This window comes from Pseudophryne corroboree, chromosome 5 (genome assembly GCF_028390025.1).
Source record: "Pseudophryne corroboree isolate aPseCor3 chromosome 5, aPseCor3.hap2, whole genome shotgun sequence".
NCBI lineage: Eukaryota > Metazoa > Chordata > Amphibia > Anura > Myobatrachidae > Pseudophryne > Pseudophryne corroboree.
Window position 1 is genome coordinate 150184374 of NC_086448.1, and position 144179 is coordinate 150328552.

Consider the following 144179-nt stretch of genomic DNA (forward strand, 5'->3'; position numbering starts at 1 on the left):
ATCGTTGGGGAGGAGTACTGTCGAACTCCAGCCTGTAGCCCTGAGAAACGAGATCTCTGACCCAGGCATCCTGGCAGGAAGTCTCCCAGACGCGGCTGAAGTGACGCAGCCGAGCTCCCACCTCGAGATCCTCTCAGGGTGAGTGGGCAGCGGCTTGCTGAGGCCTTAGTGGACACAGAACCGGTGGACTGTTCCTGAGAGATGGTGCTTGCAGGTTTCCTGGACTTACCTATGGTTCCTCTAGACGCATTGGAGGCGCCGCTGGCCTTAGATCGAAATCTGTGAGACGGAAAGGACTGGACAGATGGCCCCGGATAGGAGCGTCTCGCCGGTGGGGCCCCAGAGGGTAGAAATGTGGATTTCCCAGCCGTAACTTTGGAAATCTACGTATCCAATTCAACCCCAAAGAGCCATTCCCCAGAAAAGGGGAGGGATTCCACACTACTTTTGGATTCCGCATCCGCTATCCACTGACGCGACCACAAGGCACTGCATGCCGACACTGCCATGGCAGAAGTCTGAGCATTAATGTTCCCCATCTCCTTGAGTGAATCACAGAGGACACATGTAGTGTCCTGAATGTGTTTTAGGAGGGTTAGCATAGTAACTAAGGGCATATTCCCCGAGAGGCCCCCCTGAATTTGAGTGGCCCAGGAATGAATGGCATGGGTCATCCAGCAACCCGCAATGAACGGCCTTTGATATTTACCGGCTGCAGTGTATATAGGGGGTCATTCCGAGTTGATCGCTAGCTGCCGTTGTTCACAGCGCAGCGATCAGGCTAAAAATCGGCACTTCTGCGCATGCGTATGGGACGCAATGAGCACGCGCAACGTACTTTCACAACAAACGATGCAGTTTCACACAAGGTCTAGCGACGCTTTGCTGTCGCACTGCTGATCGCTGAGTGATTGACAGGAATGGGGCATTTCTGGGAGGTAACTGACCATTTTCAGGGAGTGTGCCGAAAAACGCAGGCGTGTCAGATACAAACGCAGGCGTGCCTGGGGAAACGCGGGCGGGGCTGGCCGAATGCAGGGCGTTTGTGACGTCAAACAGGAACTAAATAGTCTGAAGTGATCGCAAGCTAGCAGTAGGTCTGGAGCTACTCAGAACCTGCTCGAAAAATTTTTTGTAGCCGTGCTGCGATCCTTTCGTTCGCACTTCTGCTAAGCTAAGATACACTCCCAGAGGGCGGCGGCTTAGCGTTTGCACGGCTGCTAAAAGCAGCTAGCGAGCGAACAACTCGGAATGAGGGCCATAGACTTTAGGGTAGTCTCTATCTTCCTATCCCCAGGATCCTCCATGGTAAAGGAGCCTGGGGCAGGCAGCACCGCCTTTTTAGACAGGTGAGACGGATACATCTACCCCAGGGGGTTCCTCCCAAAATTTTCGACCTTCAGGAGCAAATGGGAAAGTGCGCAAAAGCTTTTTGTACCCTTGGAATTTTTTGTCTGTATTTTTCCAGGCCTGCTTGAATAGGTCATCTAACTTTGTAGAGTCAGGAAAAGTGACATTAGGCTTGTTTTGTACAAAGAAAAACAAGTGCTGTGATGCAGCGTCCTCTAGAGGGAGCTTTAACACATCCCGTATAACGAAGCCTGTGGATGACGAAGCCTGTGGTGTACAGGCGAAATGCGTCTATCGCCGCACAACGGATCGGATACACGCTACAGAACGCGGACCACCGTTGTGGATTCTACTTGTCTGCCGGTAGACATTAGTCTTCCTTCCATACTCTGCACGAGACCTTCACAGTGGCCCACGGACCTCCAACATGGTTAAAAATAGCGGTGAGTGTACCTTTTGGATTCATCCATAATAATTGATACCGTCCATCACTGCTTAGAGAACCTGGCTGGAGAGACTGTTTGATCTTATGATTGACTAGCACTGTCTGAATCATTATTTAAAACTTGGCTGGAAAGACTGTACTTTGTATCAATAACTGGACACTTTTCAAAGAAATTCCTATTCTGGATACAGTATTCCACAGAAGTTGTTACCGTTGAGCATTTTCAGTGCCTTGCTTGGTACAATAAACCGCACAAGCGTCTCTACCAATATAAAAGGATTCTCTGTCTATTCCCTTCTGCTTCTATCAATTTATTCTTATGTTTGTCTTGTGATATGTATGTATACCGGTATTAGGAATCCCTATATATAATAATAATTTTTAAACCAATATACTCTTTCATGAATTGATGTGCAAATATCCTTCCAAACTCCCACGGTTCAGGTATGCTGTTGCCCAGACAGCATACCGTAAATAACAAACAGAAAAAAGAAACTGAAGAAAACTCTCTGGAGGTCAGAGATGTGCATCCTCTTCTGCGGGCACTTTTTTCTAACTGCCTGTGGGAGGAGGCATAGAGGGGAGGAGCCAGCACACCCAGTTGAAGAAATTTAAAGTGCACTGGCTCCTTTGGACCCCATCTATACCCCATCATACTAGATTCCCCAATATTCCTTACGGATGCTAGAGAAAAAAGAACTAGTGGGTTTTTAGCTAAAGAAGACTTAATGTGTGGCGCACTCTTTTTTTTATTATTTTCGTTTCATGAGCAAATTAAAACTTAACTTTTATTACTCTTATTTAAAATAGGTATTTGTAATTAATAGGCGAGACACTATTAATTAAAAATAAAAGTTAAGTTTTAATTTACTCATGAAACGAAAATAAAAAAGAGTGCGCCACACATTAAGCCTTCTTTAGATAATAACGCACTAGTGTTTTTTTTCTAACTCCCTAACTAGTTACTGTAATTTGCTTAATGGCGCTCCTCCAACCAAATTAATTAAACCTCGGTAGTAATACTTTAGAATTTCTTCCTCTTATCTGTTGATTCGTATGTAGTAACTTATAATACAATTAATTGAACCTGTGCGTAGTCCCCTAGACTTAATGTCTCCCCTGTAAATATTAGACATAATGTTTAGAAACTATGAGCCCCCCTTCCTGACTTTTTATTCCTCCTTTTCTCTATTCATTCTTTATCCTTTTCTATCACTTCATCCTTCTCCTTTTTTCCCCCTCTATGATCAACTCCTTTGCTGCGAGAATTCCTTCTTGCTCTCATATTTTATAAGAAAATTAGATCATCGTTGTTGTTGTGACTCATTTCATTTTTTTTTAATGGAACTGCTATTTGCAAGGTTTCCTTGCGAGTTTTGTATGCTGTTTTCATATGTGATCCTCTCAATAAAATGTTTTACAAAAATAAATAAATGTATGGTGCAGAAAGATTCTAGAAAACTGATCTGACTGATTTTTTTGGACTGCTGTTAATACATTCTGCCAGTATTGTGCATAATGTTATGTAAACAATCGATCTTTCAACTTGCTTTGGATTCATTTTACTATTGGTTCTGACAAGCCAGCTCTTTCTGCCCTGTGTACAGCAGTGATTCTCACATCAGGTCCTCTGGTGCATGTTTTCTAGGTCTCCTCACAGGAGGCTCCTGTCACTGCTGCTCTGCTTAGAAGAGCAGCGGTGAACATACGCTGTGCGCATGCGCACAACGTCTATTCACCGGTGACAGAGGGAGAGGGGGCATGGTACGAGGGGGCGTGACTCGTGATTTGTACTTTTAATAAGTTGGGAATATGCAGTAAGCTGCCTAGAAATCTCTGCCTCACCCACAATTCTTAATAGCTGTAATTCTTAATGCTCTCTGTTCTCTCCTGTGTAGCAGGGCTCAGGCTGGTGACAACATCAGGGCACACAAAGAACAGCCAATCAGCACTTTTACATGAATGCAGGGTTGAATCATACTTACCTACATTGTTAGTCTCCTCTCCGGGAGAAGCCCGGAGAGGAGACGCTTCAGGTGTCTTTGGTGGGCGGGGGCGGAATGTGAAATCACTAAGCCCCGCCCCCGCATCGGGAAATGCTGCAATTCGCGGGTCTGCGGGAAGGGGGCGGGGCGGGGCTAAAATGACGCGATTTGCATCATTTTAACCCCTTCTCCACCCGACGGACCTGCGAATGCGGGAGGTTATCTCTCCATCCTGCTCGCATCACTAGGGTGCGAGCAGGATGCAGGAGACCTGCCCACTCTTCCGGGGGTGCGGGGGGCTACCCCAAAAAACGGGAGCCTCCCGCAGCTTCCGGGAGAGTAGGTAAGTATGGGTTGAATAACCCGGGTTGGACACTTTAGAGTGCACATTGACCTGGATCCAACCCATGTTTAACACTGCTTTTATATTCAAATGTGGTGCTTTTAGACTGCACCTCGACCCCGATATATTTGCGGTGTGTAAGGGGTATCTGCAACAGTCTGCAATCTGTTTAATGTGGACTCCCATCAAAGGGGTGAATGGAGAGCTAGGCCTAATTCTAACCATGTGGGTGCACTCCATGCAATAAAGGATACAGGTTTCCTATCGCAAATGATGAGACCTAATGACTAATCTTCGTTATGATAGTAACCATGTTTTCCCTGACGTCCTAGTGGATGCTGGGTACTCCGTAAGGACCATGGGGAATAGACGGGCTCCGCAGGAGACTGGGCACTCTTAAAAGAAAGATTAGGTACTACATCTGGTGTGCACTGGCTCCTCCCTCTATGCCCCTCCTCCAGACCTCAGTTAGAACCTGTGCCCGGCCAGAGCTGGATGCACTTAGTGGGCTCTCCTGAGTTTACTAAAAAAGAAAGTATTTGTTAGGTTTTTTATTTTCAGTGAGATCTGCTGGCAACAGACTCACTGCTACGTGGGACTGAGGGGAGAGAAGCAAACCTACCTGCTTGCAGCTAGCTTGTGCTTCTAAGGCTACTGGACACCATTAGCCCCAGAGGGATCGAACACAGGGCCCGACCTCGATCGTCCGTTCCCGGAGCCACGCTGCCGTCCCCCTTGCAGAGCCAGAAGACGGAAGATTCCAGGAGAAAATCGGCGGCTGAAGACTCCGGTCTTCAATAAGGTAGCGCACAGCACTGCAGCTGTGCGCCATTGCTCCCACAGCACACCACACGCTCCGGTCACTGGTGGGTGCAGGGTGCTGGGGGGGGGGGCGCCCTGGGCTGCAATATGTATACCTTAGTTGGCAAAATGCACATAATACAGTTATAAACTGTATATGTGCCTAATCCCCCGCCATAAATATTATTAAAAAAAGCGGGAGAAGCCCGCCGCTGAAGGGGCGGGGCTATCTTCCTCCGCACAGCCAGCACCATTTTCTCTTCACAGCTCCGCTGGAAGGACGCTCCCCAGGCTCTCCCCTGCAGTATACATTACGGAAAGGGTAAAAAAGAGAGGGGGGGCACATAAATTTAGGCGCAAAAGGTGATATAAGCAGCTATTGGGGGAAAATTCACTTTGTATTAGTGTAAATCCCTCTGTTATATAGCGCTCTGGTGTGTGCTGGCATACTCTCTCTCTGTCTCCCCAAAGGACTTTGTGGGGTCCTGTACTCAGTCAGAGCATTCCCTGTGTGTGTGTGCGGTGTGTCGGTACGGCTGTGTCGACATGTTTGATGAGGACGCTTACGTGGAGGCGGAGCAGGAGCCGATAAGTGTGATGTCGCCCCCTGCGGGGCCGACACCAGAGTGGATGGATATGTGGAAGGTATTCCGACAGTGTCAACTCCTTGCATAAAAGGTTCGATGACGTAACAGCTTTGGGACAGCCGGCATCTCAGCCTGCGCCTGCCCAAGCGTCTCAGAGGCCATCAGGGGCTCAAAAACGCCCGCTACCTCAGATGGCAGACACAGATGTCGACACGGAGTCTGACTCCAGTGTCGAAGAGGATGAGACAAATGTACAATCCACAAGGGCCATCCGATGCATGATTACGGCAATGACAAATGTGTTGCATATTTCTGACATTAACCCGGTTACCACTAAAAAGGGTATTATGTTTGGGGAGAAAAAGCAGCCAGTGACTTTTCCCCCATCTGATGAATTAAATGAATTGTGTGAAGAAGCGTGGTGTTCCCCAGATAAGAAATTGGTGATTTCTAAGAGGTTACTAATGGCGTACCCTTTCCCACCAACGGACAGGTTGCGTTGGGAAACATCCCCTAGGGTGAACAAGGCACTCACACGCTTATCAAAAAAGGTGGCACTGCCGTCTCAGGATACGGCCGCCTTAAAGGAGCCTGCAGATAGAAAGCAGGAGGCTATCCTGAAGTCTGTGTATACACACTCAGGTACTATACTGAGACCTGCTATTGCTTCAGCATGGATGTGTAGTGCTGCAGCAGCATGGTCTGATTCCCTGTCAGATAACATTGATTCCCTTGACAGGGATACTATTTTGCTAACCATAGAGCATATTAAAGACGTAGTCTCATATATGAGGGATGCACAGAGGGACATTTGCCGGCTGGCATCTAGAATTAATGCAATGTCCATTTCTGCCAGGAGAGTATTATGGACTCGGCAGTGGACAGGTGATGCTGATTCTAAAAGGCACATGGAAGTTTTGCCTTATAAGGGTGAGGAATTGTTTGGGGACGGTCTCTCGGACCTCGTATCCACAGCAACAGCTGGGAAGTCGACTTTTTTACCTCAGGTTCCCTCACAGCCTAAGAAAGCACCGTATTATCAAGTACAGTCCTTTCGGCCTCAGAAAGGCAAGCGGGTCAGAGGCGCGTCCTTTCTGCCCAGAGGCAGGGGTAGAGGGAAAAAGCTGCACCAGACAGCCAGTTCCCAGGAACAAAAATCCTCCCCTGCTTCCACTAAGTCCACCGCATGACGCTGGGGCTCCACAGGTGGAGCCAGGTGCGGTGGGGGCCCGTCTCCGGAACTTCAGCGACCAGTGGGTTCGCTCACAGGTGGATCTCTGGGTTCTACAAGTGGTATCTCAGGGATACAAGCTGGAGTTCAAGACGTCTCCCCCTCGCCGTTACCTCAAATCAGCCTTGCCAGCTACTCCCAAGGAAAGGGAGGTAGTACTGGCGGCAATTCACAAGCTGTACCTCCAGCAGGTGATAATCAAAGTTCCCCTCCTTCAACAGGGACGGGGTTACTATTCCACAATGTTTGTGGTACCGAAACCAGACGGTTCGGTGAGACCCATTCTAAATTTGAAATCCTTGAACACTTATATAAGGAAGTTCAAGTTCAAAATGGAATCGCTCAGGGCGGTTATTGCAAGCCTGGAAGAGGGGGATTTTATGGTGTCACTGGACATCAAGGATGCTTACCTACATGTCCCCATTTACCCACCTCACCAGGAGTACCTCAGGTTTGTGGTACAGGACTGCCATTACCAATTCCAGACGTTGCCGTTTGGTCTGTCCACGGCACCGAGGGTATTTACCAAGGTAATGGCCGAAATGATGATACTCCTTCGAAAGAAGGGAGTTATAATTATCCCGTACTTGGAAGATCTCCTTATAAAGGCAAGGTCCAAGGAGCAGTTGTTGGTCGGAGTAGCACTATCTCAGGAAGTGCTACAACAGCACGGCTGGATTCTGAATATCCCAAAGTCGCAGCTGGTTCCTACGACGTGTCTGCTGTTCTTGGGCATGATTCTGGACACAGAACAGAAGAAGGTGTTTCTCCCGGAGGAGAAGGCCAAGGATTTGTCATCTCTGGTCAGAGACCTCCTGAAACCAAAACAGGTATCGGTGCATCACTGCACGCGAATCCTGGGAAAGATGGTAGCTTCTTACGAAGCGATTCCCTTCGGCAGGTTCCATGCAAGGATCTTTCAGTGGGATCTGTTAGACAAGTGGTCCGGATCGCATCTTCAGATGCATCGGCTAATCACCCTGTCCCCGAGGGCCAGGGTGTCTGTGCTGTGGTGGCTGCAGAGTGCTCATCTTCTCGAGGGCCGCAGATTCGGCATTCAGGACTGGGTCCTGGTGACCACGGATGCAAGCCTCCAAGGTTGGGGGGCAGTCACTCAGGGAAGAAACTTCCAAGGACAATGGTCGAGTCAGGAGACTTCCCTACACATAAATATTCTGGAACTAAGGGCCATTTACAATGCCCTAAGTCAAGCAGAACCCCTGCTTCAAAACCAGCCGGTGCTGATTCAGTCAGACAACATCACGGCTGTCGCCCATGTAAACCGACAGGGCGGCACAAGAAGCAGGATGGCGATGGCAGAAGCCACAAGGATTCTCCGATGGGCGGAGAATCACGTGCGAGCACTGTCAGCAGTGTTCATTCCGGGAGTGGACAACTGGGAAGCAGACTTCCTCAGCAGGCACGACCTCCACCCGGGAGAGTGGGGACTTCATCCAGAAGTCTTCCAGCTGATTGTAAATCGTTGGGAAAGGCCACAGGTGGACATGATGGCGTCCCGCCTCAACAAAAAGCTAAAAAGATATTGCGCCAGGTCAAGGGACCCTCAGGCGATAGCTGTGGACGCTCTAGTGACACCGTGGGTGTACCAGTCGGTTTGTGTCCCCTCCTCTTCTTCTCATACCAAAGGTACTGAGGATAATAAGAAAGAGAGGAGTAAGAACTATACTCATCGTTCCGGATTGGCCAAGAAGAACTTGGTACCCGGAGCTACAAGAAATGATTTCAGAGGACCCTTGGCCTCTGCCGCCCCGACAGGACCTGCTACAGCAGGGGCCCTGTCTGTTCCAAGACTTACCGCGGCTGCGTTTGACGGCATGGCGGTTGAACGCCGGATCCTAATGGAAAAGGGCATTCCGGTTGAAGTCATTCCTATGCTGATAAAAGCTAGGAAGGATGTGACAGCAAAACATTATCACCGCATATGGCGAAAAAATGTTGCTTGGTGTGAGGCCATGAAGGCCCCAACAGAGGAATTTCAGCTGGGTCGATTTCTGCACTTCCTACAGTCAGGAGTGACTATGGGCCTAAAATTGGGATCCATTAAAGTCCAGATTTCGGCCCTGTCTATTTTCTTTCAAAAAGAACTGGCTTCACTGCCTGAAGTTCAGACGTTTGTTAAGGGAGTGCTGCATATTCAGCCCCCTTTTGTGCCTCCAGTGGCACCTTGGGATCTCAACGTAGTGTTGGATTTCCTAAAATCACATTGGTTTGAGCCACTTCAGACCTTGGAGTTGAAGTATCTCACGTGGAAGGTAGTCATGCTGTTGGCCTTGGCCTCAGCTAGGCGTGTGTCAGAATTGGCGGCTTTGTCCTGTAAAAGCCCATATCTGATTTTCCATATGGACAGGGCAGAATTGAGGACTCGTCCCCAATTTCTCCCAAAGGTGGTATCAGCGTTTCATTTGAACCAACCTATTGTGGTGCCTGCGGCTACTCGGGACTTGGAGGATTCCAAGTTGCTGGACGTAGTCCGGGCCCTGAAAATCTGTTTCCAGGACGGCTAGAGTCAGAAAAACTGACTCGCTGTTTATCCTGCATGCACCCAACAAGCTGGGTGCTCCTGCGTCTAAGCAGACTATTGCTCGCTGGATCTGTAGCACGATTCAACTTGCACATTTTGCGGCTGGACTGCCGCATCCTAAATCAGTAAAAGCCCATTCCATGAGGAAGGTGGGCTCTTCTTGGGCGGCTGCCCGAGGGGTCTCGGCTTTACGACTTTGCCGAGCTGCTACTTGGTCGGGATCAAGCACTTTTGCAAAATTCTACAAGTTTGATACCCTGGCTGAGGAGGACCTTGAGTTTGCTCATTTGGTGCTGCAGAGTCATCCGCACTCTCCCGCCCGTTTGGGAGCTTTGGTATAATCCCCATGGTCTTTACGGAGTACCCAGCATCCACTAGGACGTCAGAGAAAATAAGAATTTACTCACCGGTAATTCTATTTATCGTAGTCCGTAGTGGATGCTGGGAGCCCGTCCCAAGTGCGGACTTTCTGCAATACTTGTATATAGTTATTGTTTAACTATAGGGTTATTGTTCTGAGCCATCTGTTGAATGAGGCTCAGTTGTTGTTCATACTGTTAACTGGGTATAGTTATCACAAGTTGTACGGTGTGATTGGTGTGGCTGGTATGAGTCTTACCCTGGATTCCAAATCCTTTCCTAGTAATGTCAGCTCTTCCGGGGCACAGTTTCCCTAACTGAGGTCTGGAGGAGGGGCATAGAGGGAGGAGCCAGTGCACACCAGATGTAGTACCTAATCTTTCTTTTAAGAGTGCCCAGTCTCCTGCGGAGCCCGTCTATTCCCCATGGTCCTTACGGAGTACCCAGCATCCAGTACGGACTACGAGAAATAGAATTACCGGTGAGTAAATTCTTATTTTCTGAAAGTCTAGAAACCCTTTAAAGTGAAAGTCTTCCTGTTGCAATTCTCTAATTGTTGTCCGTTTTGCCACTTCCCTTTTTTATGTCGGTTACAATTAGAGATGAGCGGGTTCAGATTTACTCGGTTCTTAACGCCAGAATTATCGCAAGGTCTTTTTTTCTGGATTTTTCTTATTGGCTAACCAAAACACGTGACGTCCGTGAGCCAACAAGGAGATTCGGATATATCCGAGTAAATCTGAGTAAAACCGAACCCGCTCATCTCTAGTTACAATAGATCTTTGTTTTTTTTGTTAAAAAAACTGAAATGTTGAGTGAGGATCTCTATTGGAGAGACATAGCTGGCTGTGGGGTGTTGCATATTATGGAAAACTTCTCTACCAGGTTTTGCTGGTCTTGTTCATCTAGGCATACTTGTCTTTCTTTGGGTCTTTTTCTTGATATGCCAGGGCATTGTACATGTATCATGAATAGAGTTGAATTCTTAGAACAGTGATCAGGGATAGCAACAGCAATTTTTTTTTCTTCTTTCCATTTTCATGTAGACCAAGTGCATTTATATAAGGATTAACAATCCCTCATGTGAACAAGCTCTAAACATAAAGGACATTAAGCATACCTCCCAACTGTCCCGATGAGGGTAGGGGGGTAGTTGGGAGGTTCCCTGTCACTTGCTGCTCAGTTGTAGAGCAGCGGTGAATAGATGCTCACAGTAGTCAGAGGAACTGGGGGCATGCCCGCAGCTCACAGCACTGGTCATACGACGTACACAGGAGACGTGGCTCTCGTTCATGACATTCCCACGTAACTACACTCCCTTTTTGGTGGGGCACGCACGACTTCACCATGCAGGTGTCTCGAATAGGTGCTCTTGAAAGTTGTGAGGTATACATCAAGTAATGGGCCCCATTTACAGTTGCCAGCCATTGCAGAAAAAGGCTGCAGATTTGTACCTGGACAGACAATACTGTGATAACAGTGATGCAATTACAATTTCTTCTACATGTAGGAAACATAACACTGGGTACACTAAAGTTTTACACTGTGTTTTAGAGTTGAGCTATCTTCTGCCTGTCTCCCAACTATAAATTTATCCACACGTGTTAAATTGACCCATCTGCATTAAATTCTGAACAACTCTGCACAACCTCCATCCAGAACGTACAGTGTCTCCTGTTGCTGGTGTTTGTAGGTACCAACAAGTACAGATCGAGTGGTTATGTCTATTAGTGCTGCTTTCTGCTGAACGAATTGGAGGATAATGGCCATTGGATATCTGCCAGAGAGACCATCTACACAGGATGTTAGCCAACTCAGTAGCAATAATGAAAAAATAAGAATTTACTTACCGATAATTCTATTTCTCGTAGTCCGTAGTGGATGCTGGGGACTCCGTCAGGACCATGGGGAATAGCGGCTCCGCAGGAGACAGGGCACAAAAGTAAAAGCTTTAGGATCAGGTGGTGTGCACTGGCTCCTCCCCCTATGACCCTCCTCCAAGCCTCAGTTAGGTTTTTGTGCCTGGCCGAGAAGGGTGCAATCTAGGTGGCTCTCCTAAAGAGCTGCTTAGAGTAAAAGTTTTGTTAGGTTTTTTATTTTCAGTGAGTCCTGCTGGCAACAGGCTCACTGCAACGAGGGACTTAGGGGAGAAGAAGTGAACTCACCTGCGTGCAGGATGGATTGGCTTCTTAGGCTACTGGACACTAGCTCCAGAGGGACGATCACAGGTACAGCCTGGATGGGTCACCGGAGCAGCGCCGCCGACCCCCTTGCAGATGCTGAAGAGAGAAGAGGTCCAGAAATCGGCGGCTGAAGACTTCTCAGTCTTCATGAGGTAGCGCACAGCACTGCAGCTGTGCGCCATTGCTCTCAGCACACTTCACACCAACGGTCACTGAGGGTGCAGGGCGGTGGGGGGGGCGCCCTGGGCAGCAATGAAAGTACCTATGCTGGCTAAAAATACATCACATATAGCCTCTGGGGCTATATGGATGTATTTAACCCCTGCCAGGTTGTCAGAAAAACGGGAGAAGAAGCCCGCCGAAAAGGGGGCGGGGCCTATTCTCCTCAGCACACAGCGCCATTTTCCTACACAGCTCCGCTGCTAGGAAGGCTCCCAGGCTCTCCCCTGCACTGCACTACAGAAACAGGGTTAAAACAGACAGGGGGGGCACTTATTTGGCGATATTATTATATATTAAGATGCTATAAGGGAAAACACTTATATAAGGTTGTCCCTGTATAATTATAGCGTTTTGGTGTGTGCTGGCAAACTCTCCCTCTGTCTCCCCAAAGGGCTAGTGGGGTCCTGTCCTCTATCAGAGCATTCCCTGTGTGTGTGCTGTGTGTCGGTACGTGTGTGTCGACATGTATGAGGACGATGTTGGTGAGGAGGCGGAGCAATTGCCTGTAATGGTGATGTCACTCTCTAGGGAGTCGACACCGGAATGGATGGCTTATTTAGGGAATTACGTGATAATGTCAACACGCTGCAAGGTCGGTTGACGACATGAGACGGCCGGCAAACCAATTAGTACCTGTCCAGGCGTCTCAAACACCGTCAGGGGCTTTAAAACGCCCATTTACCTCAGTCGGTCGACACAGACACAGACACGGACACTGACTCCAGTGTCGACGGTGAAGAAACAAACGTATTTTCCATTAGGGCCACACGTTACATGTTAAGGGCAATGAAGGAGGTGTTACATATTTCTGATACTACAAGTACCACAAAAAAGGGTATTATGTGGGGTGTGAAAAAACTACCTGTAGTTTTTCCTGAATCAGATAAATTAAATGAAGTGTGTGATGATGCGTGGGTTTCCCCCGATAGAAAATTATTGGCGTTATACCCTTTCCCGCCAGAAGTTAGGGCGCGTTGGGAAACACCCCTTAGGGTGGATAAGGCGCTCACACGCTTATCAAAACAAGTGGCGTTACCGTCTCCAGATACGGCCGCCCTCAAGGAGCCAGCTGATAGGAGGCTGGAAAATATCCTAAAAAGTATATACACACATACTGGTGTTATACTGTGACCAGCGATCGCCTCAGCCTGGATGTGCAGCGCTGGGGTGGCTTGGTCGGATTCCCTGACTGAAAATATTGATACCCTTGACAGGGACAGTATTTTATTGACTATAGAGCATTTAAAGGATGCATTTCTATATATGCGAGATGCACAGAGGGATATTTGCACTCTGGCATCAAGAGTAAGTGCGATGTCCATATCTGCCAGAAGATGTTTATGGACACGACAGTGGTCAGGTGATGCAGATTCCAAACGGCACATGGAAGTATTACCGTATAAAGAAAAAGACACCGTCTTTTCAGCCTCAGTCCTTTCATCCCCATAAGGGCAAGCGGGAAAAAGGCCAGTCATATCTGCCCAGGGATAGAGGAAAAGGAAGAAGACTGCAGCAGGCAGCCCCTTCCCAGGAACAGAAGCCCTCCACCGCTTCTGCCAAGTCCTCAGCATGACGCTGGGGCCGTACAAGCGGACTCAGGTGCGGTGGGGGGTCGTCTCAAGAGTTTCAGCGCGCAGTGGGCTCACTCGCAAGTGGACCCCTGGATCCTACAAGTAGTATCCCAGGGGTACAGATTGGAAATTCGAGACGTCTCCCCCTCGCAGGTTCCTGAAGTCTGCTTTACCAACGTCTCCCTGCGACAGGGAGGCAGTAGTGGAAACAATTCACAAGCTGTATTCCCAGCAGGTGATAATCAAAGTACCCCTCCTACAACAAGGAAAGGGGTATTATTCCACACTATATTGTGGTACTGAAGCCAGACGGCTCGGTGAGACCTATTCTAAATCTGAAATCTTTGAACACTTACATACAAAGGTTCAAATCAAGATGGAGTCACTCAGAGCAGTGATAGAGAACCAGGAAGAAGGGGACTATATGGTGTCCCTGGACATCAAGGATGCTTACCTCCATGTCCCAATTTGCCCTTCTCACCAAGGGTACCTCAGGTTCGTGGTACAGAACTGTCACTATCAGTTTCAGACGCTGCCGTTTGGATTGTCCACGGCACCCCGGGTCTTTACCAAGGTAATGGCCGAAATGATGATCCTTCTTCAAAGAAAAGGCGTCTTATTTATCCCTTACTTGGACGATCTCCTGATAAGGGCAAGGTCCAGAGAACAGTTGGAGGTCGGAGTAGCACTATCTCAAGTAGTTCTACGACAGCACGGGTGGATTCTAAATATTCCAAAATCGCAGCTGTTTCCGACGACACGTCTGCTGTTCCTAGGGATGATTCTGGACACAGTCCAGAAAAAGGTGTTTCTCCCGGAGGAGAAAGCCAGGGAGTTATCCGAGCTAGTCAGAAACCTCCTAAAACCAGGCCAAGTGTCAGTGCATCAATGCACAAGAGTCCTGGGAAAAATGGTGCCTTCTTACGAAGCGATTCCATTCGGCAGATTTCACGCAAGAATTTTTCAGTGGGATCTGCTGGACGAATGGTCCGGATCGCATCTTCAGATGCATCAGCGGATAATCCTGTCTCCAAGGACAAGGGTGTCTCTTCTGTGGTGGCTGCAGAGTGCTCATCTACTAGAGGGCAGCACATTCGGCATTCAGGACTGGGTTCTGGTGACCACGGATGCCAGCCTGAGAGGCTGGGGAGCAGTCACACAGGGAAGAAATTTCCAAGGAGTGTGGTCAAGTCTGGAGACTTCTCTCCACATAAATATACTGGAGCTAAGGGCAATTTACAATGCTCTGAGCCTAGGAAGACCCCTGCTTCAAAGTCAACCGGTGCTGATCCAGTCGGACAACATCACGGCAGTCGCCCACGTAAACAGACAGGGCGGCACAAGAAGCAGGAGGGCAATGGCAGCAAGGATTCTTCGCTGGGCGAAAAATCATGTGATAACACTGTCAGCGGTGTTCATTCCGGGAGTGGACAACTGGGAAGCAGACTTCCTCAGCAGGAACGACCTCCACCCGGGAGAGTGGGGACTTCATCTGGAAGTCTTCCACATGATTGTGAACCGTTGGGAAAGACCAAAGGTGGACATGATGGCGTCCCGTCTGAACAAAAAACTGGACAGGTATTGCGCCAGGTCAAGAGACCCTCAGGCAATAGCTGGGACGCTCTGGTAACACCGTGGGTGTACCAGTCGGTGTATGTGTTCCCTCCTCTGCCTCTCATACCCAAGGTACTGAGAATTATAAGACGGAGAGGAGTAAGAACTATACTCGTGGCTCCGGATTGGCCAAGAAGGACTTGGTACCCGGAACTTCAAGAGATACTAAGAAGGGACTTGCTTCAGCAAGGATCATGTCTGTTCCAAGACTTACCGCGGCTGCGTTTGACGGCATGGCGGTTGAACGCCGGATCCTAAGGGAAAAAGGCATTCCGGAAGAGGTCATCCCTACCCTGGTCAGAGCCAGGAAGGAGGTGACCGCACAACATTATCACCGCATTTGGCGAAAATATGTTGCATGGTGTGAGGCCAGGAAGGCCCCCACGGAGGAATTTCAACTCGGTCGATTCCTGCATTTCCTACAAACAGGAGGGTCTATGGGCCTCAAATTGGGGTCCATTAAGGTTCAAATTTCGGCCCTGTCGATTTTCTTCCAGAAAGAATTGGCTTCAGTTCCTGAAGTCCAGAAGTTTGTCAAGGGAGTACTGCATATACAACCCCCTTTTGTGCCTCCAGTGGCACTGTGGGATCTCAACGTAGTTCTGGGATTCCTCAAATCACATTGGTTTAAACCGCTCAAATCTGTGGATTTGAAATATCTCACATGGAAAGTGACCATGCTGTTGGCCCTGGCCTCGGCCAGGCGAGTGTCAGAATTGGCGGCTTTGTCTCACAAAAGCCCATATCTGATTGTCCATTCGGACAGGGCAGAGCTGCGGACTCGTCCCCAGTTTCTCCCTAAGGTGGTGTCAGCGTTTCACCTGAACCAGCTTATTGTGGTACCTGCGGCTACTAGGGACTTGGAGGACTCCAAGTTGCTAGATGTTGTCAGGGCCCTGAAAATATATGTTTCCAGGACGGCTGGAGTCAGGAAAACTGACTTGCTGTTATCCTGTATGCACCCAACAAACTGGGTGCTCTTGCTTCTAAGCAGACGATTGCTAGTTGGATGTGTAGTACAATTCAGCTTGCACATTCTGTGGCAGGCCTGCCACAGCCAAAATATGTAAATGCCCATTCCACAAGGAAGGTGGGCTCATCTTGGGCGGCTGCCCGAGGGGTCTCGGCTTTACAACTTTGCCGAGCTGCTACTTGGTCAGGGGCAAACACGTTTGAAAAATTCTACAAATTTGATACCCTGGCTGAGGAGGACCTGGAGTTCTCTCATTCGGTGCTGCAGAGTCATCCGCACTCTCCCGCCCGTTTGGGAGCTTTGGTATAATCCCCATGGTCCTGACGGAGTCCCCAGCATCCACTTAGGACGTCAGAGAAAATAAGAATTTACTTACCGATAATTCTATTTCTCGTAGTCCGTAGTGGATGCTGGGCGCCCATCCCAAGTGCGGATTGTCTGCAATACTTGTACATAGTTATTGTTACAAAAATCGGGTTATTATTGTTGTGAGCCATCTTTTCAGAGGCTCCGCTGTTATCATGCTGTTAACTGGGTTCAGATCACAGGTTGTACAGTGTGATTGGTGTGGCTGGTATGAGTCTTACCCGGGATTCAAAATCCTTCCTTATTGTGTACGCTCGTCCGGGCACAGTATCCTAACTGAGGCTTGGAGGAGGGTCATAGGGGGAGGAGCCAGTGCACACCACCTGATCCTAAAGCTTTTACTTTTGTGCCCTGTCTCCTGCGGAGCCGCTATTCCCCATGGTCCTGACGGAGTCCCCAGCATCCACTTAGGACGTCAGAGAAATTGTGCATTAATATGGGCAGTAGTTCTTTATGGCTATAGTGCTGACATACTGTAGATCATATATAGTGGAATTCTTATTTGAGACGCTAAATGGTGTAATTATAATCATAGGATTGTTCTGATTGTATGGCTTCACGGAATAACTCACACAATATAGAGATTTCTTTTGTGGGTAATCATTCTGGCTTCTAGAAGCGTTCTGTAAGGATTAATCTGTTTACTAGCAAGGGATATCATCTTCTTGGTAACAGCTGAATACTTTATTCTGGGGCCTCCTCACCTGATTCAGTTTATGCTAGTTTCCATAGAGACAAGATAGTAAGATTTGAAAAAAAATAAGATTTTACTTACCGATAAATCTATTTCTCGTAGTCCGTAGTGGATGCTGGGGACTCCGTAAGGACCATGGGGATATAGCGGCTCCGCAGGAGACAGGGCACAATAATAAAAGCTTTAGGATCAGGTGGTGTGCACTGGCTCCTCCCCCTATGACCCTCCTCCAAGCCTCAGTTAGGATACTGTGCCCGGACGAGCGTGCATAATAAGGAAGGATATTGAATCCCGGGTAAGACTCATACCAGCCACACCAATTACACCGTACAACCTGTGATCTGAACCCAGTTAACAGTATGATAACAACGAAGGAGCCTCTGACAAGATGGCTCACAACAAGAATAACCCGATTTTTGTAACAATAACTATGTACAAGTATTGCAGACAATCCGCACTTGGGATGGGCGCCCAGCATCCACTACGGACTACGAGAAATAGATTTATCGGTAAGTAAAATCTTATTTTCTCTGACGTCCTAGTGGATGCTGGGGACTCCGTAAGGACCATGGGGATTATACCAAAGCTCCCAAATGGGCGGGAGAGTGCGGATGACCCTGCAGCACCGAATGAGAGACTCCATGTCCTCCTCAGCCAGGATATCAAATTTGTAGAATTTAGCAAACGTGTTTGCCCCTGACCAAGTAACTGCTCGGCAAAGTTGTAAAGCCGAGACCCCTCGGGCAGTCGCCCAAGTTGAGCCCCCTTACTTTTGGAATGGGCTTTTACAGATTTTGGCTGTGGCAGAATGTGTAAACTGAATTGTATTACAAATCCAGCGAGCAATCGTCTGCTTAGAAGCAGGAGCACCCATCTTGTTGGGTGCATACAGGCTAAACAGCGAGTCAGATTTTCTGACTCCAGCCGTCCTGGAAACATATTTTTCAGGGCCCTGACAACGTCAAGTAACTTGGAGTCCTCCAAGTCCCTAGTACCCGCAGGTACCACAATAGGTTGGTTCATGTGAAAAACAGAAAACACCTTAAGGAGAAATTGAGGACGAGTCCTCAATTCTGCCCTGTCAGAATGAAAAATTAAGTAAGGGCTTTATATATGATAAAGCCGCCAATTCTGACACACGCCTGGCTGAAGCCAGGGCTAATAGCATCGTCACCTTCCATGTGAGATATTTTAAGTCCACAGTGGTGAGTGGTTCAAACCAATGTGACTTTAGGAAACTCAAAACAACATTGAGATCCCAAGGTGCCACTGGGGCACAAAATGAGGCTGTATATGCAGTACCCCTTTTACAAACATCTGAACGTCAGGCACTAAAGCCAGTTCTTTCTGGAAGAAATTCGACAGGGCCGAAATTTGAACCTTAATGGACCCTAATTTTAGGCCCATAGACAGTCCTGTTTTCAGGAAATGTAGGAAACGACCCAGTTGGAATTCCTCTGTAGGGGCCTTCTTGGCCTCACACCACGCAACATATCTTCACCAAATGCGGTGAAAATGTTTTGCGGTTACATCCTTCCTGTCTTTGAACAGGGTAGGGATGACTTCATCTGGAATGCCCTTTCAGGATCCGGCGTTCAACCGCCATGCCGTCAAACGCGGCCGCGGTAAGTCTTGGAACAGACAAGGCCCCTGCTGGAGCAGGTCCTTTCTTAAAGGTAGAGGCCACGGGTCTTCCGTGAACATCTCTTGAAGTTTCGGGTACCAAGTCCTTCTTGGCCAATCCGGAACCACGAGTATCGTTCTTACTCATCTCCCTCTTATGATTCTCAGTACTTTTGGTATGAGAGGCATAGGAGGGAACACATACTCTGACTGGTACACCCACAGTGTTACCAGAGCGTCCACCGCTATTGCCTGAGGGTCCCTTGACCTGGCGCAATATCTGTCTAGTTTTTTGTTCAGGCGGGACGCCATCATGTCCACCTTTGGTTTTTCCCAACGGTTTACAATCATGTGGAAGACTTCCCGATGAAGTCCCCACTCTCCCGGGTAGAGGTCATGCCTGCTGAGGAAGTCTGCTTCCCAGTATTCCACTCCCGGAATGAACACTGCTGAGAGTGTTATCACATGATTTTTCGCCCAGCGAAGAATCCTTGTAGTTTCTGCCATTTCCCTCCTGCTTCTTGTGCCGCCCTGTTTACGTGGGCAACTGCCGTGATGTTGTCCCACTGGATCAATACCGGCTGACCTTGAAGCAGAGGTCTTGCTAAGCTTAGAGCATTGTAAATTGCCCTTAGCTCCAGTATATTTATGTGGAGAGAAGTCTCCAGACTTGATCACACTCTCTGGAAATTTTTTCCTTGTGTGACTGCTCCCCAGCCACTCAGGCTGGCATCCGTGGTCACCAGGACCCAGTCCTGAATGCCGAATCTGCGGCCCTTTCATAGATGAGCACTCTGCAGCCACCGCAGAAGAAACACCCTTGTCCTTGGAGACAGGGTTATCCGCTGATGCATCTGAAGATGCGATCCGGACCATTTTTCCAGCAGATCCCACGGAAAGGTTCTTGCGTGAAATCTACCGAATGGGATCGCTTTGTAAGAAACCACCATTTTTCACAGGATCCTTGTGCAATGATGCACTGATACTTTTCCTGGTTTTAGGAGGTTCCTGACTAGCTCGGATAACTCCCTGGCTTTCTTCTCCGGGAGAAAACATCCTTTTCTGGACTGTGTCCAGAATCATCCCTAGGAACAGTAGACGTGTCGTCGGAAAAAACTGCGATTTTGGAATATTTAGAATCCACTCGTGCTGTCGTAGAACTACTTAAGATAGTGCTACTCCGACCTCCAACTGTTCTCTGGACCTTGCCTTTATCAGGAAAGCGTCCATATTTCTTTTAAGAAGAATCATCATTTCGGCCATTACCTTGGTAAAGACCCGGGGTGCCGTGGACAATCCAAACGGCAGCGTCTGAACTGATAGTGACAGTTCTGTACCACGAACCTGAGGTACCCTTGGTGAGAAGGCAAATTTGGACATGTAGGTAAGCGTCCCTGATATCCAGTGACACCATATCGTCCCCTTCTTCCTGGTTCGCTATCACTACTCTGAGTGACTCCATCTTGATTTGAACGCTTGTATGTAAGTGTTCAAATATTTCAGATCTCACCGAGCCGTCTGGCTTCAGTACCACAATATAGTGTGGAATAATACCCCTTCCCTTGTTGTAGAAGGGGTACTTTGATTATCACCTGCTGGGAATACAGCCTGTGAATTGTTCCCAATACTGCCTCCCTGTCGGAGGGAGACGTTGGTAAAGCAGACTTCAGGAACTTGTGAGGGGGAGACGTCTCGAATTTCCAATGTACACCTGGGATACTACGTGTAGGATCCAGGAGTCCACTTGTGAGTGAGCCCCCTGCGTGCTGAAACTCTTGAGATGACCCCCTGCCGCACCTGAGTCCGCTTGTACTGCCCCAGCGTCATGCTGCGGACTTGGCAGAAGCTGTGGAGGGCTTCTGTTCCTGGGAATGGGCTGCCTGCTGCAGTCTTCTTCCCTTTCCTCTACCCCTGGGCAGATATGACTGGCCCTTTTGCCCGCCTGCCCTTATGGGGACGAAAGGACTGAGACTGAAAAGACTGTGTCCTTTTCTGCTGAGATGTGACTTGGGGTAACAAAAGGTGGATTTTTCAGCTGTTGCCATGGCCACCAGGTCCGATGGACCGCCCCTTTATACGGCAATACTTCCATGTGCCGTCTGGAATCTGCATCACCTGACCACTGTCGTGTCTTCGTCGGGCAGATATGGACATCACATTTACTCTTGATGCCAGAATGCAAATATCCCTCTGCGCATCTCGCATATATAGAAATGCATCTATAGTCAATAAAATCTTGTCCCTGTCAAGGGTATCAATATTTTCAGTCAGGAAATCCGACCAAGCCCCCTCAGCGCTGCACATCCAGGCTGAGGCGATTGCTGGTCGTAGTATAACACCAGTATGTGTGTATATACTTTTAGGATATTTTTCAGCTTCCTATCAGCTGGCTCCTTGAGGGCTGCCGTATCTGGAGACGGTAACGCCCCTTGTTTTTATAAGCGTGTGAGCGCCTTATCCACCCTAAGGTGTGTTTCCCAACTCGCCCTAACTTCTGGCGGGAAAAGGTATACCGCCAATAATTTTCTATCGGAGGAAACCCACGTATCATCACACACTTCATTTAATTTATCTGATTCAGGAAAAACTACAAGTAGTTTATTCACACCCTACATAATACCCTTATTTGTGGTACTTGTAGTATCAGCAATATGTAACACCTCCTTCATTGCCCTTAACATGAAACGTGTGGCCCTAAAGGAAAATACGTTTGTTTCTTCACCGTCGACACTGGAGTCAGTGTCCGTGTCTGTGTCAACCGACTGAGGTAAATGGGCGTTTTTACAAGCCCCTGACGGTGTCTGAGACGCCTGGACAGGTACTAATTTGTTTGCCGGCCGTCTCATGTCGTCAACCGACCTTGCAGCGTGTTGACATTATCACGTAATTCCTAAATAAGCCATCCATTCCAGTGTCGACTCCCTAGAGAGTGACATCACCAATACAGGCAATTTGCTCCGCCTCCTCACCAACATCGTCCTCCTACATGTCGACACACACGTACCGACACACAGCACACACACAGGGAATGCTCTGATAGAGGACAGGACCCCACTAGCCCTTTGGGGAGACAGAGGGGGAGTTTGCCAGCACACACCAAAAACGCTATAATTATACAGGGACAACCCCTTATACAAGTGTTTTCCCTTATAGCATTTTTATATATGTAATCATATCGCCAAATAAGTGCCCCCCCTCTCTGTTTTAACCCTGTTTCTGTAGTGCAGTGCAGAGGAGAGCCTGGGAGCCTTCCTCACAGCAGAGCTGAGCAGGAAAATGGCGCCGTGTGCTGAGGAGAATAGGCCCCGCTCCCTTTTCGGCGGGCTCCTCTCCCGGAGTTTGTGAGATCTGGCAGGGGTTAAATACATCCATATAGCCTCAAGGGCTATATGTGATGTATTTTAGCCATAAAAAGGTATTATACATTGCTGCCCAGGGCGCCCCCCCCCAGCGCCCTGCACCCTCAGTGACAGTTGGTGACTGTTGGTGAAGTGTGCTGACAACAATGGCGCACAGCTGCAGTGCTGTGCGCTACCTTATGAAGACTGAAAGTCTTCTGCCGCCTGTTTCTGGATCTCTGGACCTCTTCAACTTCGGCATCTGCAAGGGGGGTCGGCGGCACGGCTCCGGGACGAACCCCAGGGTGAGACCTGTGTTCCGACTCCCTCTGGAGCTAATGGTGTCCAGTAGCCTAAGAAGCAAATCCATCCTGCATGCAGGTGAGTTTACTTCTCTCCCCTAAGTCCCTCGTAGCAGTGAGCCTGTTGCCAGCAGGTCTCACTGAAAGAAAAAAACCTAACTTAAACTTTTATTCTAAGCAGCTCAGGAGAGCCACCTAGATTGCACCCTTCTCGGCCGGGCACAAAAATCTAACTGAGGCTTGGAGGAGGGTCATAGGGGAAGGAGCCAGTGCACACCACCTGATCCTAAAGCTTTTATTATTGTGCCCTGTCTCCTGCGGAGCCGCTATATCCCCATGGTCCTTACGGAGTCCCCAGCATCCACTAGGACGTCAGAGAAATATGCTTGGTAATTTGATGTTACTTATACCTCTTTTACCACAAAATTAGCGAGTCGTACTGGGGGGCCTGATACGGGAGCTTCTTGTGCGCAACCCGCCTCAGGCCCCCTTCACACCGCTAATTCCAACCCGGCATTTTGCCAGGTTGGTGACATCAGCAGTGATGCAGCGGGGGCGGTGCTTGGAGATCACATGATCTCCAAGTGCCACCCGTACATACACTGTGAACGATGCGACCCGGCTTCCTGGTTACACAGTACAGTGAGCCGGGTTGAACCCGTGTTCAACCATGCAAGCTACCAGAGTTGGAATATCGGGTCACTCAACTCGGATTATTCCAACTGGGCCCTTTTACACCGCACAGCAACACGGGTTATGCACATTCATGTGTAATAACCCGTGTTACAAGCTGGCGGTGTAAAAGAGGTGTTAGTAAGGACTTGCCATACAGCTAGGGCATTGTTAGTGAAACAGGCATATTTGTTTGTGAATGCAGGCTATTTGTACCCATAAACTGATAATGCAGCCATATATATATATATATATATATATATATATATATATTATCAGTCTCTTATGGATCATGCATATCAGTAAGATGATATTAGGAAAGTTCTTGGTATGTAAGAAAATCATGAAATGTGTAAATACATTACACCAAACCAAAAAATTCCCTAGCGCTTGTATGGTCAACTATCCTGCTCGTTTTATCATATATAATATATAAAAATGTTAACACTAAGCTGCTCCCAAATGGTACTACTGAAATACCAGCTGTGGATTGAAAATGCAAAAAAGATATAGGTATATTAGGAAGCGCTGTAGTTTAAAGTAAAACATTTATTACACAATAATCTAAAAAGAATTCAATAAGATAGACATATAATTCATATAGCTATATAATTGCTTCTCTCATAAGTGTCTCCAATAGTACCCAGCCGCACCAAAACCTTTAGTTGCAATGTTCTTTATATTTAAGGATATAAGGTGCTTATATAAACCATAAGGTTTTAAATGGACAGTGTCCCGTTTGACACATAACTCCTTAGATCTTTATTGTCAGTCAAACAGCAGCGTGAGGATTTTAGTGCCAAGCAAACCAACATGCAGTGACTCCTCCGTTAATTGACGTTATGTAATCGCTGTGTGAACGGGCTGAGGGAGGGCGCCGTAGCGGTGATGTCAGGCGCTATGCTACACCTCAGTCCGAACAAAGCTGACAATGTCCAGTTGTTTGCAGTGTAAATCAACGGGTCAGTCTTACCGGACTTGTATTTCCCGCACTCGCCGTGAGATCTCTGCAGTGAACTCACGTAGCAGTAGTGGCTGTGTGCTGTCCGTAATCGGCTGTCCTTGATATAAAGGCCGTGGAGACAACTTTAGATGGGTTTATTTGAGCTGCAAAGAAGTGCAACGTGCAATCGGGTCGGGATGACCACCAAAGTACCAACCAATCAGTTCCTAACTTTCATGTTACAGGCTGTGTTTGAAAAATGACAGTTAGGAACCGGTTGGCTGATACTTTATCTTCGTACACTTTATCTCCATCCAAGGCTTAGTGTATATATACCCCTTAAATTTGGGTGGGGTGTGTTTAAACTGAAATCTAAATTTCAGTGTACAAATAAAGCTGTCTAACATTTGTGGGCTACATGCAAAAGCAGACAGTATTTACCCTGCACAGAAACAATATAACCCACCCAAATCTAAATCTCTCGCACATGTTATATCTGCCACACCTGCAGCGCAGCATGGTTTTGCCCAGTTCTATGCTTTTTTTGCTTTGCTAACAAAACTGAATCAGGCTCTCAGTCACACATGGATATACAAGTGTCAAATTGATCAGCACAATCTCCTGGTGCGTGTTCGGCCGAAAATTGTATAAATGTTAATATTTGTACGAAACAGATGGACTGTAAATCACCCTTTTAAATATGTAGCAAAATCGCAGAAACATTGACACCTTTTCATACTCTGACTCTGTTTCATCCAACCTTGCACAGTATGTAATGATTCGTACACAAAGGCTGCGCATAACAACACGGTGACCGGAGAAGCAGCATCATCGCTACATATGCGCACTGCGGTTTTAGGGCAATTGCAACTGAACTGCAAGTGCACCCGGGTCTGAATCAGGCCCATTATCACGGAGATGGGGAGGGCACCATATTCCCCCCACATATTGACACCTGCGTATTAAGGGACATCCTCGTTTGAAAGAGGGGAGTTCCCTCTTTCAGACTATGGGGTGTATTTACTATAGTGCGTGTTTTTAGAAGTGGAGATGTTGCCCACAGCAGACAATCGGAAACTGGTTTTCATTTATGTAGCATGTTCTCGAAGATAACAGAGACTGATTGGTTGCTATGGGCAACATCACTTTTAAAAACCTGCACTTTAGTAAATACACCTCTATGTGCCCCAATAATAGTTACTGTCTGGCACTTGCATGTGATCATCAGATATTACACCTACACTACAGAAAAGGGGGGGGGGGGGGTACTATTGCTGAGATCTCCCCCATAGTATGCTGAATAAAAGAGAGGTTGCCTCATTTGATGCAGCATATTTTCTAGTTTTTAAAATGCAATGCCTTGTTGGGCAACTGCAGTGTTCCAACACACTGGGGGTAAATGTAATAGGGTGCGATAACCAGGAGGTGCAGGAGTTTGTGCAAGAATCCCTGTATTTTTAAAGCGGCAATTAGGTTGACTTTAATCATTTCAAATAAAAAACACTTCCTTTTTTTGCTCCTGTTTGGTAGATTTTATTTGCCGTGTCAGAAGATGAAAGGAGACGAATGATATTCCCTGAATATTTCTTGGAAAACACAGTATAATTTGTGTGGTTACTGCATAAACAAATCACTGATATTGATGATTTGATCAGACAAAAAAAAAAGTGGCAAAATAGGCTCAGCACAGGGGTGAGAAGAGTCTCAGCGGCAAATGGAGAAACAGAATACTTATTTTATACATTATTTTTATAGCATTATATATTTAGAGATCAGTATATAAACATCAGTAATGTTGACCACATCCTTTACATATGGCCTAATTTCAAATGGATGTTTTTGTTGTTCCTTGGATTTAGAATAGGTGACTTAAGCCGAAACTGCTTGCCATTTGCTATTAAACTAGGACAGGTGGGAATGAATGGCCTGCTGCCGAGGTTTGAACACATTGTAAACAGTACATAATGTCCAATATTAGTGTCTTTTATGTAATGTGCCATTTTCCTGTATGCCACTAATGGTCACTGGCAGGAGCTGTGTCTTCCTCATTCTCCTCACTCTGCGTGATGTCACCTGCAACACTCTCAGGAGTTGTATCAGTCTGTGTTCCTACGGAGGGAAAAATACTGGTTGTTGGAAAATGGCATATACCAATGAAACTACACATAATTAAAAGTTCGAATGTCGCGCACCTAAGCCCTTATTCAGAGTCAGATGTAAAAGCGATTTGTGGGTTTTTTCGGCCGCAAATTGCATTTTCCCATAGTATGCATGCTCAACCTTTTGAAGTGTGCATCTCATATCCAGGTATGCTATGCCTGGACCTGTGTACACTGTAGGGGCAAGGACCAGGGGCAGAATGTGCTTCTAAGGTGTCCAAAGTACAGTAAAGGCGTGGTATGACCGTGTAGCACTAAGTGTAACTAAAATCTTCTGCGAAAATGTCACAAAAGTAGCCTGGCTGACTGGTGGGTGCTGAATCTATAGTGTAAAGCCGGAAAGTAGATGGAGACTTGAGCAGATGGGTGGGCCAATGGGCAGCCAGATGGGAGGAGACTTCATTGGGCGGATGGGCCATTGGGAGGAGTAGTCGGCGACTAGGAGCGTGCAAGCAGGTAAACGGGGATGCCTTGGGTGTTCTGCTCAGACACAGTCGCACTGCGCACACACGGCAATTCATTAGCGACAATGATTACAGAGAGGATTTATTCGCAAAGTGCAGGGATCGATTGTGGGAGGTAACTGGAAGTGGAGGCAAAAACACAGGCGTCTTGGGACCTTTTTTGAGGCGTGTCTTGGCCTTATGTCTACAATCCTGCGGCCATTCTGCATGTCCACAGGGCTAATCAGAAGCCTGATAACTGACTGATCAGTGAGCAATGCTGCGTCTTTGTATGATGCCCGTAGACGTGTCAATACAAACCCCGGCCACCGAGACATTTACATATTCTTTTACATTCACTACCTACGGGGTCGCAGCTGTGAATGCATTAGCGCACATCTCTGACTCAGGCCCACTGGGCGCATGCAGTGTGGACCCATGCGCAGTGTGACTTAGAAGCAAGTGCCGTAGAACAAAATTGACCAACTGAGTGCAACAACGGCAGTGTGTCCGACGCAGGCCCATGAACTCTGCATTAATGCACTGTAATCAGTTCACAACATAAAGTGTACACTGCACAACACAACCAGCATATTATTATTAGTTTTTTAGTTTTTCTTTAGTCAACACACTTTGAGTTTTCCTTATTTAATAATTGTCATACAGTAGCCTGCATTGTGTGGTCACTAAACCTGACAATATATAGCACTGAGATACAATCCTGCTCCAGAGACTTTATTTACCATTCACTGCTCTCTCCAGGTCAATGTCACCAAAAAGGAACTTGATCTTTTCGGCAGCATGGTCTTCGTTGGAGGAGCCGTGGACGGCGTTCTCCAGCACACTCTTTGCGAACAAGCTCCTCAGAGAATTGGGAGAAGTTTTCTGGGCCTCTGTGGGATCTGTGGGTCCCATCAGTGATCTCCACTCCTGCACTGCATTTTCTTTACTGAGGATCATCATTAAGCAAGGACCTCTAGAAGCAAATGAAACAGAAAAACATTTAATGGTGACATCCACAAATTTTCTCTCTCTCTCTCTCTCTCTCTCTCTCTCAACAAGGTAGCTTGTCCCAGCCTCTTGTGAAAGAGACTAATGCTTTCTCTGGAAGACTGTAGACTCAAGGTAAAGACAGGGTTAATTCCCGACATATACCTTCACACACACATATCACAACTGCACGGGTGCATCACATGGGTGTGAATAATTAGCTGGCGAGTGCTTAGGGAGAAGGTATAAGTAGCAGTGGAGTAACTCCCAGAGACATTAGAGGCATTGGTCACCAGGCTCCAGCTGTCAGTGGGGCACCAAGAAAAAAAAAAACAAGGGGGCTACTGAACTAGGACAGAGCTTACTTCACCCATCTCATAGTTATTTGCTGCAGTCACTGCTGACTGTTACCCAAGGTCACAAATCGCCTTTGCAGCCCCCTTCAGCTGAAGAGTCTTGGAATGTGTGTTAACAGATCAAAGTGTGTGCTGTATATAGTGAGCTACAGCTCTGCTGTCCTGTCTTATATGGAGAAAGAAAGGAGAGCAGAAGTTGTTTTAAGGAAGTGCACTAATTATTATAATAAAACTTTTAGTTTTTTTTTAATCAAAGCTTGGAGAGAGATAAAATTGTGAGAGATAATGCACCAACCAAAGCTTCTATTTTTCAAACACAGCCTGTAAAATGCAAGGCAGAAGCTGATTGACTGATACTTTATCTCTCACAATTTTATATCTCTGAAGTTTGATAAAACTCTCCTCAGAGCTCTATTTATTATCGACCAGGACCCGAAAATAAAGATTCCTTATCGCCACAATTAGCTACAATAAGGAATCTTTATTCTCCTAGATGTACCAATGGCAAGTTGCCGGGACGTCGGCAGCACATGTGCTATCCGGAGCCACTCGGGCGGCATCACCTTCTACTTTGCTTCCGGACACCTGCGCCCCCGAAAAGTAGACTGTCTTGTGTTGGGGGCAGGGTGACTGATGCTGGACAAGCTCAGTCTCCTCAACCCCGTCCCACACTCCACTCTGTCAAGCCCAACCCCATTCACTGTTTTTCTGACCCCTGACGCTCTGTCTTGCCGTACCTCCACCCACCCCCAATTGTTGCCCTGAACTGTGACCCTTTCCACCAGCGTCAGGGTTGGCCCTTCCAGAGAGCTCCAGTACAACACACATCTACAGTATCCGAATACCTCTGTTGTTTCCCATACATACTCATTAAATATCACCTCTAATCACCCAATAAACACATCACAGCATTGTCCACAACCAAAAATGTGTAACAGAATTACAAGGAAAAAAGCACAAAGAGATGCACAGTCTGCATACGGAGAGTACAAAAGAGCGGAGAAAGGGTGAGGATGTTCCAAAGAGAACAATAGTAATGATGAACATAAAAAAGGGAATGCTAAGAATAATCTGTATAATAAAAGCAAGTGATTATAAGAGAAAATTAGATGGGGGGGGGGGGGGGGGGGGGAGAGAAAAAGAAGAGGGGAGTGCTGAATAGAAACAGGAGAAAAAAACAAGCCAGGCAGTGATGGGGACATCATCTGGTAGGACAGGGGTGGCCCAGTTCAGTCCTCAAGGGTAAATGTTTCCCAGATAACCTGTGGTGCTTTTACATTTGTCAGTTAGTAAAGAATACACCTGTGCACAAGCTAGGAGATCTGAAGGGTGGGTACACGCTAGCATGATGTCAGTACGATTTGCTGTGTCGGCACCACAAATTGTCCACATTGTGCAGTGTGTACCTGCGATTGCATGTTCCTGCCCGTCGCATGCGACATCTTCTTGTAGGTCTTGCTGCATGGCCAACTGGAAGCTATTGCATGCGATACGGTGCATATTAATGAAGTATGGAACAGTGATTGTTCTGTCGTTCATTAAACTGGCCTGACTGCCTGTCATCCTGGTGTGTTCTCAGCTTTAGGAGTTCTTCAGGACTGAACTTGGCCACTCCTGTAGTAGAACATAATATCAAATTATGAAATTGGTTTATGAAATTGGTGGGCAACAAGTAAGCTAATATGCCCCATACCATGTAGTTTACAGACATGCTGAATAAAAGGGTTCAGTATAATTTGCCGATAGACGAGATGCAGGATGTCAGTATACCGACAGTGGCATTCCATCCATTAGAATCCCAAAAGACCGTCCATTAATCCGACAGTGGGATTCCGTCCATTAATCTCCCTGACCATCACTTTATCCCTATCCTAACCCTCCCTTGTGGGTGCCTAACCCTTCCCCTCCTTGGTGGTGCCTAACCCTACCCCTCCCCGCTTGGGGACTAACCCTAACCCTTCCTTTCCTGCTGCCTAAACCTAACCCTCCCCGCTTGATGCCTAGCCCTTACCTCCTCTTCTAAGTGCTTAAACCTAACCCTCCCTCCCCGGTCCCTAACTTTCCCATCCCTGCTTCCTAGCCCCTCCTTCTCCTGCCTAAGCCTAACCACTCCCCCGCGACAGGACTCCAGCGCATCCAACTGTGAGGAAAATTGGGATATTGGTTGTCGGTAATGTGACGCCGGCACCCCGAGCGGCGTCGGTATGTAGATGCCATCATTGCGTCCTAACTCAGGATCCCGGCATCAGTATATTGACCGCCAGGATCTCATCCATCGCAAAGCTAACTGCTTCCCGAATAAAAGCCTCCGAAACACTGTCCACAGTCACTTCAGTCGGACTAACCTACCTGCACATATAGTCAACAAGTTGGCTGTAAAACGGCTTGCCCTTGTGTTCCTTGTAGAACTCCTCAGCCATCTCTTTACTCAGGCTGGTCTCCTTTATTTCAGAGATGTTAAATCCAGAAGCCTGAATCCTTTCCATGATTTCCTCTGTAAATACACTTTATTTAAGCACAAGCACATTTATCAATATACACACAACCTCTATGTAAGTATTGGTCACTAGGAGGTGTGCAAAACCTCTGTAACTTTTACTGTTGGATAACAGGAATGTGTGAGGACATTTCATAAGTATAAATAAAGATGAACAACATGAGCTAATGTACTGCAAAGGTCATTTTTCATGTGTAAAGGGCCACAAATGTCCACAGCACAGGACAGTCAAAAAGACAAATCACACCGGTGCAGATGGGAGACAGATGGTAGAAGAAGACCTGCTTGTGAGAGCTTACAGGCTAGGGGGCAATGCTGAGACAGTAGAAGCTATTGGGATTCGGAATGTAGCTGGCAGAACATGCTGATGTGAATCATGTGACTGAAGGATAGGCGGAGGTGGATTTTGATACAGCCAACAAAAGATTGAGACATTATCAATGACTCATCTTCATAGTGTAAGATTCTTAACCACTGCCCCGGGCCTGAAGACACCTTGACCCACTACAGGACGGGTATGTAACCGCTGCTCGGGAGCCACCTTGGGAATAGCACAGCACCCCCCCCCCCCCCCCCCAAATCTACATTGCCTTAGCGATGCTTAGAACTTGAAGACAATGGGTGGACTGTCACTACACTGAGAGGTAGGGTGTAAGAGCTTTGTACTAAATGTTATATATTTACATTTTTGTAGACCAGATGTGTATTGCAGCCCATTCTCATAAATACAATCTTCCAACTTGGCCGTCAGACCAAAAAGGTTATGCACCTCTACAATCTATTATTCTGTATGGTCCTGTCTATACAATGAGTCAGTCCCTTATATGCTACAACATGTCTTGATGTTTTGTAAATGGAATTCATGCTGCAGTTAAAATATATTACTCACTTCTTAACTTCTTATTCTTCTAGATCTCTCTGCTGCTTTTGACACTGTTGACCATTCTCTTCTCATACAAACACTACAATCCATAGGTCTTCAAGACACAATCCTCTCTTGGTTCTTATCCTACATATCTATTCGCTCCTTTAGTGTTCGCTTCTCTGAATCCACCTCCTCTTCGCTACCTCTTTCAGTTGGAGTACCACAAGGCTCAGTCTCAGGTCCTCTGCTTGTCTCAATATATACCACATCTGGTGGCAAACTAATCAGCTCTTTTGGATTTCAGTATGCAGATGATACTCAAAACTATCTCTCCTCCCCAGATTTGTCCCCATCTGTATTGGGCCGTGTCACCTGATGCCTTTCTGCTGTTTCATCTTGGATGACATCTCGCCTCCTCAAACTTAATATTTCCAAAACAGAGATAATTATTTTTTCACCGACCAATAGTAGTTACCAACCTGAAATCTCTATCACTGTTGCGAACTGAATCAACAATCCCACCCCACAAGCTTGCTGCCAAGGTGTCATACTTGACTCAGAACTGTCCTTTGCTCCCCACATTCAATCTGTCTCAAAATCATGTTACATGCATCTAAAAAACATATCCAAAATACGACCATATCTTACACAAGACACTGCAAAAACTCTAATCCATGCTCTCATTATCTCCCGCATTAATTATTGCAATCATTTTCTTGCTGGTCTTACCAAAAAGACTATCACCATTACAATCCATTCTGAATGCAGCTGCGATGCTAATATTCTTTTGCTAGACGTTCATCCACTCTGTCAGTCCCTCCATTGGTTACCTGTATTCTACCGTATTCAATATAAAATACTCACACACAAGGCCATTAACCAAATTACACCAATGTACATCTCTTCTATCATCTCAAAATATCTTCCAATCTGACCTCTCCGATCTTCACAAGATCTACGTCTATCATCCACATTCATTACTTGCTCCAATGCACGATTGCAGGACTTTCTTCGGGATGCACCCACTCTGTGGAATGCCCTAACACGCACAATAAGACTCTCCCCTAGTCTCCAAACCTTCAAGCGTTCCCTGAAAACTCACCTCTTCAGGCTAGATTATCACATTCCAGAACCGCTCACTCAACCTTCATAAGCTTTCCTATCCGATTATATCCCCACTGTAAAGTCCGCACATATCTTCCACATATTTTCTCTTTTTTCACTTTCCCTTCCTTCTGACCATGGTTCATCATTGCTGTGATGTGAGATCATGCAGCCCACCTAGAACCTTTGCAATTCGGTGGACAAATATGCAATAGATAGTGCCTATCGCTGTATATCAATAGATATTTCCCTATAGATTGTAAGATTGCGAGCAGGGCCTTCCTACCTCTATGACTGTTTGTTATTAATATTACCCAGTTTTGTTTTATCTTTGTTTCCAAATGTAATGTGCAATGGAATTTGCTGCGCTATATTAGAAACCAGCCACCACCCATCTCTTGCCACCCCTCCCCTTCCCTCTCACCAACTCTGACATCTTTCTCCCATGTATCTGGTGAGGAAGTCATGGCCCTCCTCCGTTCCTCCCCCCACACCACCTCCCCACTTGAACCTATCCCCTCCCACCTCCTCCACACCCTCTTTCCTTTTGCCTGTTCCCATCTTACTCACCTGGACTTTGCTGCGCTATATAAGAAACTGTATATAAGAAACCAGCCGCCAACCCTCCCTTGCCAGCCCTCCCCTTCCCTCTCACCAACTCTGACATCTTTCTCCCATGTATATGGTGAGGAAGTCATGGCCCTCATCCGTTCCTCCCCCCACACCACCTCCCCACTTGACCCTATCCCCTCCCACCTCCTCCGCTACCTCTCTCCTTCTGCCTGTTCCCATCTTGCTCACCTTCTCAATCTCTCCCTCTCATCAGGCACTGTCCCCTTTGCCTTCAAGCATGCACTCATCTCCCCTATTCTTAAAAAGCCTACCCTTGATCCAAACACCCTCTCCAACTATCAATCCATCTCTCTCCTCCTTTTTGCCTTCAAACTCCTTGAGCGTATTGTCTATAACCGCCTCACTGCCTTTATTTCCTTCCACTCACTGCTTGACCCATTCCAGTCTGGTTTTCGTTCTCTCCACTCCACTGAAACTGCCCTCACAAAAGTGTGCAATGACCTCCATGCAGCCCAATATAAGGACCACTACTATCTGCTTATTCTTCTTGACTTCTCTTCTGCTCTTGACACTATGGACCACCCTCTCCTTCTGCAAATCCTTCACTCTCTTGGCCTGCGTGACACGGTCCTCTCCTTGCTATCCTCCTATCTCTCTGATCGTTCCTTCCCTGTCTCCTCTCATGACACTACCCCCCCCCCCCCCCCACTTCCACTAACTGTTGGTGTCCCCAAAGGTTCTGTTCTTGGTCCTCTCCTTTTCACTCTCTATACATCCTCTTTAGGTGAACTCATTAGTTCTTTTAACTTCCTTTCCTCCTCTGATCTCTCCCCGGCTCTCCTCACTTGTACCTCTAACTGTCTCTCTGCTATCTCTTCCTGGATGTCCCAGCGCTTTCTTAAACTCAACATGTTCAAGACTGAGCTGATCATCTTCCCACCCTCCCACACAACCTCACCTCCCACAATCTCATTATCCATTGATAGTACGACTATCTCCTCTAGCCCCCAAGTACGCTGTCTTTGCGTAATCCTTGACTCCTCCCTCTCCTTCAAACCACACATTCAGCACCTATCACAAACCTGTCATTTTCATCTCAAAAACATTTCCAGGATCAGACCCTTTCTCACCCAGGATGCAACCAAGACCATTATCCACTCACTGATTATTTCCAGACTGGATTACTGTAATCTCCTCCTAAATGGCCTACCTGACAATTACCTCTCTCCACTCCAATCTATCTATCCTCAATGCTGCAGCCCAGCTCATATTCCTCATCAAACGCACTACGTCCACCTCTCCTCTCCTACAAGCACTTCACTGGCTTCCCTTCTCTTTCAGAATCCAATTCAAACTTCTCACACTCACTTACAAAGCCCTCACCCACTCCTCTCCCATTTACATCTCTGACTTTATCTCCCTTTACTCTCCCACCTGTCCTCTTCACTCTGCTAATGCACGCCGACTCTCCTGTCTTCTGATTACTTCCTCCCACTCCTAACTCCAAGATTTTTCACGTGCTGCTCCCTTACTCTGGAATTCTCTACCTCTCCCCCTCAGACTCTCCACATCTCTATAGAACTTCAAACGGGCTCTCAAGACCCAATTCTTTACCAAACCCAGCCAAATCTCATCCTAACACTCTCTCCCATGCTCGGTCTACCCCATCTGTGTCACCCCTGTCTTTCTGCTCCTCCCCTTTAGAATGTAAGCTCTCACGAGTAGGGACCTCTTCACTCATGTGCTTATCCTTTTCTTACTTTAATAATCCTCAACTGCCCAAATCCTGTTCTCGGCCACCTTGATACTTATCTCAGTGTCGTCTACTGATGTAGTTATGCTTAGTTACCCTGTACTTGTCCTACATTGTCTTCAACTGTAAGTCACTGTTTTCCGGTTTTGATTATTTGCATATGTACTCTGTAATTGGGCGCTGCGGAACCCTTGTGACACCATATAAATAAAGGATAATATTAATAACGGTTTAATAAATAAATAAATAAATTAAATTAGCAATGGTAATAGCAGTAATTAGAGCTCTACTGAATAAAAACATATGTCCGTTGTGCTCTCAAATAATCAAAGGAAATGTAACACATAAACAGAATGAAAGTTCCTAAGACTGAGCTTCCCAAAGTCTGCCATACAGTCCAGGTTTTAAGAATATCCATGCTTGAGCACAGGTGAATACATTTGTACCTCAGTCAATTCGATCTAACCGTTTGGACTCAAACATGTATCCTTAATACCTGGACTGTAATGGGGAAGTTTAGGAAATGCCCATAGCAATATAGAAGATGCAGGGAATGATTTTTGTATTTAAACAACATACGGGGTCACCTGTGAGACGCGGGATCTGTTTTGGTAAACTGTTATAGGCCCTACACACTGGCCGATTTGTTTGAAAGATATGAACGATCTCGTTCATAAATGAACGAGAACTCGTTCATATCTTTCAGTGTGGAGGCTCCAGCGATGAACGATGCGCGGCCCGCGCTCGTTCATCGCTGGTCCCCCGTCGGCTGTACATGCAGGCCAATATGGACGATCTCGTCCATATTTGCCTGCACTGCAATGGAGCCGCGTGACGGGGGGAGTGAAGAAGCCTCACTCCCCCCCATCACAGCCCCCCCGCCGCTGGGTCGCTCGTCGGCCGTATCCGCCGTCGGGCAGCTCGGCAGCGGATCGGCCAGTGTGTAGGGCCCATTAGATTTAATCAGCCAATCAATATTTCTGTTCTGAAAAATCAATCTGCACCACCAAGGGCAAACGATTTTTATGAGGGGTTTTGAGATAAAACTCCCACATACAGAGCCGAGGGAGACAATTAAATTGAATAGCGCCGGGAATTAGCTCCCGAGGCTATTCAATTCAGCGCGCTGTTGAGTCAGAGAATGCCCATTCTTCCGGACTAAACAGTGTTTTGTCAGAAGAACCGGCATTCTCTGACTTAAGTGCCCACCGCGATGCTTTTTACGCTGCACTAAGGGCAAGGGCAGAAATCAGCATCGCGCCAGCACTTTTGGTGAATTTCTGCAAGAAGAAATCATGACATCGGCTGTCACATCACGCTGAATTGAATAGCTGTGGGAGCTAATGCTTGGCGCTATTCATTTTGCTTTGAAGTTAATTGACCCCATAGAGAGGGACAGAGAGAGAGAGAGAGAGAGAGAGAGGCATGGAGAGGGAGAGAGAGAGAGAAGGATGGGGGACAGAGAGGGGGGCATTGGGAGAGAGAGAGACAGGGGTGCATGGGGAAAGAGGGGGGGCATGGAGAGAGAGAGGCATGGAGAGAGGGGGATATGGAGAGAGAGAAAGAAAGGAAGTGGGAGGGAGAGAGTGAGAGAAGGGGACGCGGGGAGAGAAAGAGGGATTGAGGCATGGGGGGGTAGAAATAGGTAGATAGCAGCAGCACAATGAGGAGAGGTGTCTGAGAGAGTGATTACCTGGAGGTAGGGAGGAGGCCCCGTTGTCTTTACAGCCAGGAGCTCCGGGATGTGCAGTGACTCTGGCAGGCTTCCCACAGCCCGGCAAAACTAAAGTCAGCCAAGGAGTGATATCAGAGACGCAGGAGGAGGAGAGAGGCAGAGATGCAGGAGGTGGTGGGGGAGAGGCAGAGATGAGAGAGAGAGAGGTAGACACGCAGAAGGAAGAGGCGGCTGGGGAGAGGCAGAGACGCAGGCGAGGGCAGAGACGTGGGAGAAGGAGGGGAGGCATGGCTGATGCAGGGCGTCTGAGTTATTAAGAGAGGAGCCTGTGCTGCTTGCTTAACTGTACCTTTGTACATCGGGTGCCTTTATCTCCTCATTCTAAAAAAAACCCCAAACGGTCAGCTGAGTTGATTTATCGGCGGGAGGGGGTGTTTCCAGGTACTCAGAAAACCCTCCTGCGTGCGCGTATGACTGAGTTTTGCGTTATCACAATTCTATCTGGAATTGTGCGCGGCAGAAAGAGTGACTACACCACTTTACAGTCCATCTCCAACCGCTTCTTCATTTCTCTAACCTTTTCTGTTTTAGTATGTAATGGTGCTGCACGTCACCTTTGTGTATATCAACGTCTTTATTATAATGGGTAGGATTTGCATTCCCTAATAATCTGCGGCTGGAAAGTTACAAAAGGCATCTCACTGATAGTATGGGCTGATGACATGACAAAGACAGTTTTCTGTTTCTTATGGGGAATACTGTACGCCCAGCCTTCACTCTAATTTAAATAATCACACCTACAAATATGTACACTGCTGCGCTACAGTACAGAAGCCCCACACTGGTTCTCCCTGGAGGGGCAATGTCCCATAGCAGGATATATGTAATCATTGCTTGCTATGTCTGCATGACAAATCTGAGTCACACAATAGGGCTGATTCAGAGGTGGATGCAGAACCGGCTGTGTCTATTGGCAGTCTGCAACTTTATACAGATGCCGCTACAAAGTCCTTCCCTGGTGTACATCTACACATCCGAATGTGCAAGAACTGAGACGCCTACTGTCCGAGTTTGTAGCCGCCGAAATACCGATTGGCGCATGTTTAGATGCCAACATCTGTTGCATCATTGCAACTTGCACCAGATGCAGTTTCTCCGTCAATGTATGGCCTCCTATGTAAGCGCTTGGCATCTGTGTGAGCAACCACTTTCACCGCGACGGCCATAAGACGTACCATCGTCTTGTATACGCACTCCTCAGTCACCGCCCAGGAACTGACATTTTTGATACCGTGCGTCGTCACTGACTGACAGGCGGCACACGGCAGTGTTACAATGTAGCGCCTATGCGCTACATTGTAACCAATGGTGGGAACTTTCTGCTCAGCGGTGAGGTCACTTTCGGTCAACCGCTGAGCAGAAAGTTCCCACCATTGGTTACAATGGAGCGCATAGGCGCTACATTGTAACACTGCCGTGTGCCGTCTGTCAGTCAGTACAGGAGCACACAGCCGATCAGGAGGGTGCTACAACGTGGCGCTCCCTGATTGGCTGAAGAAACCCACTTAGACAGAAGTCAAAGTGGGTTTCTGGCATTCGGGGAAAGGGGTCCCATGTGAAAACATGGGGCCCCTTTCAGTTCGTGGTCGGGACTCCGTTTTTTTATTTTCTCAAGTACGTGGATTACAAATGGATTTGAAGAGGACCGATCTACACTGGATTTTGTGAGTATAATTTTTTCAACAGGTACCCCATGGATTCTACTGGACAAGAGGACCGACCTGCGTGTGAACATAAGGTAAGTATGTGTATATGTTTGTGTGGATGGATGTATTAAAACTTTACTTTCAAGGTGTGTGTGTCTTGTCATTTTTGGGGTATTTTTTTAGTAGTAGTTCTACAGGTACCAGCGGCCCAGTTTTTCCGCCGCATGCTGGTACTTGTGGTTCTCCAAGTACCAGCTTGCGGGGGAGGCTTGCTGGGACTTGTAGTACTGCTACTAAAAACAATATTCATAACTATCAACAAAGGCTATCAGCCCCCCATCCGCAGCCCATTGGATGGGGGGACAGCCTCGGGCTTCACCCCTGGCCCTTGGTTGGCTGGGGGGGGGGGACCCCTTGATTGAAGGGGTTCCCACTCCCCCAGGGTACCCCGGCCAGGGGTGACTAGTTGGATATTTGATGCCACGGCCGCAGGGCACGGTATAAAAGTGACCCCCGGCTGTGGCATTATCTGTCCAGCTAGTGGAGCCCGGTGCTGGTTTTAAAAATACGGGGGACCCCTACGCTTTTTGTCCCCCGTATTTTTGGAACCAGGACCAGGCGCAGAGCCCGATGCTGGTTGCTTAAATATGGGGGAACCCCTGTCACTTTTTTCCCCATATTTCTGCAACCAGGATCGGCTCAAAGAGCCCGAGGCTGGTTATGCTTAGGAGGGGGGACCCCACGTAATTTTTTTTAAAGTTTTACAGTGTTTATTTAAAAAAAAAAAAGAACCCCAGCACGGATCACACAGATCCGGCCGAGATTCATTTTGAAAAAGTCGGCAGTGTTTTGCTAATCACTGCCGTAAAAAACAGAAAAAAAAACACGAATGACATCGACATCGGAAAACCCGAAAAGGCAAAATACGGCAGCTTAGTAAATTAGTCGTAATCAATTCAAAAAGTTGCAATTTTACACTGTCGATGTCATTCGTGATTGATCTTTGACCTTTTTCGGAAAATTACGAATTTTAGCAAATATACCCCATGGTGTCCCGGCAGCATCATTGTTACACACTTCTGTATAGCCCTCAGCACTTCTCACCTTTGTGTTCTTCCAATGCGTCAGGCTTAATGGCTGCTAAGGTGCGCTCCACTGGGAAGAAAAACTGGATTTCCTTTTCTGCCTCATCTAGTGTAGAACTTCCATGGAGTTGGTTAATTGCACTTTCCTGAGGATTAAACTGAGCTCGCAGGCTAAGATCAGACACATACATGTGATAAATTAGTCATTAGGCAAACCAGACACATTACATATCTACATAGCTGCACTACAGGTCAGTACAGAAGCCCCACACTGGTTCTCGCTGGAGGGGCAATGTTCCATGCCAGGATTATATACACTGCTGTGATACAGGTCAGTACAGAGGCCCCAAACTGGTTCTCGCTGGAGGGGCAATGTCCCATGGCAGGATTACATATCTACACTGCTACACTACAAGTAAGTACAGAAGCCCCACACTGGTTCTCGCTGGAGGGGCAATGTCCCATGGCAGGATTACATACACTGCTGTGGTACAGGTCAGTACAGAAGCCCCAAACTGGTTCTCGCTGGAGGGGAAATGTCCCATGGCAGGATTACATACACTGCTGTGGTACAGGTCAGTACAGAAGCCCCACACTGGTTCTCGCTGGAGGGGCAATGTCCCATGGCAGGATTACATATCCACACTGCTGCACTACAGGTCAGTTCAGTAGCCCCACACTGGTTCTCGCTGGAGGGGCAATGTCCCATGGCAGGATTACATATCTACATTGCTGCACTACAGGTCAGTACAGAAGCCCCACACTGGTTCTCGCTGGAGGGGCAATGTCCCATGGCAGGATTACATATCTACATTGCTGCACTACAGGTCAGTTCAGAAGCCCCACACTGGTTCTCGCTGGAGGGGCAATGTCCCATGGCAGGATTACATATCTACACTGCTACGCTACAGGTCAGTACAGAGGGCCAGACATGCGGGGTGGACTACTCTGTGCCAGGCGTCCCCCCCCATGTCTGAGTAACTGATCGAAGCCGTGCTACGATTAGGTCTGAATTAGGCCCAATGTCCCATGGCAGGATTACATATGTACACCTCTGCGCTACAGTACAGAAGCCCCACACTGGTTCTCCCTGGAGGGGCAATGTTCCATGGCAGGATTACATATCTACATTGCTGCACTACAGGTGAGTACAGAAGCCCCACACTGGTTCTCGCTGGAGGGGTAATGTCCCATGGCAGGATTACATATCTACATTGCTGCACTACAGGTCAGTTCAGAAGCCCCACACTGGTTCTCCCTGGAGGGGCAATGTCCCATGGCAGGATTACATATCTACACTGCTACACTACAGATCAGTACAGAGGGACAGACATGTGGGACAGACAAACTCTGTGCCAGGCGTCCCCCCGCATGTCTGAGTAACTGATCGTAGCCGTGCTACGATTAGGTCTGAATTAGGCCCAATGTCCCATGGCAGGATTACATATGTACACTGCTGCGCTACAGTACAGAAGCCCCACACTGGTTCTCCCTGGAGGGGTAATGTCCCATGGCAGGATTACATATCTACATTGCTGCACTACAGGTCAGTACAGAAGCCCCACACTGGTTCTCGCTGGAGGGGCAATGTCCCATGGCAGGATTACATATCTACATTGCTGCACTACAGGTCAGTACAGAAGCCCCACACTGGTTCTCGCTGGAGGGGCAATGTCCCATGGCAGGATTACATATCTACATTGCTGCACTACAGGTCAGTTCAGAAGCCCCACACTGGTTCTCCCTGGAGGGGCAATGTCCCATGGCAGGATTACATATCTATACTGCTACACTACAGGTCAGTACAGAGGGACAGACATGTGGGACAGACTACTCTGTGCCAGGCGTCCCCCCGCATGTCTGAGTAACTGATCGTAGTTGTGCTACGATTAGGTCTGAATTAGGCCCAATGTCCCATGGCAGGATTACATATGTACACTGCTGCGCTACAGTACAGAAGCCCCACACTGGTTCTCCCTGGAGGGGTAATGTCCCATGGCAGGATTACATATCTACATTGCTGCACTACAGGTCAGTACAGAAGCCCCACACTGGTTCTCGCTGGAGGGGCAATGTCCCATGGCAGGATTATATATCTACATTGCTGCACTACAGGTCAGTACAGAAGCCCCACACTGGTTCTCGCTGGAGGGGCAATGTCCCATGGCAGGATTACATATCTACATTGCTGCACTACAGGTCAGTTCAGAAGCCCCACACTGGTTCTCCCTGGAGGGGCAATGTCCCATGGCAGGATTACATATCTACACTGCTACACTACAGGTCAGTACAGAGGGACAGACATGTGGGACAGACTACTCTGTGCCAGGCGTCCCCCTGCATGTCTGAGTAACTGATCGTAGCCGTGCTACGATTAGGTCTGAATTAGGCCCAATGTCCCATGGCAGGATTACATATGTACACTGCTGCGCTACAGTACAGAAGCCCCACACTGGTTCTCCCTGGAGGGGCAATGTCCCATAGCAGGATATATGTAATCATTGCTTGCTATGTCTGCATGACAAATCTGAGTCACACAATAGGGCTGATTCAGAGGTGGATGCAGAACCGGCTGTGTCTATTGGCAGTCTGCAACTTTATACAGATGCCGCTACAAAGTCCTTCCCTGGTGTACATCTACACATCCGAATGTGCAAGAACTGAGACGCCTACTGTCCGAGTTTGTAGCCGCCGAAATACCGATTGGCGCATGTTTAGATGCCAACATCTGTTGCATCATTGCAACTTGCACCAGATGCAGTTTCTCCGTCAATGTATGGCCTCCTATGTAAGCGCTTGGCATCTGTGTGAGCAACCACTTTCACCGCGACGGCCATAAGACGTACCATCGTCTTGTATACGCACTCCTCAGTCACCGCCCAGGAACTGACATTTTTGATACCGTGCGTCTCACATGTAACAGCGCCTCTGTGCGTGTACTCTGTGTAATGCCGGCGCCGTAGGAGTTATTAGGAATATTCTGCGCATGCGTTGTAGCATAGCATTGGCATTGTGTGCTGCTCTGTACCAGGCCCTATATTAACCCTGGAGAATGGTAATTGTGGTGCAGGGAACGTCCACTGGGAAGATGCCGTCCTGTTACAAGTGTATAACATTATAGGGCATATATAACTGGCATTGCAGTTATATTGGAGGCCAATCCCGGACCATTTTTTCAATCCCGGGAATCGGGATTGAAAAATGATCAATCCTGGGATTCCCAGAATACCCGGGATTGGTTCCCTAGCAATATCCGCAGCTGTCCCACTCTGCCCAGACCACATAAAAAACATTCCCTGACTCCCCGGGAGGGATGGTGGGTCCACCTGCAGCAGCGTTGGTGTGCAGGCACTGAGGTCCTGGCGGTGGGCGACTGTCTGAGGTCACTTTGCGCATACAGCTGCACACCGCCAGCCGCTGTACACAGCCGGGAACAGGGGGAGCCGGACAGCGTCTGAGCCTCCTGAGGATGCTCAGTGCTGCCCGGCATTGAAAAATAGGTGTGCCAAGCTTGTGGCATCATATTCAAAAAAACTTGAGGCTGTAATTGCTGCCAAAGGTGCATCAACAAATTATTGAGCAAAGGCTGTGAATACTTATGCACATGTGATTTCTTAGTTTTTTTATTTTTAATAAATTTGCTAAAATCTCAAAAAAACTTTTCACATTGTCATTATAGGGTATTGTGTGTAGAATTTTAAGGGAAAAAATGAATTTATTCCATTTTGTAATAAGGCTGTAACATAATAAAATGTGGAAAAAGTGAAGCGCTGTGAATACTTTCCGGATGCACTGTATATCTGTCCCTAGATATTATAGTTAACAGGGTCAGGACCAACAAACATGTAACTTTTTGGACAAACAACTGTGATATCCTTACTCAGGGGGGAAATTGTTGTGTTTATGGATGACATAACTTAGAAATGCGGAACATTAAGGTGTAAAAAAAAAAAATTAAGAAAGAAATATCACATTTCAGGAATGTTACTCAAATAAGTCAATGAAACGAGCAACGATACAACTATAAACAGGACGCGATGCTCTGTCATCCACATGTTCTACACACCTGTCCGGTTTGTCACTCAGCGCTTCGGCAATATTGGCAGGTCCTAGCAGGTCCCTCCAGTGTCTCACTGCATTTTCCTTCACCAACGCCAGGGCTAGAACGGGGCCACTGATAGAATGAAATAGCGCACGTTATATTTATATTCCTTTCCCCAAGTGTCTGGAGTAACACAAGAATGGGTTGGTGTTTATTACAGGGAGGAACTTAGCATCTCACCTGGTCATTTGCTGCTCTAAGGCCGGGTAATAGTCTTCATTTACATGCTCCTTGTAGAACTCCTGGACCTGCTGAGTTGTCAGCATGATCTCCTTCTGCATTGCTATAGAGAAACCAGCATCTCGGATGCTTTGCAAGACCTCGTCTGAAATATAAGACAGGCAAGGGCCAGATTCAGAGCCCCACACAATTCGCACGCAATGACAAGCCTCATGTATTTTGCAGCAGCTCTTGCTCATACGTTACACGGGATCCGGATTGAAAGTCGACAGTAACTAGGTCGACAATGTCTAGGTCGACCACTATTGGTCGACAGTAACTAGGTCGACAGGGTGTCTAGGTCGACAGGGTCTTTAGGTCGACATGTTCTAGGTCGACAGGTCAAAAGGTCGACATGAGTTTTTCACAAATTTTTTATTTTTTTGAACCTTTTCATACTTAACGATCCACGTGGACTACGATTGAAAAGGTTAATCTGTGCCGAGCGAAGCGGTAGCGGAGCGAAGGCACCATGCCCGAAGCATGGCGAGCGAAGCGAGCCATGCGAGGGGACGCGGTGCACTAATTGGGGTTCCCAGTCACTCTACGAAGAAAACGACACCAAAATAACATTAAAAACTCATGTCTACCTTTTGACCTGTCGACCTAGAACATGTCGACCTAAAGACCCTGTCGACCTAGAACCCTGTCGACCTAGTTACTGTCGACCAATAGTGGTCGACCTAGACATTGTCGACCTAGTTACTGTCGACTTTCAATACAACACCCACGTTACACAGCGTGTACCCACCAAGGTATGGGCATGTCAGTGCAAGCGGCTGCGTTCCCAGGCACACAGATGCTAGCATAGGCGGACGTGGTCAGTCATTTTTCTTCATGCATACAGGGTCTAATTCAGATCTGATCGCAGCAGCAAATTTGTTAGCTAATGGGCAAAACCATGTGCACTGCAGGGGCGGCAGATATAACGTGCAGAGAGAGTTAGATTTGGGTGGGGTGTGTTCAAACTGAAATCTAAATTGCAGTGTAAAAATAAAGCAGCCAGTATTTACCCTGCGCAGAAACAATATAACCTACCGAAATCTAACTCTCAATGAGGATGTTATATCTGCCCCCCCCCCCAGTACACATGGTTTTGCTCATTAGCTAACAAATTTGCTGCTGCGATCAGATCTGAATTAGGCCCACAATTATTATTTATTACCAGTTATTTATATAGCGCACACATATTCCGCAGTGCTTTTACAAAGAATATTTGGCCATTCACATCAGTCCAGCTTACAATCTATATTCCCTACCATATATACACACATGTACGCTAGGGTTTATTTTGTTGGGATTCAATTAACCTACCAGTATATTTTTGGATTGTAGGAAGAAACCGGAGTACCCGGAAAAAAACCATGCAAGTAGGGGGAGAATTTACAAACTCCACACAGTTAGGGCCTTGGGGGAATCGAACCCATGACCTCAGTGCTGTGTGGCAGTAATGCTAACCATTACGCCATACGTACTGCCCCGTAATGCGGTAGTAAGAAGGGTAAATTGATACATAGGGCATGGTATACAAATATAACGTCTGTGTACCTTTCCTGTCCTTCAGGACCTCTGGTCTGATCAGCGCTAAGGTCCGCTCTGGGGCGCTGGAGGCTGACTCCTCTGTGAGTTGTTGCTGCAGCTTATAGTTGGGGAAGAAGAAGGCCAGTTCCCTGCTCGCCTGTTCCCGATCACTGCTGCCATGGACCGCATTGTACAGGACCTCTGTGCCATACTGAGCCCGCAAGCTGTCACATACAATGCATTTGTGTTTTATATACATCTTCTATGCTATATATAATAGACAGTGCAAGGTACAAGTTTGCACATTGAGAATGAAGCCAATAAGTGACAGAAGCATTAGAACATAACATGTGTAATATTAGAGTTACCCAGTATAGGGCCTGATTCTGAGACACATTGCTGATGCTTGTGCAAACAGCCAATGTTTTCTGTACTGTGCCTGCCTCGGAGTTGCAATGCACATGTGCCCGCGATGAATTACCTATAACACCTGCAACCAGCGTCTGTGACCTTGTATGCATTACCCCTGGCCCCTTACTTGCATAGGGTTGTAGTTATGTGACCGGCGGTCAGGAGACTGCCGGTCACAATACCGACGCCGGGATCCTGCCCCCACACAAACCTGACAGTCGGCATGCTGACTAACAGGGACTATTCCCACTCGTGGGTGTCCACGACACCCAAAGAGTGGGAATAGAACCTGTGGCACACCCAGCTCGCCACGAGCCCGCAAGGGTCTTTGTTGTGCTCGCCCCCCCCTCCCCGGGCATCTAAAAGCCTGGATCCCAGTCTCGGCCCACAAACCCAACCCCTTGCACAGGCCATTTACATATGTTCGCACAATATGTACAAAGACGTAGCAGCGGCGGATTATACAACCATCCGCCCGAATGCAGGCAGGAGGGCAAGTGCAATGAAGCCCCCTGCGGGCTCGCTACGCTCACCACACTGTGGGCTCGGTGACTCGCTGTGCTCGCCACAGGTTCTATTCCCACTCTATGGGTGTCATGGACACCCACGAGTGGGACTAGCCCTGGGTCCCTTGCCAGCATTGTGATTTCGGTATGCTGACCGCCGGGATCCCGACTGACGGGATGATAACCGCATCCCCCTAAAACATCAGTCTAGGTTATTTAGGTTTCTATCTCTAAGCTGATGGGGTAACTGTAGTAGCCTGCGTTATGCAGTTCCCGGCAAGTCTGTTTTAAAGGGCAATCATTGGAAAGGCAAAACCAGGTTAGTTGGTTGCGCCAATATTTTACTGGGATGTTTTGAGATAACTTACGCCTTTTCTGTGCTACAGAGGTAAGCTACGCAATTGATATGAGCTAGTTATAAAATATCTAAAAATTGTTAGAAAAAGATGCAGACGTAGCTTGGTAGCCATCCCGTGAAAAAGCAAATTTGCTATTTTGATATTCATGCGTTGCTAAAGGAGATTTTCCCCGACCCTAACTAACATTAGGGTTGCATTTATTGTTCTTTATAAAGTTCTTTATATAGTGCTTGTAGAGACATTTGTAGCATACTATGGCCCAAGCTGGTGCTATAATATTGTAACATCTCAACCGGCCACTGGAAGCACCGAAGCCCCTTCCCACCAACAGACTCCTAGTAATACTTGGTTCTTAGTAACGATGTGGAACATCTCAGCGCATCTGAATACAAAGTCTCACAAATATGCCCAGATCTGGTGGCAACCGGATCATTTACAATATTTCATCCCATCAGAAAGATCCATTCCCAGGCTTGTCAGACCTTATACTGTAGGCAGTGCCGTAACTAGACATTTTAGCGCTGTGTGCAAGAAACGGCATCGGCGCCCCCACCCCCCCTAATGTAAACCGGTGGCGTGGCATCGCGGGGAAGGGGTGTGGCCACAAAATAATACCAGTTCATATAATGGTGCACAGTAGTCTCCATTATTCAAATTACGCCGCAAAGTAGCGCCACTACACCAGGTAGAGCCCCTTTTTCACATTACGGCGGAGAGATTCCCCTTTTTACACATTACGGCAGACAGCGTCCCCCTTTTTTACACATTACGCCAGACAGAGTCCGCTTTTTACATATTACGGCAGACAGCGTCCCCTTTTTACACATTATGGCAGGTAGCGTCCCCTTTTTACACATTACGGCAGACAGCGTCCCCCTTTTTACACATTACGGCAGACAGCGTCCCCCTTTTTACACATTACGGCAGACAGCGTCCCCCTTTTTACACATTACGGCAGACAGAGTGCCCTTTTTACACATTACGGCAGACAGCGTCCCCCTTTTTACACATTACAGCAGACAGCGTGCCCTTTTTACACATTACAGCAGACAGCGTGCACTTTTTACACATTACGGCAGACAGAGTCCCATTTTTACACATTACGGCAGACAGCGTGCCCTTTTTACACATTACGGCAGACAGCGCCCCCCTTTTTACACATTACGGCAGACAGAGTCCCATTTTTACACATTACAGCAGACAGCGTCCCCTTTTTACACATTACGGCAGCAGAGTCCCAATTTTTTACACATTACGGCAGCATAGTCCCCCTTTTTTACACATTACAGTAGCAGAGGTGTGTGTGTGTTCTGTCAGTCACCTGGAGGTGGTAGGCAACATCCAGGCGCAGAGTCTCTGCTGGGGTCCGGGACACATGCTGCGGCGGCGCTACAAACAGCATGAGAACCGGTCTGGGAGCAACCTCCGACAGCGCTCCACACCCCGCCAGTAGGAGTCCCATTCTCCTGCACTCACAGCGGAACTCCTGGCGGCAGCGGGATACGGGGCAGCTGTTTGCTGATCGATGCGGCTACAGGCGCGATCCCGCTCCCCTCACACTCAGAGGCGGGAGGCAAGCGGTGGCGCTGGCCCGGGACTTTCACTACTAACTAGCCGTATGGGTAGGTGTGCTGCCAGATGGTGCGCCTTGCCCACATTCGTGCTGTGGGCAAGGCCCCCTTGGCACACACCTAGTTACGGCACTGACAGCTGTATTAGAGACATCATTATATACTATACAAAAAGCTAAATCACATATACCCATTCAGGCTGGCAATCCTGTATTTGCCAATATTGAGGCGATTGCACAGATCACACCTTACAAATACCTAGGCATTTAATTAAATACAGAATGCAACATAAATGTGTCTATCATAAACAGTGAGATCCCACTGAAATGGAACATCCAGGACAGAAGCACGGCAGGCAGATGCCCCGTGCTCAGGGGAACAGGTTAGGGGGAGAGAGAGAGGTCAGAAATGGTCATCACCTGGAAGAGATTGTTAGCTCCACTTTGCTGACGCTGAAGGGGTTAAATCGATTTCGAACCCCAGCTTATCCGGCCCGAAGATGGAGAGGTGCAGGGTGCAGGCGTTAGAACCTGAGGTGAGGAGTAAGAGCGGGACTCCTGTGTGCCCAGCGAGAGAGAGGATACAGCGTGCAGTGGTGACAACCATCCACATGGGAGGGAGGAGGCGGGGAGAGGCTCTGACAGGCAAAGGCTGTGCCCTTCGTGTTGAGTGCAGCAGCCACACAGAAGGAATCCCCCAACTCACTCAGGGGCCGCGGTCATGGCATGCGGTGGGTGGTGAGCTGTGATCAGCGGGCGGCGGTGATCGGCGGGCAGCAGAGAGCATAGTGACGGTGACTTCAGCTGCACCCTTACAGGTCCAGCGCTCTACGCAGCCGTGTAGTCGGCTGCGACTCACTCCCGCCTCTTCCTTCTCCGCTGCTCCTCAGGCACAGGCGGCTTGTAATGAGTCAATTTGACTCATTATAAGCCGCTAACTTTAGGAAATGGGGGGCCGGGCCGTTGCGCCCTTAGTGCGACTGCGCTGTGTGCCAGGCACACCTGGCACACACGTAGTTACGGCACTGACTGTAGGCACTTTAGTAGGTGCTATCCTGGTGGCAGCTGTCTGCTTTCCTGTAAGCAGACTGCACAGATCCCTTTGCTCTATCCCATTCCCCCCACATTAACTATAAGCTTACGGAGACATGCATACACGTTTGTTCATGTGCTACCCTTCTAGCCTCCAGTAACTGTTATTATCCTGTCTTATTTCACGGTGTCTGATAACAGCTCTTATAGGACATTTCTATAATCCATTATTGTTTGTTCCTTTTTTGCTGTCGACTTTATTCACACTCTGTGGGGTCTATGTACTACTAAGCATTGGAGAGAGATAAAGTGGAGAGAGATAAAGTACCAGCCAATCAGCTCCTAACTGCCATGTTACAGGCTGTGCTTGAAAAAATAAGAATTTACTCACCGGTAATTCTATTTCTCGTAGTCCGTAGTGGATGCTGGGGACTCCGTAAGGACCATGGGGAATAGACGGCTCCGCAGGAGACTGGGCACAATTAAAGAAAGATTCAGGACTATCTGGTGTGCACTGGCTCCTCCCCCTATGACCCTCCTCCAGACCTCAGTTCAGATACTATGCCCGGAAGAGCTGACACAATAAGGAAGGATTTTGAATTCCGGGTAAGACTCATACCAGCCACACCAATCACACCGTATAACTCGTGATAATAAACCCAGTTAACAGTATGATAACAATGGAGCCTCTGAACAGATGGCTCTCAACAATAACCCGATTTGTTAACAATAACTATTTACAAGTATTGCAGACAATCCGCACTTGGGATGGGCGCCCAGCATCCACTACGGACTACGAGAAATAGAATTACCGGTGAGTAAATTCTTATTTTCTCTGACGTCCTAGTGGATGCTGGGGACTCTGTAAGGACCATGGGGATTATACCAAAGCTCCGAAACGGGCGGGAGAGTGCGGATGACTCTGCAGCACCGAATGAGCAAACTCAAGGTCCTCCTCCGCCAGGGTATCAAATTTGTAAAACTTAGCAAAAGTGTTAGACCCTGACCAAGTAGCCGCTCGGCAAAGTTGCAATGCCGAGACCCCTCGGGCAGCCGCCCAAGATGAGCCCACCTTCCTTGTGGAATGGGCTTTTACTGATTTAGGCTGCGGTAGTCCTACCGCAGAATGCGCAAGCTGAATAGTGCTACAAATCCAGCGAGCAATAGTCTGCTTAGAAGCAGGAGCACCCAGCTTGTTGGGTGCATACAGGATAAACAGCGAGTCAGTTTTCCTGACTCCAGCTGTCCTGGAAACAAATTTTCAGGGCCCTGACTACGTCCAGTAACTTGGAATCCTCCAAGTCCCTAGTAGCCGCAGGCACCACAATAGGTTGGTTCAAGTGAAAAGCTGATACCACCTTCGGGAGAAACTGAGGACGAGTCCTCAGCTCTGCCCTATCCATGTGGAAAATCAGATAAGGGCTTTTACAAGACAAAGCCGCCAATTCTGATACACGCCTGGCCGAAGCCAGGGCCAACAGCATGACCACTTTCCACGTGAGATATTTCAAATCCACGGATTTAAGTGGCTCAAACCAATGTGATTTCAGGAACTCCAAAACCACATTGAGATCCCAAGGTGCCACTGGAGGCACGTAAGGAGGCTGAATATGCAGAACTCCCTTGACAAAAGTCTGAACTTCAGGCAAGGAAGCCAGTTCCTTTTGAAAGAAAATCGACAGAGCCGAAATCTGGACCTTAATGGACCCCAATTTGAGGCCCATCGTCACCCCTGCTTGCAGGAAATGCAGGAATCGACCCAGTTGAAATTCCTCCGTTGGGGCCTTCCTGGCCTCACACCAAGCCACATATTTCCGCCAAATGCGGTGATAGTGGGTTGCAGTCACATCCTTCCTGGCCTTGATCAGGGTAGGAATGACTTCCTCCGGAATACCTTTTCCCTTCAGGATCCGGCGTTCAACCGCCATGCCGTCAAACGCAGCCGCGGTAAGTCTTGGAACAGGCAGGGCCCCTGCTGCAGCAGGTCCCGCCTTAGCAGTAGAGGCCATGGGTCCTCTGAGAGCATCTCTTGAAGTTCCGGGTACCAAGTTCTTCTTGGCCAATCCGGAACCACGAGTATAGTTCTCACTCTTCCCCTTCTTATTATTCTCAGCACCTTGGGAATAAGAGGCAGAGGGGGAAACACGTAAACTGACTGGTACACCCACGGTGTCACTAGAGCGTCCACAGCTATCGCCTGAGGGTCCCTTGACCTGGCGCAATATCTTTTCAGCTTTTTGTTGAGGCGGGACGCCATCAAATCCACCTGTGGTCTTTCCCAACGGTTTACAATCACTTGGAAGACTTCTGGATGAAGTCCCCACTCTCCCGGGTGAAGGTCGTGTCTGCTGAGGAAGTCTGCTTCCCAGTTGTCCACATCGGAATGAACACTGCTGACATTGCTAGCACATGATTTTCCGCCCATCGGAGACTCCTTGTGGCTTCTGCCATTGCCCTCCTGCTTCTTGTGCCGCCCTGTCTGTTTACATGGGCGACCGCCGTGATGTTGTCTGATTGGATCAGAACCGGTTTGTTTTGAAGCAGGGGTCTTGCTTGGCTTAGGGCATTGTAAATGGCTCTTAGCTCCAGGATATTTATGTGTAGTGAAATCTCCTGATTTGACCACAGCCCTTGGAAATTTCTTCCCTGTGTGACTGCACCCCAGCCCCGAAGGCTGGCATCCGTGGTCACCAGGACCCAGTCCTGTATTCCGAATCTGCGGCCCTCTAGGAGATGAGCCCTCTGCAGCCACCACAGCAGTAACACCCTGGTCCTTGCCGACAGGGTTATCCGCTGCTGCATCTGGAGATGCGACCCGGACCATTTGTCCAACAGGTCCCACTGGAAAATCCTTGCGTGGAACCTTCCGAATGGAATTGCTTCGTACGAAGCTACCATTTTTCCCAGGACTCGTGTGCATTGATGTACCGACACCTGTCCTAGTTTTAGGAGGTTTCTGACTAGAGATGACAACTCCTCGGCTTTTTCCACTGGAAGAAACACTTTTTTCTGGTCTGTGTCCAGAATCATTCCCAGGAACAGAAGACGTGTCGTCGGGACCAGCTGTGACTTTGGAATATTGAGAATCCAGCCGTGCTGCTGCAGCACTTCCCGAGAAAGTGCTACCCCCACTACCAACTGTTCCTTGGACCTCGCCTTTATCAGGAGATCGTCCAAGTACGGGATAATTAAAACCCCCTTCTTGCGAAGGAGTATCATCATTTCGGCCATTACCTTGGTAAAGACCCTCGGTGCCGTGGATAACCCAAACGGCAGCGTCTGGAACTGATAGTGACAGTCCTGTACCACAAACCTGAGGTACTCCTGGTGAGGAGGGTAAATGGGGACTTGCAGGTAAGCATCCTTGATGTCCAGGGAGACCATGTAATCCCCCTCGTCCAGGCTCGCAATAACCGCCCTGAGCGATTCCATCTTGAACTTGAATCTTTTGATATATGTGTTCAAGGATTTTAAATTTAAGATGGGTCTCACCGAACCGTCCGGTTTCGGTACCACAAACATTGTGGAATAGTAACCCTTTCCTTGTTGAAGGAGGGGTACCTTGACAATCACTTGCTGTGAATACAGTTTTTGGATAGCCACCAACACTGCCTCCCTGGCAGAGGGAGTTGCCGGTAAGGCAGATTTTAGGAAACGGCGGGGGGAAGACGTCTCGAATTCCAGCCTGTACCCCTGAGATACTACTTGAAGGATCCAGGGATCCACCTGTGAGAGAGCCCACTGTGCGTTGAAATTTCTGAGACGGGCCCCCACCGTACCCGGGTCCGCCTGTGCAGCCCCAGCGTCATGCTGTGGACTTACCGGACGCAGGGGAGGACTTCTGCTCTTGGGAACTAGCTGAATGCTGCAGCTTTTTCCCTCTACCTTTGCCTCTCGGCAGAAAGGATGAGCCTCTAGCCCTCTTGCTTTTCTGGGGCCGAAAGGACTGTACCTGATAATACGGTGCTTTCTTTTGCTGTGGGGTAGCCTGTGACAAAAAAGTCAATTTCCCAGCAGTAGCTGTGGAAACGAGGTCTGAAAGACCATCCCCAAACAGTTCCACCCCCTTATAGGGCAAAACTTCCATGTGCCGTTTTGAATCGGCATCGCCTGACCATTGCCGAGTCCATAACCCATAACCCCCGCCTGGCGGCAATGGACATAGCGCTTATTTTTGATGCCAGCCGGCAAATATCCCTCTGTGCATCACGCATGTATAAGACAGCGTCTTTTATATGCTCTATTGTCAGCAAAATATTGTCCCTATCCATAGTATCAATATTATCCGACAGGGAATCTGACCACGCAGCTGCAGCACTGCACATCCATGCAGATGCAATAGCTGGTCGCAATATAATGCCCGTGTGTGTGTATATAGCTTTAAGGGTAGCCTCCTGCTTTCTATCAGCAGGTTCCTTTAGGGCGGCCGTATCCGGAGACGGTAGTGCCACCTTTTTTGATAAACGTGTCAGCGCTTTATCTACCCTAGGGGGTGTTTCCCAACGTGACCTATCCTCTGGCGGGAAAGGGTACGCTGCCAATAACCGTTTAGAAATTATCAATTTCTTATCGGGGGAAGTCCACGCTTCCTCACACACCTCATTTAATTCCTCAGATGCAGGAAAAACTACTGGTAGTTTTTTCTCACCAAACATAATACCCTTTTTTGTGGTACCTGGGGTACTATCAGAAATGTGTAATACATTTTTCATTGCCTCAATCATGTAACGGGTGGACCTATTGGAAGGTACACTAGTCTCATCGTCGTCGACACTGGAGTCGGTATCCGTGTCAACATCTGTGTCTGTCATCTGAGGTAGCGGGCGTTTTAAAGCCCCTGATGACATTTGAGACGCTTGGACAGGCACAAGCTGAGTAGCCGGCTGTCCTATGTCGTCAAACCTTTTATGTAAGGAGTTGACACTGTCACGTAATTCCTTCCATAAGTCCATCCACACAGGTGTCGACCCCGCAGGGGGTGACATCACATTCACAGGCATTTGCTCCGCCTCCACATCATTATCCTCATCATACATGTCGACACAGCAGTACCGACACACAGCACACACACAGGGAATGCTCTGACAGAGGACAGGACCCCACAAAGCCCTTTGGGGAGACAGAGGGAGAGTATGCCAGCACACTCCAGAGCGCTATATACTACAGGGATATCACTATACAGAGTGTTTTCCCTTATAGCTGCTTATAATAAATATACTGCGCCTAAATTTATTGCCCCCCCTCTCTTTTTACCCTTTCTGTAGTGCAGAACTGCAGGGGAGAGCCAGGGAGTGATCCTTCCAGCGGAGCTGTGAGGGAAAATGGCGCCAGTGTGCTGAGGGTGATGGCTCCGCCCCTTTTTCGGCGGGCTTTCTCCCGCTGTTTGTGTAACTCTGGCAGGGGTAATTTACACCTATATAGCCCCTGGGGCTATATATGGTGTCAGTTTTGCCAGCCAAGGTGTTAATATTGCTGCTCAGGGCGCCCCCCCCCCCCAGTGCCCTGCACCTATCAGTGACCGGAGTGTGTGGTGTGCATGAGGAGCAATGGCGCACAGCTGCAGTGCTGTGCGCTACCTTGGAGAAGACAGAAGTCTTCAGCCGTCGATTTTCCGGACCTTCTTGCTTCTGGCTCTGTAAGGGGGACGGCGGCGCGGCTCCGGGACCGGACGACGAGGTCGGGTCCTGTGTGCGATCCCTCTGGAGCTAATGGTGTCCAGTAGCCTAAGAAGCCCAAGCTACCACCAGTTAGGTAGGTTCGCTTCTTCTCCCCTTAGTCCCTCGTTGCAGTGAGCCTGTTGCCAGCAGATCTCACTGTAAAATAAAAAACCTAACAAATACTTTCTCTCTAGGAGCTCAGGAGAGCCCCTAGTGTGCATCTAGCTCGGCCGGGCACAGAAATCTAACTGAGGTCTGGAGGAGGGTCATAGGGGGAGGAGCCAGTGCACACCAGATAGTCCTGAATCTTTCTTTAATTGTGCCCAGTCTCCTGCGGAGCCGTCTATTCCCCATGGTCCTTACGGAGTCCCCAGCATCCACTAGGACGTCAGAGAAATGAGAGTTAGGAGATGATTGGTTGTTACGTTATCTCTCTCCAAGACTTAATGGGTAATTCAGAGTTGATCATAGCAGCACATGTTACCAGTTGGGCAAAACCATGTGCACTGCAGGTGGGGCAGATATAACATTTGCAGATAGAGTTAGATTTGGGTGGGTTATTTTGTTTCTGTGCAGGGTAAATACTGGCTGCTTTATTTTTACACTGCAATTTAGATTTCAGTTTGAACACACCCAACCCAAATCTAACTCTCTCTGCACATGTTATATCTGCCACACCTGCACTGCACATGGTTTTGCCCAACTGCTAACAAATTTGCTGCTGCGATCAACTCTGATTTACCCCCTTAGTACATAGACCCCTATGGGCCTTATGCAATAGCCTGTGAGATACGGGCATGGGTACAATTCTGTTTAGTTTGCCCGTATTTGTAAAGCTGAAACCAGGTTGCTTCTGTGCCTCGCAGGAACTCTAATCTGATATTCTTATCCTAGGATAAGGTGGGCATGTCATCCATACACAGCTAAGACAGTAATCTGGGGGCTATATAAGTGCCTCTGTGGTGTTACTACCCCATAGCGAACTGAAAGGCTGCACTGTTGAAATCTTGGTTCATTCATAAATATGGTTGCTTCCACAGCTGTCGGGCTGTAGGTCTACCAGCCTCTGGCTTCTATCCACTTACCTGTCAGGCTTTTCCTTCTTGGCAATTTCCACATCCGTTGGGCCGATGAACTCCCGCCATGCAGGGATCACATCCTCATCTCCGGTGTTAGAAATGATTAGGACGTGGCACGGGCCGCTGGACATGAACTGTATCAGCTCCTCAAACTTTTCCTGGTCAGACAGATATATCACCTATGTTACACTGGTGTGTCTTCTGTTATACAGTCCTAAGCCAATGTTACAGTCTAAACCAAAATACATTTACTTTAGGAGTCAATGGGCCTGATTGAGAGCCGCAGACACTGCTGATGTTCGCGTAGATGAGCGATATTATGCTACTACTGTGTGTGCGTGAAAATCGCAAAAATCTCCTACAGCAAATGTGTTACACTGAGTACATGAGGCGCTTTTGTGACTGAGACGCACGGTATCAGAGATGTCTGGGAAAGGTGCTGGTCGTTCATTGGCAGTGATTGGAGGGTGGCTAAACACAGGTATGGAGACGGTCTGTCTTATTGGGCGTGTCCATGGGAGGTAATTGGCGTGTCACTAAAGTGTTAGCGTACAGACGCTCAATAGTTCACTCTGGAGCTGTCTCGGTCCTATGCATGGACATGCACCAGGGAAGTACATTGCAGCAGTATTTGCATAAAGTCGCAGGCAGGCAACCGTCAAAGAATGCAGCAGGTTAGCAGGGCTGCCATCAGAAATTGTGGGGCCCGGGGACTGAGGAAATAGAAGAATAGCCATGCAGGTTAGCATTAATTCCTATTGCCGTTGTAAGATAACGATCAATCACGTCAATGATTGGTGGCATTGGAAAACTGCAGCATAGTCAATATACCCCTTAATGGAGAAAATAACATGTTTGGTATAAAACAATGTGAATGTTTAATTCCAATCGACAAATCAAATATCCTCCAAGTTCTAAAGCACTGTCCCTACTGGCTAACAGAACCCCATGTGTCACTCATTTTACTGGGTCTCACACACCCACGGCTGTTATCCGTACAGCTGCAGCAGGCTACTTACTCCTTATACTAATGCGGGAATAATACAGTGTAAGATCTGTGCGTCGTGTTGTACGGAGTACTCACCTCTCCCGCTCTGTGCTGATACAAGTCTCTGGCTTCAGACTCGGTCATTGTCTTCTCTTCATTGGCCAATATTTCAAATCCAGCCTCCTGTATCTGAAATGAGCCCAAGATCCTCGTCATCTCTGTTCTACTCACCACATGAGTACATTCAACATACACCTTTAACATGCTATAGAGCAGTGGTTCCCAAACTTTCTTGAATAAAGGCGCCCTATAGTGTCAGCACTGTTCTAACGGCTCCCCTAGGCCCAAAGTTTCTTATTGAGAAATTCAGCAAAAATAATTAAATGAAATAAATTGTGCCTACCTGTCATCCTTAGGGTCAGTTATTTGGTGGTGTACAGTTGTGCTTCTGTTTGTCCATACAATTTTGTGATTGGCAGCCACCAGCACTGGTTTTGCCTGTCACATTGACCATAAATAATTTGCAAGTGGCCTGGGGCACCTTACGGTGCCACGATTTGGGAACCACTGCTAGAGGATTACCAGCAATACATATATACAGTATTTGTAGTCCTCACCTTCATAATTATTTCATCTGCCTTCCCATGAGCGACAACGTCAGGTTTAATGATGGCTACCGTATAAGATTTTCCAGATGGAACTAGAAGGGACAGTAACACAATAACATTAGTAAGAGACAATACAATAATATTATACCAACTGGGCATCTCTGGTTTACCGGGATCAGTACGAGATCCCGCTGAACGGGATCCCGGCGGTCGGAATACCGACACCGAGATCCCGACCGGCACAATCCTGACAGGGGGGGTGAGCGCAACGCAGCCCCTTGCGGGCTCGCTGCGCTTGCCACGCGGCGGGCATGGTGCCTCACTACACTCGGCACACTAATTTATTCTCCTACTATGGGTGTCGTGGACACCCACAGAGGGAGAATATGTCAGGATTGTGCCGGTCGGGATCCCGGTGTCGGTATTCCGACCGCCGGGATCCCGTCCGGCGGGATCTTGACCGCATCCCGGTTTACCATAGTACATGTGGGCTACGCTGCTTTTGGGAATGCTTTTAGGTTAAATAGCGGTTTTATGAAGTGGTTCTAAAACAAAATACAGCAACTTATAGACAGCACACACAGACACTAGAACAAGATACTTATCTCAGTCTCCATCCATAGACAATGTACAGAGAAGATATTAATGCACATTACACAGACCTATATATGTACAGTAGGTGATGGTATAAGTCACTCACCTAATTCGTCATCTGTAGCCAGAGCTGGGAGAGGGGACGTCTCCTCCTCTTCCTCCAGGAGAGCTTCATCTTTTATCTAAGACAGCAATTCCATTAAAAGTACAGTATATTATTCATGCGTTGCCATAAATTTACTAATTCACTAATTGTTTCATAGAAAATCTACATTCACAGTATGTAACGGGTGTGTGCCTCCTTGTTGTTAAACTATAACACTACTGTCTATATTATAACATGCAGTGAGAGGGTGAATGCCGGAGTTCTACACTCGGTGTGGGACCAGACGTAGATAGACATGGTCCTGCCTGCATGGTGCACTAGCACTACATCTCTGTAAGACACACAATAGGGACTTCAGTTCCATGCATGACTTCTCTTCTAGGCAGCTTACTGCGACAACATACAATACAATAATACAATACGCACATAAACAACAGTTCTTCTGTTCCTTATAAAATATGAACACTTACCACATTGCGTTCCAGGCCATGGGTCAATACCTTCTTCTCTGCTTCCAGTTGGTCAACGATAGTTTTCTGCAGTAGGGGAGCATTGGCGCCTCTCACCACTGCAACCAGTTCTCCTGCCTGCCCAGGTACAAACAGAGACAGTCAGTCAGACAGATCTCTAACCCTGAGCAATGCAGCGGATTCACCTTTGCAAACCTAAAGTGTAGCGCAATGTGGTAGCTGGTTTTACTTTTGGAGAGAAGGAGTTCTTTGGTTCTTCTTCCATGACAGCCATACACGTTCAGCCTAGAGTCATGCATTTTTACATTTACTGTGTTACAGGAGTCTGTAGTTTCCTGGCTGTAACTATTAGGCTCTTTCACATTATCTAATCTGTGGGTGAATTTCATGTCACCCTCACTCCTGTTAAGATGTTTGCAATGTTCTTCATTTGCAAAGAATTGTAATCAAGGTAGAACTATGGACTTGTAAATTCCTTTCAGATGGAAGACCAGCTAGAGCTGTTTCTCAGAGTCCATTCCAGTTGTCCTCTCTGACAGCTTATTATAGTGTGAAATGCCAAAGGATTCGCTTTGGTATAGTTTTGGCACTTCCTGGTGATCAGAAAGGTGTCTGCATATGATTAGCATCACCTGGCACAAATCATTTTCTTTAGCTATAAGGAAACTTTAAGGGACTCATGAAGAATTGTATTCCAGAGCAATTAGGCCTTCATTCAGATGTGGATGGGGTTGTGGCTCATGCAGCAAAGTACAGATGTTCGGTACTTTGTGCATGCACCGGACATGTACCAAACAAAGGTGTGTTGCCACCGTTGCTGGTGAGGGATGAGGCCAGGATCTCCGTCAACGTATGGAGATTTTCAGGCCTCCTTTTGGACCTGCGGCAGCCGGGCATGGACCAATGGGTCACGCAGTCGGCTGATAATGTCGCAGTTGATCCGTCTTAGGACGCAGCTAGGATCAGTGACGCCCCCTGCTGCATTACCATATTAGTGCTATCGCTGCTGCTTCCATGTCAGCAACTCCAACCACATCTGAATGAGGGCCTTTGTGCCTTTCTTGCCATGGAACTACTTGATCATTTCCTCACTGCGCATGTGTGTCAAACAGGTGTGCGCTTGTGTCTCCTTGTGTGAAGGGTGCCAGGATACGGGTGGGAGGGGGGATGTTAAAGTACAGTAAGGGTGTGGGCTTGCAAAACGCAGACCCTGCTACTCTAATTCACGTCATTCCAATGTGATCTTCCAAGTGTGTGTGTAATAGTGTATATCCTCTGATCTGGTCATCTGGTGACAGCCATAAGCAAGACCATCACTACATATATTTACAATTAGTACGTGTAATGAAATACATTGTTACGTTGGACCTAGTGCATGATTTACAGCTGCACGCAATGCCGATGTTTACAGTGTTGAACTTCTTTTGCTACTGCGCGTGCGTGAAACACACATGGTGCGTATGCACAGAGGCGCAGTTGCTATTCAGACACAAGGTAACAGAAATGTCTTGGAGAAGTGCTGAGCAGTAATTGGCTAGTGACTGGGAGGTGGCTAAACAGACACACGGAGATGGTACATCCTGAGGGCGTGCTGCGGGAGTGTCTTGGGCGTGTCACTGAAATATTTGCATACACAGATGCTCAACCATTCACAGTGGAAGCTGCAGGCTGTTCGGGAATTCCGCTGAGTCTGCCCGTATTTTTAAAGTGCCAGTCATTTATCAGGCATTACTAAGTCAGTTTTGCCTTGTAAATGATTGCCGCTTTAAAAGTACGCCATAATTCCCAAATAGCCTGCACCTCGCAGGCTATTAAAATAAGGGCCCTCATTCCGAGTTGTTCGCTCGGTAAAAATCTTCGCATCGCAGCGATTTTCCGCTTAATGCGCATGCGCAATGTCCGCACTGCGACTGCGCCAAGTAAATTTGCTATGCACTTAGTAATTTTACTCACGGCTTTTTCATCGTTCTGGCGATCGTAATGTGATTGACAGGAAATGGGTGTTACTGGGCGGAAACAGGCCGTTTTATGGGCGTGTGGGAAAAAACGCTACCGTTTCCGGAAAAAACGCAGGAGTGGCCGGAGAAACGGAGGAGTGTCTGGGCGAACGCTGGGAGTGTTTGTGACGTCAAACCAGGAACGACAAGCACTGAACTGATCGCAGATGCCGAGTAAGTCTGAAGCTACTCATAAACTGCTACGAGGTGTGTAATCGCAATATTGCGAATACATCGTTCGCAATTTTAAGATGCTAAGATTCACTCCCAGTAGGCGGCGGCTTAGCGTGAGCAACTCTGCTAAAATCGCCTTGCGAGCGAACAACTCGGAATGACCTCCAAGATTTTAAACCTACTGGTAAATCTTTTTCTCATAGTCCGTAGAGGATGCTGGGGACTCCGTAAGGACAATGGGGATAGACGGGCTCCGCAGGAGACATGGGCACTTTAAGAAAAACTTTAGATCTGGGTGTGCACTGGCTCCTCCCTCTATGCCCCTCCTCCAGACCTCAGTTAGAGAAACTGTGCCCAGAGGAGACGGACAGTACGAGGAAAGGATTTTTGTTAATCCAAGGGCAAGATTCATACCAGCCACACCAATCACACCGTATAACTTGTGATAAACTACCCAGTTAACAGTATGAAACAACATAGCATCAGTTCAAAACCGATGCAACTAAAACATAACCCTTATTTAAGCAATAACTATATACAAGTATTGCAGAAGTAGTCTGCACTTGGGACGGGCGCCCAGCATCCTCTACTACGAGAAAAAGATTTACCAGTAGGTTTAAAATCTTATTTTCTCTTATGTCCTAGAGGATGCTGGGGACTCCGTAAGGACCATGGGGATTATACCAAAGCTCCCAAACGGGCGGGAGAGTGCGGATGACTCTGCAGCACCGACTGAGCAAATAGAAGGTCCTCCTCAGCCAGGATATCAAACTTATAGAACTTTGCAAAGGAGTTTGACCTCGACCAAGTAGCAGCTCGGCACAGCTGTAGTGCCGAGACCCCTCGGGCAGCCGCCCAAGAAGAGCCCACTTTCCTAGTGGAATGGGCCTTGACCGATTTTGGTAATGGCAATCCAGCCGTAGAATGCGCTTGCTGAATCGTGTTACAGATCCAGCGAGCAATAATCTGCTTTGAAGCAGGGGCACCAATCTTGTTGGTCGCATACAGGATAAACAGTGCTTCTGTTTCTCCGACTCTAGCCGCTCTGGCCACGTAAATTTTCAAAGCCCATACCACATCAAGGGACTCGGAATCCTCCAAGTCACGCGTAGCCACAGGCACCACAATAGGTTGGTTCATATGAAAGGATGAAACCACTTTTTGCAGGAATTGAGGACGGGTCTGCAGTTCCGCTCTATCCATATGGGAAACCAGATAGGGGCTTTTATGTGACAAAGCCGCCAATTCCGACACTCGCCTAGCCGAAGCCAAGGCTAATAACATGACCACTTTCCAAGTGAGATATTTTAACTCTACCGTTTTAAGTGGTTCAAACCAGTGTGACTTAAGGAAACTTAACACCACGTTAAGGTCCCAAGGCTCCACCGGAGGTACAAAAAGGAGGCTGAAAATGCAGCACTCCTTTCACAAAAGTCTGAACTTCTGGGAGAGAAGCCAATTCTTTTTGAAAGAAAATGGATAGAGCCGAAATCTGAACCTTAATGGAGCCTAATTTTAGGCACAAATTCACTCCAGTTTGTAGGAAGTGAAGGAAACGGCCCAGATGGAATTCTTCCGTAGGAGCACTCCTGGCCTCACACCAAGAAACATATTTTCGCCATATACGGTGATAATGTTTAGATGTCACGTTCTTCCTAGCCTTTATCAGCGTAGGAATGACCTAATCCGGAATGCCTTTTTCCGCTAGGATCCTGCGTTCAACCGCCATGCCGTCAAACGCAGCCGCGGTAAGTCTTGGAACAGACATGGCCCCTGTTGCAACAGGTCCTGTCTTAGAGGAAGAGGCCACGGATTTTCTGTGAGCATTTCCTGCAGATCCGGATACCAGGTCCTTCGTGGCCAATCTGGAACAATGAGGATTGTTTTTACTCCTCTTTTCCTTATTATTCTCAACACCTTGGGTATGAGAGGAAGAAATACATAGACTGACTGGAACACCCACGGTGTCACTAGGGCACCTACCGCTACTGCCTGAGGGTCTCTTGACCTGGCGCAATACCTCTGTAGCTTTTTGTTGAGGCGGGATGCCATCATCTCTATCTGTGGAAATCCCCACCGACTTGCAATCTGTGCGAAAACTTCCTGATGAAGTCCCCACTCTCCAGGATGTAGGTCGTATCTGCTGAGGAAGTCTGCTTCCCAGTTGTCCACTCCCGGAATGAAGACTGCTGACAGTGCGCTTACATGATTCTCCGCCCAGCGAAGAATTCTGGTGGCTTCCGCCATCGCCACTCTGCTCCTTGTGCCGCCTTGGCGGTTTACATGAGCTACTGCGGTGACGTTGTCTGATTGGATCAGAACCGGTTGGTCGCGAAGTAAGGTCTCCGCTTGACGTAGGGCGTTGTATATGGCCCTTAGTTCCAAGATGTTGATGTGAAGACAAGTCTCTTGACTTGACCAAAGAGCTTGGCAATTTCTTCCCTGTGTGACTGCTCCCCAACCTCGGAGGCTCGCGTCCGTGGTCACCAGGATCCAGTCCTGAATGCCGAACCTGCGGCCCTCTCGAAGGTCAGCACTCTGCAGCCACCACAGGAGATATACCCTGGCCCTGGGGGATAGGGTGATCAACTGATGAATCTGTAGATGTGACCCGGACCACTTGTCCAGTAGGTCCCATTGGAAAGTCCTTGCATGGAACCTGCCGAAGGGAATGGCTTCGTATGATGCCACCATCTTTCCCAGGACTCGAGTGCAGTGATGCACTGACACCTGTCTTGGTTTCAACAGGTTCCTGACCAGAGTCATGAGTACCTGGGCCTTCTCTATCTGAAGGTAAACCCATTTCTGGTCCGTATCCAGAATCATACCCAAGAAGGGCAGACGAGTTATAGGAACAAACTGTGACTTCAGGATATTGAGAATCCAGCCGTGTTGCTGTGACACCTTCAGCGAAAGTGACACGCTGTTCAACAACTGCTCTTTTGATCTCGCCCTTATTAGGAGATCGTCCAAGTATGGGATAATTGTGACTCCTTACTTGCGTAGGAGCACCATCATTTCCGCCAATTACCCTGAAATTGGTAATGACAATACTGTACCGCAATTCTCAGGTACGCCTGATGGGGTGGATAAATGGGAACATGAAGGTATGCAGCCTTTATGTCTAGATACACCATAAAATCTCCCCCTTCCAGGCTGGCGATGATCGCTCTGAGCGATTCCATTTTTTTTTTTTTTCAGAGGAAGTGGGTAAGTTTATTATATTGCTATCTTTTCAGCAGTGGTCATTTTTCAATATATATAAAAAAATAGTCAACAATGTCCGTGAGGTCAGAGTCTGAGAGAACATCTAAGAGAACAATTAGCAGTAGCGTTGGTGTGAACGTTTGCCATCTTTTATTAGAACGATCTCATTCAACAGTAGTGCTATTCAACTATGTTTGTTCATCATGAGGCTTGTCATATAGCAACAGTTGATAGGCTGAGTAACAAACCTCCAATATTAGATGCAAGCATGGACAGTGAATGCGTTTTCCCTCCCTTCCTCAAAATTTTATTCAGCACACTTGGTGCTTAAAGACAATTCAGAAGTGCTCACAATTGTGAAGTTATCTTTCAGGTCCTCTCTCATTAAAGTTCTGTCATGCCGGAGAGTTTCGGTTTGGCTTTGGTAGGCATGTATGGGTGGAACTGGTACTGTTGGCTTGTGGAGGAAGTGGGGAGGCTTGAGCCAGCTCCTACTCATGGAATTAGGAGTCTAGCAGAGGCAGCAGGAACTTGAGGAGAATCATTGTTGTTCTAGCAGTGGATGGCCCGAAGGCGTGGACAGGAAATGAAGATGAATAACTTTATTAAACTGGAACTGAATCTGTCTTTATCATCTGAGTAGTGTTTGAGATAGGATGAGTGGCTAGATGATTAGGCTGGATTGAATGAGAACCATGCTAAAACTGTATTGATGATCAGACTGGAACCGAACTGCATTGATGATCAGACTGAAGCCGAACTGCATTGATGATCAGACAGTGACTTGAACTGGATTGGAAACCGGACTGGAACTGGATTGATGACCAGACTGGAACTGGATTGAAGACCGGACTGAAACCAGAGAGGTGATCGGACTGGAACTGGATAGATGACTGGACTGGAACTGGATAGATGACCAGACGGGAACACGATAGATGACTGGACGGAAACTGGATAGATACCCGGACTGGAACTAGATAGATACCAGCATTGGAACAGGATAGATACCCGGATTGGAATTGGGTAGATACTTGGACTGGAACTAGAGAGGTAACCAGACTGGAATTGAACAGGTGTTGTTAGGGGATGTGGTTATGATACCAGCTGTTGGGATCCTGACACCCATCAGAATGCCAACGTCGGAATCCCAACAGGGTCAAGAGACAAGTGCCAGAATCATGACAGCCGGCATGCTGACCATATGTATAGCAGGTGGGTTAGGGTTAGGCACCACTGGGGGAGGGAAGCACTAACAGGGGAATTTAGGGTTAGGCTGTAGGAAGGGATGGTTAGGGGTTAAGGGACTGGGTATAGCATGCTTACCTCACCCCTGTCTGGATTTTTTTTTTTTTTAAATATATATTTATTGAGAAGGGAACATGTAACAAAATACAGGTCATATGTCACAATGTTTGCTAGAATGTATCAATCACTGCGGTATACAGAGATTATCAATCAAAAAGCTGAATCAAAACTTTAGTTAGTATAGGCAAGGTTAAGAGGACAGTCAACCATATACATATCAAACGGGGGAATGCAATAACAGTTGACAGGTTTTAAAAGGGTAGTGAGCCTTGAATGAGAGATTCCGTATTATACCACGTTGTTAACCTAACTACTCTGCGCACATATTCCCTGGTAGCAGTTGGCAACGTATGTAAGTAGGTTAACCAAATGGCAAAAAATTTTGGGGCGCGGGACTCCGCATCCAGGGAACAATCAACCCAGTCCATTTGGTAGAGATACGTTAAACGTGGTAACATGAGGGAAAGGGGAATCGGCTCCGGATGTATCCATTGGGATAGAATAGTTTTCTTTGCTGCAGCGGCCACACGAGTCAACAGTAATATCATCCCTTTGGAATGTGGGGGATCCTGAGTCTGCACGGAGTTCCAGAAAGCCCAGGCCATAGTGATATTAAAGGAGATGCGAAGTTCCATATTAATATAAGTTTGGACTGCCATCCAAAATGACTGTACTACCGGGCATGCCCAGAGACAGTGAATAATATCGGCATCGGGGGAGTTACATTTAAAACATAAAGAGTTGTCAGATACTCCAGTGAGGAACCTAAGTCTAGGGGTGTAGTAGGCTCTATGTAATATCTTAAAGTGCATCTCTGCATAGGAAGATGAGACTAGTTGTTTATTTAGTAAACCACACCACCGAATCACCGTCAGAAGATCGGTGTCTGGGAAGTTGTCTATCCATTTGGCCATCCCTGTTGTGAGCTTAGATAGATCCAACCTCCGCCTAGTGTGAGAATATATTAAAGAAGTATTATACGGTGCTCCTGGGGACTGTCGTACCAGACCATCCAGGGGAAAGGTGCGATCAGGGGGGTGTAGTCGTGATATTATGCTAGTGGCGAAACTACGGATTTGGAAATAGGCAAACAGGGGAAAATGAAGAGTGGGGAATTTTTCTTTTAGTTGTGCTATAGTCAATATTGCGGAGCATTCTGTATTCAGAAATTGATATAGAAGAGAGAGGCCCTGGAGATGCCAACCGTGAACAATCCTATTTTCTTCTCCACCCTGAAAACGCGGATTACAACACAAAGGCTGAAATAAAGAATCCGTAAGGGATAGGCCTAGGCGTTTCCTGAGTTTACGCCAAGCTATACATGGTGTATATATTAATGGATTATGAAGTCTGTCATGTTGAGGGGGAATAACAGCAAAATGCAACAAGTGTACTAAAGTGTGTTGAGGTGAGAGAGCCTGCTCCAAAGCTCCATTAACGAAATTGTCACAATCCCCTATCCAATCCAGAGCATATCTATAGTTGGCGGCTAGGGAATAGTCTTCAGGACAGGGGAGATTAATACCACCAAGTGAGAGGGGTTGTTTTAGTTTAATAAGTGAGATGCGGGGACGTTTATTTGCCCAGTGTTCCTTCTAGGCTGTTTCAGCAGGGTGCTGCACCCTGCCCATTTTTGAAATGTGAAAAAGCACCCTGCCCTTTTTCAGTGCACCCTGCAGGACCATAAATCACCCCCTTGTATACAGAATGCAACAGTCAGAGTGTATATTACAATGTCATTGTCTGTTCCTTGCCCATCTCTGAAATTGGAGCACAATTTCTATCCTTCGCAAACTGGATGGCAGATGAGGGACTGTAAATGACATCACTGATGTGGCTGCCTGCAAAACACTGCACTCTGATAAAGAGGGAAAGGACAGGGTAAGCAGTAAGCAGGTACTGCTTACAGTATTTCCCCAGTAGAACAGACTTTTTTTTACCTATATATTTTAACCATCAAGTTAACTTTTCTGTTTTATAACACATAGGGATTATAACCACTTCAGCACTGGAGGAGACATTTATAATTATCTACTTATGTATATGCTAAAGCCAATCTTTCAAGAAGACTGGACATATACAGTATGTTGCTCAGTACAGATGTTGGGTGTTACATTGGTGTCATGTATGTATGTATGTATGTATGTATAAAAACTATAAACATTTGCGCTATGCTTTGTGCGCAAAGCGTTACATCAAAAATGTGCCCTTCAAAATAAAAATGTGCCCTCCTCAATGATCAGCACCCTGCCCTAAAAAAATCCTAGAGTGAACACTATTTGCCCAAATAAATTTAGTAAGGGCTTTGTTAATAGAATGGACATCTCGTTTGGACAATATAAATGGAAGCATCTGGATTGGGTAGAGTAGTCGAGGGAAGGAGATCATCTTATATAGATGACACCGACCCAGATAAGAAATAGGGAGATGTTGCCATTTCAAAAAATCATTCGTCATTTGGGTAATGTGGTAAGAAAAGTTCACCGTATATAGGTCAGTGAGGAGTGGCGGGATGCAAAGGCCCAAATATTTTAAGTAACTGTGGGCCCATTTGAAAGGAAATGAATCGCCCCAATCCCGTGCCGCCTCCCCTCCCAGCGCCAGCGCCTCTGTCTTATCAAAATTAATAAGAAATCCAGAAATTAAATTAAAGTCATGCAGTGTGGTCAGTAACGATGGAAATGCCTGTTTGGGGTCAGCAAAATATAATAGCAGGTCGTCTGCAAAAGCAGATACCTTGACTTCGTTGTCTTCTACCCCAATACCTTGCCAAGTAGGATCTTGTATAAAATGACGTATCAATGGGTCTAGGGCTAGATTGAATAGCAAGGGGGAAAGAGGGCATCCCTGACGGGTCCCTCTACCTAACGTAAAGGCGGACGAGTTTAAGCCATTTACAGTCAGATGTGCCTGAGGTAATGTATATAACATTTTGAACAGATGGATGAATTCCTCACCAAATTGCTGGGCATGAAAAATACGAAGCAAATGAGACCAAGAGACACGATCAAACGCCTTATCGGCGTCACAACTAACAATAAGGGCGTCGGGGCAGGCAGTTTGTTGTGCACTATACATTGCTGCAATCAGTGTGTGGATATTATGAACTGAGGTTCTACCTTTGACAAACCCTGTTTGGGCAGGATGTAGGACCCTATTCAGGATTGGTTGAAGTCTCATTGCAATTAGTTTTGTAAAAAGCTTCAGGTCCTGATTCAATAATGAGATCGGTCTGTAAGATTGAGTATATCGGGGATCTTTTCCCGGTTTCGTAAACAACACAATTCTGGCGTCTCCAAATCCCATAGGGGGAGGTTTTCCCTCCAACAGTGCATTGAAAAGGGATAATAAATGAGGTGCCAGATGGGGGGGCCAGGATTCGATAATACTCCGCCCCAAATCCATCCGGGCCGGGGGACTTACCATTGGGTAATGATTTAATCAGGGAAAGTAGTTCCGGTTCTGTGACCGGTTCAGTTAAGGATTGTCTTTCCTCTTCCGTTAAAACAGGTAGTTTTGCCCTCTCAAGGAATTGTGTTCCAAGAGTCGGGTGATCCGGGGGGGCTTCATAGAGAGTGTTATAATATTGTAAGAAGGCCTCAGATATTGAGGGGGTGTCAAAGATGGTTATAGACGAGTCTGTGATTAATTGGGGGATACGAGAAGGAGCGGAGTATGACCGCACCAGGTTCGCCAATAACCTCCCGGATTTATTTCCCCCTCGAAAAAATCTATTCCGTTGTAGATCATACGAGAATCGCGCCCGCTCCGTATATAGTGAGTCGTACATGTGTTTTGCATCAAGATAGGCCTGCCGGTTGCCGGGTGAGCCCTGCAACAAAAGTGTGTTATAAGTTTTGGTCAGGTTACAAGCAAGGTCCTGTATTTGGGTCGCAAGCCGCTTGCGTCTCCTAGAGACATATTCCATAATATGTCCTCGGATCACTGGCTTCGAAGCCGACCAAAACAAATTGATATCCTCCATATGTGTACTATTATCTGCTACATAGTTCTGGAACGTTTGTTCCAGGTGGGTGCAAAAATCAGAGGATTTCGTAAGATAAGCTGGAAATCTCCAATTGTATGATTGAGAGACCGGGGACTGTAGGTTAAGGGTAAACCACACTGGGGCATGGTCAGACAATGATATGGGTTCTATTTTAGTATCAGCCACGCGCTGTAATAGGGTGTCAGCTATTAACCAATAGTCAAGGCGAGAGGAGGAGTGATGTGGATGGGAGTAAAATGTGTACTCCCGGGAGTCAGGGGTCGCAGTCGCAGCGAATCAGTCAATAGGGACAGGGACTGGGGCGGTGTAGAAATATGCAATCTAGCAGAGGTGGATCTATCCAAACCCGAAGACTGGACAGTATTGAAGTCCCCGCCTAAAATAATCTCCCCCTCCACCCATTCTTGCAGCTTGTTGTAAATGTTAGAGAAAAAGAGTGAGTTGGGACCATTTGGCGCGTATATAGTGGCTAAGGTGTAAAGAACACCAAAAATAGTGATTTTAATAAATAAATAGCGGCCTTCAGGGTCACTAAGACTATCATTTATTTGGTACGTGAGATGTTTACTAAAAAGAATCAGTACACCTCTTCGTTTAGCTGAGTAAGAGGCCGATTTGAGTTCCCCTATCCAAGAATCTCTCACAACATTAGGATCCGTATTTTTCCAATGAGTCTCTTGCAAGAGGGCTATGTCAGGTTTTAGACGTTTAAGATAGGAGAGGATCTTTCTCCTTTTGACTGGGGTGTTGAGGCCCTCAACATTCCAGGTTACAAATTTGATATGGGACTGTACTCTAGTGGAAGTGGCAACATTCAAAGACATTTAGCCTATACCTACTCTAGGCCAAGATTCCCATTTAACTAATAAGGAGAAACCCAGCCAGCCCGTCCCAGCGAGCGGGCTAGTGAGCCTGATACCTGTACCTAAGCAGCTTAAGGATAAAAGGAGCAGCAGTGACAATGACATATAAAAAATTTGAACAACTTCTAAATCAAAGTCCCTACTCAAAAATATTTTAAATATTATACGAACCAAAGCGTACAGGTCCATGGGACGGTCCACCGAGACGCCCAATGGGTTCCAACCGAACACATGCGCGTAGCGGGAAACCGTGCCAAAAGACCATACAACAATTAAACATAACAATAACCAATAAGTAAAGAGAAAAGGGGGGGTGGGATTAAGTCGGAGGGGGGGAGGAAGAGAGAGAGAGTCAGAGAGGGAGGAGAGCAGTTCGAGAAGAGTTGAGGGCAGTAAGATACGTGGTTGTAGAAAGAAGGAATGATTCGGTAAATACAATACGGTATAGATGACAATAAACCCACATATACTATAGGCAAAATATATATCAACCAGTGGTAGGACCCACTCTTAGTAATTACTGAGAACCTGAATGTGTACTGTTCAAGAAGATGAGGAGAAACAAGGCCATGAGGTATCAGTCATCATCGTCCACCCCGGCAGAGGAGTGTGGGGATAGTGAGTCTACAAAGTTCTTGGCCGTCTTCGGATTCTCAAAGAAGTAGGCCTTTCCCGCATGATTGACTCTCAATTTAGCCGGATAAAGAAGCGCAAAGCGGTGGCCCAGTTCGAAAAGTCTCTTGCAGACAGGCGAGAATTCTCTCCGTTGGGAAGCCACCATATAGGAAAAATCCTGAAAAAGCAGCAATTTAGCATCTTGGTATTTCAAGTCGGCACATTTTCTGTAGGCATCCAGGAGCATGACCTTGTCAGCGTAGTTAAGGACTCTCAGTATGACGGGCCGGGGTCTATCATTTGTGGATTGCCTCTCCGGGCCTATACGGTGTACACGTTCCACTACAATGGATCCTGAACTCGGAACACAGCCCAGCTCCCGGGGCATCCACTGAGAAACGAGTGTCATGAGGTCACGAGGTTTCACCGACTCCGGTAGGCCGATGAGGCGCACATTATTTCTCCTATTTCGGTTTTCAAGGTCCTCTAGCTTATCCTGAATAGATGCCGTAAAATTTTCTTGGTCAGAAAGAGCCGTCTTAGCCGCAGTGAGATCATCCTCTAGGTCGGAAATTCTCTGTTCTACCTCAGTGAGTCGCTGAGCATGTTGGTTCAATTGAGTGAGAGCGGAGTCAAGCGAGTCCTTTAGAGGAGCCAGTTTTTGGTCCAATAACTGGGATAGGATATCTGTTATCTCGTTTGTCGTGCAGGATTTTGCAGAATCCATTGCAGATGCAGGCTCGGATCGGCCACGGGGACTGGCATGCGAGCCCAATGGAGGTGAAGTAGGGCTATCGCCCGAGGAGTTATCACGGGCTCGGCCTCTTCCCGACTGATTGCCACGAGTACCCCGTGCCTGCTTGGCCGCAAATTTATCCATCGGGATAGTGAGATAATAACAGCAGTGAGTGCAGCAGTAGATAGCTTGAGATATATAATAATTTGAGTCGCAATATAAAGTTCCACCAGTAGAGGGAGTTCGGCAGATGAATTAGAACATTAGATGTAATATGATTGAATGATATTCCTTCAAGAAATAAAATATAGATACTGGAGGCTGGATAAGAAAAGGGACTAAGGTCCCAGGTCCCTTTTAGTAGGTTCCAGCTAGGCTAGGGAGGACAGCCAGCAGAGATCACGGACCTGCCAGTGACCACAGCCGACTGCCTATGCTAGGGAACTCTAGCTCTCCTGCTCGCCTCCTCCAAGATGGCCGCCGGGTGCAGGGGGAGATGTATTGCAGCCGAAGTGGAGTCTTCCTCCTGGCCGCCCAGCGCCCCAGGATCGCCAGAGGGGGACCTGACAGGTCAGTGGCCGCCTTCCCGGGGGGTACAGCGTGTGTGTGTGTCCGTCGCGGGCGCGAGCGGAGCCGGATCTTCCGCTCCGCCGCCCTGGAAGTCCGCGGCGGGTCGCTGCAAAACTTTAGGTCCCGGCCTGTGGAGGCGATGTAGGCCGCCGGGCTCCGGAGCTCCCCAAACGGTCCCCGGTTCTCGGGAAAGTGCCCCCAGTAGCGGGCACGGCAGGGCAGGGAGGTAGGGTGCAGTTGTTGGCACAAAGTGTGAGCCAGCGACAGGGGGGCGCTATAAAATAGCAGACGCCGTGCTAGAGGCTCCAGGGCACGTCTTCCTCCCCTGCTGGCCACCAGGAGACTCCAGCGATTCCATTTTTAATTTGAACCTTTTCAAGTATAGGTTCAGAGATTTTAATTTTAAAATAGGTCTGACCGAACCGTCTGGTTTCGGGACTACAGCCAAGGTTGAGTAATATCCCCTTCCTTGTTGCAGGAGGGGAACCCTGAGCACCACCTGTTGGAGATACAATGTGTGAATTGTATTTAATATTATCTCCCTTTCTGGGGGAGAAGCTGGTAGGTCCGATAAGGAAAACCGGCGAGGAGGCACCTCTTCGAATTCCAGATCGTAACCCTGAGATTTATCGCCCAGGGATCCACCTGTGAGTGAATTCAGATGTGGCTGAAGAGTCGAAGATGTGCTCCCACTGGGACGGACTCCCTTAGCGGAGCCCCAGCGTCATGCGGTGGATTTAGTAGAGGCCGGGGAGGACTTCTGTTCCTGGGAACTAGCTGTGCCCTGTGCCCTTACCTCTGGTAAGAAAGGAAGCTCCTCGTACTTTCTTGTTTTTCTGCGACCAAAAGGACTGCATTTGATAATGTCGTGCTTTCTTAGGCTGTGAGGGAATATAAGGCAAAAGATCAGAATTACCAGCTATAGCTGTGGAGACCAGGTCCGAGAGCCCTTCTGCACACAATTCCTCAGCCTTGTAAGGTAAAACCTCCATATGCCTCTTTTAGTCGGCATCACCTGTCCATTGCATGTTCCACAGGACACGTCTAGCAAAAATCGACATAGCGTTGACTCTAGAACCCAGTAGACCAATGTCTCTTTGGGCATGTCTTATATATAAGACAGCATCTTTTATATATATATATATATATATATATATATATATACACACATATATATATATATATATATATACATATATATATATATATATACTGTGACAAGAACACTGGGATAGTGTTTGAGGGCAGGTATATTTGTCCCAGGTTCTTGTCTTACATGTTTTAGAAAATGTTAACTTCTAGGAAAAATGCTTTTTGTTTTGTCTGAACCTTTTCAGTTTGCTGTAAAAGCTGGGTAAAGGCTCTGAGAGAGAGATAAGGCGAGTTCTAGACATTGGGCCCAGTTCGGGTCTTTGGCCTCACAGAGGGCTAATCAGGGTTTCAGCTGTGTAAGTGTGTTATAGTGCTGCTAACCTGATTAGTATGGGCAGACTGCCTGGGAAGGCTGAGGGATCTGTGTGTGAGAGACACGCTTTCTGATGCAAGTGAGCTATACAGTATGTACTGAATAACTCTGTGTTTTGTTTAGTGACAGTTAGGAATATCTTATGTTTAGTTAGTGCCGGACAGGCAAGGTATTTTTATTTTGGGGTTTGTTTTATTTCCTGTTTCAATAAAACTGGCCAGGGTCAGTTGTACCAGAAACTGGACTTGTGTTGTTCCTCAGCTGCTGCGTACTACCATATTCCCCAGGAAAAGGCGCCTTGCACCCCTACAGTGTTACAACTTGGTGGAGAATGCGAGCAACCCCGTTCTGCGCATAAGTGAAAGCAGCAGCTTTGTGAGGCCTGCAGAAAACGGTGGTTTATGCAGATACAGCCCAGTGTGAAGTTACTGAGACTCACCCCCGAGGGTTTGATATATGTCTTGGGTGAAAGCAGCTACAAAGCCGCCTGAAAAATCTGTCGACATGGAGGATCTGCTTAAAGCCTTGCTGCAAGCTACAGCGGCTCAGCAGGAGGCCAACCGACAGCAGCAGGTGGCAATGGAGGAAAATAGGAGACAGCAGCAGGTGGCTATTGACGAACTTTACCGGCAACAGCGTCAGGATAGAGAGGCCTTAACAGAAGTGGTGCAGAGCCTTGCAGCCCGGATTGGAGATGTGGCCGTCAGTGCTCCGACCAGCTCTAGTTCTATACGGGCCAGTCACTTCTTGCAGAAAATGACAGAGGCTGACGATGTGGAGGCCTACTTGACCACGTTTGAAAGGACTGCAGAGCGTGAGAACTGGCCAAAAGCACAGTGGGCCAGTCTGCTGGCACCTTTTCTGTCAGGTGAGCCCCAAAAAGCGTACTTTGATTTAAGCCCTGCTGAGGCTCGGGACTATGATAAACTAAAGACTGAGATCCTGACCCGCCTGGGAGTCACGCTGTCAGTACGAGCACAACGGGTGCACCGTTGGGTGTACGCCATGGAGAAGCCTCCGCGCTCTCAGATGCACGACCTTATTCAGCTAACAAAAAAATGGCTACAGCCAGAGACATTAACTGGTCCCCAGATGGTTGAAAGAGTCGTCATGGACCGCTACTTGAGATCTTTGCCCATGGTCCTGCGCAAGTGGGTGAGCCATGGAAACCCGGGTACTGCTGACCAATTAGTAGACATGGTAGAGCGGTATTTGGCAGCAGAGGAACTACTGATGACCACCCAGCAACCCATAGATCCTCGACAGCGCCCTTCAGTAAAGACTGGTAAGACTGTTCCGTGGGAAAACGTTGCTGGGCGGTTAAGAGAACGCAAGGCTGGAGAGACTGTAAACACTGGCCCTGGAGACAGGCCAATGGGGCTAGAACGGTCTATGTTGCCCAAACGGGTTGATAATCGTGTGGTTAAATGTTTTAGATGTGGTATGCCAGGTCATGTTGTTGCCAATTGCCCAGTCATGCAAGAACCCATGCAATGTGATGCTGCCTTTGAATGTCGCAGAATGTCTTTCTTTGCTAGGTTAGCCTGTACTGTGGTACCTTCACCTGAGCTGGAAAAACAAATGTGTGATGTGTTCTTAGAGGGTAACCGGGTAGAGGCCTTGCTAGATTCAGGAAGTTTAGTTACCCTCGTGAAAGCTGGGTTAGTGAACCCCTTAAAGGTCCAGCAAATACCTATTGGGGTAACTTGCATACATGGGGATACCCAACATTATGCCACTGCTGAGGTGAATATAGAAACTTGTTGTGGGTCAGCAATGGTTAAAGTGGGACTGGTCCCTACCTTGGTGCATGAGGCCATAATAGGGAGGGATTTTCCTCATTTTTGGAAACTGTGGGAATCACGGTTATCAACAGATGTGAGAAGTAAAAAGCCAGTTGATAATACCGGTGATTTTATGGATGTACGTGGGTCTTCGGAACTTTCTGGCCCTTTGCCTTTTGCTAGTTTGGCTGGGGAAGTGACAGATGGGGAGTCCAGTGAGGACCCTCTTGCCGGGAACAGAGACATAGTAGTTAGAACTGAAAGCGTGCCTGACCTGGAGGTAAAGAAGGATCTGTTTGCGTCTGAACAGTTAAAGGATCCTACCTTAATAAAGGCTAGAGAGAATGTTAAGATTGTTAATGGGGAACCTGTGGTACCAGGTGACAGGGTTACGTATCCCCACATGGCCATCTGTAATGAGCTCTTGTACCACATTGTCAAAAGGGGTGAGGATGTGGTAGAACAGCTGGTAGTTCCCCAGCCTTATCGGAGAACGGTACTAGATTTAGCTCATAGTCACGTTACCGCAGGACATTTAGGGGCAGAAAAAACCACTGAAAGAGTTTTACAAAGGTTCTTTTGGCCAGGGGTTTATAAAGAAGTGTCTGAATATTGTTCTTCCTGTCCTGAATGCCAGTATCATGCCCCTAGACCCCATTTCAGGAGCCCACTAGTTCCCATGCCTATTATAGAGGTCCCGTTTGACAGAATAGCCATGGATCTCGTGGGGCCCTTGTTAAAGTCTGCTCGGGGCCATCAGTATATCCTAGTAATTATGGACTATGCCACTCGATATCCTGAGGCTGTCCCTTTACGCACTATCACAACCAAGGCGATAGCTAAGGAGCTGGTGCAGGTATTTAGTAGAGTGGGAATACCAAAAGAAATTTTGACTGACCAAGGTACTCCATTTATGTCAAGGATCATGAAAGAATTGTGCAAGTTATTTAAGGTCACTCACCTCAGGACGTCCATCTACCATCCCCAAACTGACGGGTTGGTGGAAAGGTTTAATAAAACATTAAAAAGTATGTTAAAAAAGGTTGTTGAGAGAGATGGGAAAAACTGGGATTGTTTGTTGCCCTACTTGTTAATGGCCATCAGAGAAGTTCCTCAGTCCTCTACGGGGTTTTCTCCATTTGATTTGTTGTATGGTAGACACCCCAGAGGGCTGTTGGATATTGCCAAAGAGACGTGGGAAGGACAGCCCACTCCTTATAGAAGCGTTATTGAGCATGTAACACAAATGCAGGATAGGATTGCAGCCGTGGTACCTGTTGTCAGGGAGCACATGGAACAGGCCCAAAGTGCTCAACAGAGGGTCTATAACCGGAGTGCCAAGATACGGGAATTTGCTCCTGGAGATAGAGTTCTTGTTTTGGTACCCACTGTGGAAAGCAAATTCCTAGCTAAATGGCAGGGTCCATTTGAGATTAGGGAAAAAGTGAATGAGGTTAATTACAAAGTATACCAGCCGGGAAAGAGAAAACCCGAACAGATTTACCATGTTAACTTAATCAAACCCTGGAAAGATAGGTTGTCTCTGTCAGCGGAGCCTTGCCCTTCGGTGTCTTCACCCCGGTTGCTTCCCGCAGTGAAGGTGTCAGAGACATTATCAGCTGATCAGAACAATCAGGTTAAAGAATTTCTCATCCAAAATAGGGAGGTGTTTTCAGAGCTGCCTGGCCGAACGACCATAATAAAACATGACATTGTCACAGAACCAGGGGTCAGGGTTCATTTAAAGCCATATAGGATTCCTGAAGCTCAGCGAGAAGCTATTTCTAAGGAAGTTAAAACCATGTTAGAACTTGGAGTCATAGAGGAGTCTAACAGTGAGTGGTCCAGTCCCATAGTGCTCATCCCGAAGCCCGACGGTAGCATACGCTTCTGTAATGACTTTCGTAAGTTAAATGAGGTGTCCAAGTTTGACGCATACCCCATGCCCCGTGTGGATGAGCTTGTAGAAAGGCTGGGAACAGCCAGGTTTCTCACCACATTGGACCTGACCAAAGGTTACTGGCAAATACCTTTATCTGATAGCGCCAAAGAAAAAACAGCCTTTTCGGTTCCGGAGGGGCTGTACCAGTATAAGATGTTACCCTTTGGGTTGCATGGGGCTCCAGCAACCTTTCAACGGGCGATGGATAACATTTTGAGGCCCCATAGAAAATATGCAGCTGCCTATTTGGATGATGTGGTAATTCACAGTATAGACTGGGGGTCCCATTTGGTTAAAGTACAAGCAGTACTGGACTCAATCAGAGAGGCAGGGTTAACTGCTAACCCAAAGAAGTGCTGCCTCGCAATGGAGGAGGTCAAATACTTGGGCTTCACCATAGGCAGAGGTCTGATTAGGCCCCAATTGAATAAAGTTGATGCTATTCAAAACTGGCCTCGTCCAGTGAATAAAAAACAGGTAAGGGCTTTTTTGGGAATTACTGGGTACTATAGACGGTTTATTCCTAATTTTGCGACCACAGCGGTGCCGTTGTCAGACCTTACCAAAGGGAAGCAGTCAAATGTGGTGAAATGGAACCCTGATGCAGAAAAGGCGTTCCAAGCGTTAAAAGTGGCTTTGTGTTCACAACCGGTGTTGATAACACCAGATTTTTCAAAAGAATTTGTGGTACAGACAGATGCCTCAGAGGTAGGGATAGGTGCTGTGCTGTCCCAAACCAGAGATGGGGACGAACACCCTATCATTTATTTGAGTAGGAAACTCAATGGAGCATGAAAAAAGGTATGCCATTGTGGAAAAGGAGGCTTTGGCCATTAAGTGGGCACTAGATACCTTGAGATATTACCTCTTGGGTAGACAATTCAGACTAGTGACAGACCATGCCCCTTTAAAATGGATGTATGTAAATAGAGGCAAGAATGCTCGTGTAACTAGATGGTTTCTAGCGTTGCAGGACTTTAAGTTTACTGTCGAACATAGACCGGGAACACAATTGGCCAACGCAGATGCATTGTCTCGCATCTTCTGTTTGGGGGCTACAAGTGTTCCGGCCCCTAGGTCGAAACAGGGGAGGGGGATATGTGACAAGAACACTGGGATAGTGTTTGAGGGCAGGTATATTTGTCCCAGGTTCTTGTCTTACATGTTTTAGAAAATGTTAACTTCTAGGAAAAATGCTTTTTGTTTTGTCTGAACCTTTTCAGTTTGCTGTAAAAGCTGGGTAAAGGCTCTGAGAGAGAGATAAGGCGAGTTCTAGACATTGGGCCCAGTTCGGGTCTTTGGCCTCACAGAGGGCTAATCAGGGTTTCAGCTGTGTAAGTGTGTTATAGTGCTGCTAACCTGATTAGTATGGGCAGACTGCCTGGGAAGGCTGAGGGATCTGTGTGTGAGAGACACGCTTTCTGATGCAAGTGAGCTATACAGTATGTACTGAATAACTCTGTGTTTTGTTTAGTGACAGTTAGGAATATCTTATGTTTAGTTAGTGCCGGACAGGCAAGGTATTTTTATTTTGGGGTTTGTTTTATTTTCTGTTTCAATAAAACTGGCCGGGGTCAGTTGTACCAGAAACTGGACTTGTGTTGTTCCTCAGCTGCTGCGTACTACCATATTCCCCAGGAAAAGGCGCCTTGCACCCCTACAGTGTTACAATACACATACACACACACACACATATATATATATATATATACACACATATATATACATATCCCAGGGTCAATAACATGGTATCCTCATCTAGGGTGTCAATCTCCGCTGATAAGGTATCTGTCCACGCTGCTACAGCTCTATAAACCCATGCCGACACAATCGCCGGACTGAGTAGTCTACCAGAATGTGTGTAAATGGACTTCAAAGTACTTTTACTGCATGCTATCTGCAGGATCCCTGAGGATAGCTGTTAAGTCAGCGCTACCTTTTGGGTAAACGTGTCAATGCCTTGTCCACCCTAGGGGAAGATTCCCATCGTATCCTGGCCCTAGCAGGGAAAGGATACGCCATGAGAATTCTTTTTGGGAATCTGCAGTTTCTTGTCTGGAGATTCCCGCTCTTTTTCTTCATGAGAGGAGGGAAATTTACCTCAGCTTTCTTCCCCTTAAACATGTGTACCCTCGTGTCAGGGACAGATGAGTCATCAGTGATATGCAAAACATCTTTTATTACAATAATCATATATTGAATACTTTTCTGCCAGTTTTGGCTGTAACTTTGCATTATCGTAGTCGACACTGGAGTCAGACTCCGTGTCAGTATAAGTGTCTATTATTTTGGATAGTGGGCGTTTTGAGACTCTGAAGGTCCCTGCGACATAGGGACAGACATGGGTAGATTCCCTGTCTGTTCTCTAATCTTTTGTGCAATAAATTTACATCAGCACTTAATTCCACATATCCAGTCAGGTGTCGGCGTTGTCGACGGAGACACCACACACACACATTTGCTCCATCTCCTTCTTAGGAGAGCCTTTTACCTCAGACATGTCGACACACGCGTACCGACACACCACACACTCAGGGAACCCTCTTATCTGAAGACAGTTCCCCCACAAGGACCTTTGGAGAGACAGAGTGAGAGTATACCAGCACACACCCCAGCGCTATATGACCCAGGAAAAAAACACAGTAATTTAATGTTTTACCCAGTAGCGCTGTTATATATTATCTGCGCCGAATTATGTGCCCCCCTTCTTCTTTAAAACCCTCTTTTCTACCGTGGTATAAGCAGGGGAGAGTCCGGGGAGCTTCCTCTCAGCTGTGCTGTGGAGAAAAAATGGCGCTGGTGAGTGCTGAGGGAGAAGCCCTGCCCCCTCGACGGCGGGCTTCTGTCCCGCTCAAATATACTGTACACTGGCGGGGGCTCTTTATATATACAGTGGTTAGCTGTATCTATCCTATTTTGCCAGAAAAGAGGTTTACATGCTGCCCAGGGCGCCCCCCCTGCGCCCTGCACCCTTACAGTGACTGCCGTGTGTGAGGTGTATGGGAGCAATGATGCACAGCTGCAGTGCTGTGCGTTACCTCAGTGAAGATCATGAAGTCTTCTGCCGCCTCTGAAGTCTTCTTTTCTTCTCATACTAACCCGGCTTCTATCTTCCGGCTCTGCGAGGGGGACGGCGGCGCGGCTCCGGGACGAACTCCTTCTGACTCCCTCTGGAGCTAATGGTGTCCAGTAGCCTAAGAAGCAGAGCCTTGAAACTCACAGAAGTAGGTCTGCTTCTCTCCCCTCAGTCCCTCGATGCAGGGAGTCTGTTGCCAGCAGTGCTCCCTGAACATAAAAAAACCTAACAAATATACTTTCTGACAGGAAACTCAGGAGAGCTCCCTGAAATGCACCCTATCTCCTCTGGGCACAGTAGTATACTGAGGTCTGGAGGAGGGGCATAGAGGGAGGAGCCAGTGCACACCCAGATCTAAAGTCTTTCTTAAAGTGCCCATGTCTCCTGCGGAGCCCGTCTATCCCCATGGTCCTTACGGAGTCCCCAGCATCCTCTAGGACGTAAGAGAAATATTGCTCAGAGAATATGCACTAGCCATAGGTGCAAGATGCTGGTGCCAGGTGCAGTGGTTGGGTCTAAAGATGCAGACTGGGGCGACCGCCAAAAACTGCAGCATCTCCGTCCAACTCTGGTCATGCCCTTAAGTGTTCTAAATAAATTTCATGAAGAATGACTATATGCCTGTGTGCTTTATTGTCACAGTCTAATGGGAAACACATTGGTAAACATCACAAGAGAACCCTGGTTATGCCCACAGCCACACAGACGTGACTCACCGCAAAGAACAGGAAGGTGGGCTCACACTTCCCTCTGTACTTCTCCAGCGCATCAATACTGTCAGCTTCAGCCTGGTCAACAGAACACAGTGCGACAATGAACATGTGCAAGACTACAAAGAGATGTGCATGAATCAGCTAGGTAAAATACATGTAAAGCTGGAAACACACATGGAGATATAATCAACCAATCTTCCCATCTCAGTAACACTTGTCCTGATGTGGAACCCAAAATACCAGAAATACTGGGTAAGCTCCAGTTCTAGTTGGGCGAGTTTGGGTCAGAGGCATTAAATTCCTATGGGAATGGCCACTGATTAACTAGGCTCTAGGGCGCAGCCAGGGGTAGGCAAGTGGGACATGTGCCCCATGTGGCGGGGGTGGACACTAGCAGGGAAGTTGGAGTCAGGTGGGATAGATAGAGATTACCCTGTAAACCAGGGAGTGGGAAGGGATGGAAGTCGGCAGAACATGTTTATCCCCTCCCACCAGCCATGCTGTGCAGCAATAGGCTGCACGGTCCGTCTCCCTTCTGATGGCTCCTCCTCCTCCCAGCCTCAGCAGGACCTGCTTGCTTCCTGCTTGCTGTGGCTGCAACACGAGGAATAGATGACATCAACAGCAAGTAAGTTAGTGTATAGGGGTAGGGGTGGGTAAGGGGTTAATGCTTTATTGGGCTTAAATTAGACTGAGGAAGGAAACTAGGTGGTTAATGTACATAATAAGATTTTACTTACCGATAAATCTATTTCTCATAGTCCGTAGTGGATGCTGGGACTCCGTAAGGACCATGGGGAATAGCGGCTCCGCAGGAGACAGGGCACAAGAATAAAAGCTTTAGGATCAGGTGGTGTGCACTAGCTCCTCCCCCTATGACCCTCCTCCAAGCCTCAGTTAGGATACTGTGCCCGGACGAGCGTACATAATAAGGAAGGATATTGAATCCCGGGTAAGACTCATACCAGCCACACCAATCACACCGTACAACTCGTGATCTGAACCCAGTTAACAGTATGATAACAACGAAGGAGCCTCTGAAAAGATGGCTCACAACAACAATAACCCGATTTTGTTAACAATAACTATGTACAAGTATTGCAGACAATCCGCACTTGGGATGGGCGCCCAGCATCCACTACGGACTATGAGAAATAGATTTATCGGTAAGTAAAATCTTATTTTCTCTGACGTCCTAGTGGATGCTGGGACTCCGTAAGGACCATGGGGATTATACCAAAGCTCCCAAACGGGCGGGAGAGTGCGGATGACTCTGCAGCACCGAATGAGAGAACTCCAGGTCCTCCTCAGCCAGGGTATCAAATTTGTAGAATTTAGCAAACGTGTTTGCCCCTGACCAAGTAGCTGCTCGGCAAAGTTGTAAAGCCGAGACCCCTCGGGCAGCCGCCCAAGATGAGCCCACCTTCCTTGTGGAATGGGCTTTTACCGATTTAGGCTGTGGCAGGCCTGCCACAGAATGTGCAAGTTGAATTGTACTACAAATCCAACGAGCAATAGTCTGCTTAGAAGCAGGAGCACCCAGCTTGTTGGGTGCATACAGGATAAACAGCGAGTCAGACTTTCTGACTCCAGCCGTCCTGGAAACATATATTTTCAGGGCCCTGACAACGTCAAGTAACTTGGAGTCCTCCAAGTCCCTAGTAGCCGCAGGCACCACAATAGGTTGGTTCATGTGAAAAGCAGAAACCACCTTAGGGAGAAATTGAGGACGAGTCCTCAATTCTGCCCTGTCAGAATGAAAAATTAAGTAAGGGCTTTTATATGATAAAGCCGCCAATTCTGACACACGCCTGGCTGAAGCCAGGGCTAACAGCATCGTCACCTTCCATGTGAGATATTTTAAGTCCACAGTGGTGAGTGGTTCAAACCAATGTGACTTAAGGAACCTCAAAACAACATTGAGATCCCAAGGTGCCACTGGAGGCACAAAAGGAGGTTGTATATGCAGTACCCCTTTTACAAATGTCTGAACTTCAGGTACTGAAGCCAGTTCTTTCTGGAAGAAAATCGACAGGGCCGAAATTTGAACCTTAATGGACCCTAATTTTAGGCCCATAGACAGTCCTGTTTGCAGGAAATGGAGGAAACGACCCAGTTGAAATTCCTCTGTAGGGGCCTTCTTGGCCTCACACCACGCAACATATTTTCGCCAAATGCGGTGATAATGTTTTGCGGTTACATCCTTCCTGGCTTTGACCAGGGTAGGGATGACTTCATCTGGAATGCCTTTTTCCTTCAGGATCCGGCGTTCAACCGCCATGCCGTCAAACGCAGCCGCGGTAAGTCTTGGAACAGACAAGGCCCCTGCTGGAGCAGGTCCTTTCTTAGAGGTAGAGGCCACGGGTCTTCCGTGAGCATCTCCTGAAGTTCCGGGTACCAAGTCCTTCTTGGCCAATCCGGAACCACGAGTATCGTTCTTACTCCTCTCCTTCTTATGATTCTCAGTACTTTTGGTATGAGAGGCAGAGGAGGGAACACATACACTGACTGGTACACCCACGGTGTCACCAGAGCGTCCACCGCTATTGCCTGAGGGTCCCTTGACCTGGCGCAATATCTGTCTAATTTTTTGTTTAGACGTGACGCCATCATGTCCACCTTTGGTTTTTCCCAACGGTTTACAATCAGGTGGAAGACTTCTGGGTGAAGTCCCCACTCTCCCGGGTGAAGGTCGTGTCTGCTGAGGAAGTCTGCTTCCCAGTTGTCCACTCCCGGAATGAACACTGTTGACAGAGCTATCACATGATTTTCCGCCCAGCGAAGAATCCTTGCAGCCTCTGCCATTGCCCTCCTGCTTCTCGTGCCGCCCTGTCTGTTTACGTGGGCGACTGACGTGATGTTGTCCGATTGGATCAATACCGCCTGACCCTGAAGCAGGGGTTTCGCTTGACTTAGGGCATTGTAAATGGCCCGTAGTTCCAGAATGTTTATATGAAGAGATGTTTCCATGCTTGACCACAAGCCCTGGAAGTTTTTTCCCTGTGTGACTGCTCCCCAGCCTCTCAGGCTTGCATCCGTGGTCACCAAGATCCAATCCTGAATGCCGAATCTGCGGCCCTCTAGAAGATGAGCACTCTGCAACCACCACAGGAGAGACACCCTTGTCTTTGGTGACAGGGTTATCCGCTGCTGCATCTGAAGATGCGAACCGGACCATTTGTCCAGTAGATCCCACTGAAACGTTCTTGCATGGAATCTTCCGAATGGAATTGCTTCGTAAGAAGCCACCATTTTTCCCAGGACCCTCGTGCACTGATGCACTGACACCTGGGCTGGTTTTAGGAGGTTCCTGACTAGCTCGGATAACTCCTTGGCCTTCTCCTCCGGGAGAGAAACCTTCTTCTGGACTGTGTCCAGAATCATTCCTAGGAACAGAAGACGTGTCGTTGGAATCAGCTGCGATTTTGGAATATTTAGGATCCACCCGTGCTGACGTAACACTATCTGAGATAGTGCTACTCCGACTTCTAACTGTTCCCTGGACCTTGCCCTTATCAGGAGATCGTCCAAGTAAGGGATAATTAATACGCCTTTTCTTCGAAGAAGAATCATCATTTCGGCCATTACCTTGGTAAAGACCCGAGGTGCCGTGGACAACCCAAACGGCAGCGTCTGAAACTGATAATGACAGTCTTGTACTACAAACCTGAGATACCCTTGGTGAGAAGGGTAGATTGGGACGTGGAGATAAGCATCTTTGATGTCCAGAGACACCATATAGTCCCCTTCTTCCAGGTTCGCTATCACCGCTCTGAGTGATTCCATCTTGAATTTGAACCTTTTTATGTAAGTGTTCAAGGATTTCAGATTTAAAATTGGTCTCACCGAGCCGTCCGGCTTCGGTACCACAAACAGCGTGGAATAATACCCCTTTCCTTGTTGTAGGAGGGGTACCTTGATTATCACCTGCTGGGAATACAGCTTGTGAATGGCTTCCAGAACTGCCTCCCTGTCGGAGGGAGACTTTGGCAGAGCAGACTTCAGGAACCGGCGAGGGGGAAACGCCTCGAATTCCAGTTTGTACCCCTGCGATACTACCTGTAGAATCCAGGGATCCACTTGCGAGTGAGCCCACTGCGCGTTGAAATTCTTGAGACGGGCCCCCACCAAGCCTGAGTCTGCTTGTAAAGCCCCAGCGTCATGCTGAAGACTTGGCAGAAGCAGGGGAAGGCTTCTGATCCTGGGAAGCGGCTGCATGGTGCAGTCTTTTTCCCCTTCCTCTGCCCCGGGGCAGAAAGGAATGGCCTTTTGCTCGCTTGTATTTATGGGAACGAAAGGACTTATCACATACCTCATTCAATTCATCTGACTCAGGAAAAACTATTGGTAGTTTTTTCACCCCCCACATAATACCCTTCTTAGTGGTATTTGTAGTGTCAGAAATGTGCAATGCTTCCTTCATTGCCGTGATCATGTAACGTGTGGCCCTACTGGACATTACGTTCGACTCATCACCGTCGACACTAGACTCCGTATCTGTGTCTGGGTCTGTGTCGACCCACTGAGGTAACGGGCGTTTTAGGGCCCCTGACGGTGTCTGAGACGCCTGGACAGGCACTAATTGATTTGCCGGCTGTCTCATGTCGTCAACAGTTTTTTGCAAAGTGTTGACATTATCACTTAATTGTTTGAACACGATCATCCAGTCAGGTGTCGACTCCCTAGGGGGTGACATCACTAACGCAGGCAATTGCTCCGCCTCCACATCATTTTCCTCCTCATACATGTCGACACACACGTACCGACACACAGCACACACACCGGGAATGCTCTGATAGAGGACAGGACCCCACGAGCCCTTTGGAGAGACAGAGGGAGAGTCTGCCAGCACACACCCAGCGCTATATATATATACAGGGATAACCTTATATAAGTGTTATTCCCTTATAGCTGCTGTTTATATTGTCATTTGCTGCCAATAGTGCCCCCCCTTCTCTTTTTTACCCTGATTCTGAAGCAGGACTGCAGGGGAGAGTCAGGGAGCCGTCCTTCCAGCGGAACTGTGAGGGAAAATGGCGCTTGTGTGCTGAGGAGATAGGCTCCGCCCCTTCACGACGTCCTTATCTCCCGCTTTTTTGTGTAAAAATGGCAGGGGTTAAAATACATCCATATAGCCCAGGAGCTATATGTGATGTATTCTTTTGCCACCTAAGGTATTATCATTTATATTGCGTCTCAGGGCGCTCCCCCCCAAGCGCCCTGCACCCTCAGTGACCGGAGTGTGAAGTGTGCTGAGAGCAATGGCGCACAGCTGCGGTGCTGTGCGCTACCTTAGTCTGAAGACAGGATTGTCTTCTGCCGCCGATTTCACCGGACCTCTTCGTCTCTTCTGGCTCTGTAAGGGGGACGGCGGCGCGGCTCCGGTGACCCATCCAGGCTGTACCTGTGATCGTCCCTCTGGAGCTAATGTCCAGTAGCCTAAGAAGCCCAATCCACTCTGCACGCAGGTGAGTTCGCTTCTTCTCCCCTTAGTCCCACGATGCAGTGAGCCTGTTGCCAGCAGGACTCACTGAAAATAAAAAAAACCTAAATTAAACTTTTATTCTAAGCAGCTCAGGAGAGCCACCTAGCCTGCACCCTTCTCGTTCGGGCACAAAAATCTAACTGAGGCTTGGAGGAGGGTCATAGGGGGAGGAGCCAGTGCACACCACCTGATCCTAAAGCTTTTATTCTTGTGCCCTGTCTCCTGCGGAGCCGCTATTCCCCATGGTCCTTACGGAGTCCCAGCATCCACTAGGACGTCAGAGAAAAGTGGAATTATATGGTTGGGGCTAATTAATAATAGGGATTTTGAATGTAATGATTAGAAAGAGACTATATTATTATATTGAGTGGGGTCTCTGTAATGTAAACTTAATTTCATATTGCCGTGAATAGCAGCGATAAGAACTTGCAATAACCGGGTCTAAAACTCAATTAATTAATAAATATGCCCCAAAACTTTTGTGCCTAAAGTGTCCCTCGGTAGGGGGAAGGTTGCTCTGCTCAGGAAAACAGCGGGGAATAGATAGCATGCACACTTGTGCATCATCTATTCACAAGAGAGAGTGACTGGGGACATGGGCAGCAGCTTACAGAGCACTGGACATACCCCCACCATGCTGGAAATATATGGGGGGGGGTGGTAGCTCATGGGTACTGCGTTTCTAGAGAGGAGGAGGCCTGTATGCAGGATCTGTCTGGACACCTCCTCTCTAGCTGTCAGCGCTTAGCTTTGGGCACTAGGGTCCCTAGCGCTGTCCCAGAGTCTACAGCGCATGTGCAGATCTCTGGGAAAATGGCTCAGCGGACATTTTCCCAGTGATTTTTCTACTGTAGATGCACGAAACACTGGTAAAATGGCGCAGCGCCATTTTCCCAGTGATATCTGCAGCGCTGCTGCTGTGCCGCGGGACTCCGGAAGGTAAGTATTAAAAATAATGGGTGCAGGGTGTGCCTGGGGGCCCGTGTGCACCACACACACTGCACCCATTATAAATATGCCAATGGTTTCCCATGAAGCCATGCTCCCTAATTTAGGGCACACCTTGGAAGGCTCATGCAAGGGTCCCTCTTGGCTCGGCACAAAAGTTGGGAGATATGCAGCCTATAAAATTACATCAGCTGATTGTATGCTATGGAGCAACTCCTCCCCTTTATCTCTCTCTCTCCAAGGTTTGATACATCTCTTCAGGTCAGGCCATGTCTGGGACCAGCAGTACCCATAATAATGTTTATTTTCAGTACTATGGGGGTCATTCAGAGTTGATCGCTAGCTGCCGTTGTTCACAGCGCAGCGATCAGGCTAAAAATTGGCATTTCTGCATATGCACCGCAATGCGCACGCGCAACGTATGGGTACAAAGGCATTTGTTGTTTTGCACAGGTTCTAGCAAAGTTTTCAGTCGCACTCAAGGCCGCAAGAAGATTGACAGGAAGGGGGCGTTTCTGGGTGTCAACTGGCCGTTTTCAGGGAGTGTTAGAAAAAACGCAGGCATGGCTGGGCGTTCGCTGGGCGGGTGTATGACGTCAAATCCGGACACGAATAGGCTGAAGTGATCGCAAGCGCTGAGTAGGTTCAGAACTACTCAGAAACTGCACAAACTGTTTTTGCTGAGCTCGGCTGCACATGCGTTCGCACTTCTGCTAAGCTAAAATACACTCCTCAGTGGGCGGCGGCATAGCGTTTGCACGGCTGCTAAAACTAGCTAGCGAGCGATCAACTCGGAATGACCCCCAATGGCAGAAGGAGGTCAGCTATACTGTGACTGGCTAACAGCCATGTGTTACTGATCTCTGACACAGCCAAGCTAATATATGCTGCAAATGATTGGTATACATAAGTTATTTAATATTGCTTTATGGTCTATACAGGATTCTTACCACAGCAAACTGCAGCAGGTCATCGCCTAGTTCATTTTTAATTTTTCGGAACAAGCTGACGACGGCTTTACACGGACCACACCAGGCCTGATAGATGTCCACCACTAGAGAAAGAGCCAGTGATCAAACATTAGTGTGTAGTGATGTTACAGACTATACCAGCCGATACCAGACTCCACGTGCATAACACCTTACACTACGCAGGAATCATTGTTCAGGTGATCGTGTCATTTCACTTAGCACTGCCTTTATATGTCATCTCCCAACAGCTGCTTCATAATGGACTTTATTTCTGTGCACAGACCGGGGTAGACGATGTGTGACACTCCAGCTGCTGTGGGACTGCTGTGGGACTACATATCCCAGTTTGCTGTTAGGGCATGCTGAAATTGTGGCATGGTATTCTGGGATGTATAGTTCCACAGTAGCTGGCGTGCCAGATGTTTCCTACCCCTGACATAGACCATTGTTTGGCAGTTCTCTGGGATATTTACATGACTGGGCGACTGTGCAATACAGGCACATATGTCACATGTTTTATTTCCCGCATCTCCTCTGGTTTCATTATCTGTTACAATGTATTTTAGTATAAAGAAACTCCTGATCACTTCACATTGTTCACCCTTATTATACAGCAGATTATGGTGCGGCTTCAGAGATGTACGCAAACCTGATTTTTTATCTACGCCTGCGCAGGACACGTATGGTGCTTGTGCAGATTGGGTCCTGCGTTGTTGAACGCAGTGCGGCTGCAGACATCAGGTGAGTGACAGTGGGGGTAATTCAGAACTGATCGTAGATGTGCTAAATTTAGCACATCTACGATCAGCTTCCCTGACATGCGGGGGGACGCCCAGCACAGGGTTAGTCCGCCCGCATGTCAGGCCCTACCCCCTGCACAAGTACAAAAGCATCACATAGCGGCGATGCTTTTGTACTCATAGAGTAGCTCCCTACCAGCGCGGCTCCTGCACGCTGGCAGAGAGCTACTCAGTGCTGCTTGGGTCGCAGAGGCTGCGTGTGACATCACGTAGCTGCCGCAGCCCGCCCCTCCAACCATCCGGGCACGCCTGCGTTGCCCGGATCATGCCCCCTAAACGGCTGCCAAACGCCGCCGAACCGCTCCCTCCTGCCTCTGCCTGTCAATCAGGCAGAGGCAATCGCAGGGCTAAGACAGCCGTCGGCACAGCAGTGATCAGGTCTGAATTAGCCCCAGTGATGGGGAGGGGGTGGTAATGGGGAACGGTCTACAAAACAGGGGCGTCAGCCCTGTTCTATCGGCCTGCCAACATCAGTGTCTGCATCTTCTGACACCTCTGCAGTATGAATTTCCTGGCCAATGGGCACGCAGGTGATCCGATGCAGCGTTTCTGGATGCTGCAGCGGATCACAGAAGCTGGTAGGAGCCGTCTATGCACACAAGACGCCTTCTACAGCATTAGCATATTATCACACAGCAGCTGTGCCCAAAGACGTAGCTTCTGTGCTACTGCGTCCGTCTCTGAAGCGGACCCCATGTTGGTACAGTCTAAAAAATAACAATAATAATAATAATAATGTAATTTGTAGAACTGTCCCCACACACATGCTGAGCAACAGGAGTAGAAATCACTTTGGCCACATATACAGGGGGTCAGATTGGATAAACATCTGTACATTCAGCCTATTCAGCAGATCACTTCCAGCCTTTGCTGCCATCAGGGGGCTACAGAGGGCACATGTGTAAGGGGCCAAGACTGACTAGGGGGCCCGATCTTCCCCAACACCTTGAACTGAACTTGGGAAGAGAACAGATCAGTGAGCATGTGAGGAGGTCTGATGGGCATGCACAGGGCATGTGAGGAGAGCTGATTGGCATGCACAGGGCATGTGAGGAGGTCTGATGGGCATGTACAGGTCATGTGAGGAGGTCTGATGGGCATGCACAGGGCATGTGAGGAGAGCTGATGGGCATGTACAGGGCATTTGAGGAGGTCTGATGGGCATGCACAGGGCATGTCATGTGAGCAGCAGGGCCGTAACTAGGTGTGTGCCGGTGGTGCCAATGTACTGTGTGCACTGTACCGCTGGCAACACCCGTAGTTCTGCACCACAATGTGTGTCTGCAGTAGTACCCGACCCATGTTACAGTATAGCCACGGTCAGCAATGCCGGATCCCACCCCTTACCGCCACCTGCACTGCAGACACGCTACGCTACATCACACCCCCACGGTGGTAACACTGCTGTGGGCAGTCATGCCCAACACTCCCCATCCCAACAGGTGTAGTACAGTGCAGCCTGACCCTGACAGGAGGTTACAGTGAGCCGTGAGCAATGCTTCCTTATCCCCCCTTCCCGCTGCTGCTGCCGCCGCTGGTGTTTAAAGTGAGCCGCGGGCAATGCTTCCAGCCCCCCCGCTGTTTAGTGAGCTGCGGGCAATGCTGCCTGATCCTCCCTTCCCACTGCCACTGGAGGTTATAGTAAGCCGCGGGCATGGCTGCCCGATCCCCCCGCTGCTGCTGTTGCCGCCACCGCCAGAGTTTAAAGTGTGCTGTAGGCAATGCTGCCCGCCCCGCCCCCCGCTGTTTAGTGAGCCATAGGCAATGCTGCCGGATACCCCCTCCCCCATACACTGAGCTGCGGGCATTCATGTCCTCCACCCCCTACCTGTGCAGGCTACAGTGAGCTGTGGGCTATAATGCCGGACCCCCCCCCCCCCCCTCATATGTCTGTGCAGCCCCACAAACCCCCTTCCCCCCAGAATACACTGAGCAACAGACATTCATGTCCTCCACCACCTCCCCATGGAGGTTACAGTGAGCCACGGACTGTGATGCCTGATCTCCCCCCCTCTCAGAGTTACAGTGCAGCCTAACAACCCCCCCAGGATACACTGAGCAATGGGCATTCATGACCTCCACCAGGGCCGTAACTAGGTGTGGACGGATGGTGCTTAGCACACATCGCATTTATGCAGTGGGGACACCCTCCGTGCCAACTGACCACCGCCAGCTGCAGCGCTGTCCGCTATAACTTATAACGTTGTGCCAGACTCCTCTGCTGGACGCACAGCTGCTATCATGTACATTATAGCCAGCAGCGCTGCTCGGTCTCCCTCTGTGCAACATCCCCGCTCCTCCCCCCTCCTCCTCCTCAGCTCATGCAGCAGCACACCTTTCCTTACAGCCCGGGCAGAGATGCGCCTCCTCCTGGATGGGAGCTATGCAGGGGATGCCAGGAGGACTGAGTTTAAACAGACTGGCGGCAGCAGCGCTGACTCCACAGTGTACTGCTGTCACCCGCACATGGACATCTCCCTGCTGCCACCGCCATGGTACCCCTGCACTCCAGGAAGAGGTAGCTCAGGTCAGGCGGGTGAGTGCACTGCTGCCATCATCACATAGGTACACGTGTGTGTGTCCCATGTACTTCACCACTCTCTCTGTCTCTCTACCTGCCACCTACCACCATCCCAACCATATCTCTCTCCCTTCCATTTCTCTCCCCCTCTCGCTCTCGTAACTTTATCTATCGTAATGCATAAAAGGGGACTCTATCTGTCGTAATGTGTAAAAGGGAGCTATGGCTGCCATAATGTGTAAAAGGGAGCTCTTTGGCCACGCCCCTTTCCAGTGAAACCACGCCCCTATATTTTTGGACTGGCCCTGTTTTGTAAATGGGAAGGGGTGCTGATATGGGTTCTTGCACACATCGCTAAAATGTCTAGTTATGGCACTAGTGAGGAGATCTGATGGGCATGTACAACAGGGTATGTGAGGAGATCTGATGGGCATGTACAGGGCATGTGAGGAGAGCTGATGGGCATGTACAGGGCATGTGAGGAGAGCTGATGGGCATGTACAGGGCATGTGAGGAGGTCTGATGTGCATGTACAGGACATATGAGGAGGTCTGATGGGCATGTACAGGGCATGTGAGGAGGTCTGACAGCATGTGGGGGTGCAGTTTTGGAATACGTGTGGGATCTGAGGGCTTGTCAGAGTGTGGGGACATTTGGGGGAAATTTGGAGCAAATACTTTTACTCTGCTTCCGGCATTCCTGCGGTTTGCTAGTGTGATCAGAAGACGACTGTACATAGACAATGGCAGCAGTCATGTACGGTAATCTGTCTACTGCATTTGCCAACACACTGTAATATGCCAGATATTGGCCAGATATAGGTAAATATAATTCCTGTATAACAGCTTTGTTCTAAGCTGACACATCTGGTAATTGTTCTCTATCACATACAGATAATAACTAAATGTTAGTATTTACATGTAAGGCACAAAGCACATTGATGACATGTACAAGAGGTTACTGACTGGTTACTCTAATGTCACTTTCATACCTAAAATGCAGGGACTTACCATTGAATACGGTCCCGGGATCATGCAGGGATATTCCCGGGTTAGGCGCCTTTCACACCGCAGTCAGCAGCCTGGCATGTTGCCGGGTTGCTGATGTCAACAGTGACACGGCGGGGGCGGCGCATGGAGATCACATGATCTCCAAGCGCCGCCCGTACATAGAGAGTGAACGTGAGCTGGGTCGCATCGACCCGGCACTGTTTCACACCGCACATGAACACGGGTTATGCGTGTTCATGTGCCCGTGTTCAGAGGTGCTGGTGTGAAAGGGGTATAAGACACAGTTACAATGCTCAGCTAATGATAGTAGGCTCCAGTAGTCACTAGTACCCCTGTTACACTCGCAGTGAAAGGTCATTCCCGGGAATGTGTCCCGGTGTATTTGACCGGACACATTCCCGGGAATGACCCTTTCACATTAGCGGGCCGACCAGGCATATTGCCGGGTCGGTGACGTCACCGCTGACTCTAGCGGAGGCGGCGCTTGGAGATAATCTTCTCCAAGCACCGCCTCCTCCTATGCCGAGAACGGGTGCCGGGTCGCCTTGACCCGGTATGCCCGTTCACACTGCACAGCTTCCCGGGACGGTCCCGGGTTCAACCCAGGTCGAGACCTGGGTTGAAATCCCGGGATGCTTGTCCTGGGAAATTGTCCCTGTACCCATTCACACTCACAAAAATCCCGGGATGATGCGCGTTCACGTACAATATCCCGGGATTTTTCTGCGAGTGTAAAAGGGGTATTATTAGTAACAAGGATACAGGATACTACTACAGGCCCTAGAGATAACATGGAAGTGCACAATCCATCTCTGAGAGATAAATTAACTGGAATTAATGATTGTAATTGTTAGAAAATGTAGCTTTCATACATATGAGTCCTTTGGAAGACAGAACCTCCTCCCAGTGCTCTTGGTTAGTGACTGCAATCTGATAAAGGAAACAAAACAAAGTTCACATTATTATTATGGTCCTGGTCATAGTCACAGCTAGTATTAAGCACCACAGGGTCCTATCAAATGTGCTGCTAAAATATGCAGGAGACATAAAAACATAGAATGTGATGGCAGATAAGAACCACTTGGCCCATCTGGTCTGCCCATGTAGTCCCATGAATAAAAGTAAAACAAATTTTTCATTCTACGCCATTGCCAAGCGTACTATTGCACATTATTTATAGCTACTATTTCATAAAACATCAATGATCATAACCATTTTACACTAACATTACTATTAACATTTCTCCAAAAGTTAGTAATACCCCTTTCATACCACTGCATAAAACCTGGGTTATTGCCGGTTTAACCAAGGTTGCAACTCGGTGTAAAAAGGTTAACCAGGGTACAGTGACGGACCTAGGTTACAAGGCAGTGCAAACGGGTAACCTGGGTTGTCCGACCTGGGTCCCTTTCAAACCCTATGGAGAGCTAGCTCATCAGCGCTAGGACATAGTTGCCTACCCTCCCTCATTCTGCAGGAGACTCCCTGAAATAGCAGCAATCTCCCTCACTCCCTTACAGGGTCGGACTGGCCCACCGGGGTACCAGGGAAACCACCGGTAGGCCCCACTGCCTGAGGGCCCACTCCTTCCTCTAGGGATCAGGTTCCAGACTGTGCACTTGTATTATACATGGTTGATATGTTGCATTACATTACACTGAACTATTGTGTATTTCAAGCCTCTGTGGAGGCTGGCCACACCTCCTTTGTAGACTGGCCAGACCCCTAAGTATGGTCCCCTATAACTGCATTCCCCCGGTGGGCCCTTCATGCTCCAGTCCGACACTGCTCCCTGAATAGTCCATCAATCTACCTGATTGCACCTTACCCCAATTATGCAGCTGTTACATTCTTGGAGGGGGGGAGGGGGGGGGGGAAATAAATCATAGATACATACATTCAAATGGGATCATCAGTGCCACTTCCCTGCATTGGTTATAGGGCACAATGATCCCCACTTACAGTATATGGAAGCTCTTGTAAAACACAATACACAAACAAATCCTGCAAAATATCAGTGTCTTTTCTCCAATAAATAGATCTTACTAACTTGGGGGCTCATTTACATTTGGATGTAAGTCATTTTTATGACACGCCTCTCAGATGTAGCAGTACATGACCGCGCTGATAGGTGTTACATTCACAGCTCCCTGAAATGCTTTTATAAAAGTAGGCAAGTATGCGCTAGGAGATGATAACGTGTGTGAACGGGTTTCAAGCTGCTGTGACACACCTTAAAACCCATGTTCAGTGACGCAACCTGGAGCTGGGATTTCGGTGTGAACGGGGTATAACACACCAGGGACGTGCAGTCAGGGGAGGCAGTGCCTCCTCCGTCTTTAATGATTACAATAATACAAAGAAGACACTTACGACACATATGGGCGGGATTCAATTCTTTTCACCCCTTTCCACACTCATTCTGTTTCTGCCCTCAGGGACGTTGTATCATTATTTCAGCCTGTTACCCCCGGAGTAGCGAAGCACGCAACCCTTTACACAGCTAAAACTGATTACTATGGGCGCAATATGCGCGATAACGGAGATCCTTTTAGAAAGGAAATTTGGTGTGATATATCATTTGAATCTCACCCTATGTGTCATAAGTATATGCTTTATATTATTGTAATCATTTGTATATTGTAAAAAAAAAGCTTTAAATTTGTTTTGGAGGCACAGAAAGCGGTGCCTCCTGCGGCCAATGATAAAGGTCCGGAAGACGGGGGCGGGGCCAAATGATGGGCAGTAAAAAGCAGTATAAGCGGTACTACTATGAGTGACAGGGGCGTGCATTTATCCCATATGAAAGCATGACTGCTGGCGCACAGACCCACGTGTAATCCCCCCGCCTTCCCTCCAGCGTCCTCGTACTCATGAATGAAGTGCTCCGCGGCTTCCATCTCAAACACAGGTCACGGTGGTCAGTGTCCCCGCCACTCTGATGCGCAGCGCAGAGAGCCAGCTGGTGTGTGAGCGTGCGGTATGTACAGTATATCCATGTACCAGTGTCCATGCTGAGGGCTGCTGTATACTGACCACAGGATACCCTGCTCTCTTTGTTTCATAACTGCCATATGGGCTCTGCCAGCAAGATGCACGCACTGTGCTGGGGTATAAGGGGAGGGGCGGGTGATTAGTGCATGTGTGCAGGGGTATAAGGGGAGGGGTGGAGATCACTGTGTGTGTGCCGGGGTGTAAGGGGAGGGGCGAGTGATTAGTGCATGTGTGCAGAGGTATAAGGGGAGGGGTGGAGATCACTGCGTGTGTGCCGGGGTGTAAGGGGAGGGGCGAGTGATTAGTGCATGTGTGCAGGGGTATAAGGGGAGGGGTGGAGATCACTGCGTGTGTGCCGGGGTGTAAGGGGAGGGGCGAGTGATTAGTGCGTGTGTGCAGGGGTATAAGGGGAGGGGTGAGTGATTAGTGCATGTGTGCAGGGGTATAAGGGGAGGGGTGGAGATCACTGCGTGTGTGCCGGGGTGTAAGGGGAGGGGCGAGTGATTAGTGCATGTGTACAGGGGTATAAGGGGAGGGGTGGAGATCACTGCGTGTGTGCCGGGGTGTAAGGGGAGGGGCGAGTGATTAGTGCATGTGTGCAGGGGTATAAGGGGAGGGGTGGAGATCACTGCGTGTGTGCCGGGGTGTAAGGGGAGGGGCGAGTGATTAGTGCGTGTGTGCAGGGGTATAAGGGGAGGGGTGAGTGATTAGTGCATGTGTGCAGGGGTATAAGGGGAGGGGTGGAGATCACTGCGTGTGTGCCGGGGTGTAAGGGGAGGGGCGAGTGATTAGTGCATGTGTGCAGGGGTATAAGGGGAGGGGTGGAGATCACTGCGTGTGTGCCGGGGTGTAAGGGGAGGGGCGAGTGATTAGTGCATGTGTACAGGGGTATAAGGGGAGGGGTGGAGATCACTGCGTGTGTGCCGGGGTGTAAGGGGAGGGGCGAGTGATTAGTGCGTGTGTGCAGGGGTATAAGGGGAGGGGTGAGTGATTAGTGCATGTGTGCAGGGGTATAAGGGGAGGGGTGGAGATCACTGCGTGTGTGCCGGGGTGTAAGGGGAGGGGCGAGTGATTAGTGCATGTGTACAGGGGTATAAGGGGAGGGGTGGAGATCACTGCGTGTGTGCCGGGGTGTAAGGGGAGGGGCGAGTGATTAGTGCATGTGTGCAGGGGTATAAGGGGAGGGGTGGAGATCACTGCGTGTGTGCCGGGGTGTAAGGGGAGGGGCGAGTGATTAGTGCATGTGTGCAGGGGTATAAGGGGAGGGGTGGAGATCACTGCGTGTGTGCCGGGGTGTAAGGGGAGGGGCGAGTGATTAGTGCATGTGTACAGGGGTATAAGGGGAGGGGTGGAGATCACTGCGTGTGTGCCGGGGTGTAAGGGGAGGGGCGAGTGATTAGTGCATGTGTGCAGGGGTATAAGGGGAGGGGTGGAGATCACTGCGTGTGTGCCGGGGTGTAAGGGGAGGGGCGAGTGATTAGTGCGTGTGTGCAGGGGTATAAGGGGAGGGGTGAGTGATTAGTGCATGTGTGCAGGGGTATAAGGGGAGGGGTGGAGATCACTGCGTGTGTGCCGGGGTGTAAGGGGAGGGGCGAGTGATTAGTGCATGTGTACAGGGGTATAAGGGGAGGGGTGGAGATCACTGCGTGTGTGCCGGGGTGTAAGGGGAGGGGCGAGTGATTAGTGCATGTGTGCAGGGGTATAAGGGGAGGGGTGGAGATCACTGCGTGTGTGCCGGGGTGTAAGGGGAGGGGCGAGTGATTAGTGCATGTGTACAGGGGTATAAGGGGAGGGGTGGAGATCACTGCGTGTGTGCCGGGGTGTAAGGGGAGGGGCGAGTGATTAGTGCATGTGTGCAGGGGTATAAGGGGAGGGGTGGAGATCACTGCGTGTGTGCCGGGGTGTAAGGGGAGGGGCGAGTGATTAGTGCGTGTGTGCAGGGGTATAAGGGGAGGGGTGAGTGATTAGTGCATGTGTGCAGGGGTATAAGGGGAGGGGTGGAGATCACTGCGTGTGTGCCGGGGTGTAAGGGGAGGGGCGAGTGATTAGTGCATGTGTACAGGGGTATAAGGGGAGGGGTGGAGATCACTGCGTGTGTGCCGGGGTGTAAGGGGAGGGGCGAGTGATTAGTGCATGTGTGCAGGGGTATAAGGGGAGGGGTGGAGATCACTGCGTGTGTGCCGGGGTGTAAGGGGAGGGGCGAGTGATTAGTGCATGTGTGCAGGGGTATAAGGGGAGGGGTGGAGATCACTGCGTGTGTGCCGGGGTGTAAGGGGAGGGGCGAGTGATTAGTGCATGTGTGCAGGGGTATAAGGGGAGGGATGGAGATCACTGCGTGTGTGCCGGGGTGTAAGGGGAGGGGCGAGTGATTAGTGCATGTGTGCAGGGGTATAAGGGGAGGGGTGAAGATCACTGCGTGTGTGCCGGGGTGTAAGGGGAAGGGCGAGTGATTAGTGCATGTGTGCAGGGGTATAAGGAAGGGAGCGATTACTGCCGCTCTTTTGATCAACCTCCCTGCAGCTCTAATCCCGCTACCATGCATCCAGGCAGACCCTCTGCTGTTCTTCTTAACCCTGGGCATCTCTGCTGCCAAGATGCTGGCGGCTGCCGCTCCCCAGACTTCGCGGGCATCAGCGGTAGCATCGGACTGGGAATTAGCAGTGGGGGTGGTAGCTGGCGGCAACTTTAGCAGGCATTGGCAGCTGGCGGGGGTGACAGTACAGTAGCAGGCACTGGCAGCAGCGGTAGTGGGCATGCCTCACCACTGTAACACACTATAGAACAAGCACTTGCTACACTGTTTTCTTGAGAACCACTGGAGGCCTCCAATTGTACGCCCTTCATATCCGCTATTAAATACACGTGGCCCTAACATTGGATGGATGCCCCTATGTTTGAAAAAACTGTTTGTGAGTGAACATCTTGTTATGGTTCTGCCCTACTAACCGCACTGGTATTGGCAGGGTGTATAATACCATGTAGGTGGTAACCTTGTTATATTTCTGCCCTAATAACCACATTGGCAGGATGTATGCATTGGGAATGGGATCCCGGCGGTCAGCATACCGACGCCGGGATCCCGGCCGCTAGAATGCCAGCAAGAGGGCAAATGCAACTATACTGTTACTATATTATTGCAGATTAGGTGCCATATGGTATTGGAACACTTACATTTCTTGCATTACACAGACTATAGGGGTTATTCAGAGTTGTTAGCAAACCAAAAAATTAGCAGATGGACAAAACCATCGAGGTCATTCTGACTCGATCGCTGCGGTGCGTTTTCGCACAGAAGCGATCGGGGCTGACCTGGGCATGTGCCGGCGCCGCAATGCGCAGGTGCGAGGCACAGTCAGCGACAGGGAGTGCCGGACTGCGATGGGATGGACGATGAAAGCGATCGCACCGGTGATCACAAGAAGATTGACAGGAAGAGGCTGTTTATGGGAGTCAACTGACCGTTTCCAGGGAGTGTCCGTGAAAACACAGGCGTGTCCAGGCATTTGAAGGGAGGGTTCCTGACGTCAGCTCCTGGCCGGATCATCGCAGTGGAAGAGTAAGTCCTGGTCTGTGCAGAGACTGCACAAACATTTGTTTGTGCAGCTCTCTGCACAAACGATCGCACACCTGCACAGCGACTACCCCCTCCTACTGTAGGCGGCAACTACGTGATCGCACCCTAGCAATCAGGTCTGAATTAGCAAAAAAACGACAAAGACCTAGCGCTGTGATTTATACAAATGTATTTAAGCTGCTCTCTAAGGGGCTATTGGTATACACGCCCCTAATATAAAACACAATAAAAGAAAGCCAAGAGAGCGCTAATTCACATTTGATGTGGATTTTTATTTATATTAAATGAATAAATAGCAATGTTTAAAACAATTATACTTAATGCCGGCCGGCAAAAAACACTTTCACCACATAAAATGCAATATCTCTAAAACAGGATAACTCCTTTAAACAAAGAATTTGCATGAATCTATAATTGTAGCTACCTCTGTTCTAATAAGTGAATGCTTCACAATTTGTTCATGAACTGTGGGTATAATTAATTAAACATGGATCCAATATTACCCACAAAGTTTGTGCAAAGTCTCTCCAAGGCAATAAAGGCTGTATTAAGTAGCTTTTTAGACTCTTGCTACAATATATCAGTCCACGTATCAGAATACAAAGAAATGATGACGGTATTCTTGGATATACTCATGAAAGCAATGAGTCACTTATGAGTTGGCATTCAAATGAGCTATAGTAATTGTTAACAATTGTTTTGAATGGTAACTATTTGTTCTTAGGTAAATATATTGTTATGCCCATTTTTTTCAACTGATATTGAAGTCAGTGCATCCGTGGCATACACTGAACAATATAGAATGGTCGTTTGTATGACATGCAAATGTCTCTGAAATGATCACAGTGCGTGTGATAGTGCTCCCGGTTAACCCACCGATCACCTGTTAGAAGCGGAACTTGGTTTTCTCATTTGATCACTGTCACACTGAGGAAGCCGCCGATACTGAGGAGTAGGCGGAGAAACGCGTCTGTCGTTCATTGCCTGCAAACTACAGCGGAGGAATCCACACTAGCCGATCGGTGTGAACCGACACCTGAGAAGTGAACTTTTCAACCAGCTCATATTCACGGACTCCGGATAAGGCTGTAAGTACAAGCAAGTACAATCAAAGGCCGGGAGGACGAACTATCTTTGCCGTGGTCAAATGAGAAAACCAAGTTCCGCTTCTAACAGGTGATCGGTGGGTTAACCGGGAGCACTATCACACGCACTGTGATCATTTCAGAGACATTTGCATGTCATACAAACGACCATTCTATATTGTTCAGTGTATGCCACGGATGCACTGACTTCAATATCAGTTGAAAAAAATGGGCATAACAATATATTTACCTAAGAACAAATAGTTACCATTCAAAACAATTGTTAACAATTACTATAGCTCATTTGAATGCCAACTCATAAGTGACTCATTGCTTTCATGAGTATATCCAAGAATACCGTCATCATTTCTTTGTATTCTGATACGTGGACTGATATATTGTAGCAAGAGTCTAAAAAGCTACTTAATACAGCCTTTATTGCCTTGGAGAGACTTTGCACAAACTTTGTGGGTAATATTGGATCCATGTTTAATTAATTATACCCACAGTTCATGAACAAATTGTGAAGCATTCACTTATTAGAACAGAGGTAGCTACAATTATAGATTCATGCAAATTCTTTGTTTAAAGGAGTTATCCTGTTTTAGAGATATTGCATTTTATGTGGTGAAAGTGTTTTTTGCCGGCCGGCATTAAGTATAATTGTTTTAAACATTGCTATTTATTCATTTAATATAAATAAAAATCCACATCAAATGCGAATTAGCGCTCTCTTGGCTTTCTTTTATTAGGTCTGAATTAGGCCCCATGTGCACTGCAGGTGGGGCAGATATAACATGTGCAGAGAGAGTCAGATTTGGGTGGGTTATATTATTTCTGTGCAGGGTAAATACTGGCAGCTTTATTTTTACACTGCAATTCAGATTTCTGTTTGAACACACCCCACCCAAATCTAACTCTTTCTGCTTATATCTGCCCCACCTGCACTGCACATGGTTTTGCCCAACTGCTAACTTTTTTGGTTTGCTAACAAACCTGAACAAGGGCCTATGGGCCTAATTCAGACCTGATCGCTGCTGTGCGTTTTCGCACAGCGGGTGATCAGGTCTGAACTGCGCATGCACCGCAGTGCGCATGTACGTGCTAGAGAGCCGATGGCCATCTCAGTCCAGTAATCGCCTCTGCCTGACTGACAGGCAGAGGCGGTCACTGGGCGGGAGGGGGCGGGCCAGCGGCGTTGGTGGTGCGGTCCGGGCAACGCAGGCGTGCCCGGGCCGGGCGGGGGGCGCGCCGCGTGACATCACGCACAGCCGCTGCGACCCAGGAAGCGACGAGTAGCTCCCTACCAACGCGCAGGAGCTGCGCTGGTAGGGAACTACTCCTCAGGTACAAAAGCATCGCCGCCGTGCGATGCCTTTGTACCTGTGCTGGGGGGCAGAGCCAGACATGCAGAGCGGACTAGCCCTGTGCTGGGCATGACTGTGAAATTGATCGTAGATGTGTTAATTTAGCACATCTACGATCAGGTCTGAATTAGGCCCAATACGTCTAAGGCATTTCAATCTTTACATTAAAATAAAGAAATAGTAATATCCTCCCTATAGGCGCTAGGTGTGTCACATAGACAAATACTGCTTGGTTAAAAGGTTTAATTAACAAACAAATTGGTTTAATTAACAAACAAGTGCTAGAGTGATAGGAAAGCACCCAATAAATAACACATACATGTAACATAAAACATCAGACATAGAACATGAGATCCCAAATGTCACTGATTGAACATACCCAGTGTGGGAATATGGAGCCGCACTGGTGTAATAGCAGGGTGTATGGAAATCACACCCTGCTGGGCTCCAAGGCTTGTTCCACCGGCAGTTCCAAAAACATCCGTTCCTGATATAGGAGTCACTGTCCATGCACTGTGGTCTCTGCAACGCTCCGGCGGTCTTCCAGAACTTCATAAACGAGATATTCAGAGATCTTCTTTACAGTTGTCTAGTGGTATATTTCGACGCTATTCTCATTGTTTCTAAAGATTTGAAGATCCATCAGGAGCAAGTCAAAGAGGTCTTAAGCCGTCTTAGGAAAAATCATCTTTTTGCAAGTTAGAAAAGTGCACCTTTGAGGTACCCTCCATCGCCTTTCACGGTTACGTCATCTCCAGACAGGAGCTACAGATGGATTAAACCAAGGTCCAAGCGATTCGTGATTGGACTCTTTCTACCACTCTAAAAGGGATCCAACGATTTATTGGCTTTGCCAACTTTAACAGGAAATTTATCAAGAACTACTCCACTATCATCACCCCAATTACAATGTTAACCAGGAAAGGAGCCAATCCTTCAATGTGGCCACACGAGGCTCTGGAAGCCTTCACATTCTTAAAAAAGGCCATAGAAAGATGTAGTGTTCACTCTAGGCTGTTTTAGCAGGGCGCCGCGCCCTGCCCGTTTTTTAGCAGGCAAAACCCACCCTGCCCCTTTTGCGGCGCCCTGCTAGAACAGCCGCCCGCCTTCCTGCCCTCCCGGCGTGTAAAGATGCCGTGCGCATGCGCGCGGCATCCATTCACGCATTGGGAGAGGGCTGGGGGAAGCCCAGCACCGACGGAGGTGCTGGGCACGCCCCCAACAGTGACGTCGCCGGCCACAGACGCTCTCTATAGTAGCGTCTGTGGGCCGCACCGCCCCCTGAAATGACGTGGGCGTGGCCACGCCCCCTAATTTGCGTGGCCGCCCCCCCCATTTCGGCCGCGCACGCGCACATGTGCCCCCGGAGTCCGGCGCCCTGCCCCTTTTCACTCCTAGAGTGAACACTAAAGATGCTTCTTCGGTGGGAGTCGGGGTAGTTCTTTCTCAGTTCTTCGAAGATAAGAAAAGTCATCCTTGTGCATATTTTTCTCGAAGATTCTCCCAAGCAGAGCAAAATTATCCTATTGAGGAACAAGAACTGTTTGCCATAAAATTAATTTTTCAAGAGTGGCGACATTTATTAGAGGGAGCTCGACACTCTATATCTGTTATTACGGATCACAAGAATCTTCTGTACCTTCAAACAGCTCGTTGTTTAAACCCACGGTAAGCCAGGTGGGCTGTCTTCTTCTCTCAGATCTCCTTCAAACTCTCTTACCACCCCGGAACCTTAAATCGAAGGGCAGATGCACTTTCTCATTATTTTCAAACAGATGATTTACTCGACTCCTCTGAGAAACAATTTATTCTGAATTCGGCTTCATTTGTTTCAACTCATACTGTTCCTCTTCCTCCTCCGGGAAGAACCTTTATGGCACCAAATCTTCACAAGAAATTGCTTACATGGGCTCATTCTTCGCCTTTCATGGGTCATGCCGGTGGTCTTAAGACTCTCGAGTTCATTCAACGATTCTACTGGTGGCCTCATCTTAAAACGGATGTCTCTGAATTTGTAGCAGCCTATTCCAAGTGTGCTCAACATAAAAGTTCACGAACATCTCCTGCGGGTCTTCTTCATCCACTTCCAACACCTCAAAAGCCTTGGACTCTCATCTCTATGGATTTCATAACTGATTTGCCAGTCTCCAGAGGGCACAACACCATTTGGGTCATTGTGGACCGATTTTCGAAGATGGCTCACTTCATACCCCTCACCGGCTATCCAAATTGTTTTTCCCAGAGATTTTCCGTTTGCATGGTCTCCCACATGAAATAGTTTCTAATCAGGGTCCTCAATTCGTGGCCAAGTTCTGGAAAGCTCTCAGCTCTGTTCTAGGAATCAAGTTGAACTTCTCTTCAGCCTATCATCCCCAGACTGACGGACAGACGGAAAGAGTCAACCAAGATCTGGAAACTTTCTTACGGATGTTCATGTCCCCTGCTCAGGATGACTGGAATGGATTATGTCCCATTTGCTGAGTTTGCACACAATAACCTATATCATTCTTCTACCAATTCCACTCCTTTCTTCATTAACTACGGTTTTCATCCATGAGTTCCTTCCTTTGAATCTCTCCCAGCTTTCGAGGTTCCTGCTGTTGAATCTAGTCTTCATCAGTTCACTAAGATTTGGGGACAAATTCATAAGGCGCTACTTAAGACTTCCTAGAAATATAAGACCTATGCCAATCGGAAACGGAGGGCTGTTCCTAGTCTCAAAGTGGGAAATCGTGTTTGGATATCCACCAAAAACCTCAGACTCAAAGTTCCTACCAAAAAGTTTGCTCCAAGACTAATCTGTCCTTATCCTATTGAAAGAGTGTTGAATCCTGTTTCTTACAAGGTGAAACTGTCTCACTATTTGAAAATTCCCAATGCCTTTCACATTTCTCTGCTAAAGCCTCTTGTTCTAAATCGTTTTCGAGCAGCTTTCCCTAGACCTCCCAAGGTTCAAGCCACTCAAAATAAGGAATTTTAGGTTCATAAGATTCTTGACTCCCGCAAGAGGTATGGTCGCCTCCAGTATCTCATAGATTAGAGAGGATATGGTCCGGAGGAAAGATCTTGGGTGGCTGCAGAGGATGTTCATGCTCCAAGACTGATTCGTGCCTTCCATGCCAAGAATCCCACTAAACAGCATGGGTGTTCGGAGACCACCCTAAAAGGAAGGGAGGGGGGGGGGGGTACTGTCAGCATCCGGAGTCTTACCTCCAGTTCTGGTCCCTGTGGCCTTCCTGTTAGCCGGCTGGTGTGGCTGCGGCGGATAGGAGCTGCGGCTGCGAGGTCCCCTGGTGTGGCTGCCGGGTATCTGGAGGCCGGGCCGGGGTCCGGGTCCTGGGGAGCGGAGCATGGCAGCCGGAAGTGTCTGTTTCCAAGTGTTCTGTTGCCGGAGTGCGGCATCTGGGAGGCTGAGGCCTGAGGTAGTGGCTGTGTGCTGGTTCTACATGTGTCCTCTGTGCAGGGAGCCGCCATGTTGGAGACGAAGCCAAGCCAATAGGTATCCCAGTTCACATCCAGCCAATCCTGTGCAGTCTTCCCTTACAAAAAGGGGTTGATGCTTAGCCATGGTGCCAGTGCTTCAAGTTACTTGCTGCTGTAAGGTGCTCAAGCTCTGTGCTCCCAGGTTAACCCCTGGTATCCTGGTTCTGTTGTGGCCACCCGGTGGTGAGTTCTGTTATTGCAGTCTTTGCACCCAGTCCACCTGCTCTTGCGGTTTAACTGCTGGGTCCTCTATCTCGTAGAGGGTCTCCGTTTGCTGGCGGTGCTCACAGCGATCCTCTCTTCAACGTCGTTCTTCAAGTCGTCTCTTCATTTAGTGTTCTTCTGCATCGTTTACAAATCACAAATCATCCAGTGTTCTTCAGCATTGTTTACAAATCACAAGTCATCTCTTCATTCAGTGTTCTTCAGCACTTTTTACAAATCACAAGTCATCTCTTGATTCAGTGTTCTTCAGCATTGTTTACAAATCACAAGTCATCTATTCATTCAGAGTTCTTCAGCATCGTTTACAAATCACAAGTCACTTCTTCAATCAATAATCTTCACATCGTTTACAAGTCACGAACATTTTGTCTGTCAGAATTCACTCAGACTTATCCCCTAGTTGTTGTGTATGATTGAGGTCTCAGTAAAGCTGAATTAATCTTTCTTCACCTCTACATCTTCGGGCCTAAAGGCCCGTACACACTGGTCGATATATCGGCCGTTCTCTTGAACGGCCGATATATCGCGGGAGCGTCGGCCAGTGTGTACGGCCGATACGTCTGTGAACTCCGTCGTTCACAGACGTATCGCGTCAGCCGCGCAGCACAGCCGACGGCCAATATATCTACCGATATATTGGCGCGTCGCTGTGTGTGTACGGGGCGGTCGGCCGACCGCCCGTACACATGCTGCGGCAGCCGGCGGTGATTGAGAGCTGAACTGGGCGGGCGTGTGTACACGCCCGCCCAGTTCATGACGTCAGTCCCCGACGGATCGGGCATTGTGTATGCTGAACACACTGCCCGATCCGTCCATAGATATATCTGCAGATCAATTGATCTGCAGATATATCTTTTAGTGTGTACCCCCACTTTAAGTCTTCAATCCATGAGTAAGAACTACATTCAGCCATCTCAATTCCTTCCTTTGCCGAAAGCTGCTCCCTCAGTCAACTGTCAGTCGTCAGATCCTCAACTCAAGCCGAGCGTGACAAGTACCACCATTTCAAATTACACTGCACAGTAGTGCCCCTTATTCATGTTACGCCACACAGCACAGCCCATTCATGTTATGCCACGAAGTAGTAGTGCCCCTTACACTGTTATGCCACGCAGTTGTAGCGCCCATTGCACAACGTTATGCTGCACAGTAATAGTGCCCATTACACCACATTATGTCACACACAGTAATGCTCATTGCACCACATTACGCCCACAGTAATGCCCATTGCACCATATTACACCCCACACAGTAATGCCCATTGCGCTACATCATGTCCCACACAGTAATTGCCATTGCACCATATCACAGTCCACACAGTAATGCCCATTGCACCATATTACACTCCACACAGTAATGCCCATTGCGCTACATTATGTCCCACACAGTAATGCCCATTGCACCATATCACAGTCCACACAGTAATGCCCATTGCACCATATTACACTCCACACAGTAATGCCCATTGCACCACATTATGCCTACACAGTAATGCCCATTGCACCACATTACGCCCACAGTAATGCCAATTGCACCACATTATGCCCCACACAGTAATGCCCATTGCACTACATTACGCCCACAGTAATGCCCATTGCACCATATTACACCCCACACAGTAATGCCCATTGCGCTACATCATGTCCCACACAGTAATGCCCATTGCACTATATTACACTCCACACGGTAAAGCCCATTGTGCTACATTACGTCCCGCAAAGTAATGCCCATTGCATCATATCACAGTCCACACAGTAATGCCCATTGCACCATATTACACTCCACACAGTAATGCCCATTGCACCATATAACAGACCACACAGTAATGCCCACTGCACCATATTATGCCACACATAATAATGCCCACTGCACCACGTTATGCCCCACACAATAATGACCATTGCACCATATTACACCCCACACAGTAATGCCCATTACGCCACATTACGCCCCACACAGTAATGACCTTTGCACCACATTATGCCCCACACAGTAATGCCCATTGCACCACATTATGCCCACACAGTAATACCCATTGCACCACATTATGCCCATGGGTCATGCCGGTGGTCTTAAGAATCTCGAGTTCATTCAACGATTCTACTGGTGGCCTCATCTTAAAACAGATGTCTCTGAATTTGTAGCAGCCTATTCCAAGTGTGCTCAACATAAAAGTTCACGAACATCTCCTGCGGGTCTTCTTCATCCACTTCCAACACCTCAAAAGCCTTGGACTCTCATCTCTATGGATTTCATAACTGATTTGCCAGTCCCCAGAGGGCACAACACCATTTGGGTCATTGTGGACCGATTTTCGAAGATGGCTCACTTCATACCCCTCACCGGCTATCCAAATTGTTTTTCCCAGAGATTTACCGTTTGCATGGTCTCCCACATGAAATAGTTTCTAATCAGGGTCCTCAATTCGTGGCCAAGTTCTGGAAAGCTCTCAGCTCTGTTCTAGGAATCAAGTTGAACTTCTCTTCAGCCTATCATCCCCAGACTGACGGACAGACGGAAAGAGTCAACCAAGATCTGGAAACTTTCTTACGAATGTTCATGTCCCCTGCTCAGGATGACTGGAATGGATTACGTCCCATTTGCTGAGTTTGCACACAATAACCTATATCATTCTTCTACCAATTCCACTCCTTTCTTCATTAACTACGGTTTTCATCCATGAGTTCCTTCCTTTGAATCTCTCCCAGCTTTCGAGGTTCCTGCTGTTGAATCTAGTCTTCATCAGTTCACTAAGATTTGGGGACAAATTCATAAGGCGCTACTTAAGACTTCCTAGAAATAAAAGACCTATGCCAATCGGAAACAGAGGGCTGTTCCTAGTCTCAAAGTGGGAAATCGTGTTTGGATATCCACCAAAAACCTCAGACTCAAAGTTCCTACCAAAAAGTTTGCTCCAAGACTAATCTGTCCTTATCCTATTGAAAGAGTGTTGAATCCTGTTTCTTACAAGGTGAAACTGTCTCACTATTTGAAAATTCCCAATGCCTTTCACATTTCTCTGCTAAAGCCTCTTGTTCTAAATCGTTTTCGAGCAGCTTTCCCTAGACCTCCCAAGGTTCAAGCCACTCAAAATAAGGAATTTGAGGTTCAATAATCAATCAATAATCTTCAGCATCGTTTACAATTCACGAACATTTTGTCTGTCAGAATTCACTCAGACTTATCCCCTAGTTGTTGTGTATGATTGAGGTCTCAGTAAAGCTGAATTAATCTTTCTTCACCTCTACATCTTCGGGCCTAAAGGCCCGTACACACTGGCCGATATATCGGCCGTTCTCTTGAACGGCCGATATATCGCAGGAGCGTCGGCCAGTGTGTACGGCCGATACGTCTGTGAACTCCGTCGTTCACAGTCGTATCGCGTCAGCCGCGCAGCACAGCCGACGGCCAATATATCTACCGATATATTGGCGCGTCGCTGTGTGTGTACGGGGCGGTCGGCCGACCGCCCGTACACATGCTGCGGCAGCCGGCGGGGATTGACAGCTGAACTGGGCGGGCGTGTGTACACGCCCGCCCAGTTCATGACGTCAGTCCCCGACGGATCGGGCATTGTGTATGCTGAACACACTGCCCGATCCGTCCATAGATATATCTGCAGATCAATTGATCTGCAGATATATCTACTAGTGTGTACCCACACTAAGTCTTCAATCCATGAGTAAGAACTACATTCAGCCATCTCAATTCCTTCCTTTGCCGAAAGCTGCTCCCTCAGTCAACTGTCAGTCGTCAGATCCTCAACTCAAGCCGAGCATGACAAGTACCACCATTTCAAATTACACTGCACAGTAGTGCCCCTTATTCATGTTACGCCACACAGCACAGCCCATTCATGTTATGCCACGAAGTAGTAGTGCCCCTTACACTGTTATGCCACGCAGTTGTAGTGCCCATTGCACAACGTTATGCTACACAGTAATAGTGCCCATTACACCACATTATGTCACACACAGTAATGCCCATTGCACCACATTACGCCCACAGTAATGCCCATTGCACCATATTACACCCCACACAGTAATGCCCATTGCGCTACATCATGTCCCACACAGTAATTGCCATTGCACCATATCACAGTCCACACAGTAATGCCCATTGCACCATATTACACTCCACACAGTAATGCCCATTGCACCATATTACACTCCACACAGTAATGCCCATTGCGCTACATTATGTCCCACACAGTAATGCCCATTGCACCATATCACAGTCCACACAGTAATGCCCATTGCACCATATTACACTCCACACAGTAATGCCCATTGCGCCACATTATGCCCACACAGTAATGCCCATTGCACCACATTACGCCCACAGTAATGCCAATTGCACCACATTATGCCCCACACAGTAATGCCCATTGCACTACATTACGCCCACAGTAATGCCCATTGCACCATATTACACCACACACAGTAATACCCATTGCGCTACATCATGTCCCACATAGTAATGCTCATTGCACCATATTACACCCCACAGTAATGCCCATTGTGCTACATCATGTCCCACACAGTAATGCCCATTGCACTATATTACACTCCACACGGTAAAGCCCATTGTGCTACATTACGTCCCGCAAAGTAATGCCCATTGCATCATATCACAGTCCACACAGTAATACCCATTGCACCATATTACACTCCACACAGTAATGCCCACTGCACCATATTATGCCACACATAATAATGCCCACTGCACCACGTTATGCCCCACACAATAATGACCATTGCACCATATTACACCCCACACAGTAATGCCCATTACGCCACATTACGCCCCACACAGTAATGCCCATTGCACCACATTATGCCCACACAGTAATACCCACTGCACCACATTATGCCCACACAGTAATGCCCATTGCACCACATTATGCCCCACACAGTAATGCCCATTGCACCACATTATGCCTCACACAGTAATGCCCATTGCACCACATTATGCCCCATACAGTAATGCCCATTGCACCACATTATGCCCACATAGTAATGCCCATTGCACCACATTATGCCCCACACAGTAATGCCCATTGCACCACATTATGCCCCACACAGTAATGCCCATTGCACCACATTATGCTCACACAGTAATACCCATTGCACCACATTATGCTCACACAGTAATACCCATTGCACCACATTATGCTCACACATTAATACCCATTGCACCACATTGAAAGCACTTCTTTTTAAAGAACATTATGGAGGCTTGTGCTGATACAGACGCTTGTGGTCAGTGGCGTCACAAGGCGGGAGCGGAACAGAAATGGAAATAGTGCAAGGGAGAATAAATAGAGATTTTGTAGGGAAAAAGGAAGAGAGGAGGAAGACCAGTTATGAGACATCCACGGAGGTATGACAGCTGAGGCCAGTGCACAGCTGCCTGCCAGTCTTTGCTCACACTCGGCAGGCGAGACCAGCTCCCTAGGGCATTGTCACACAGCAGGTATCCGTCACTCCCACCTTCCTGCCGCAACTCCTTATATCCCCAGCATCACATGGTGCTAGAAAGCCGGTGGTGGAGAGAGAGGCTATGTACTCTCGGGAGACAGATCATAGCTTGGTAGCAGAAGAGGTGCCTGTGAGCTGCAGCAGCGTGACCGGGTGCAATGGAGTGGAGGACCCGCAGTCATCCCAGGACCTGTAGCAGCCGCATCCCCTGCACCTATGGTACTTATGCCACTGGGTATGCGTTTAACATACCGCTCGTCGGGATCCCGGCAGTCACAATACCGACACCAAAATCCTGACGGATACAATGCCGCCGCTGGAATACCAGCGAGGTAGGTGATTCTCCCTCTGTGGGGGTCCATGACATCCATAGAGGGAGAACAGAACCTGTGGCAAGCAAAGCAAGCCACCGTGTATGCATTGTGGCGAGCGCATCGAGCCCTCATGGGGCCTCGATGTGCTCACCCCGCTGACGGCATTCTGGTGGACGGGATAACGCTGCCAGTATAGTGACAGCCAGCATCCCGTATGCCGGGAACCCATACCGATCCCTGCCACTGTGTGTGGGCGTGTGTGTATATCTATTGGCAATAGTAAGTAACCTATGGCAAGCAGAGCGAGCCTGTGAGCGGACATGTTTTAATGTTCTGAACAAGTTGATGTTCTGAAGCAGTTTAGTAAGGAGGGTGGTTCCATGGTGGTCATTCCGAGTTGTTCGCTCGTTGCCAATTTTCGCGATTTGTTGCTAAATGCGCATGGCACGTGGGGCGCATGCGCTTAGTTATTTAACTAAAAACTTAGTAGATTTGCTGTGGATCCTGCGGCGCTTTTCAGTCGCTCTGCTGATCGGTGAGTGATTGACAGGAAAGGGGCGTTTCTGGGTGGTAACTGAGCGTTTTCCGGGACTGTGCTAAAAAACGCAGGCGTGTCAGGGAAAAACGCGGGAGTGTCAGGAGAAACGGAGCAGTGGCTGGCTGAACGCAGGGCGTGTGTGTGACGTCAAACCAGGAACTAAACAGACCGAGGTGATCGCAATCTAGGAGTAGGTCTGGAGCTACTCAGAAACTGCAAGAAAATATTTATTAGCAGTTCTACTAATCTTTCGTTTGCTATTCTGCTATGCTAAGATACACTCCCAGAGGGCGGCGGCCTAGCGTGTGCAATGCTGCTAAAAGCAGCTAGTGAGCGAACAACGCAGAATGAGGGCCCATGGCCCTCATTCCGAGTTGTTCGCTCGGAGATTTTCATCGCATCGCAGTGAGAATTCTCTTAGTGCGCATGCGCAATGTTCGCACTGCGACTGCGCCAAGTAACTTTACTATGATGAAAGTAAGTTTACTCACGGCATTTTCATCGCTCCGACGTTCGCATTGTGATTGACAGGAAATGGGTGTTACTGGGCGGATGCACGGCGTTTTAGGGGCGTGTGGCTGGAAACGCTACCGTTTCCGGAAAAAACGCAGGAGTGGCCGGAGAAACGGTGGGAGTGCCTGGGCGAACGCTGGGTGTGTTTATGACGTCAGCCAGGAACGAAAAGCACAGAACTGATCGCACAGGCAGAGTAAGTCTGAAGCTACTCAGAAACTGCTAACTCGTTTGTAATCGCAATATTGCGCGTACGTCGGTCGCAATTTTAAGAAGCTAAGATTCACTCCCAGTAGGCGGCGGCTTAGCGTGTGTAACTCTGCTACATTCGCCTTGCGAGCGAACAACTCGGAATGAGGGCCCATGTTCTGAGCTTTGACATTATATATATACACACATATACACGCACGCCAGATTGGACCAGCTACTTGCAGCGACCTCGGCCGCTGTGGAGCACTCTGCACACGGCTCCCTGCACCTGCTGTGTGACAGCTATCACATACACGGGGACGCCGGTCACTGAGAGCTACACAGCAGCGTATGTCACTGTAGGGAGCCTGTCCGGTAAGGGCGTTCCGGGATCCAGACCATTCCGACCATGCTACTTCCATTCCCTCTGCTAGAGTGCAGCAGCTGCGGGTCAGGAGGGGGCTGTAACATCTCCATGTACCTTTTGATGTCATACACGGAGACATGCACAGACAACTCAACCGCAGCACAGGTCGCTGCAGGGTCCGATCCGGCTTTCCGGAATCCGGACAGTTTCGGCTATCACCCAATACGCTTATGTAATGTTGCCCCCCAGGGATAACCCGCTGTTAGCCACGTATCTGGGGTCTCACCTGGAAGGTTAGGTCTTTCTTCTTGCCTGCCATGACCACTGGCTGCCTGCTGCGTACTGCCGGCCTCGCGTCTCCTAGCAACACAGACGCTGACGCCGGTTACCATGACTACACAGCACCGGCTATTGGGCTAGTAGCAGAGGAGAGGCGGGCGGAGCCCGTGTGTGTGCAGCCAATAGCTGAGCAAATAAAAGGGATTTCCGGAGTGTGCTTAGCTACCATGGCATCCGGGATTTACTTCCGGCCTAATGATGTCACAAGCTGACTGCGTTCCCTACCGCAGCTGGATGGGCACATTACGCCCAGCCCGGGGTAGTGTCTAGTTTCCCTTCGTGGAGAGGACCTTTCCCATAAGCCCCCTGGGTCTCGCCGTCTACTGCTCCGGGCTGATGGGTGCTGAGCGTGTGTGCCGGTGTGTGCGCTGTCCCTGAGGCTGTCCGGCTGCAGGCGGTGGTCGGGGCTGAGCACAGCAGATGTAATGACGTGCTGCTGTGCACGACGCGGGGGGAGAGGGCAGCGGCTGCACTACGTGGTCTACTTCCCGGGAGACGTGCAGGCGAGAGCGGGCGCTGACTGCTATCATCTTACACATTCATCCTGGAAGTTCAATATTCAGAAAAGGATCACTAGCCATTGAACGTTACATTTTATGGAACGTGGCTCTCTGTTATACTTATTATTATAGATAAAAAATCCGTATATCCCTGGGGAGAGACAGCGTCATTCGCGCTTTACCTCAGAGAATAAACGTAAATTTATGGTTCACAATTTACTATATCTCTCCGGGTACACAGCCGGATGGAGGCCGTACTCCAGAGGTACCTCCCTAGTTATACAGACAACCATCCAGCCGTCCCCCACAGAGATATTACGAACGAAGCATTGCAGACTGACAACGGAACTCATTCATATATTAAATATTGTTTCACTCTATGCTGTCATTTAATCCATTTGGAATCAAAGATTTCAACCTATAGATCCAATAGGCCTCACTTATGCATGGTTTTCCAAAGTGATCACTGGATCCACACTAATCGGAACACTGATACCCCTTTCACACTGCCTGAGGTGGGTTGCACCCGGAGCCTGACACAGGAGCTCCCAGCGCGACCTGCCTCAGGCGCCCTGCAGCCGCTGTCTGCAACTCGGCATATTGCTGGGTTGGTGACGCGGCGATTGGTGATCTCCAAACACACAGTGAATGGGAAACTGGTCGCATCAAACTTACTCCCGTTCTCACTGTTCAGCGAGCCGGGTTGAACACGAGTTCAACCCTGCTCACTACCAGAGTTGGAATACCGGGTCGCTCGACCCAGTATTTTCCCCCTGGCACCTTTCAGACAGCACATGAACACAGGTTATGCGCGCTTATGTGCCAATAACACATGTTCATAGCTGGCTGCAGGGGCGGATTGGGAACAAAAAGCGGCCCTGGAAAAATTTGTACTAGTGGCCCCACATGGGCAGCACCAGAGGAGTAAGGTCTAGCCATGGGCCATGGCAGCAGCACCCCCCCCCCCCCCAAGACTTTCCAGATAGTGGGCATGTCCAGCATCAAGGGGGAAAGTTAAAAAGAAATAAAATTAAATATTATGAGCACATTATATGATACACCTTCAGAATTTAGGAAACTATATAATTCTTTAGAAAGATATATTTTCTTGCTTATTACACCAACCGTATCCCAATCACTATTCACTCAATCTTATATGTTAGCTAAGCAGGCAGAGAGAGCATACACTAGATCATCTCCAATCACAGGCTAAGTGGCAAAGTAATTTTCATATATTAAAATTATTTTGCATCTTATTCATTATGTCTATAAAAAGGACCACATGTCCTCAAACAAAACAGGCCCCACGGGTGCGTCGGTCCGCCAGGAATCTTCCCTGTAAACCCTATGGCCAATCCGCCTCTGGCTGGCTGGCTGAAAGGGGTATTACTGATTACCATCTCTGCACGAGCGATCCATGGAGATGACTGCACTAATGGATTAAGCACCAGCAGTCTGGAGGATCGTCCGAGACGAGTTTGGAAAGTGGTGAGATCACCCTATTAATGTCTAAAGCTACTGGGGGTCATGCTGACCTGATCGCATGCTGCCGTTCAGTGCAGCGATCAAGTCAGAAGTGCGCCGGCGCATGGCAGACAGCCGACGGCTGTCGTAGCCCAGCGATGGCCTCTGCCTGATTGACAAGCAGAGGTGGTCGCTGGGTGGGACGGTGGCGTTAAACCGCCGTTTAAGGGGCGTGGTCTGGCCAAAGCAGGCGTGGCTGGACCGCTGGGGCTTCACACGCAGCCGCAGCGACAAGTAGCTCCCAGCCAGCACGCAGGCGCTGTGCTGGCCGGGAGCTACCCCTGAAGTACAAAAGCGCTTTTGTACTTCTGGGGCGGGCTAGCCCTGTGCTGGGCGTCCCCCCGCATGTCAGTGTGCCTGACAGCCTGACACAGCTACGATCAACTCTGAATCACCCCCACTGTCTGGCCAGATGTAAATATTACGTCCTAGAGGATGCTGGGGACTCCGAAAGTACCATGCTGGGGACTCCGAAAGGACCATGGGGATAGACGGGCTCCGCAGGAGACATGGGCACTTTAAGAAAGACTTTAGATCTGGGTGTGCACTGGCTCCTCCCTCTATGCCCCTCCTCCAGACCTCAGTTTGATACTGTGCCCAGAGGAGATGGGTGCACTACAGGGAGCTCTCCTGAGATTCCTGACAGAAAGTATATTTGTTAGGTTTTTTATTTTCAGGGAGCCTGCTGGCAACAGACTCCCTGCATCGAGGGACTGAGGGGAGAGAAGCAGACCTACTTCTGTGAGTTTCAAGGCTCTGCTTCTTAGGCTACTGGACACCATTAGCTCCAGAGGGATCGGTACGCAGGTCTCACCCTCGCCGTCCGTCCCAGAGCCGCGCCGCCGTCCCCCTCGCAGAGCCGGAAGATAGAAGCCGGGTGAGTATGAGAAGAAAAGAAGACTTCAGAGGCGGCAGAAGACTTCAGATCTTCACTGAGGTAACGCACAGCAGTAAAGCTGTGCGCCATTGCTCCCATACACCTCACACACGGCAGTCACTGTAAGGGTGCAGGGCGCAGGGGGGGCGCCCTGGGTAGCATATAGACCTATTTTTTGGCACAAATAAATATATATATGGGTGGTCTTCAGTATGCCGACTGACGGGATCCCGGCGCACAGTATACCGGCGCCGTGATCCCGACAGCCGGCATACCGACACTTATTCTCCCTCGTGGGGGTCCACGACCCCCCTGGAGGGAGAATAAAATAGCGTGGCGCGCCACCGTGCCTGTAGCGTGGCGAGCGCAGCGAGCCAGCAAGGGGCTCATTTGCGCTCGCCACACTGTCGGTAAGCCGGCGGTCCGGGTCCCGGCGCCGGTATGCTGGTCGCCGGGAGCCCAACCGCCGGCATACCATAGTGAACCCATATATACAGCTGAGCACTGTATATATATATAAGAGCCCCCGCCAAATTTTACTGTTTTAAGCGGGACAGAAGCCCGCCGCCGAGGGGGCGGGGCTTCTCCCTCAGCACTCACCAGCGCCATTTTTCTCCACCGCACCGCTGAGAGGAAGCTCCCTGGACTCTCCCCTGCTTATACCACGGTAGAAAGAGGGTTTTAAAGAAGATGGGGGGGGGGGGGGGGGCACATAATTAGGTGCATATTGTATATATAAAACAGCGCTATCTGGGTAAACATAAAATTATTGTGTTTTTTTTCCTGGGTCATATAGCGCTGGGGTGTGTGCTGGCATACTCTCTCTCTGTCCCTCCAAAGGGCCTGGTGGGGAAACTGTCTTCAGATAAGAGGTTCCCTGTGTGTGTGGTGTGTCGGTACGCATGTGTCGACATGTCTGAGGTAGAAGGCTCACATAGGGAGGAGGGGGAGCGTATGAATGTGAGGTCTCCGTCGGCGGTGCCGACACCTGACTGGATGGATATGTGGAATGTTTTAAGTGCTAGTGTGAACTTATTGCACAAAAGATTAGACAAAGCTGAAGCTAAGGAACAGTCAGGGAGTGAACCCATGTCTGTCCCTATGTCGCCGGGACCTTCAGGGTCTCAGAAGCGCCCACTATCCCAAATAGCAGACACTGATACCGACACGGATTCGGACTCCAGTGTCGACTACGATGATGCAAAGTTACAGCCAAAAGTGGATAAATGTATTCGATATATGATTATTGCAATAAAAGATGTTTTGCATATCACAGAGGAACCCCCTGTCCCTGACACGAGGGTACACATGTATAGGGGAAAGAAGCCTGAGGTAACTTTTCCCTCCTCACATGAGTTGAACGAATTATGTGAAAAAGCGTGGGAATCTCCAGACAAAAAACTGCAGATTCCCAAAAGGATTCTTATGGCGTATCCTTTCCCGCCAACGGACAGGATACGGTGGGAATCCTCCCCTGAGGTGGACAAAGTGTTGACACGCTTGTCAAAAAAGATAGCGCTGCCATCCCAAGATACGGCTACCCTCAAGGATCCTGCTGACGGCAAGCAGGAGATTACCTTGAAATCCATTTACACACATTCTGGTACCTTACTCAGACCGGCAATTGCGTCGGCCTGGGTTTGTAGCGCGGTAGCAGCGTGGACAGATTCCTTATCGGCGGAGATTGAGACCCTAGATAAGGATACCATTTTATTGACCCTAGGCCATATAAAGGATGCTGTCTTATATATGAGAGATGCTCAAAGAGACATTAGTTTACTGGGTTCCAGAATAAACGCTATGTCAATCTCTGCTAGACGAGTCCTCTGTGATGCCGACTCAAGTCCAGGTGATGCCGACTCAAAAAGACATATGGAGGTTTTACCTTACAAGGGTGAGAAATAGTTTGGGGAAGGTCTCTCGGACCTGGTCTCCACAGCTACGGCAGGTAAATAAAAATTTTTGCCTTATGTTCCCTCACAACCTAAGAAAGCGCCACATTATCAAATGCAGTCCTTTCGTTCAAATAAAAGCAAAAGAGTACGTGGATCATCCTTTCTTGCCAGAGGTAAGGGCAGAGGTAAAAAGCTGCACAGCACAGCTAGTTCCCAGGAACAGAAGTCCTCCCCGGCCTCTGCAAAATCCACCGCATGACGCTGGGGCTCCGCTGAGGGAGTCCACCCCAGTGGGGGCACGTCTTCGACTTTTCAGCCACATCTGGGTTCACTCACAGGTGGATCCCTGGGCAATAGAAATTGTTTCTCAGGGATATAAGCTGGAATTTGAAGAGGTGCCTCCTCGCCGGTTTTTCAAATCGGCTCTACCCACTTCTCCCCTAGAAAGGGAGATAGTGTTAAATGCTATTCACAAATTGTGTCTTCAACAAGTGGTGGTCGAAGTTCCCCTGCTTCAGAGAGGGAAGGGATACTACTCAACCCTGTTTGTAGTTCCGAAACCGGACGGTTTGGTCAGACCCATATTGAATTTAAAATCCCTGAACCTATACTTAAAACGGTTCAAGTTCAAGATGGAATCGCTCAGAGCGGTCATCGCCAGCCTGGAAGGGGGGGGGGGGATTTCTCTGACGTCCTAGTGGATGCTGGGAACTCCGTAAGGACCATGGGGAATAGACGGGCTCCGCAGGAGACTGGGCACTCTAAGAAAGAATTAGATCTACTGGTGTGCACTGGCTCCTCCCTCTATGCCCCTCCTCCAGACCTCAGTTAGAATCTGTGCCCGGCTCGAGCTGGTTGCACACTAGGGGCTCTCCTGAGCTCTTAGTAAAGAAAGTATTTATTAGGTTTTTTATTTTCAGTGAGATCTGCTGGCAACAGACTCACTGCTACGAGGGACTTAGGGGAGAGAAGCGAACCTACCTGCTTGCAGCTAGCTTGGGCTTCTAGGCTACTGGACACCATTAGCTCCAGAGGGATCGAACACAGGCCCAGCCTCAGTCGTCTGGCCCCTTGCAGAGCCAGAAGACGGAAGATTCCGAGGAGAAAATCGGCGGCTGAAGACTCCGGTCTTCATTAAGGTAGCGCACAGCACTGCAGCTGTGCGCCATTGCTCCCCATGCACACTACATACTCCGGTCACTGATGGGTGCAGGGCGCTGGGGGGGGGGGGGGGCGCCCTGGGCTGCAATTAGATTACCTTATAAAGGCAAAAAACACATAATATAGTCTCATACACTATATATGTGTAAAAATCCCCAGCCTTAATATTGATATAAAGAGCGGGAGAAGCCCGCCGAAAAAGGGGCGGGGCTATCTCCCTCAGCACACTGGCGCCATTTTCTCTTCACAGCTCCGCTGGAAGGACGCTCCCCAGGCTCTCCCCTGCAGTTTCCAGGCTCAATAGGGTAAAAAAGAGAGGGGGGGCACTAAATGTAGGCGCAATACTGTGTATTATAGCTGCTATAGGGAAAATCACTTTGTGTAGTGTAAATCCCTGTTTATATAGCGCTGTGGTGTGTGCTGGCATACTCTCTCTCTGTCTCCCCAAAGGACTTTGTGGGGTCCTGTCCTCAGTCAGAGCATTCCCTGTGTGTGTGCGGTGTGTCGGTACGGCTGTGTCGACATGTTTGATGAGGAGGCTTATGTGGAGGCGGAGCAGGTGCAGATAAATGTGATATCACCCCCTGCGGGGTCGACACCAGAGTGGATGGATATGTGGAAGGTATTAACCAACAGTGTCAACTCCTTACATAAAAGGCTGAATGACGTAACAGCCGTGGGACAGCCGGCTTCTCAGCCCGTGCCTGCCCAGGCGTCTCAAAGGCCATCAGGGGCTCAAAAACGCCCGCTACCTCAGATGGCAGACACAGATGTCGACACGGAGTCTGACTCCAGTGTCGACGATGACGAGACTAATGTACATTCCACTAGGGCTATCCGTTGCATGATTACGGCAATGAAAAATGTGTTGCACATTTCTGACATTAACCCAAGTGCCACTAAAAAGGGTATTATGTTTGGGGAGAAAAAACAACCAGTGGTTTTTCCCCCTTCAGATGAGTTAAATGAAGTGTGTGAAGAAGCGTGGGCTTCCCCTGATAAAAAACTAGTGATTTCTAAAAAGTTACCAATGGCGTACCCTTTCCCGCCAGAGGACAGGGTACGTTGGGAAACATCCCCGAGGGTGGATAAAGCGCTCACACGCTTGTCAAAAAAGGTGGCACTACCGTCTCCGGATACGGCCGCCTTAAAGGAGCCTGCGGATAGAAAGCAGGAGGCTATCCTGAAGTCTGTATATACACACTCAGGTACTATACTAAGACCTGCTATTGCTTCAGCATGGATGTGCAGTGCTGCAGCTGCGTGGTCTGATTCCCTGTCTGATAATATTGATTCCCTTGACAGGGACACTATATTGCTAACCATAGAGCATATTAAAGACGTAGTCTTATACATGAGAGATGCACAGAGGGATATTTTCCGGCTGGCATCTAGAATAAATGCAATGTCCATTTCTGCCAGGAGAGTATTATGGACTCGGCAGTGGACAGGTGATGCAGATTCTAAAAGGCACATAGAGGTTTTGCCTTACAAGGGTGAGGAATTGTTTGGGGATGGTCTCTCGGACCTCGTTTCCACAGCGACAGCTGGGAAGTCGACATTTTTACCCCAGGTTCCCTCACAGCCAAAGAAAGCACCGTATTATCAGGTACAGTCCTTTCGGCCCCAGAAAGGCAAGCGGGTTAAAGACGCGTCCTTTCTGCCCAGAGGCAGGGGTAGAGGGAAAAAGCTGCACCATACAGCCAGTTCCCAAGAACAGAAATCCTCCCCTGCTTCCACTAAATCCACCGCATGACGCTGGGGCTCCACTGGTGGAGCAAGGTGCGGTGGGGGCCCGTCTCCGGAACTTCAGCGACCGGTGGGTTCGCTCACAGGTGGATCCCTGGGTTCTACAAGTGGTATCTCAGGGATACAAGCTGGAATTCGAGACGTCTCCCCCTCGCCGTTACCTCAAATCAGCCTTGCCAGCTACTCCCCCTGGACAGGGAGGTAGTACTGGCGGCAATTCACAAGCTGTACCTCCAGCAGGTGATAATCAAAGTTCCCCTCCTTCAACAGGGACGGGGTTACTATTCCACAATGTTTGTGGTACCGAAACCAGACGGTTCGGTGAGACCCATTCTAAATTTAAAATCCTTGAACACTTATATAAGAAGGTTCAAGTTCAAAATGGAATCGCTCAGGGCGGTTATTGCAAGCCTGGAAGAAGGGGATTACATGGTATCACTGGACATCAAGGATGCGTACCTGCATGTCCCCATTTATCCACCTCACCAGGTGTACCTCCGTTTTGTGGTACAAGACTGCCATTACCAATTCCAGACGTTGCCGTTTGGTCTGTCCACGGCACCGAGGATATTTACCAAAGTAATGGCCGAAATGATGATACTCCTTCGAAAGAAGGGAGTTATAATTATCCCATACTTGGACGATCTCCTTATAAAGGCGAGGTCCAGGGAGCAGTTGTTGGTCGGAGTAGCACTATCTCAGGAAGTGCTACAACAGCACGGCTGGATTCTGAATATTCCAAAGTCGCAGCTGGTTCCTACGACGCGTCTGCTGTTCCTGGGTATGATTCTGGACACAGAACACTATATTGCTAACCATAGAGCATATTAAAGACGTAGTCTTATACATGAGAGATGCACAGAGGGATATTTTCCGGCTGGCATCTAGAATAAATGCAATGTCCATTTCTGCCAGGAGAGTATTATGGACTCGGCAGTGGACAGGTCATGCGGATTCTAAAAGGCACATGGAGGTTTTGCCTTACAAGGGTGAGGAATTGTTTGGGGATGGTCTCTCGGACCTCGTTTCCACAGCGACAGCTGGGAAGTCGACATTTTTACCCCAGGTTCCCTCACAGCCAAAGAAAGCACCGTATTATCAGGTACAGTCCTTTCGGCCCCAGAAAGGCAAGCGGGTTAAAGGCGCGTCCTTTCTGCCCAGAGGCAGGGGTAGAGGGAAAAAGCTGCACCATACAGCCAGTTCCCAAGAACAGAAATCCTCCCCTGCTTCCACTAAATCCACCGCATGACGCTGGGGCTCCACTGGTGGAGCAAGGTGCGGTGGGGGCCCGTCTCCGGAACTTCAGCGACCGGTGGGTTCGCTCACAGGTGGATCCCTGGGTTCTACAAATGGTATCTCAGGGATACAAGCTGGAATTCGAGACGTCTCCCCCTCGCCGTTACCTCAAATCAGCCTTGCCAGCTACTCCCCCTGGACAGGGAGGTAGTACTGGCGGCAATTCACAAGCTGTACCTCCAGCAGGTGATAATCAAAGTTCCCCTCCTTCAGCAGGGACGGGGTTACTATTCCACAATGTTTGTGGTACCGAAACCAGACGGTTCGGTGAGACCCATTCTAAATTTAAAATCCTTGAACACTTATATAAGAAGGTTCAAGTTCAAAATGGAATTGCTCAGGGCGGTTATTGCAAGCCTGGAAGAAGGGGACTACATGGTATCACTGGACATCAAGTATGCGTACCTGCATGTCCCCATTTATCCGCCTCACCAGGTGTACCTCCGTTTTGTGGTACAAGACTGCCATTACCAATTCCAGACGTTGCCGTTTGGTCTGTCCACGGCACCGAGGATATTTACCAAGGTAATGGCCGAAATGATGATACTCCTTCGAAAGAAGGGAGTTATAATTATCCCATACTTGGACGATCTCCTTATAAAGGCGAGGTCCAGGGAGCAGTTGTTGGTCGGAGTAGCACTATCTCAGGAAGTGCTACAACAGCACGGCTGGATTCTGAATATTCCAAAGTCGCAGCTGGTTCCTACGACGCGTCTGCTGTTCCTGGGTATGATTCTGGACACAGAACAGAAGAAGGTGTTTCTCCCGGAGGAGAAGGCCAAGGAGTTGTCATCTCTGGTCAGAGACCTCCTGAAACCAAAAACAGGTGTCGGTGCATCACTGCACGCGAGTCCTGGGAAAGATGGTAGCTTCTTACGAAGCAATTCCATTCGGCAGGTTCCATGCAAGGATCTTTCAGTGGAATCTATTAGACAAGTGGTCCGGATCGCATCTTCGGATGCAACGGCTGATCACCCTGTTCCCGAGGGCCAGGGTGTCTCTGCTGTGGTGGCTACAGAGTGCTCATCTACTCGAGGGCCGCAGATTCGGCATACAGGACTGGGTCCTGGTGACCACGGATGCAAGCCTCTGAGGTTGGGGGGCAGTCACTCAGGGAAGAAACTTCCAAGGACAATGGTCGAGTCAGGAGGCTTCCCTACACATAAATATTCTGGAACTAAGGGCTATTTACAATGCCCTAAGTCAGGCAAGACCCCTGCTTCAAAACCAGCCGGTGCTGATTCAGTCAGACAACATCACGGCGGTCGCCCATGTAAACCGACAGGGCGGCACAAGAAGCAGGATGGCGATGGCAGAAGCCACAAGGATTCTCCGATGGGCGGAAAATAACGTGATAGCACTGTCAGCAGTGTTCATTCCGGGAGTGGTCAACTGGGAAGCAGACTTCCTCAGCAGGCACGACCTCCACCCGGGAGAGTGGGGACTTCATCCAGAAGTCTTCCAACTGATTGTAAACCGTTGGGGAAGGCCACAGGTGGACATGATGGCGTCCCGCCTAAACAAAAAGCTAAAAAGATATTGCGCCAGGTCAAGGGACCCTCAGGCGATAGCTGTGGACGCTCTAGTGACACCGTGGGTGTACCAGTCGGTTTATGTGTTCCCTCCTCTTCCTCTCATACAAAAGGTGCTGAGGATAATAAGAAAGAGAGGAGTAAGAACTATACTCATCGTTCTGGATTGGCCAAGAAGGACTTGGTACCCGGAACTGCAAGAAATGATCTCAGAGGACCCTTGGCCTCTGCCTCTCAGACAGGACCTGCTACAGTAGGGGCCCTGTCTGTTCCAAGACTTACCGCGGCTGCGTTTGACGGCATGGCGGTTGAATGCCGGATCCTGATGGAAAAGGGCATTCCGGTTGAAGTCACTCCTACGCTGATAAAAGCTAGGAAAGATGTGACAGCAAAGCATTATCACCGCATATGGCGAAAATATGTTGCTTGGTGTGAGGCTATGAAGGCCCCCACAAAAGAATTTCAGCTGGGTAGATTTTTGCACTTCCTACAGTCAGGAGTGACTATGGGCCTAAAATTGGGATCCATTAAAGTCCAGATTTCAGCCCTGTCTATTTTCTTTCAAAAAGAACTGGCTTCACTGCCTGAAGTTCAGACGTTTGTTAAGGGAGTGCTGCATATTCAGCCCCCTTTTGTGCCCCCAGTGGCACCTTGGGATCTCAACGTTGTGTTGGATTTCCTAAAATCACATTGGTTTGAGCCACTTCAGACCATGGATTTAAAATATCTCACGTGGAAAGTGGTCATGCTTTTGGCCTTGGCTTCGGGTAGGCGGGTGTCAGAATTGGCGGCTTTGTCCTGTAAAAGCCCCTATCTGATCTTCCATATGGACAGAGCAGAATTGAGGACGCGTCCCCAATTCCTCCCTAAGGTGGTATCAGCGTTTCATTTGAACCAACCTATAGTGGTGCCTGCGGCTACTCGGGACTTGGAGGCTTCCAAGTTGCTGGACGTAGTCCGGGCCCTGAAAATCTATGGTTCCAGGACGGCTAGAGTCAGAAAAACTGACTCGCTGTTTATCCTGCATGCACCCAACAAGCTGGGTGCTCCTGCTTCTAAGCAGACTATTGCTCGCTGGATCTGCTCCACGATTCAACTTGCACATTCTGCGGCTGGACTGCCGCATCCTAAATCAGTCAGAGCCCATTCCACGAGGAAATTGTCTGCAATACTTGTATATAGTTATTGCCTAACTAAAGGGTTATTGTTATGAGCCATCTGTTCGTGAGGCTCAGTTGTTATTCATACTGTTAACTGGGTATAGTATCACGAGTTGTACGGTGTGATTGGTGTGGCTGGTATGAGTCTTACCCGGGATTCCAAATCCTTTCCTTATTGTGTCAGCTCTTCCGGGCACAGTTTCCCTAACTGAGGTCTGGAGGAGGGGCATAGAGGGAGGAGCCAGTGCACACCAGTAGATCTAATTCTTTCTGAGAGTGCCCAGTCTCCTGCGGAGCCCGTCTATTCCCCATGGTCCTTACGGAGTTCCCAGCATCCACTACGGACTACGAGAAATAGATTTACCGGTGAGTAAAATCTTATTTTTATGGTATCTCTGGACATAAAGGATGCATACCTTCATGTCCCCATTTATCCACCTCACCAGGCGTACCTGAGATTTGCGGTACAGGATTGTCATTACCAATTTCAGACGTTGCCGTTTGGGCTTTCCACGGCCCCAAGGATTTTCACCAAGGTAATGACGGAAATGATGGTGCTCCTGCGCAAGCAGGGTGTCACAATGATCCCATACTTGGACGATCTCCTCATAAAAGCGAGATCACGAGAGAAGTTACTGAACAGCGTGTCACTTTCATTGAAGGTGTTACAGCAACACGGCTGGATTCTCAATATCCCGAAGTCACAGCTGGTCCCTACGACTCGTCTGACCTTCTTGGGCATGATTCTGGACACAGACTAGAAAAAGGTTTTTCTCCCGATAGAAAAAGCTCAGGAACTCATGACTCTAGTCAAGAACCTATTGAAGCCAAAACAAGGGACTGTGTGTCATTGCACTCAAGTCCTGGGAAAAATGGTGGAAACATACGAAGCCATTCCCTTCGGCAGGTTCCATGCAAGGAATTTCCAATGGGACCTATTGGACAAGTGGTCCGGTTCACATCTACAAATTCATCAGCTGATCACTCTGTCCCCCAGGGCCAGGGTATCTCTCCTGTGGTGGCTGCAGAGTGCTCACCTTTTGTGTGCTGGTCAAAATTATTGAGTAAGTCTATTAGTTTTAATTATGACTTGCTGCTGGAACTAATATAGACGATTGTAATTAACAACTATATTGGATATATAGCCTCACACCAATTACGTCTATGGAAAAGGATTTTAATATGTCAGTCTAAATGAGTGAGCTCAAGCTGGATGATTACTTACTGGAAGAGCTGTGAGGCTGCTGGATAGAATCTTCTGAAAACTAGATGGAACTCATTGGGCTGGATTCAAATGATATCTCACACATAATCTCCTTTCTAAAGTGATTCCCGTTATTGCACATATCGAGGCCATAGTAATCAGGTTTAGCTGTGTAAAGGGTTAGGGCGCCTCGCTACCGCTGAAATTATGATACCATGCCCGCCCGCAGAAACAGAATGGGTGTAGAAGGGGGCTGAAATAATGTAATACTGCCCATTGTATCTTTTGAATAATAAACAGAGAGCAGAGGCGTAAATAGGGTTTTTGGAGCCCAGGGCAAGATCAATAATGGTGCGCCCTCCCCCCCTCCCCAAACAAACAAAAAAACTACTAAAGGAAAGTATGTGCACAGGCCACCGGTGTCACTGTATATAAAAATGTCAGGGTGTGTATGTATAGATGTAGGTGCAGTGGTTAAAGTGGAATTTTTGAAGGGGGAGAATGAAAAAGTGTAGGTAGCAATTATGCGCGTGCTCCGGAAAAGGGGGCGTGGTGATTCAAAAGGGGCGTGTCCTTCAGTGTAGCAGGACCCCTTATACTGTGTAGTACTGGTGCCCCTTTCACATTATAGCACACGGTATGAGCCGAAATTCACATTATAGCACACGGTATGAGCCGAAATTCACGTTACACCACATGGTATGAGCCAAAATTCACGTTACACCACACGGTATGAGCCAAAATTCACATTACACCACATGGTATGAGCCAAAATTCACATTATGCCACACGGTATGAGCCAAAATTTACATTATGCCACACGGTATGAGCCAAAATTTACATTACGCCACACAGTATGAGCCAAAATTCACATTACGCCACACGGTATGAGCCAAAATTCACATTACGCCACACGGTATGAGCCAAAATTCACGCTACACCACACAGTATGAGTCAAAATTTACATTACGCCACACAGTATGAGCCGAAATTCACCCCATGCCACACAATATGAGCCGAAATTCACCCTATGCCACACAATATGAGCTGAAATTCACCCTATGCCACAAGGTATGAGCTGAAATTCATGCTATGCCACACGGTATGCCCCCAGCAGTGCCAGATACACATCATGACCCCAGCAGTGCGATACATACCCGCAGTAGTGCTCACTGCTGCTGAACTTCTGGGTGCCGCTGCTGCTCCAGTTTGAGGGGAGGAAATTAGAGAAGAGAGCACAGAGCGTACCTGCCCCTCACTGAAGTCCTCTGGCGGCCATTTGAATTATGGCCACCAGAGGACTCTTGCGGTCTGACAGCCAATCAGGAGCCAATGCTGCCGGCCTGCAAGCTCCGATTGGCTGACGGTCAACACCAAATGCTGTGCGCAGCAGGGGGAGGAATCGATCTGCATGCTCGGCGGGGGCCAGACATTGCGCACGCCTATGCATAGTATATGTATATAATATTCATATGGACAGAGGTACTGTAAGTTTTAATTTTCAATGTATGTACAGTACACACACAGATAGCCCTAGTGACAAGTGCACAGTGAGGCAGCAGCCTGCAGTGATCACTGTAAATAAAGGACACACTGCAGAATGATGCCCGATAGTGCACAACCCCATACCCTAATATCAGACACCTGCCGGCAGCAGCTCAGGACGGGCGGTCGCTGCACTGTACCTGCTCCCGGACCCTGCCTCCGGCTGCAGTAGCTGTGGGGCAGCCTGCTCTCTGTGCTCCCGGACTGTCGGACCCTCTCCGCCGTAAACAAGACGTTCCCGCTGCACCCCCGGCCTCATACGCTCCGCTCCACAGCCGGTAGTCTCCGGTGATCTTCTGCCCTCATCTTTCCCTGGGGAGGGGGAGGCGGGGATGATGGCGCCACTGTCGGGCAGCTATTTTACATGAGGGGGGAGAGCTACTCCGCTGAGTGGACGCGGCGGGAGTACTCTGCTGGGGTGACACTAACCTGGCCGGCGTCGCCCCCCCCTCAGGCGGATCTGCCACAGCGCCCAGGACATGAGCCCTGCTCGCCCTGCCCTTGTTACGCCTCTGATGTTGGTGTATGAATAGGTGTCAGTGTATATATAGGTGTCAGTCGGTGTATGTATAGGTGACAGTGTGTGTATGTGGTGATGTGTTACATCTGTGTGTATGTGTGATATACGGTACAGTAACAGAGGTGTGTTATACACAATAGCAGCCCCCACAGAACATTACATAAGATATTAGAAGCCCCCTCACCAAGAGCCTCAGAAATCCCTACAGTGCATGACACACACAAACATGATACATCACACACACACACACACACACACACACACACACACACACACACACACACACACACACACACACACACACACACACACACACACACACACACACACACACACACACACACACACACACACACTACATGTTGGCCTCCATGCAGTGCTTCAGGGCCCCCCTCCAGACGTCGGCTTTGAAGTCGGCAACAACCACGCCCAGCTTGGTTAGCCAGAACCGGCCTACAAGTAGCGGGGCTCATTCCCCAGCAGCAGGGCCACCGTGTCCCTGGGGCTGAGGCTGGTCGGGGAGAGCACCGAGGCAGCCTGGGAGCTCACCACCTCCAGAAGCTTGAAAGTCCGGGAGGAGGCTGCGGAGCTGCAGTAGGAAGATACATGGGAGAGAGAACGCCCCCTGGCCATCCAGCTCTGCAGCCGGGAGGCCCGCACACCACCCCGGCTGAGGCCCGCCTTCAGCCAGGAGGCTCGCACTGCACCCCGCACATCCTCCAGCAGCAGCTGCAGCGTTACCCGTGGCCATACAGCGCTGTACACTCCCTTCAGCCGGGAGGCCCGCACTGTGACTGCACCCCACACATCCTCCAGCAGCTGCTGCAGCGGCGCCCGTGGCCAAAGCAGCAACAGGAGGAAGCCCAGCAACGCAGAGCGATGGCCCACATTTACATCTCTGCGCCTGGGCACCACCAAATATGAATGAGTCCAGTCCAGACTTTTGTTATATTATGCATTTTAGTGCAAAGTGCCGATGCTCAGTAACCATTTGGGGGCGGGATCCTCCTGCGGCTGGGGATATAATGAAAAACGCTTCAGTGGATACGCTGTCCTTGCGGCGCCCCCCTTTCCTGGCTCTGCAATGGTGCCCAGGGCACGTGCCCTGCTCGCACCCCCGTAGTTACGCTACTGATAGAGTGTGATTGTCATTTAATACTATGGGGCAAATTTATTAATCTGGAGAATGCATAAGGAAGTGATAAACCAGTGATAAATACAAGGCGATAAACGCACCGACCAATCAGCTCCAATATGTAAATTAACAGCTAGGAGCTGATTGGCTGGTACAGTTATCACCTTGCATTTATCACTGGTTTATCACTTCCTTATGCCGTCTCCAGGTTAATACATCTGTCCCATTGTTACAAAAAATAAGATTTTAAACCTACCGGTAAATCTTTTTCTCCTAGTCCGTAGAGGATGCTGGGGACTCCGTAAGGACCATGGGGAATAGACAGGCTCCGCAGGAGACATGGGCACTAAAAAGAACTTTAGATATGGGTGTGCACTGGCTCCTCCCTCTATGCCCCTCCTCCAGACCTCAGTTAGAGAAACTTTGCCCAGAGGAGACAGACAGTACGAGAAAAGGATTTTTGTTAATCTAAGGGCAAGATTCCTACCAGCCCACACCATCCACACCGTATAACCTGGATATACGAACCAGTCAACAGTATGAAACAAAACAGCATCAGCCCGAGACTGATCAAAACTGTAACATAACCCTTATGTAAGCAATAACTAAATACAAGTCTTGCAGATTTACCGGTAGGTTTAAAATCTTATTTTCTCTTATGTCCTAGAGGATGCTGGGGACTCCGTAAGGACCATGGGGATTATACCAAAGCTCCAAAACGGGCGGGAGAGTGCGGATGACTCTGCAGCACCGAATGAGCAAACATGATGTCCTCATCAGCCAGGGTATCAGACTTGTAGAACTTTGCAAAGGTGTCTGAACCCGACCAAGTCGCTGCTCGGCACAGCTGTAATGCCAAGACACCTCGGGCAGCCGCCCAAGAAGAGCCCACCTTCCTAGTGGAATGGGCCTTTACCGAATTTGGTAACGGCAATCCAGCCGTAGAATGAGCCTGCTGAATCGTGTTACAGATCCAGCGAGCAATAGTCTGCTTAGAAGCAGGAGTGCCAACCTTGTTGGCTGCATACAGGACAAACAGAGCCTCTGTTTCTCTGACGTCCTAGTGGATGCTGGGGACTCCGTAAGGACCATGGGGATATAGCGGCTCCGCAGGAGACAGGGCACAATAATAAAAGCTTTAGGATCAGGTGGTGTGCACTGGCTCCTCCCCCTATGACCCTCCTCCAAGCCTCAGTTAGATTTTTGTGCCCGGCCGAGAAGGGTGCAATCTAGGTGGCTCTCCTGAGCTGCTTAGAATAAAAGTTTAAGTTAGGTTTTTTTCTTTCAGTGAGACCTGCTGGCAACAGGCTCACTGCTACGAGGGACTTAGGGGAGAGAAGTAAACTCACCTGCGTGCAGGATGGATTTGCTTCTTAGGCTACTGGACACCATTAGCTCCAGAGGGAGTCGGAACACAGGTCTCACCCTGGGGTTCGTCCCGGAGCCGTGCCGCCGACCCCCCTTGCAGATGCCGAAGTTGAAGAGGTCCAGAGGTCCAGAAACAGGCGGCAGAAGACTTTCAGTCTGCATAAGGTAGCGCACAGCACTGCAGCTGTGCGCCATTGTTGTCAGCACACTTCACCAACAGTCACCAACTGTCACTGAGGGTGCAGGGCGCTGGGGGGGGCGCCCTGGGCAGCAATGTATAATACCTTTTTATGGCTAAAATACATCACATATAGCCCTTGAGGCTATATGGATGTATTTAACCCCTGCCAGATCTCACAAACTCCGGGAGAAGAGCCCGCCGAAAAGGGGGCGGGGCCTATTCTCCTCAGCACACGGCGCCATTTTCCTGCTCAGCTCTGCTGTGAGGAAGGCTCCCAGGCTCTCCCCTGCACTGCACTACAGAAACAGGGTTAAAACAGAGAGGGGGGGCACTTATTTGGCGATATGATTACATATATAAAAATGCTATAAGGGAAAACACTTGTATAAGGGGTTGTCCCTGTATAATTATAGCGTTTTTGGTGTGTGCTGGCAAACTCTCCCTCTGTCTCCCCAAAGGGCTAGTGGGGTCCTGTCCTCTATCAGAGCATTCCCTGTGTGTGTGCTGTGTGTCGGTACGTGTGTGTCGACATGTAGGAGGACGATGTTGGTGAGGAGGCGGAGCAAATTGCCTGTATTGGTGATGTCACTCTCTAGGGAGTCGACACTGGAATGGATGGCTTATTTAGGAATTACGTGATAATGTCAACACGCTGCAAGGTCGGTTGACGACATGAGACGGCCGGCAAACAAATTAGTACCTGTCCAGGCGTCTCAGACACCGTCAGGGGCTTGTAAAAACGCCCATTTACCTCAGTCAGACACAGACACGGACACTGACTCCAGTGTCGACGGTGAATAAACAAACGTATTTTCCTTTAGGGCCACACGTTTCATGTTAAGGGCAATGAAGGAGGTGTTACATATTTCTGATACTACAAGTACCACAAATAAGGGTATTATGTAGGGTGTGAATAAACTACTTGTAGTTTTTCCTGAATCAGATAAATTAAATGAAGTGTGTGATGATACGTGGGTTTCCTCCGATAGAAAATTATTGGCGGTATACCCTTTCCCGCCAGAAGTTAGGGCGAGTTGGGAAACACACCTTAGGGTGGATAAGGCGCTCACACGCTTATAAAAACAAGGGGCGTTACCGTCTCCAGATACGGCAGCCCTCAAGGAGCCAGCTGATAGGAAGCTGAAAAATATCCTAAAAGTATATACACACATACTGGTGTTATACTACGACCAGCAATCGCCTCAGCCTGGATGTGCAGCGCTGAGGGGGCTTGGTCGGATTTCCTGACTGAAAATATTGATACCCTTGACAGGGACAAGATTTTATTGACTATAGATGCATTTCTATATATGCGAGATGCGCAGAGGGATATTTGCATTCTGGCATCAAGAGTAAATGTGATGTCCATATCTGCCAGACGAAGACACGACAGTGGTCAGGTGATGCAGATTCCAGACGGCACATGGAAGTATTGCCGTATAAAGGGGCGGTCCATCGGACCTGGTGGCCATGGCAACAGCTGAAAAATCCACCTTTTGTTACCCCAAGTCACATCTCAGCAGAAAAGGACACAGTCTTTTCAGTCTCAGTCCTTTCGTCCCCATAAGGGCAGGCGGGCAAAAGGGCCAGTCATATCTGCCCAGGGGTAGAGGAAAGGGAAGAAGACTGCAGCAGGCAGCCCATTCCCAGGAACAGAAGCCCTCCACAGCTTCTGCCAAGTCCGCAGCATGACGCTGGGGCAGTACAAGCGGACTCAGGTGCGGTAGGGGGTCATCTCAAGAGTTTCAGCACGCAGGGGGCTCACTCACAAGTGGACTCCTGGATCCTACACGTAGTATCCCAGGTGTACATTGGAAATTCGAGACGTCTCCCCCTCACAAGTTCCTGAAGTCTGCTTTACCAACGTCTCCCTCCGACAGGGAGGCAGTATTGGGAACAATTCACAGGCTGTATTCCCAGCAGGTGATAATCAAAGTACCCCTTCTACAACAAGGGAAGGGGTATTATTCCACACTATATTGTGGTACTGAAGCCAGACGGCTCGGTGAGATCTGAAATATTTGAACACTTACATACAAGCGTTCAAATCAAGATGGAGTCACTCAGAGTAGTGATAGCGAACCAGGAAGAAGGGGACGATATGGTGTCACTGGATATCAGGGACGCTTACCTACATGTCCAAATTTGCCTTCTCACCAAGGGTACCTCAGGTTCGTGGTACAGAACTGTCACTATCAGTTCAGACGCTGCCGTTTGGATTGTCCACGGCACCCCGGGTCTTTACCAAGGTAATGGCCGAAATGATGATTCTTCTTAAAAGAAATATGGACGCTTTCCTGATAAAGGCAAGGTCCAGAGAACAGTTGGAGGTCGGAGTAGCACTATCTTAAGTAGTTCTACGACAGCACGAGTGGATTCTAAATATTCCAAAATCGCAGTTTTTTCCGACGACACGTCTACTGTTCCTAGGGATGATTCTGGACACAGTCCAGAAAAGGATGTTTTCTCCCGGAGAAGAAAGCCAGGGAGTTATCCGAGCTAGTCAGGAACCTCCTAAAACCAGGAAAAGTATCAGTGCATCATTGCACAAGGATCCTGTGAAAAATGGTGGTTTCTTACAAAGCGATCCCATTTGGTAGATTTCACGCAAGAACCTTTCCGTGGGATATGCTGGAAAAATGGTCCGGATCGCATCTTCAGATGCATCAGCGGATAACCCTGTCTCCAAGGACAAGGGTGTTTCTTCTGCGGTGGCTGCAGAGTGCTCATCTATGAAAGGGCCGCAGATTCGGCATTCAGGACTGGGTCCTGGTGACCACAGATGCCAGCCTGAGTGGCTGGGGAGCAGTCACACAAGGAAAAAATTTCCAGAGAGTGTGATCAAGTCTGGAGACTTCTCTCCACATAAATATACTGGAGCTAAGGGCAATTTACAATGCTCTAAGCTTAGCAAGACCTCTGCTTCAAGGTCAGCCGGTATTGATCCAGTGGGACAACATCACGGCAGTCGCCCACGTAAACAGGGCGGCACAAGAAGCAGGAGGGAAATGGCAGAAACTACAAGGATTCTTCGCTGGGCGAAAAATCATGTGATAACACTCTCAGCAGTGTTCATTCCGGGAGTGGAAAACTGGGAAGCAGACTTCCTCAGCAGGCATGACCTCTACCCGGGAGAGTGGGGACTTCATCGGGAAGTCTTCCACATGATTGTAAACCGTTGGGAAAAACCAAAGGTGGACATGATGGCGTCCCGCCTGAACAAAAAACTAGACAGATATTGCGCCAGGTCAAGGGACCCTCAGGCAATAGCGGTGGACGCTCTGGTAACACTGTGGGTGTACCAGTCAGAGTATGTGTTCCCTCCTATGCCTCTCATACCAAAAGTACTGAGAATCATAAGAGGGAGATGAGTAAGAACGATACTCGTGTTTCCGGATTGGCCAAGAAGGACTTGGTACCCGAAACTTCAAGAGATGTTCACGGAAGACCCGTGGCCTCTACCTTTAAGAAAGGACCTGCTCCAGCAGGGGCCTTGTCTGTTCCTAGACTTACCGCGGCCGCGTTTGACGGCATGGCGGTTGAACGCCGGATCCTGAAAGGGCATTCCAGATGAAGTCATCCCTACCCTGGTCGAAGACAGGAAGGATGTAACCGCAAAACATTTTCACCGCATTTGGTGAAGATATGTTGCGTGGTGTGAGGCCAAGAAGGCCCCTACAGAGGAATTCCAACTGGGTCGTTTCCTACATTTCCTGAAAACAGGACTGTCTATGGGCCTAAAATTAGGGTCCATTAAGGTTCAAATTTCGGCCCTGTCGAATTTCTTCCAGAAAGAACTGGCTTTAGTGCCTGACGTTCAGATGTTTGTAAAAGGGGTACTGCATATACAGCCTCATTTTGTGCCCCAGTGGCACCTTGGGATCTCAATGTTGTTTTGAGTTTCCTAAAGTCACATTGGTTTGAACCACTCACCACTGTGGACTTAAAATATCTCACATGGAAGGTGACGATGCTATTAGCCCTGGCTTCAGCCAGGCGTGTGTCAGAATTGGCGGCTTTATCATATATAAAGCCCTTACTTAATTTTTCATTCTGACAGGGCAGAATTGAGGACTCGTCCTCAATTTCTCCTTAAGGTGTTTTCTGTTTTTCACATGAACCAACCTATTGTGGTACCTGCGGGTACTAGGGACTTGGAGGACTCCAAGTTACTTGACGTTGTCAGGGCCCTGAAAAATATGTTTCCAGGACGGCTGGAGTCAGAAAATCTGACTCGCTGTTTAGCCTGTATGCACCCAACAAGATGGGTGCTCCTGCTTCTAAGCAGACGATTGCTCGCTGGATTTGTAATACAATTCAGTTTACACATTCTGTGGCAGGCCTGCCACAGCCAAAATCTGTAAAAGCCCATTCCAAAAGGAAGGGGGCTCATCTTGGGCGACTGCCCGAGGGGTCTCGGCTTTACAACTTTGCCGAGCAGTTACTTGGTCAGGGGCAAACACGTTTGCTAAATTCTACAAATTTGATACCCTGGCTGAGGAGGACATGGAGTCTCTCATTCGGTGCTGCAGGGTCATCCGCACTCTCCCGCCCGTTTAGGAGCTTTGGTATAATCCCCATGGTCCTTACGGAGTCCCCAGCATCCACTAGGACGTCAGAGAAAATAAGATTTTACTTACCGATAAATCTATTTCTCGTAGTCCGTAGTGGATGCTGGGCGCCCATCCCAAGTGCGGATTGTCTGCAATACTTGTACATAGTTATTGTTACAAAAATCGGGTTATTCTTGTTGTGAGCCATCTTGTCAGAGGCTCCTTCGTTGTTATCATACTGTTAACTGGGTTCAGATCACAGGTTGTACGGTGTAATTGGTGTGGCTGGTATGAGTCTTACCCGGGATTCAATATCCTTCCTTATTATGCACGCTCGTCCGGGCACAGTATCCTAACTGAGGCTTGGAGGAGGGTCATAGGGGGAGGAGCCAGTGCACACCACCTGATCCTAAAGCTTTTATTATTGTGCCCTGTCTCCTGCGGAGCCGCTATATCCCCATGGTCCTTACGGAGTCCCCAGCATCCACTACGGACTACGAGAAATAGATTTATCGGTAAGTAAAATCTTATTTTTCCTCACCCTAGCCATTCTGGCTGCATAAATTTTTAATGCCCTGACCACATCAAGGGATTCGGAATCCCCCAAGTCCCGCGTAGCCACAGGCACCACAATAGGTTGATTCATATGAAAAGATGAAACCACCTTGGGCAAAAATTGAGGACGAGTCCGCAACTCTGCTCTATCCACATGGAAAACCAGATAGGGGCTTTTGTGAGATAAAGCCGCCAATTCCGACACTCGCCTTGCCGATGCCAAGGCCAACAACATGACCACTTTCCAAGTGAGATACTTAAATTCCACCGTTTTAAGAGGTTCAAACCAGTGAGACTTAAGGAAATGTAACACCACGTTAAGGTCCCAGGGTGCCACTGGAGGCACAAAAGGAGGCTGGATATGCAGCACTCCCTTCACAAAAGTCTGTACTTCCGGAAGAGAAGCCAATTCCTTCTGAAAGAAAATGGATAGGGCCGAAATCTGAACCTTAATGGAGCCTAATTTTAGGCCCAAATTCACTCCAGTCTGTAGGAAGTGAAGGAAACGGCCAGATGGAATTCCTCCGGAGGAGCATTCCTGGACTCACACCAAGAGACATACTTCCTCCAAATACGGTGATAATGTTTCGCTGTCACGTCTTTCCTAGCCTTTATCAGAGTAGGAATTACCTCATCCGGAATGCCCTTTTCCGCTAGGATCCGGCATTCAACCGCCATGCTGTCAAACGCAGCTGCGGTAATTCTTGGAACAGACAGGGCCCCTGTTGTAACAGGTCCTCTCTGAGAGGAAGAGGCCACGGATCTACTGTGAGCATTTCCTGCAGACCCGGATACCAGGCCCTTCGAGGCTAATCTGGAACAATGAGAATTGTCTGTACTCCTCTTCGTCTTATGATTCTCAATATCTTGGAGATGAGAGGAAGAGGAGGAAACACATAGACCGACTGGAACACCCACGGTGTCACCAGGGCATCCATTGCTACCGCCTGAGGGTCTCTTGACCTGGCGCAATACCTCGGTAGCTTTTTGTTGAGGCGTGACGCCATCATGTCTATCTGAGGCAGTCCCCACTGACTTGCAATCTCTTCGAAGACTTCCTGATGAAGTCCCCACTCTCCTGGATGTCGATCGTGTCTGCTGAGCAAGTCTGCTTCCCAGTTGTCCACTCCCGGAATGAAGACTGTTGTCAGAGCGCTTACATGATTTTCCGCCCAGCGAAGAATCCTGGTGGCTTCTTCCATTGCCACTCTGCTCTTTGTTCCGCCTTGGCGGTTTACATGAGCCACTGCGGTGATGTTGTCTGACTGAATCAGAACCGGTAGGTTGCGAAGCAAATTCTCCGCTTGACGAAGGCCGTTGTATATGGCCCTCAACTCCAGTACGTTGATGTGAAGACAAGCCTCCTGGCTTGACCAGAGACCCTGGAAGTTTCTCCCCTGTGTGACTGCTCCCCAACCTCGGAGGCTCGCGTCCGTGGTTACCAGAACCCAGTCCTGAATGCCGAACCTGCGACCCTCCAGAAGGTGAGCACTCTGCAGCCACCACAGGAGAGATACCCTGGCCTTGGGGGACAGGGTGATCATCCTGATGAATCTGTAGATGAGACCCAAACCACTTGTCCAGAAGGTCCCATTGAAAAGTCCTCGCATGGAACCTGCCGAATGGAATGGCCTCGTAAGTCGCCACCATCTTTCCCAGAACTCGAGTGCAGTGATGCACCGACACCCTTTTTGGCTTCAATAGGTCCTTGACCAAAGACACGAGTTCTTGGGCCTTTTCCGTCGGAAGATAAACCCTTTTCTGGTCTGTATCCAGAACCATGCCTAAGAAAGGCAAACGAGTCGTTGGAACCAACTGAGACTTCGGGATATTGAGAATCCAGCCGTGCTGTTGCAACACCCTCAGGGAGAGTGATACGCTATTCAGTAACTGTTCTCTCGATCTCGCTTTTATTAGGAGATCGTCCAAGTACAGGATAATTGTGACACCCTGCTTGCGCAGGAGCACCATCATTTCCGCCATTACCTTTGTGAAAATTCTCGGGGCCGTGGAAAGCCCAAACGGCAACGTCTGAAATTGGTAATGACAATCCTGGACAGCAAACCTCAGGAACGCCTGATGAGGTGGATATATGGAGACATGAAGGTATGCATCCTTTATGTCCAGGGACACCATATAATCCCCCCCTTCCAGGCTGGCTATGACCGCTCTGAGCGACTCCATCTTGAACTTAAACCTTTTTAAGTATAGGTTTAAGGATTTTAAATTCAAAATGGGCCTGACCGAACCGTCCGGTTTCGGGACTGCAAACAGGGTTGAGTAATACCCCATCCCCTGCTGCAGCAGGGGGACTTTGACCACCACTTGCTGAAGACTCAAGTTCTGAATTGCATTTAGCATTATCTCCCTCTCTGGGGGAGAAGCCGGTAGGGCCGATTTGAAAAACCGGCGAAGAGGCACCTATCCGAATTCCAGCTTGTAACCCTGGGAAACAATTACTATTGCCCAGGGATCCACCTGTGAGTGAACCCAGACGTGGCTGAAAAGTCGAAGACATGCCCCCACTGGGGCGGACTCCCTCAGCGGAGCCCCAGCGTCATGCGGTGGATTTTGTAGAGGCCGGGGAGGACTTCTGCTCCTGGGAACTAGCTGTGGTTGGCAGCTTTTTCCCCTTGCCCTTACCTCTGGCAAGAAAGGAAGATCCCCACACTCTCTTGGGTTTATGCGACCGAAAGGACTGCATCTGATAATGTGGTGTTTTCTTAGGCTGTGAGGAAACATAAGGCAAAAAAGTTGATTTACCTGCCGTAGCCGTGGAAACAAGGTCTGTGAGACCTTCCCCAAACAATTCCTCACCCTTGTAAGGTAAAACCTCCATATGCCTCTTCGAGTCGGCATCGCCCGTCCATTGTCGGGTCCATAGGGCTCGTCTAGCCAAAATCGCCATAGCGCTGGCTCTGGAACCCAGTAGGCCAATGTCTCTCTGAGCATCTCTCATATACAGGACAGCATCTTTGATATGACCCAGGGTCAATAAAATGGTTTCCTTATCCAGCGTATCTATATCAGCAGATAAGGTATCTGTCCACGCTGCTACAGCGCTACAAACCCAAGCAGACGCTATCGCCGGTCTGAGTAAGGTACCAGTATGTGTGTAAATAGACTTCAAGGTAGTCTCCTGCCTGCGATCAGCAGGATCCTTGACGGTTGCCGTATCTTGAGATGGCAGCGCTACCTTTTTGGATAAGCGAGTCAACGCTTTATCCACCCTCTGGGAGGATTCCCACCGTATCCTGTCCTTAGTCGGGAACGGATACGCCATAAGAATCCTTTTGTGAATCTGCAGCTTCTTGTCTGGAGATTCCCAAGCCTTTTCAAATAATTCGTACAGCTCGTGAGATGGGGGAAGGGTTACCTCAGGTTTCTTTTCCTTATACATGCGCACCCTCGTGTCAGGGACAGAGGGGTCATCTGTGATATGCAACACCTCTTTTATAGCAATGATCATATAATGAATACTTTTAGCCAATTTTGGCTGCAACTTTGCATCATCGTAGTCGACACTGGAGTCAGAATCCGTGTCGGTATCAGTGTCTACTATTTGGGATAGTGGGCGCTTTTGAGATCCAGAAGGTCCCTGCGACATAGTGAAAGGCAGGGTTTGACTCCCTGTACACTCCCTGGACTCAGCTTTGTCCAACCTTTTGTGCAATAAATTCACATTTGCATTTAAAACATTCCACATATCCAACCAGTCAGGTGTCGGCGTTGCCGACGGAGACACCACACTCATTTGCTACACCTCCTCCCTAGAAGAGCCTTCCGTTTCAGACATGCCGGCACACGCGTACCGACACCCCACACACTCAGGGAATTCTCTATCTGGAGACAGTTCCCCCACAAGGCCCTTTGGAGAGACAGAGAGAGAGTATGCCAGCACACACCCAGCGCCAATGACCCAGGGAAAAAAAATTACCCAGATAGCGCTTTTAATATATATATATAACACTGCGCCAAATTATGTGCTCCCCCCTTCTTTCAAACCCTCTGTCACCGTGTTCAGCAGGGGAGAGTCCGGGGAGCCAGCTTCTCAGCGTGTGCTGTGGAGAAAATGGCGCTGGTGAGTGCTGAGGATCAAGCTCCGCCCCCTTAGCGGCGTGCTTCGGTCCCGCTCGATTTATTTCAAAAACTGGCGGGGGATCTCTTATATATAATGTAGAGCCCATATATGCCCTGATTTTGCCAGACCAGAGGTTTAATTGCTGCCCAGGGCGCCCCCCCCCTGCGCCCTGCACCCTTACAGTGCCTGCCGTGTGTGTGTTGTGCGGGAGCAATGGCGCGCAGCGTTACCGCTGCACGTTACCTCAGTGAAGATCTGAAGTCTTCTGCCGCCTCTGAAGTCTTCTTTCTTCTCATACTCACCCGGCTTCTATCTTCCGGCTCTGTGAGGAGGACGGCGGCGCGGCTCCGGGACAAATAGCTAGGAGAGACCTGCGTTCCAACTCCCTCTGGAGCTAATGGTGTCCAGTAGCCTAAGAAGCAGAGCCTAGCAGTTAAGTAGGTCTGCTTCTCTCCCCTCAGTCCCTCGATGCAGGGAGTCTGTTGCCAGCAGGCTCCCTGAAAATAAAAAACCTAACAAAATTACTTTTTTTCAGGAAACTCAGTACAGCTCCCCAGTGGCGGAACTAGTGAGCGGTGGGCCCATGTGCGACAAAATGGCTTGGGCCCCCCCCCCCCATCCCATCCAAGTCCACCCCCTCACCCCTGGAGAGGATCTGGTGAGGGGGACCTGCTCAGGGAAGTGGATACCTAGCAACAGTGCCGTAACTAGACATTTTAGCACTGTGTGCAAGAAACGGCATCGGAGCCCCACCCCTGCATGCAAAACAGGGGCAGTGCGCGCCGTAGGCGCGCGCAAAAATACATAGTGGCGTGGCTTGGTGGGGAAGGGGTGTGGCCACAAAATAATAACAATTCATTAAACGGTGCACAGTAGTCTCCATTATTCAAATTACGCCGCACAGTAGCACCACTACACCAGGTAGAGACCCTTTTACACCTTACGGCGGACAGATTCCTCTTTTTACACATTACAGCAGACAGCGTCCCCCTTTTTTACACATAACGGCAGACAGCGTGCCCCTTTTTACACATAGCAGCAGACAGCGTGCCCTTTTTACACATAACGGCAGACAGCGTGCACTTTTTACACATAACGGCAGACAGCGTCCCCTTTTTACACATAACGGCAGACAGCGTGCCCTTGTTACACATAGCGGCAGACAGCGTACACTTTTTACAAATAACGGCAGACAGCGTGCCCTTGTTAAACATAGCGGCAAACAGCGTACCCTTTTTACACATAACGGCAGACAGCGTGCCCTTGTTACACATAGCGGCAGACAGCGTACACTTTTTTCACATAACGGCAGACAGCGTGCCCTTGTTAAACATAGCGGCAGACAGCGTACACTTTTTACACATAACGGCAGACAGCGTGCCCTTGTTACACATTACGGCAGACAGCGTGCCCTTGTTACACATTACGGCAGACAGCGTGCCCTTGTTACACATTACGGCAGACAGCATCCCCCTTTTTACACATTACGGCAGGCAGATTCCCCCTTTTTACACATTACGGCAGGCAGATTCCCCCTTTTTACACATTGCGGCAAGCAGATTCCCCCTTTTTACACATTGCGGCAAGCAGATTCCCCGTTTTTACACATTGCGGCAGGCAGATTCCCCCTTTTTACACATTGCGGCAAGCAGATTCCCCCTTTTTACACATTGTGGCAGACAGTCCCCCTTTTTTGTAGAAAGAAAAGAAAGAAAGAAAGAAAGAAAGAAAGAAAGAAAGAAAGAAAGAAAGAAAGAAAGAAAGAAAGAAAGAAAGAAAGAAAGAAAAGAAAGAAGAATTATACTTACCCTCTCCGCTGGCTCAGGCTCCTCGGTGCAGCGTCAGACGATTCCCGGGCAGGAGAGAAGGAGGAGGAGGGAGGTGGAGGAGGGAGCCGCAGCAGCGCTGTGTTATTGGTGGAGGCGCTGCTGCTGCTGCCCCTCTGCTTCACTATAGGCTGTTCTCGGAAGACAGCCTATAGTGAAGCAGAGGGGCAGCAGCAGCAGCGCCTCAACCAGTAACAAAGCGCTGCTGCGGCTCCCTCCTCCACCTCCCTCCTCTTCCTTCCCCCGTACCGCTGCTCCTCTCCTCTCTGGGCGGCTGTGCGCTGCGGGCAGCGGTTGCCCGCAGCGCACAGTGGCATGTAATGAGTCAGTTTGACTCATTACATGCTTTGGGCCCCTGGACAGAGGCGGGCCCCAGTGCAACGCACTGGTTGCACTGGCGGTAGTTCCGCCTCTGGAGCTCCCTGTAATGCACCCAGTTTCCTCTGGGCACAGTATCAAACTGAGGTCTGGAGGAGGGGCATAGAGGGAGGAGCCAGTGCACACCCATATCTAAAGTTCTTTTTAGTGCCCATGTCTCCTGCGGAGCCCGTCTATTCCCCATGGTCCTTACGGAGTCCCCAGCATCCTCTAGGACGTATGATAAATATGTTTACAATTTTCTCTACAACTTGCTAGCAAAGGAGTAACAATGTATTACTATTGAGGCAGCTTTTAATAGGCAAACATGTGTGTGTTTAAGGTGTAAACTGATTAGTGTTGGTCTGTGTTAAAAATAAAAAATATATTTTTATTCCAGTGCGCTGTGACAATTTTGTGGTTTTTATCTGTTGATTTTTCTGAGGGCTGAGTATCCCTTGGGTTTACAGCAGTAAAGGAATAAAATTCAGATCAGACGTTTGGACATTTTGGTCAAGTCCTTTTTTTACGCCTGGTACAAGTGAGCTGCCAGAAGCTGTGAGACTATACTTGTGTCGTTCGCAGTGGCAAACGCAGGATTTCCATGGGGGGGTTTCCGTACATGTATGTAATTATGCATGTGAGCATATACAGTATAAATGTACTATATATATATATATATATATATATGTAAAGAACATGCAGGTGCGCTTCACGGTGATCTGCAGTTATCAAAGTTCTGAGAAAATCCTCCACTGGATATATCCGCACTAAGGGGTATATTCAATTTATCGAACTGCGCCACACGTTTTCAGGTGAAATGTGTTTTCGGTGCATTCAGTCGAAAAATATTACTTTCGGTTTCGTCTTTGCGCAGGTATCCAATTAGCAACGACTTAACGCCCACTTTAACCGTTAACTGTCCAATCGGCCGTATATGGGGTGGTGCCAAATATCGCTATATATAAGCTTGTTTTTCCCGCCGTTGTTCAGCCTCCACGGTGTATAGCATACCTGTATGTTTAATGTGGAGTGCCAGAAGTCAGCCAAGAAGCGAAGCCAGCCAAGAAGCCAGCTACAAGCTATCTAGAAGCCAGCCAGAAGCCAGCCTAGAAGCCAGCCAGTTAGAAGAAGCATATTGTTCTTGCCCTGTTTGGAGGAGTAGATTGGTAAATTGCCCAATCTGTGTTGTCCGTCCAACCGCCCATCCAAACCTGCCATGTGGCCACATTGGCCCCCTGTATTTTCCCCCCTGTGCCATGTGGCCCCCAGGGGCCCCGCCCCCCGCCCGCCCATCCGAACCTGCCATGTTGCCACATGGGCCCCCTGTATTTCCCCCCTGTGCCATGTGGCCCCCGGGGGCCCCGACCCCCGCCCGCCCATCCGATCCTGCCATGTGGCCACATGGGCCCCCTGTATTTTCCCCCCTGTGCCATGTGGCCCCCGGGGGCCCGACCCCCGCCTGCCCATCCGAACCTGCCATGTGGCCACATGGGCCCCCTGTATTTTCCCCCTGTGCCATGTGGCCCCCGGGGGCCCCGACCCCCGCTCGCCCATCCGAACCTGCCATGTGGTCACATGGGCCCCCTGTATTTTCCCCCCTGTGCCATGTGGCCCCCGGGGGCCCCGCCCCCCGCCCATACAAACCTGCCATGTGGCCACATGGGCCCCCTGTATTTTCCCCCCTGTGCCATGTGGCCCCCGGGGGCCCGACCCCCGCCTGCCCATCCGAACCTGCCATGTGGCCACATGGGCCCCCTGTATTTTCCCCCTGTGCCATGTGGCCCCCGGGGGCCCGACCCCCGCCTGCCCATCCGAACCTGCCATGTGGCCACATGGGCCCCCTGTATTTTCCCCCTGTGCCATGTGGCCCCCGGGGGCCCCGACCCCCGCTCGCCCATCCGAACCTGCCATGTGGTCACATGGGC

The 144179-nt window shown here is 48.7% G+C and overlaps 1 protein-coding gene across 2 annotated transcripts; it reads right to left on the reverse strand.

Annotated features, from left to right (window-relative positions):
- Positions 1 to 23731: 23731 nt before the first annotated feature.
- Positions 23732 to 113660, reverse strand: NME9 (NME/NM23 family member 9). Of its 2 annotated transcripts, XM_063921818.1 has the most exons (16): positions 113180 to 113657; positions 93637 to 93694; positions 88413 to 88516; positions 81033 to 81104; positions 58574 to 58690; positions 58104 to 58179; positions 57413 to 57495; positions 56892 to 56984; positions 55814 to 55965; positions 45221 to 45417; positions 43634 to 43778; positions 43418 to 43525; positions 39371 to 39522; positions 30443 to 30587; positions 27491 to 27723; positions 23732 to 26254 (listed from the first exon to the last, which is right to left on the reverse strand). In XM_063921818.1, the coding sequence occupies exons 1-16, from the start codon at positions 113210 to 113212 to the stop codon at positions 26160 to 26162; spliced, it is 1863 nt and encodes a 620-aa protein (XP_063777888.1). In that variant the 5' UTR covers positions 113213 to 113657; the 3' UTR covers positions 23732 to 26159. The 2 variants fall into 2 exon arrangements, with proteins under 2 accessions (XP_063777888.1, XP_063777889.1); XM_063921819.1 differs by lacking the exons at positions 23732 to 26254; positions 27491 to 27723 and adding an exon at positions 29537 to 29707 and having other exon boundaries at positions 113180 to 113660.
- Positions 113661 to 144179: the final 30519 nt, after the last annotated feature.

Coding starts and splice junctions, on each gene's coding strand:
- NME9 (XM_063921818.1), bottom strand. CDS start 113,212: ATGGCAGGCAAGAAGAAAGACCTAACCTTCCAG. Junction 58,691..81,032: donor CCACCTTCCTGTTCTTTGCG/GTGAGTCACGTC, acceptor GTACCTGGGCAG/GCAGGAGAACTGGTTGCAGT. Junction 27,724..30,442: donor CTTGTTGACTATATGTGCAG/GTAGGTTAGTCC, acceptor ATTTGCTTCTAG/AGGTCCTTGCTTAATGATGA.